General features: G+C 42.4%; 6 protein-coding genes across 14 annotated transcripts; 4 read left to right on the top strand and 2 right to left on the bottom strand.

Moving 5' to 3' along the window:
• Positions 1–6,849: 6,849 nt before the first annotated feature.
• On the top strand, positions 6,850–60,621 carry LOC308116208 (cyclin-dependent kinase-like 5; the record flags this gene model as incomplete). The annotated part of the gene is made up of 19 exons (XM_080474247.1): positions 6,850–7,033; positions 8,796–9,017; positions 11,933–11,967; positions 37,914–37,959; positions 38,105–38,241; positions 38,350–38,470; positions 39,771–39,830; positions 43,447–43,537; positions 43,667–43,856; positions 50,138–50,218; positions 50,999–51,165; positions 53,727–54,765; positions 55,175–55,276; positions 56,601–56,706; positions 57,673–57,796; positions 58,050–58,155; positions 58,416–58,538; positions 60,035–60,193; positions 60,271–60,621. The coding sequence occupies exons 2-19, from the start codon at positions 8,954–8,956 to the stop codon at positions 60,619–60,621; spliced, it is 3,102 nt and encodes a 1,033-aa protein (XP_080330373.1). The 5' UTR covers positions 6,850–7,033; positions 8,796–8,953.
• Positions 60,622–63,871: 3,250 nt separating this feature from the next.
• LOC308116233 (retinoschisin-like) lies at positions 63,872–68,342 on the bottom strand. The gene is made up of 6 exons (XM_080474292.1): positions 68,116–68,342; positions 67,782–67,807; positions 67,493–67,694; positions 66,597–66,738; positions 65,636–65,831; positions 63,872–64,543 (listed from the first exon to the last, which is right to left on the bottom strand). Exons 1-6 carry the CDS (start codon positions 68,168–68,170, stop codon positions 64,391–64,393), a joined length of 774 nt encoding a protein of 257 aa, XP_080330418.1. The 5' UTR covers positions 68,171–68,342; the 3' UTR covers positions 63,872–64,390.
• Positions 68,343–70,874: 2,532 nt separating this feature from the next.
• On the top strand, positions 70,875–88,434 carry LOC308116232 (AP-1 complex subunit sigma-2). 8 transcript variants are annotated; one of them, XR_013935762.1, is made up of 7 exons: positions 70,875–70,972; positions 71,442–71,620; positions 75,753–75,861; positions 75,943–76,080; positions 77,567–77,590; positions 81,331–81,393; positions 82,289–83,894. XR_013935762.1 is itself a non-coding variant. In XM_080474286.1 (7 exons), the coding sequence occupies exons 2-6, from the start codon at positions 71,442–71,444 to the stop codon at positions 81,381–81,383; spliced, it is 510 nt and encodes a 169-aa protein (XP_080330412.1). In that variant the 5' UTR covers positions 70,875–70,972; the 3' UTR covers positions 81,384–81,393; positions 82,289–84,368. The 8 variants fall into 8 exon arrangements, 6 of the variants coding, with proteins under 6 accessions (XP_080330412.1, XP_080330413.1, XP_080330416.1 ...); XM_080474286.1 differs by having other exon boundaries at positions 77,560–77,590; positions 82,289–84,368; XR_013935763.1 differs by lacking the exon at positions 77,567–77,590 and having other exon boundaries at positions 82,289–83,891.
• A 120-nt stretch (positions 88,435–88,554) lies between these two features.
• LOC308116231 (synapse-associated protein 1-like) lies at positions 88,555–94,439 on the bottom strand. The gene is made up of 9 exons (XM_080474285.1): positions 94,128–94,439; positions 93,930–94,048; positions 93,778–93,844; positions 91,989–92,062; positions 91,740–91,879; positions 91,501–91,652; positions 91,262–91,320; positions 90,321–90,465; positions 88,555–90,229 (listed from the first exon to the last, which is right to left on the bottom strand). Exons 1-9 carry the CDS (start codon positions 94,291–94,293, stop codon positions 90,102–90,104), a joined length of 1,050 nt encoding a protein of 349 aa, XP_080330411.1. The 5' UTR covers positions 94,294–94,439; the 3' UTR covers positions 88,555–90,101.
• A 368-nt stretch (positions 94,440–94,807) lies between these two features.
• shroom2a (shroom family member 2a) lies at positions 94,808–138,932 on the top strand. Its single transcript, XM_080473400.1, has 11 exons — positions 94,808–95,042; positions 96,472–96,682; positions 113,541–113,689; positions 126,700–126,822; positions 127,178–129,650; positions 130,040–130,125; positions 133,374–133,964; positions 134,505–135,059; positions 136,872–137,046; positions 137,136–137,408; positions 137,487–138,932. The coding sequence occupies exons 2-11, from the start codon at positions 96,476–96,478 to the stop codon at positions 137,757–137,759; spliced, it is 4,905 nt and encodes a 1,634-aa protein (XP_080329526.1). The 5' UTR covers positions 94,808–95,042; positions 96,472–96,475; the 3' UTR covers positions 137,760–138,932.
• Positions 138,933–139,008: 76 nt separating this feature from the next.
• cldn34a (claudin 34a) lies at positions 139,009–142,750 on the top strand. 2 transcript variants are annotated; one of them, XM_080473398.1, is made up of 2 exons: positions 139,009–139,166; positions 141,723–142,750. In XM_080473398.1, the coding sequence occupies exon 2, from the start codon at positions 141,779–141,781 to the stop codon at positions 142,523–142,525; it is 747 nt and encodes a 248-aa protein (XP_080329524.1). In that variant the 5' UTR covers positions 139,009–139,166; positions 141,723–141,778; the 3' UTR covers positions 142,526–142,750. The 2 variants fall into 2 exon arrangements, with proteins under 2 accessions (XP_080329524.1, XP_080329525.1); XM_080473399.1 differs by lacking the exon at positions 139,009–139,166 and adding an exon at positions 139,245–139,336.
• The last annotated feature ends 1,429 nt before the right edge of the window (positions 142,751–144,179 follow it).

The raw sequence follows: 144,179 nt of genomic DNA, 5'->3' as shown, positions 1-144,179 counted from the left end.
TATCACAATAACACAACAGTAGTATGAAGCGACAAACCAAGGACTACCATCATGGTTTGCCCTAAAACTTGTGCCCCGTGTGAGGGTCGAACTCACGACCTTCAGATTATGAGACTGACACGCTGCCTACTGCGCCAACGAGGCTTCAAAAGCTCCTCATCTCGAGGTGGTTGAGTTTTTACAATAGAGCGCTTCACGATAAAAACAATCGTGCTACAGCTAAAGCTAACTTGCATTTCTTCTCATATGATCAGGATTACTTCTGACTTGACTTTTGAAGATGTCAAGTGTAAATTAAATCTCTCAGTGTTTCCCAATACCTAGGGATGTCCCGATCAGATCGGTAGATATCGGATCGGGGCCGATATTGGTGATTTGTGAGTGATCGGGAATCGGCAAATCCAGCCGATCACCCCGCCGATCTAAAAAAAAAAACTGCGGTCCGCAACGTCCTAATAACCACAACAATCAGGGACTACAAGCTGTGGTAGAGCTGCAGAAGCTAGAAGCAGGCGGAGCGGGGCCATAGACCTATAAAACTAGAGTTATAAATAGACCACATAGAAATCTAGAAGTAGACTTCTGCACAAAAACACATAACAAAAACGCAGAAGAAGACAGTGGTTTATGTTTGGTGAGTCACAGCGCCCCTAAAGGCCTGGCATGTGTACTACATGCCCTGAAGCCTCGTGTTGAGCCGTGTTCATAGTGAGGTGTGGACAGAAGTTTTTTTGGGATAAGGCCAGGGGGAAAAAGATCGTTTTTTCATTGTTGTAAACTGAGGGCACATCCACACAACAACTAATGAGAAAGAGAAGAATTTTGATTCAATAAGTGAGTTTTACAATAATTTCAAGCTAAACAAAGCTTCTGCCAATAGTGCTTTTAGCTTCAGACATCTTAGTTGCTCCAATAATAGACTATTGAGTATATTTGCAATAGCAATGTAAGTATCGGATCGGGAAAGTATCGGTATCGGCCGATACTCAATTCTGAAAGATCGGATCGGTATCGGGGGCAAAAAAGTGTGATCGGGACATCCCTAACAAAAACACAACAGTAGTATGAATCTGCAAACCAAGGACTACAAAAGAACAGTGTGTTGATCCCAGGTATTCCTTTTCAGCAGTTGTGATTTATTTTGTCTTGCCTCATTAAAAAACTATTCAAGTGTACTACACAAGTGTTCTCTGACACCCGTTTCTACTAAAGTACTGATGACCAGACAGAGTCATTCATTAAAAACCCTGTTGTACTATTGTACTGCAAGATACGCAACTATTCATCAAAAGGGACGATGTACTGATGAATCAAGTCTATGAGAAATGGAATTCCTTTTAGATAAGTGACATTACTACCACCCTAAAACATTCAGGACTTGTTGTACATCTTTCAATATGAAGGTTCTGAAGTCAAACCTCACCTCAGCGTCTTTTAGTCAGGGTCATGGTCATGAAGAAGAAACATGTCAAAGATTGTCAGCTGAGCAGATACAGAGCGTCGCACTGGTCATCAAATGTAAATACTACAGCTAGAGATAACTCGCATGTCTTCTCAATGTATCACAATAACACAACAGTAGTATGAAGCGACAAACCAAGGACTACCATCATGGTTTGCCCTAAAACTTGTGCCCCGTGTGAGGGTCGAACTCACGACCTTCAGATTATGAGACTGACACGCTGCCTACTGCGCCAACGAGGCTTCAAAAGCTCCTCATCTCGAGGTGGTTGAGTTTTTACAATAGAGCGCTTCACGATAAAAACAATCGTGCTACAGCTAAAGCTAACTTGCATTTCTTCTCATATGATCAGGATTACTTCTGACTTGACTTTTGAAGATGTCAAGTGTAAATTAAATCTCTCAGTGTTTCCCAATACCTAGGGATGTCCCGATCAGATCGGTAGATATCGGATCGGGGCCGATATTGGTGATTTGTGAGTGATCGGGAATCGGCAAATCCAGCCGATCACCCCGCCGATCTAAAAAAAAAAACTGCGGTCCGCAACGTCCTAATAACCACAACAATCAGGGACTACAAGCTGTGGTAGAGCTGCAGAAGCTAGAAGCAGGCGGAGCGGGGCCATAGACCTATAAAACTAGAGTTATAAATAGACCACATAGAAATCTAGAAGTAGACTTCTGCACAAAAACACATAACAAAAACGCAGAAGAAGACAGTGGTTTATGTTTGGTGAGTCACAGCGCCCCTAAAGGCCTGGCATGTGTACTACATGCCCTGAAGCCTCGTGTTGAGCCGTGTTCATAGTGAGGTGTGGACAGAAGTTTTTTTGGGATAAGGCCAGGGGGAAAAAGATCGTTTTTTCATTGTTGTAAACTGAGGGCACATCCACACAACAACTAATGAGAAAGAGAAGAATTTTGATTCAATAAGTGAGTTTTACAATAATTTCAAGCTAAACAAAGCTTCTGCCAATAGTGCTTTTAGCTTCAGACATCTTAGTTGCTCCAATAATAGACTATTGAGTATATTTGCAATAGCAATGTAAGTATCGGATCGGGAAAGTATCGGTATCGGCCGATACTCAATTCTGAAAGATCGGATCGGTATCGGGGGCAAAAAAGTGTGATCGGGACATCCCTAACAAAAACACAACAGTAGTATGAATCTGCAAACCAAGGACTACAAAAGAACAGTGTGTTGATCCCAGGTATTCCTTTTCAGCAGTTGTGATTTATTTTGTCTTGCCTCATTAAAAAACTATTCAAGTGTACTACACAAGTGTTCTCTGACACCCGTTTCTACTAAAGTACTGATGACCAGACAGAGTCATTCATTAAAAACCCTGTTGTACTATTGTACTGCAAGATACGCAACTATTCATCAAAAGGGACGATGTACTGATGAATCAAGTCTATGAGAAATGGAATTCCTTTTAGATAAGTGACATTACTACCACCCTAAAACATTCAGGACTTGTTGTACATCTTTCAATATGAAGGTTCTGAAGTCAAACCTCACCTCAGCGTCTTTTAGTCAGGGTCATGGTCATGAAGAAGAAACATGTCAAAGATTGTCAGCTGAGCAGATACAGAGCGTCGCACTGGTCATCAAATGTAAATACTACAGCTAGAGATAACTCGCATGTCTTCTCAATGTATCACAATAACACAACAGTAGTATGAAGCGACAAACCAAGGACTACCATCATGGTTTGCCCTAAAACGTGTGCACGGGGCACACGTTTTAGGGCAAACCATGATGGTACCATGTGAGGGTTGAACTCACGACCTTCAGATTATGAGACTGACGCGCTGCCTACTGCGCCAACGAGACTTCAGAAGAGCTTCACTGTGAGGTCTTTCAGCGTATTCCTTTTCGTCAGTTCTAGTTTATTTTGTCTTGCCTCACTCACAACTATTCAAGTTATACTACACAAGTGTTCTCTGTCTGGTCATCAGTACTTCAGTAGAAACGGGTGTCAGTGTCATTCATTAAAAACCCTTATCTTTAGCTCCAGCACTATTGTTTTTATTGTAAAGCACTTTATTGTAAAAACTCAACCACCTCACAATGAGGCTCTTCTGAAGCCTCGTTGGCGCAGCAGGCAGCGCGTCAGTCTCATAATCTGAAGGTCGTGAGTTCAACCCTCACACGGGGCAGAGGTTTTAGGGCAAATCATGATGGTAGTCCTTGGTTTGTGGCTTTATACTACTATATTGCAAGAATTAATATGATAACATTAACATTAACATTATCAGGCTCAGACCTTCCGTTAAACAGTGCATAACAAAAATATATAAATGGCAGTAAAACAATAACAATACATAAATAAAATCAATCCATAACAATAAATACAAATTGATTTTACTTGTTTAATTAACCTTTATGTATATTAAAGAAGTGGAAGCAAAAAAAAAGATATATTATTTATGGGGAAGGGGTAGATTTAATAAGTTATACTTCTTCACACTCCTTTTCAGACATTCAACCTGATTATATTGTTCTGTTGTATTTATTCACTGTTTGTTTGGTGAAATATCTTTGGATGATTAGTGTGAATGGTTGATTTTGAGATTTGATTTTGTTTTCTGTTTGTTTGAAAAGAAATTTTAAGAAAAGGATAGATAAGTTAAAACCATGTTTAATTTAATTTGTTTTGTTTTAACATGTTTCCTATATTTCCCCGTAAAGCAGGGTGAATTGCCTTGTGTCTGAATGGTGTTCTATAAATAGATCTGATGGCCTCACCTTGCCTTCGCCGTAAACAGAACCCGAGGTCACTACTCCCAGAACGTCAAGACGTCAGTTATGAACTCGACTTTTATTCAGCACAACCTCACCTGTGTTTCCACAATTACTTATTCATCTCAACAAACTGGATGAACTCGCTGGACCTAAAAATGGAACTACTATTGGAACTACTACTCCACACAGGACGTGGATATGTACAGTATGTGACCTCTGCAGGAAGAAATGAATCTCAATTTCCTTCAATAATTTCAAACTGTCACTGTAAAGTTACTCTAGATGTGTGGAGTAACAATGTTAAAGGTTCACTGCATCAAGTCACCAACAGAAAAGAGAAAACAGTCATCACAAGGTTGGATATCGATCACAACAACACATTTCTGAATTTGAAATGAAACAAATACTACAAATCGCACAAAAACAAGAACTATTCAAAGGTTTTTCTGTGATGGAGATGGAGGCTATAATCAAAGGGGGAATTAGGAATGCAAATGTTCAAACAACAATGAAAAACTTTAACACCAGATTAAAATTCGAAACTATAGAACAGATTAAAAACTAATTTAAAGCAATGCTTGAATATGAAACAAATGATTGGTTTTCCTCGGTAGCACAGTGGATTAGAGCCAGCAAATTTGTTATTACTGTTAAAAAAAACTAAATGCATGGTAGTTGGTTCAAAACACCTCTTAAAAACCACACCGATGTTACATCTGACTTTAGGAAATACCATAATTGAACAAGTAGACCAAGTGAAATTGCTCGGAGTAAAAGTGAATTCTAAGTTGTCATGGAGCAGTCCAATTGATTATGGATTGCAGAGAATGGGGAGGAGTATGGGCACTATTAAACACTGTAAAACGTATATTCCTCAGTGGTTGACCGAACAACTAGTTCAATCACTTGTAACTCTCTTACTTAGATTATTCACCAGTTGTTTGGTCAAATACAAGTGAAAATAACTTCCACAAGTTACAAGTAGCTCAAAACAAAGCGGCACGAATTGTTTAAGGTTGTTTAAGGTAGAACCAATGTGAGGTCAATGCATAATAGTTTGGCGTGGTTAACGGGCAAATGTAGATTGAAGTACTTCCTAGTAACATTTATTAGAAATGTTGTTGTTACAAAAATACCAAAAATTATACATAATAAATTGTCATTTTTTGCAGATAGTCACAATTATGGTACAGGTCAGATCAACTGAACATCGAAGATACTGTGAAACAAGCTGACCTTCCTCATGTCCTGCCGGTCAGCCTCCTGACGGCCTGCTGCACTGCAAAGCTCCCCATGTGGACACGGGAGGAGAGGAAGGACATCACATAGCACATCATCTATAAATTCCATCAGAGACATTTGCTGTCATCTTCGTTTACACTCCCTGCTGCCTTCTGGAAGGAGAGACACTCGACCTCTTCGAATCATCAACGCACAGCTTCTACCACCTCCTACAGGTAACCGTAGAAATAACCCACCACGTCTTGGTTTTTCATTTGTTTTTAACCAAAACCTAGAACATCTAAATGGTTTTCAGCTTGTTTCTTGGACAATGGTGATACGTTATAGTCTGATTATGAGCTGTTTTTTCGATCACAATTAGGAAATTATTTAGAATCAGTGAATTGTAAACTGGTTATAAAATACACGTATAGCCAATCTATTTTATATATGAACTGTGGTATTGTGTCTTTTAAAACCCTGCCCGAACTCCCGCCGCAGCGAGTTTGTTTTGGGTTTGTTTGCTTAGTTTCAGTCCCGTCCTGTGGGTGGCAGCATTGGTTAGTGCAAACACTGCAAAAGTTAAGCATTTACTGATTTGTTCAAAATTAGGTTGGGGCAAAGGACAAAGGCATCCACAGCTCTTTTTTCTTTGTCGTCCCTAAATGGTATTCAAAGAGAAGCTGAATTGATTTCACTTTCTTATGCATAATACATTATGCAAAACACGGGTTCTATTCATTATTAACGTGTACAAAAAAAGAGGTTTGGCGTTCAGCTGACATTTGATGTAATTTGCTTGTCAAAGAGCCATGTTCACGTAGAAAGCTATTCATCACGGGATCTGTGCCACGTGATTGATTGACAAATTATTTCAAATTCACCAAATGAGGTGGGGGGGAAAACATTATTTTTCCAAATCCCTTTTGTTAAACGGAATTAACGTTTATTGTTGTCTGAGGCTTCAGAGTCAGAAAATATCTAAAAAAAAATGCTGCACATTATGTTGAGAGTTGGTGTTATTCCTGAGAAAAACACCTCAGTGCAGCAGCCCAATTTCAAATATTTGCCTCATGTTTGTAGATTTTCGTTCGAGGGTTGGTGTTTTCCCCGCTCAGGGCGCTTTAGCATAGCCTCTGGATAAATATCTGCTCTCACTGGACGCGGGGTGTGAGTTTTTTGTGTGTGACTTATGTAATTTTGAAATTAGAACAATAATATCCCACCTCATACGAAACTCCCTCAGAACCGCAACAAGGTCGCCCCCTTGAAGCCGTTCTGCCCCGTGATTGGTCGAAACGAGGGGGCGTCGTGCTAAACAACGGAATCCAGCGCTCCGATTGGTCGAGGCCACGTCAGTCAAACTGTTGCCCGGCGACGTGCTTGCAGCTTGTCAAGCGCACGATCCTGTTACTGTAGCCGCCCGCTGTAATGAAAATACCGTCGTCGGTGGGTGGATGAGCGGGCCCCGGTCCATCACTGCTTCTCACCCAAACACGGAGCGAGTGAGTGCTTTATCCCTCCATTGCTTAGATCAGACCAAGAACTCGCAGATACATCGTGGATACGTCTTGTGGAGGATCTTGATCCCGCACGCTTCAGGTTTGTTTTCTGTTTTTATTTTTTTTTTTGGGGGGGGGGGGGGGGGGGGGGTAATTTTGTGTGTTTTGTGAATGAAGCAGCGGGAAATACAAGCGGCTCAGTGTCAACTACCCAGAGTTTGTGTTAGAGGAGGTAACGACGTGCAGCATGTCTGTGGTGAAGCAGTGATGTTTGACTTGTTGGATTTATCGCTGCTCTGCACTGAGAAATGTCTCTCTCTCTCTCTGTCTCACACACACACACACACACACACACACACACACACACACACACACACACACACACACACACACACACACACACACACACACACACACACACACACACACACACACACACACACACACACCACCACCACCATGACAGGTGCATGCAGCCAGGCTCAGCCGTCAGAATAAGCCACATTGTGTTTGCTGGATGTGAGTTGCCCCCTCACTCAGTGACGCTGTTTGCAGGATCATTTATTTTCAGAGACCGGTTTCTCCCCAGTCTACCATCCCAGAGTAGATAACAGTGCTGTGGTCATGTGAAGAGGCTGGCAGGCTTCTGTACTGCGAATTCCACACACAGTCCATTACCACGCATGAGTCACTTTGTTGATGGAGGGGGAGAGAAAGGAAAAGAAATATATGATCCACACAGACTCCCAGCACATTCCTGATCATCTCAGCCTTTTGAGTTCTGGGCCTGGGGGGGGCAGCCGGCTTAGATCTGCCCTGGATAAACAAAAAAAGGAGGTGAACTGAGGAGGTTGAGGACATTTTCTCAGTGGTGAGAAAGTGTCTGAGTTCAGCCTCATATTGTTCACCTCAAGTTTGCCCACAGCTGCTATCAGTTTACCTGTACTGAGGCTTCAGCTGCTGAGTAAGATAAGAAGTGCACGGACCACAGAGGGCGATACTCTGGGAGACAGTTTATTTTGGTGCTGTGGTTTTTGTCTTTCTTTCTTTTTTTTTTTTTTGCATTGTGACGAGCTGCTCCTCTGCCCACAGTTCTGTCGTAGGAGACTGCGAGCGTGAGCAGAAGGCTCTGCAAGTCCTTGAGCTCCCCAGCAAGGAGAGGATGAAATGGAGAAAGTGGTATCAGGAGTCTTATCTGATTCAATAAGTCTGAAGAGTGCGGAAACCAGAGGAGAGGCTCAGATCACTTTAGCATTGTGCGTTTCACTGTAACGAAAAGGTGGAAATACTGGAAGAAACTTTTGCAAAGGAGCCAATATTTACAAAAGGTATAGTACCTTTATTATTGCAAAGGGAATGAAATATGATGCTGTCATCACACATGGATTATCCATTCACCCTGCATGTAGAGCGCTGCGCAGCCTGTTAGAACTGTCGTGCTTCTGTGCCAATAGAGAAGATTTGTCAAGGAAATAGTTCCGATGATCTGATCAGGTTATCTTGGGTGGTTAAGAGTTTGATCATATGGTACAAAGCCTGTGTTATAAATGGGGAGTTTGAAAATGAGTTGTATTTGACAGGCGAGGGAGTTCTGATGAAAGATTTCGTTGAATTGCTTTCCAGGATTTACTCAGAATCGATAGTAAAAATTGGGAAAACTCAGCATCTGAGGAGATAATTTCAATCATCATTTCTTATTGAGTTCACTCGTCTTAATGGAGGTGTGATGATAAACAGCTTCAGCTTCCTTCAGCTTGTGTGTTTCAATCTTCACACTAAGTAGCTCTCAGTGAGACGAGATTTCCTAGTTTCACTGCAGGTGAAATAGGTGTGCTTTAATTTGCCCCGTCGTTTCTGTGCAGGTGAGGAGGAGCCACCGGACCAGGCATGTGGCGGATATGATGGCTGGCAGCGGGCGAGCGCCCCTCGGGAGCCGACAGCTGGCCGCCTCTCGCTGTCCTGTCGCCGAGGCCCCAGAGCCTGAGCTCCACGCCCGTCACACAACACACCTTATGACTTCATGAAGACCCCCGACATTGGTGATGTAATGAATAAATTTGAAGTCCTTGGGATTGTGGGTGAAGGTGAGAGCTCTCATTTGCTAAAAAAAAGAAAAAAGAAAAAGTGAAATGTTTGTATATTGCGTTTTCATTCTGTTTCAATATTCACCTCTAAAGTCGAGCCTTCAGCCAGGGGCTTACACACACGCACACGCACACGCACACACACACACACACACACACACACACACACACACACACACACACACACACACACACACACACACACACACACACACACATTGAGTGACTAATCATTTCGTTGTTTTCATCCAATTTTCCTGTGGAGCAAGGCCACTAAAAGGCTAATCGGTGTGGCTCAATAAGGTCAAGTACAAATTTTCAGAATTTTATTTATTCATTATTGAACATTTGTATGTGAGAATCTGGAGCTCGAAGCTGCAAAATAACATTCGCGTTGTTATCTTAGTGAGTGGTCAAGTGGTGGTTTTGGCGGTTTCACAAGTGGCAATAGGACAGGGTGATTTGATGGTTAAATTCCCCTGAAAAGGCTTCTCCAGACTTTTTTTTTTTTTTTTTATGTGTTTTGTTTCGAGCCACTGGGTTGATATAAAGTGGCAGCAGCCCTGAGGTGGGGCCACCCACTTGTCCCAGTTTTTACACCCCACTCCCACGGCCAAGCAGTTTTATAATGTGTGGATAATGTGTCACTGGAGCACACAGGGAAACTTTGAGCTGAGTTTCAAAGGCTGAGTGCCTGTCCAGCGATGAGTTGGCCTGGTAGGAAGTCAGCACTAATAGTGCCGCATTAAACTATAAAGTTGTGGAAGTTTTTTCAGTCCAGCTCCAGTCAGTGCCAGCCTGTGCACTCACGGGGCTGTGCGCTCCACTTGATCCAACGCCATAGATTTTTCCTCAGTGATCTTGAGGTCAGTCAATTTTGTTAATGATTTAGGTCGAAAGTGTTCAATGTAGGCACATCCCAGCAATTAAAAATACACTGAATCTTATGTAATAAACTGCTCCAAGTTCACAAAGAGGAAATACTGTAATGAAGACTTTGTTCTGATGGTTTCAGCACATGTTAATGTTATCAATGTCAATGCGTTTGTTTATAATAACAGCATTTGGAGATTCCCCTATAACATCGATTCCTACAGAGAAACGATATAATGTGTGAATTTAAAAATCCACTCAGTAAATTACTCTTAATTCCCATTTGTGTGTTTTGTTGATTTCAAGTTTGGCATTATGACACAGTGGACAGTGCTAATCCTCCTGGTTTAAACCGACTGGTCTTTTTTGTTGCGTGTGCTCCCTATGGTTATTGTAAATTCCCTATACATAATGTACAAATATTTCGTTGTGTCTCTCGATCTGCCTCGGGTGAATTCTGCACACTACACTTTGTTGGCTGCACTAGGCTCCAATCCCCTGTACGTATAAAGATCCTAAGTTATGCAAAATTCACTTCCTAATGGTGGTCTTACAGTAATATGTGTCCCCAGAGTGGGTATGAGGCTCCAGAAGTGAAGAAAGTCCGTCATCTCCCTCACTTGCTCCATGTTTCAGTGATTTTGTGCTCATACAGGCGAAGCAGACGTTTTCCCTTCATGACATCATGCGGGGAAATAACTGCTCCCTCTGATAATGGATACTCATTTTGACGCTCGCACAAGTAAATAAAAACTAACAAAGATTAGCGATAAACTGAATAAATTCATTATAATATGAAAAACCATGTTAGTCTTACAGTTCGCAGGAGCTAGCGTTAGCTACTTGGTTGTAACTTTAGCAACACATTCGACCAAATTAACTAACATTCAGACACACAATATTTTTAATTCATCATTCTGAAACATCCTGCTGCAGCTGCAGAGTCTGAACATCTCCTTCTGGGTCAGATTCTGCTTCAAACTGGTTGAAAAACAGCGTTTCTACGAGCCGTAAACGAGCGATAAATCCACCGTAAACATTAGCGCATGGTACAGAAAGCTGCGTCTCTTCCAGGGTTGCCAGATCTGACTCACTGGATTTGAGACAATACACTTTTAATTCAATGTTGTTGGACCTCATCATGACATCGATGGGAAATTGTTGAAAAAGTGTCTAATATGGGACCTTTAAATTTGGTGGTTTTCGAAGCTGGATGGATGGAACAAAATTCATTTATGTAGCGTTTACAAATTCAACACAAAATCAAATCTAGACTCCACAGACAAGCGGCAGTCCTTGTTTGCAACCACAACATCAAGAAGCATCGAAATATTCTATCAATTATTAATTAGAGTTTCTTCCAGTTGATTCTTGGAATAATTAAAATTGATATTTTAAGCTAATACGCAATTCTAAAAGCATTGGCAGTCCTGTAAAGGGCATGCAGCCGGCTGTAAAATTGCTAAATATTAAAGAGTCCCCTTTTAAATATTTAAATCAGATAAATATTGTTTTAGAGAGCATAGATCACTTCTCGTATCTGCTGTGTCTGTGAAGGAGCGCACATCCATTTATCAGACGGTGACTCTGTCCAAGAGTGTGTGTGTGTGTGTGTATGTGTGTGTGTGTGTGTGTGTGTGTGTGTGTGTGTGTGTGTGTGTGTGTGTGTGTGTGTGTGTGTGTGTGTGTGTGTGTGTGTGTGTGTGTGTGTGTGTGTGTGTGGCTGCCAGGGTCGATAACATCAGACCTAGGGTTGAACACTTGTGTCCTACTTTCTGAGCCACCCGTCTTTTTATAGCGGAAGGATGTTTTTCCTAAATTCAGATAAGTTTAGTAGAAGCCCTGGAAATCTGACATTGCTTTTTAACAATAAGTAAGACTCAGGATTTAATTTTTTTTATTATTATTATTTTACTTGTTAACATTGTTGGTAAGCTCACGTCAGGTCATAATGACAATTGACCAAAATGCACTTAATCTTTGTTTATTTACAACCATAAGGCTCAAACCTTAGTTAATTGTGTGTTTTGGTTCTGTTTCAGGTGCCTATGGTGTTGTTCTGAAGTGCCGACACAAGGTAAATGAATGCTTTATATTGTGTATTTTATATTAAAAAAAAAACTTAAACCAGAAAGCAAACAAAGGTTTCAAAAAAAAAAAAAAAGTTGGAATCATTTTATTTTGTTATTGTCATCATTATCTGTGGCTGATGGCGGTCATATCTCATTTCCCATTTGTTCATATACAGAATTTATCCATGCACTTAGAAAAGAGGGAGAATGGTATACAGATTATTATCAACGTTAATGAGGCACAATATGTACAATTTCAGTTGAAAAATGAAGCATACCTAATCAATGAGTCCATAGTCCACTCTTGTCCTCCACTTTGTACAAAAAGAGCAGCAACAGGCCCTGGCTAAGCTCGATGACATGATGAACACCACAGTCACATTTGCTCTTGACAACAACTAGAGAAGTATCTACTTTATGAACAGATTGAACACAACACAGACTGTCTGCGACTAGTCTTATATAGTACATTTTGACATTTCTTGTGTTTATTTTAGTGCTGTCAATCGATTAAAAAAATTTAACAAATTTATTGCACCATTTTCTGTAATTAATTGCGATTAATTGCATTGAATTTCTACTGAAGACTGAAGCTTGTAATTGATATTTATTCAGGGAAAACCATGGAATTATTGTCGACTCAACAGGCAGAGACTATATTTAAATTCAAAGACTATTTTTCTAACGTCCTTTTAGCGTTTGGTGAAACTGTTTCTCTCCAAGACCAGCAAAATAATAAAAACATGAATAAATTAATTAATAAACATCTAACATAAGTCTGGGTTTTGTTAGAGTGCAGGTCCACCACTTTGAGAATTTGAATATTTCTACAAACAAACACACACACACACACACAATATAGAGGAGAGCCAGGGAAAGAGAGAAAGAGGAGAAATTAATATTTTACCTGCAAGTACTTCCTCCAGCATTAGTAGTTTGGTGGCTCCTGGTCAGCCAACATGGCAACCTGCTGTTTTGCTGCAGAATTACTTCTGTGGTCGTTAAATTCAGTTTTATAAAGTAAAGATAATGACTTTCACTTTCTCAATCAGCTGTCAGGGAACTTTTAAAGTGAAACTTTCGGCCTTAATATTATTCCACTCGGTATTGTGCTGCTCTGGAGTCACGATGCTGCGCCCATAAACGCTGCACATACTGCTCCGGTAAGGGGGTAAAAAACAAAACAAAAACAAAACTACGTTAATTACGTAAACAAATTTCACGAATTAAACGTTTCATATCAGTTAATTAAATTAAAGCATTATTTTTGACAGCACTAGTTTATTTAATTTAAAAAAGCGTAATTTGTTGCTGATTTTCCTTTTAAACAAGGAAGCGAGTAATCATTGTGGCTTTATATGTTTTCTTAACTAGTAAATTGTGAAATTCACAAAAATTGTGTTCACAGAAAAAAATGTGCCTCCTTGATATTAGTCATGTAATCGCTTCCTTGACACAAGAAATGTCAAAATGTACTATATAAGACTAGTCGCAGACAGTCTGTGTTGTGTTCAATCTGGTCATATTATTTAAAATTCACTATCTAAAGGTTTTCCAACGGTAATAATCGTCCTCATACCTGGACTGATGCCCCAGAAGTGAAGACAGTCTGTCCTTTCTCTCTCTGGCTTGTTTCACTTTTTAAAAAGTATGTTGCTCCAAACAGCCAATCAGAAATCAAACCCTATATAGTGTCATCGGGGGTTTAGCCAATCCCAATCAAGGTAGGCTCCTCCCTTTGACTCCTCCCACAGTTAGGCAGCTCTGCTCTGGCACATGGCACCACGAGAGGAAGTACTTCTTCCTCTTCCCAAGATGGGCATGTGTGGGCGGAGCCAGTCCAGCTCACACAGACACAGCAGATTCTGAATGTAGCGCCTATGATCTAATATTCAAATGGAGGAGAAGCTGGATTTGGGTCAATAAACTTTGAATAAAATGTTTTTGGACGAACAAGACTCATGTGAAAGTGTTGAAAAACTGGATAATATGACCCCTTTAATAAAAAGCGGTGAATTACAAAAATAGGTGCCGTAAATATTTCAGTTCTCTTTTTATTGTCAACAGTTTCAAAGACATAGCTTCACCTCCTCTCGCACACATTAAATCCATTTTACAGACGTTTTCTCTCTTTTTCCATTCAGTGAACCAAAAGCATCTTTCATGGCAATCTGTCAACAAAATTCTTTCTGGACATGCTGCTGTTTTTTCTTTTTATTCTGACACCGCTTCAGTGACACTCATTTGTTATTAACCAAGTTGGGAAAATGAGACCAACCGCTGGTGTTTCTATCCAATGTCTATCCAAAGCGGACTTTTGTTTATGTTTGGCCACCAATCATCAGCAGAGTTCAGAATGTTTTCTTTACTTAAGTACAAATCTTTAGGGAGTTGTTGTGTGTGTTCATCTTTATGTCAGCAAAAGTGATTACTTCACTTTTTGTCATTACGGGGTGATGTTTCTTGTGCCTTGACTGTTGGTCCGTCTCTGACCAGGGGAGACATTTTGAAAGGATTGTGTACATTTGTTCGACTTGCTAGTGACCACAACTGTTCCTCTTTATCATTAGATTTGTTATATATCGATTGTAATTTCTCTGAGGGAATAATGTTGAGCTGCAATATTTAACTCCAGTTGCTCCAATAATTGTGTCTGTATAGAATCAAACAAACACTGTATTTTGTAAAGAGTGACGTTTATCGAGGAATGACTTCCTTATTTGAGTATCACACATTTACAAACACAATAGTGAAACATCAAATAGGCATGTCCTGACTGGATCAACAGTGTTGTATTTTAAATGATCAGCTCAGCCCTTAAATTGAGCCGCTTAACAACCTCACTAAAGCAGCTTTAGCTTTGGGATTCAAATTTATTGTCATTACACATGCACAAGTCCAGACTAATGAAAAGTCATTTGGCATCTTATTCAGAAGTGTAATGTAATTACATTGTTTTGTAGAGAAAATGATTAGAGAATGATTATTTCTGTATATGCATGTCCAGAAATGGGAACTCCATTTATGTTATTCAACAGGCGTTGTGAACAAATATATAGTTCTATCAACCACTGTACATATTTAAATATTATGTGGAAAGTAACAAAAGGTGAAAATATTTTAAAGTAGAAAGCAAAAACTGTCCAACAAGCCCTTGTGATACCTGCAGTAGCAGCATTTGAAGAGATGGATGCATCAGAGCTTCATTCAACACGACTGCGTTTGATAGATGAAAAAAAGTAGACAAAGCAGAGTTTTTGGTCAAAGTGTGGTGCGGCTGTGACACTGAAAACAAAACCCTCTACCAGCAGAGCACACTGCGGAGATGTTCTCCGAGCAGCTTCACTAAAGTTCTGGTGCCTCCTGAATGTCTGGTGTCTGAGCTGAGAAGGCCCTGCTGGTCCAAAGAGTGACTTTGTAATTGCACAGCCATCCACAACTCACAGGACTAGTGATGTGTTTGCTGAGTAAACTCGCCTTCAGTGAGATTTTAATCGCTCCCTGTAACAACTTACATAAAGGCAAAAGAAACACAGTTAAAAAAAAAAGAAGATCTGTAACCAACAGACTGTGACATTTTGAAAACTTCTGGTAGTTTGGAATACGATTAGTTTTACTACAGACATTTGGAGCTCCCAGGTTTGATCCATGTCACAGCTGGTTTGACTCTCATTGTCCAGTTAAATCCAGCTGTGTCTCATGCAGATGTGGAGACCCAGAGAACATCCAGCATCCAGCAGATGATTAACTAGTTGGGAATAAACAAAGTTAATCTAAGTTTGTTTACAACAAAACCAATTTGAAGGTCAATATACCAAGTGAGTGAGAGAATTGGATCCATCCATCCATCCATCCATCCATCCATCCATCCCTCGTGGTTTGATCCATGGCTCAGAAGAATCCAATAACAGTTGCATAACTTGCGTTCATAAGAAGCGTCAGCCGCTGGCTTTTTACTGGGGCTGCTACAGCAAGTCATGGCATCTTTCACTAGACTTGAATAGTTTTTCACACCAGACACCAATTGTCTGCTTTATTTGTTGCTGTCCAAGCCGGGAAAATTAAAGCGTTCGCTGATGCTTCTGGTGGAAAATGTGTGTCCGTTTCCTCCAAACCAGCTGATTTTCAATCCTAACACTCATGACCCACTTTCTTCAGTAGGTAGGAAGTGATGGACTTGAGACTAAAACCACAGGCGTGTGAGTGATGAAGATACAGTTTACACAGTTGATTTTTGTGGAATTTATTGACCAGGACAACAGAATTGCAACACACATTCTTATCACTTGAGGCCATCGCATTGCAGATCAGAGGGTGGTGTTTGCTTGACAGATAAAGAGAACAAAGACACGCAGTCCTTTAAACCTCAGCTGTATTCCAGCTGTTGGGATTGAAAGGAGGTTTGATTTTACACATCTGATCAGCACAGTGTTTGTCCCCACATCAGCTGCATTGCAAGAATGACTAAGAAGCTGCAACAGAGCGCTGGATGATTGGTTTTAGTCTTTTGTTCCACGTTCAGGATCAACTGGCAGTAAGATCAGCTTGAAAAGATAACAGATGAGTCTATTTAAATTCTTCCACTACGTTTGTTTTCATTCACGTAAGAGTGGCTCTGATAGGTCGTCCTCATACCGTGTTTTTTAAGCATAAGAAAAAGGAAATCAAAAAAGACCAACAAAAACCAAAAAAAAGCCTTCCTCTGAAAAGCCGACGACCCACACTGCAGTAATAGCCTTGTCATCTCAGTCCATTTAAGGAAGAGGCTGTGCCAGGAATTGACAGCAATCCAGCAAGAATAAGACAGACAAACTACCTCCTACTTACAGACATCTGCAGCAACGAGACAAAACACTTTCTCAGCCCAGCTCATCAGAAATATGAATGTTCTTTCATGTTCTGCTATTGTCTTTATTATAATTCTTAGTACTGCAATGTTCTGTTCCAGTCGGTGTATCTATTAGCTTGGTTTCTATTGCCAGTCACATGTAGAAGGCAACGATGTGGGGCAGGCAGTCAGAAGTGAAGAACAAGCAGATAGCCCTGGTGTAAGCCGGAATAACAGGCTGTAATTACTGCGCTTCATTATTCAGACTGATTGATCACAGGCCAAGGCAGCTGCTAATGGCAGTGTCTCCACTGATACAACACAACTTACATAAATACACTCGATTAGGAGCGTGCAGCATGACACAACATGACATATACTACCTAATAAAGTAGTGCTGTATAAGTGTTCACTTAAAAGTGCAGGTGTGATGGGAGCTTTAAAAAAAAAACTAAACATAAAAGACAACACATTACAAATGTCCACACAATTTATAGAAAATGTTCTTTTTTCTCCCTCAAAGTCCATATTTTCTGTCTTCAACCCTCATCTGCTTGTTTCCTGAAATAAGTATTATTATGCTTGGTTTTCAGATACTGATTATGACAAAACGCTCAGCCATTAAATCTGAAAAAACACGAGAGCTTTGTAAAAACTACTGCCCTAAAGGGCCCCGAACATCAGCCACGTCTGAGCTGGCAAAAGGGAAATGTTGTAGAGTCTTGGTCGTGGGAGATTTTACGACACTAATGGGTCTGAAGTGGTTGTGGGGGGTCTGCGTCTATTATTCCTCACTAATGTGCTGGATAGTATCTTACTGCAGGCAATTTGAAAAAATGTTCTATTATTGTTCATTAGCTGTGTCTCCATTAGCTGATACGACTTGACTATACACAACTGTTTTCTAATGTGTTTTTAACCAGCTCATTTAATGTTTATAAACTTCTCTAGTCTATGACACATAGACAATCCTCCAATAATGAGACATTTTCCCTCACACTGCCTGGAAATACAATAATGTTGCACTTTTGACGGGTTATCTGTTGGTGACTTTAATGCTGACGTGTCAAAGCACAGGAGGACGAATTATCTGGCTGCAGATCAATGTGGACTAACGCCATCTGGAAAATATTGTATTGTTAGTGTGAATGAACTGACATGTTGTTTTTTCTAAAGGATAACTCAGATCTATGCTGCATAATGATGTGTGCATACACACGGACGCTGGCACAACGTCAAACAAGCACTCCTTGCACACTGAATGCTCAATGCCTGTGTGGACTCCTACACAGCAGAGTAGTCGGACGGTGCTGCGACGACAGTGTGCTGGACGGAGAAAATGGCTGCATTTATATGGAACTGCAGCTGCTGGTGGTGACAGAGCACACTTACTCCACGAGAGCACGCCCCTTAAATTTGGTTTATACAATGCATGTATTTAACCAGAATAATTAAGTCCAGGAAGATGTGTGGCCAAATATAGAAAGGATAGAAATAGACAAATGTGCATTCATCGCTTTCTCCAGATTTGTGTGAACCTATTTAAAAAGCCGGTGGTTTGCTGTGTGCATAACCCACATCTGCTTTACAGGATTAGACAGGAGCGTCGCCTGGACTGACTGGAAGTGGCTCAGACTGAAACCTTCTGACACAGACCGTGTTAGAGTCTTATTTCTGGATCTCGTTGAACTTGAGAAGTGTTCAGCCATGATAAGCAGTTTTGTGCCATTCATTGTTGATTATCCGTTCATTCTTTGAAAAGCAGTAGTTATTTAGAGCGACTAGTTACTTGGTGGGTCAGTCAGTATAGCGACACATACTCTTAATTCACAGCTAGAATATCCATGGTTCTATTACAGACAGTTGGGCTTTTCTCTGGGGAGTGTGCATGTTCTCCCTGTGCAGTTCCTTCCCAGGATCATACGTCTCTAAATCTGCGATTATCTGCCAACCTTGCCAAAGTGCGGTTCCGTCTTAACACTGATTCACTCATTAAGTTCAGCTGAAGCTAACTGTATGGTGAATAAAATTGGTTTTTGGAGGATTCTCAATATCGTGGGTTTTATTAGTTCATGAAAAAAAACTGATTTATAATCAAACACCAACTGAAATAAACCTGACATGCCAAGAGGTTTTCACACTTTTCTTGGCACTCAAAGACGCTTTACATTGCATTATTCGTTCACTCCATACTGGATGGTGGTAAACTACACATGTAACCACAGCTGCCCTGGGGCAGACTGACAGAAGAGAGGCTGCCATTTTGCGCCATCAGCCCCTCCAACCACCACCAACCACTCACTCACTCACTGCATTCACACAGGCAGTTTGGGGTTCAGTGTCTTGGCCAAGGACTCTTTGGCAACCTTCCGATTGGGAGACGACCGCTCTACCAACCAAGCCGTGCCGCCCCATTCTTAATTCAAGGGGTGTGGATGTATGCTAATGTTAATCATTCGGTCTTCCTCTATTGCTGTTCCCCAGGCGAGACAACAGCATTGGACAGTGCTAACGCTAACAGACTCATGCTTTTTACCAATTGTTCTGTCCATATAGGCAGGTGGGGACCTACAGATGGGGAGGTTAGACTTCATAAGAAGCTTAATGTTGGAAGGTTGGTCACAAACCCCATTTGGCAATCTCAATCCTTTTTCACTTGTCAGAGAACATGTCAACCAATCAGTTGTGTTTGCTTAAAGTTGGGCTACTTTCAGCTTCTGATGATAATCATTGTCATGTTTCTCTGATCTACTATAACGTTAATGCTAAGAGTGTACAAGAACCGATGGTACAGTGAAACATTATTGTTAATCGAATCTGCAGTCAATCATTGTAATGGAGGGTTTTATTGATTCTGTATGCTAAAGTAATTCTTCAAAGCCCCAATAAAACCACTTATTGAGATTTATATAGCTGTAAAACAGAGAATGAAAATGCCTTCACACCTGTTTATATGGACCAAAATGTGCAATTGTCTGCACCAAAATGTTAGTCATTGGATTTTTTTCCTTTTTAGTAAAAGAAGAAAACACAGCTTCATGTAAACGCACCGTTTTTGGTCAATCAGTCTCACGTTGTTTCAGGAGCCCAAAAACAGGTTTTAATGAAAACTGGTTCCAGAGTGGGGACATTTTTAAGCGCCGCCTCGGCTTCAAGGTGTCGACGGACAGGGTGCACATTTGCCAAACAGTGATGTCATCGCCCCACCTCTCGACCCGATAAACCCGCGACGTCACTTAACAACAACATGGCGGACGACCTGCTCCAGGTGGCGCTGCAGGAGCTACTGATGCTAGTCGCTTTAATAAGGCCAGATGTTGGCGTATTTCTATGGCAAAGTTACAGCGCCACCTAAGGGCCTGGCATATGTACAGCAATCGTTTTGAGTCGTGCTCGTAGTGACGTGTGGAGGAAAATCTTTTTGAGAACGACGGGGAGAAAAAAGATCGTTTTGGCTGGTGTGGACGGAGCCTTAGTCGAGTCTGCATTAACCCCTTCTTTACTCACTGGTCCAAATGCTTAGCCAGCTTACGTAGCATTGTGACTATAAGCATGACGACATGCTTTGTGTAGTTTTGGGGAATCACTCTTTCCATTTTACCAGGCCCTTCATGCACTTTCCAACATTCCACAGTAATATTTTCAGCTTTTATGTGGCACTCCTACACAGAGCAATTAAAGCTCCTTGCTATGTGGCATTTACTAAACCCAGCATGTGCTCCAATATTGTTGTTGATATTGCGTGCATATAAAGTTATCGAACCAAATGTCAATAAGGCTTTGACGCTGGGTTTTGCTCCAGGTGGTTTGTGCTCACACAATAATCACACGGCAGCAGACCCACCTCAGTGCGAGTGCCTTGTTCACCCATGCTGCTGCACCGCTGCTGGACCAGAAACTCATCTAGGTCAACCTAAAAAATTTTTGCAAATAATAATAATTGTTCAATAGGGGGCACTGTTTTTCCAGGATTCTCTGCCACATTTCAATCAACAAATGTACTATTTAGATTTTGCTTCTTGAAATCTATACAAAACATTCTTTCTATGTGCCTGTGCTCATGTGGAAGGTTCTGGCATTTGTAGGGCTGAGAGTGAATATATTTGCCAGCGTTTAGCCTCGCTGTGTTACTTTTGTAAATCAAAAGCCTGAATGGACATTGTGGTCTTTCTCAGAGATAATCTAGTTGGAACCACTGTTATAGAATGTGCTTTACTTTCTTGTTTCATGGTAACCATCTTCAACCACTATACATCTTGTGTAAATCCCACTGTGAGACTTTAGCTTCAGTCATTCAAGCTATGAACTATAGAAATATAACTGTATACATAACTTATATAACTTCCAGATATAGTTTTCATCCTTACTGCAATTCCAATAGTTTTCACACCTTTTTTGATTAAAAACATAAGAGTCCTAACATCAGAACTGTAAAGTACTGTTTGTCAAACAAGTTGAACTCATAGGGAAGCAGCTTGTCGTTTGTGGCTCTGGCTCATCTTTTAATTATTTGTTGTCCGTGTAAATAAATAACCAAATAAAACATATTTTGCCTACTTTCTGTTACGGCTATAGCTTTTTGTTGTGGTATGCTAACAGGAAATGAGGGGGCTCACTGAATCAAGCAGGTTCAAAGACGCTGCAGCCTCTTCTTCACTTTTTGCCATGTGAGCTACAAACGAGCTCCAGGACTTCTTCTCCTGCCCGCTGAAGCTTGACGAAACCCCATGAATTATGTAAATTTACTGTAACCTAATTAAGGCCCGGTTTACGCGACAACGTTTCACGTGACACCTAATCCTGAAAAAAGAAGAGTGTGTTTGCACTGCAGCAGCAGACACACTTACAGGGATGTTGTTAGTATGCCCGGCCATGGGAGGGCGCTGTTGCTTGTTTCAGTAATGAAACCACAGAGACGTGTGCAGAGAATAATACGTTATAAACCAGAAAAAAATGGAGAGAACCCGACATCCGTATGGACTGATTGGATGTTATCAGGGGAGAGTCTCAACCTTAAAACTACTGATCTGGACCATAAAACTAGAATATGGACCGCGGGTCGTACCACTACGGCGGCCGCCATGTTTGTTTACAACTGGATGGACAGGAGGGAGGGAGAGATGTGCAGTAACAGGCTCTGTAGCCTCCATCAGTCTCTGCAGGAGGGATTAGCGATCGTGAAAGAATCTTTCCACTTTGGAAGCCGATATAAAAACTTTGTGGATCCACTGGACCTGCTCACCGGTGTCGTGTAAACGGACCCCCCAAAAGTGGAGAAAGTTTTGCGGATACTCTTGTATTCGTTGTCGCGTAAACGGGGCCTAAGAGCCTTGATCACACTGGTGGAACATGGAGGACGTCATAGTACTTAACAGGATTCAAATTAAAACATATTTCTGAAAATAGGATTGTATTTGTTTCAGTTTTGGGCATGGCTCATCATGTGGCAGTAAGTAATTAGGAGGAATGAATACAAGCACAACCAATTATAGTTGGAACGCTCTGCAGCAGTTGCTCTGGATCAATAGGCAATTTCTGATAGAATATACTGATGATCCATCCATCCATCTTCTGCACCACTTTATCCTGTGCAGGGTTGTCGGGTGCTGGAGCCGATCCCAGCTTACTATGGTCCAGAGCAGGATTCACCACAGAGATAGAAAGCCACGCACGCTCTCAAATTCCCACCTCATGGCAATTTAAGGTCACCAGTTAAACTCACAGGCGTGTTTTTGGACTGCAGGAGGAAACCAGAGAACCGGAGGAAACCCACGCACACTACCGCTTGTTGTGAGGCAGGAGCACTAACTATACTTGCAGAGTCATTGTTAGTTGATGAAAACTTTTAATCTGGTTATTCTAAAGACACAAGTTGAGAAAAAGAAAGAAAGAGTTCAATGAAGGAGTAACAACTTTACGAGTTTGTCACACCACAGAATATTCCATTGTTATAAAATAACTAGGTTGAAATATTCTCAAATATGATTTCTCACACAATTGTGAAAAACTTATGTGGAAGTGAAAGTTAATGCACCAGCTCAAAGGGGACGACCCTTAAATCTCAAAAAACATGCGTCACTTCATGTGGTGAACAAATGTAAACGTGGAATAAACTCAGTAACTGCATGAATTCACAACTCATTTGAAGTAACTGCAGAATTAAACTGAATCTCCTCCCGACCTTTGATTTATAAATCATTATTCAAAATTCTTTCACTATTGTCTGAAGTTTCACCACTAGTTAATTGCATGTATATGTTATGATTAGTTAGCAACTTCTTAGCTTTTAGTTTCTGCGTTGTGAGCTAACACAGCGCCACATCTCAGTGCAGAGAGGTAACTTATCGTTCCATGTAAATCTGGTGACGTCGTTATTGACAATGTTAGAGCGCAGATCCATTAATGCTTTGTGCTCCGTGTGTGTGTGTGTGTGTGTGTGTGTGTGTGTGTGTGTGTGTGTGTGTGTGTGTGTGTGTGTGTGTGTGTGTGTGTGTGTGTGTGTGTGTGTGTGTGTGTGTGTGTGTGTTGAATCAGTGTTTTGACAAAGTTACACTTTAAACTTGTGTTTGTTGAGTCACACTGTTGACAAAACTGGGAATATCAGTACTGTGAGTCGAAGCCTCCCTTTCTCTCTTCAGTGCGGCCCGGAGTTCGTTGACACACATTAAAAGGCTTGTGTGTTCAGCGTCGGCTACAAAGCCAGCGCTTTCACAAGTGGCCCTCAGTCGACAAAAAAACAGTCCCAGTTTGAGATTCTTTTGGTGACGTTCATGACGTGTTTTTAATGGGAGATCCTGTTCCCTATGCAGTTATGTGGAGTTTGTGTTATTGTGGATAGTAGTAGAGAATTACTTAAGACTGATCAAGAACAACCAACGGTCTTGATGTCATTTTTGAACTTGTTTCTTTACATTGGTCATTTTACTGTCGATTGTAGGACGACTCGTCCATGGATGAGATTTCTGAATTTTTAAGAGAAAATGGATCCTGTACAATGTACTTTTACATATTATATCTAATTGATATTTTATATGTTTCATATCTAGTTTATAGCCCATTTATATTTAGTATAGTATCATATGGCTTTGTTTATCGCGAAGAATCGTTTTCTTTGCACACATGACCCCCCCACCCCCACACCCACACCCACCCCCACACCCACCCGCCCACACCCACAACCAAAACTTCAGTACTGCCGTGTGCTGCGCTGCACGTTCCAGCTCGCTAATGACTGTCAGTCATATTTTAATCATATATATCATGTAACGTCGCTACTGTATGAGCCCTGCAGCTCGTTAACATGTCGGAGGGCGCACTTACGTGATGCACCTGAATGCATCACTCAAAGCTGTCAGCTACGAAGCGGTGTTTTAACTTTTCAGCTGCACAGCCTATTTGTTTTCAGAAATACATTTCTAAAAACCCTATTTCTGAAGACGGTATCTGAGCCGGTGCACGGTGCGCCCCTGTTGGGTTTGCGCTCTGGGCAGCTGTCCACTTCGCCCAGAGCAAAATCAGCCAATGCTTATGTCTTTGTGTCAAATATACTTAATAATCCTTCCAAATGTGTCAAATATACTTTGAGATCCAATCCTTCAAATCAATAATGCTGAAAAAATAGTTGTGGATGAGTTGTGTGGAATCACATGGACGAGTTGTCCGTTCACCATTACTCTCATAGATGTCCTGCTTTTAGATCTTCCACCATGCTTTGTTGGAATTAATACCTTAAGTCTTCACCCCTTGAAGCTAATTTAAATCCTGCATGAAGCCTGAACTTGGTCACCCGGGGGTCTGAAGCATGTGGCAGCATGTGAACTGTGGAAGGTAAACAGAGCAGCTGTATTTGTTTAAGCTTCGAACACCTCTAAGGAATGTGTACAACATCCAGCAACGCCTTGAACGAGCCCGTCATCTGACCAACAGGTTTCCCAGGTCACTTAAAATACAGAGCAATAAAACATAGACAGTCTCTACCTACTCAATAAATAGTCAGTAACAGCAAGATTTAAAGCACTTATGTCTTATTTCATCAATAATCACAGGGGATGTATAGATTTGACTCTGGCTGTGGGGGTGTTCTGATTACATTGTAATTGCATTTCAAAGAGAGCGCTGACTATAATTGCCAGGCCTGAAGTATTTTTGCATCACTGAGAAACTGTCTACACACAATAAAAGAAAAAGTAGATAAATGTTAAATAAAAATAAACCTTCAAAAGGTCTCTTTATCTTCACAGCATGTAGTCATTGCTTCAAATTATTATGAGTTATCTTCGTCGCTGTGAGAAATCAGGAATTTGATGGAAACATTTCACATCAAAACAGAACTTCAAATTACACTTGGTAAACTAACTTATTTTTTGTCTCTGCTATCAAATCAATTTTACACAACTCACCTACTTATTACAGACTGACATGAGGTAACGATTGACATTTAAAGAGAACTGGACACTAGACTCTCAATAGACTGAAAATGCTCGCATGGCAAATGAACCCAATGCGTCTGTATTGTGAATCCCATCGTCTTCAGCTGATCCACCTGGCAGGTCCCTGTTACCCAACATCAACATAATCAGACTAAATCCCTTCACTTTCAAAATATTTGTCAGTTTTTCTCGTCATTGAGTAAACATCATGTCATACATGGTGGAAACAGGCGAGAAGGTTTGGGCAGAAAAGCACATAACTCATGAAAAAATTACATAAAACAACAAAATCAACAAGTCATCAACGGCTGTTTTTTAAACGGTTGTGTCGGGATGTGCAGTTGCACCGCCCACACACCCGGATCTGATGGCAACAGGTTTTGGTAATCCCAGAAGACGATCTGACGGTCCGATCGAGGGCAGAATCCCCAACATCTTCTCCCCAGCAATAGAAAAGTAAGGTTTCCATGTGGGTACTTCCTGTCTTGTTTGATCTTCTCTGCACAGCTTGACAAAAATAGTTTGCTCATGTACTCTGCTGCTTCTGGGACGAGCCTGAAAAGTCTCTTGTGGGAACAGGAGCACTATTTAGAGTGGCAGCGTATCACTCCACACGCTGGCCATAGCCATACCTGCTGTTAATTAGGGTTAACTCTTCACAACTTGTGGTAGGATCGCCGAGGAACAACCCCGTGTTGTTCACATATTTGATCGGGTCACCAGTTATCACCACACTCTGGGCCAGTTTCTGCAAACAAATAAGGTGAACTATTTAGTTCTAAGAAGTAGGACAAAGAAGGTTTGAACTGTGAACGATGAAGCAATAAATACTTCAGTCTGGACAGAAAGTCAGTAGGTTTGTTGAAATTCTCTTTCAAAGTTTTCCAGAAATGTGTTCGCTGTGGGGATTCAAATGAAAAGAGCAATAAAACACCTAATAGAATAAAATTGAATAACGACGTGTGTAAGTAAGTAAATGTAAGTCTCTGCTGTAAGGTTACAGTTTTGAATATTGAAGTCAAGCTAATTTCGGGTGTTGTCCTCCATTCATGCAGAAGCGGTAATGTAGAAGGTACGGTTGTGTTCTAAGAGCTGCACATAAGATTTACTGCTTCTAATTAAAGGTAAGGTAATAGCTAAGGTAGCAATGTACCCAGAGTTTTCTAGCTGCAACAAAGAAATAACAGGTTCATCTTGATATTGAGTATAAGTTAAGCTGACTGGAAAAGGAAGAGAAAGACTGCTGCACTTGATGCTCGGTGACAACACAGGCTAATAATACATTGGCGTGAAAATCAAAGGGAAAGACGTGAGCTTGACTCCATTGTGGATAGAAATAGCTTTTGACAGGGATGTCCATGTGTTACCTGACACGGCAGAAGAAACCGACGTCTCAGTAAACAAGTGAATCAATTTCCCTTGCACAGCGAGTGGCCACCTCCAGGAACCAGACTGTGGGGAAAGTTTGGAGACAATAATGCACGGTGTTCACAGGTTGCATTGCATAATCAATCACATAAATAAATGTAAACAAACACATTTGTGAGTGTAAAGTGAACAGCGCACACAGCAAGTGTTCCACCGAGCAGCAGAAAGCGTCACATGATCACATGAGTCAACCTATTATTAGCCAGTGAGCAGGAACATATGTGGCACATGCCAAAAGGACTCTACAGGCACGATACTCGCTTCTTATGGCGACTGCTCCTGGCAGCTCCACTATGGCTGAGGGTTGTATTTTCCTGGCTTGGTTTGGGTTCACAGAAGCCCTGAGGGCCAGCGACACAACACATGCCAACAGGAAGCTATTCCTAGGAAACAGGCTCAGCCAATGGTGCAGCGACATGCGTGATCCAGTCAACACCATTTCTCATAGTGACATAGCCAGTGAGGAAGTCATACATCATCATCATCATCATTATGACTCGATTATGCTTGGTTTAGTTAATAAATTACTGGCACTTTTTGATAAAACATGTTTTATTTTTGATGTTTCTTTTCGCGATTTCCTCCAATGTAAATTAGGGTTGCAGGGGTGTGAAGCCAATCCCAGCTGACATTAGTGAAAGGAAGCGTACAGCTTGGACTGGTCATTTCATAAGGCAAACACACACACACACACACACACACACACACACACACACACACACACACACACATACACACACACACACTCAATCAATTTTTGAGTGATCATTTCAAACACGACCTGCCGTGTGAACGTGATTGGACCTGATGTTTTCTGGCCCCAGAGCACAGAAGACGACGCCCGAGCACGCTATTTACGCATGGTACGCTGGTCAGCACCAGGGTTGCCAAATGTGATTCACTGTTTTCAGCCCGAACAAGGTAAAACCCGCACACCTCAATAAAAACCAGCCCAAAACTCAGCCTGTGTTGAAATCATGTTAAAACTGTAAAAATATTATATGTGTAATAACCATAAACACACAAATGCACAAACTAAACAAAGTTAAATGGTAAGAGACTTTGGCTCCCTAATTGGGGGATACCGCCGTATTTGGCAACCCTGGTTAGCCCGTGTAGATTCATTTTCAAGTGGTTGTTAAATACAAGCCGACAAAATCTAGAGCCAACATGAGGGGGGAAAGAAGAAGGAGAATGAGGAAAAAAGAGAGCACAAGGCGAGATACCAGACGTTACTACATGGCACTAACTAGACCTGGTCGAAATTTAGGAATGTGTTGTCGTTCATTGTAGCTGTCATGAGTTGTTGGTCCTGCAGAGGGCGCATTCTCTCATTTTAGATGCTGTTTTGGGAGTGTGGGCAAATGGAAGTATTGCATCTTTCAACTTGTGGTTTGTAAATGTAGTGAGGACACTTCAATAGCCACGGTGTTAATTCTTTTTGTAGAGATCAGATGGCCTGAGAACACCACCTCCACCACAGACGCACACACACACACACACACACACACACACACACACACACACACACACACACACACACACACACACACACACACACACACACACACACACCACACCACATGTTGATTAGTCAAGGACAAACAGTAGGTGTGATCTGTAATTAGGTTGTGACCAGAAATGTAATACAGGATGAAAAGGGATCATGATTTTAGCTTTATTCTTTTCCAATAAATTAAACTACCGTCACATGGAAATGGTTCCTAAATGTTTGCATTTCTTTTCTTTGTGCCTGTGTGTTCAACAGGCCAGTGTAAAAATGTGTAATTGGTGAACTGACCATATCCAATAAGCACATAACAGTTCCAGGAGCTGCTGTGGCCATGTAGCGTCAAGTGAGTCACTGGCTCTCTGTAGTCATCTGTTGTTTGTCCTGTCTCAACCTAAATGTCTAAATGTTCCTTTTTTTATTATTGTCTTTTGCTTTAGTGCTGCTTGAGCTTGGTTTTCACAATGCATAACCAATGGTGTTGTTTCCGCAGATAATAGCACTGATGCAGTCTGCCTAAATTTTCTTCCTCCCAAATAAGCTGAGTCGTTGTCAATAAGATGTAGATTTATTTAGTGGAAGGAGGGAAAAAAGTCTGTCATCCCCTTTGAAGGGAACAGCTATTTTTTGCTGCCAGAGAGCAGAAACTGGGACAGGAGAGGGAAGAAGGACGATCACGTCGAACATTAAATGGGTCACCTTGAGCAGAGCGCTGGCCTATGTGGTCCAATGAGGAGGGAGTGACAGGAAGATGTAGAGGAGACACATATTTCCCGTCTGAATGTTAAAGTTGTCGTCCTCCCCTGGTAGATGGCGGCTATTTCAGGTCTGGACATGAGGCGTTGTTGAACTCAGACTGTCCGAGGCCAGCCCGCCTGCTCATGCAGATTTTCAGACGCATCCTCCCTCACTGGGCTTTGAGAGCGTCACCAGAGGGACACAGAAAGTGATTCTCCTCGACTGTTCACATTGCTGGTTACACAGCAGTGGCCCGATGGCAGTGGAATTCAAACCAGCAACTTCTGCTGCCCAAACTTCTCAGAGGATTTTTTTTCTTTTTTTCATTTTCAAAGTGAAAAGAAACCCAATATAAAATCTGCTTATCATGTTTTTCTCACTACCGTATTAAAATATTCGAAAAAAACATTTTTATTCACAACATCTGACCCTGATATGGATTTTCCACATTTTAATCTTAAAATAAAATAGGAACAATCTTTTGGGCTGTTTTTGTGCAAGGCGTCTTTCCTGAAACCTAAAAGGCCAGAATCCATTAGTTTGAATTCAAATGTTGTGTTGCATTTAATTCCATCTCCAGCTAAATACAAACTTTTTGCCCAATCTCATTTAAATGATCCTTATTTTCTGTGCAGGTTCACTCCCCCACAGGATTACCACGCTTATTTGAAAATGATTCATTCTTTCCAAAAATAATTCTTCACTGCAGAAGTGGTGTTGCAGAGTATTCTTCTAGACGATACTCCTTTTGGACCGCACCCAAAACAAGGGAATTGTGGGACGTTCATCTTAATGAGAAAAACATTTACACAATAAAAAAAATGTCAAAAACATCAGCACAGTATTCGTAACACTAAACACCTCAACACAGTAGACAGTAAGAGTAGAGCTCTGTTTGTGTGTGTGTTTTTTGTTTTGTTTTGTTTTGTTTTGTTTTGTTTTGTTTTGTACAGCTTAATGAACTTCTTCTGCATTACCAGTGGAGGGATTGCTTGCATTACATGGCAGCTGCCTCCATTAATGTGTGAGTGTGTCTGTGAATGGGGGAATGTGACCAACAGCAGACCTGGGAGGCTGCGAAAGCGTTGGAAAAGTGCCGTATAAGTAAAGTCTGATTACGTGGTAAACTCTGCTTGCTCCATTGTTAAACTCCACATGAGCAGTCTACTGGGACTAACGTACTGAATGTCACCTGCAGTCGTTTGTCTGAATTATTTGAAGTGCTGGTAATTTCCCTGTCGCTGCTAAAATCATTCTCATGGCCTTGCACTTAAAATATTTGTCACTCTACAGAGCGGCAAGGCTGTGGTGGTGAGCAATTCCTCTCGCTCAACATTTCCCACTTGACGTCTTTGTCTCGTCCATGTAAACAGGAACATAACATGGGATTGTAATTTGATTGTGACTCTGACACAAAAATCAATGCGATCAACAACAATTGAGTTTGGTGAAGATCAGCAGCAACTCTTCAAGCCAGATGGATGAAGATGACGGCGCGATGCACAAAGTAACACTGCAGACATATTGACTGCAGCGTCCACTGGCTAATCGCACCTTGGAAAGCACCGCATCGTTTCAATCAAGATTATGAACGATGAATTAGTTAGTGATTAATTTGATGTCTCCGATCTTCTCCAGTGGGTGATATTGTTATAAACTTGATGCATCAGGGTTGAAAACTGATCAGTAATCCCTCAGTATTAGCATTAATCAAGACCGTAACAGAGACCACGTCAGCGACTTTGTTTTTCAAACTGAACACCTGCTGTGAAATAAACTGACCAGGGTGTGTTGGTAATGTGGACTGATTAAAGGCTTCACCTCAGAGAGAGCAGAGCTGAAACAGTGGACGAGCTGTCGTGTTAACCAAAGCTGGAACACACACTTTCTGTTTCTCCAGGAGGAGCAGTGAACTAACTCACTCATCCTTATAGCGACATGAAAGAATTCAAACTAACTCAAGCCTGTATTAACGTGACCCGCGATGCATTGGTCACCTTTGATTGAATTCAGGATTTGATTATGGCTCTGTGTGTGTGTGTGCATTGCGACTACTTTCACCTCACAGGCTTCATTCACCCCAATATGATCATCAGTAAAATGTTTGCACATTAAATAACAACACCTCCAAATCCATGTCTTTCAATCCAGAAACTTAAAAATGCATTGTGAAAGTCTACATTAATCAGATTTCTGTTCACAATTCTGAATAAGTTGAAGTTTTAAAAGTAAAATATATACTGTATGTATATATCACGCACACTGGATCTCCTGGTTCAACATTCAGTAAAGTGTCAAAAACCATCAACTCCTATTGCAGCTCAAATCTTCTCTTTGAATTTTGTTGCTTCCAAAAGTGCAACAAATGATTTAGCTTTGGTCTTTGTTTGGCAAATCTGCCCAAAGATGTGAAACCAAGTTGGCCACAGTGTTTCTCTTCAGGGGAATGTGGGAATGTTTTCACAAAGTCGCCCACCTGACTCACCTTGGATGCCGATAATGCTTTGCTATCAGTGAGTTAGGTCGAGGCGGTATGGCCTGAAAATAAAATCTCAGATTTTCTCACAAACTTTTTCATTTACCAACCCCCCCCCCCCCCCCCCCCCCTCCCCCCCCCCATTAATTTTTTTTAATTGGAGTCAAAGTGCCAGCTGTTCTTTTGTTAAAAAAAAAAAATCTGCAGATTGAAAGGACTGAATTGTTAACGTTGACATTAATAGCTGCACCATTTTCAGAAACATCAACAAGGTATTCTCTCAATACGTCTTAACCTGAAGACGTATTGAGGCTGGATGTCTGTTCTAGACGTTGGAATAACTTGGTTATTTGCTGCTGCCTTTTGCAGCAACGGGCTTCAGACAAACCTTGCGACTCACTTGTCGCCTGTCTGTCGCCACAAACCCAAACCAATTCCAGGCAACTGACGATACTTGTCCTTTTTTTGGGAACAAACGTCTCGCTCTCGTTAGCGGCAGCCACCTTGTTGCTGCGTGTGCATTTCTATGAGAGAAGCAAGGGGGCGCTATGGAGCTACGGAAGCTCGCGGGAGCAAAAAGTGCGCCGTAGCAAGAGGGAAAAAAAAATCGAATTACTTATTTTTTAAATCGTCTGAAACAAAAAACTTGAATGAATCTAAAAAAAATCCCTAAATGGCCCTGGCCTACAGTAGGTTAGTGAGTTTTCAGTGTGATCTAACTGATCTCTCAGCCCAAGTCTCTGTTCTTTTATTGTCTTTTACTCTACAACAGTTCAATCCCCTGCAATTAAATTATATTATTGTTATTTTTGCACTTTGCGAGTGGCTGGACAGGTGGGCTGAGTCCCCATGCCACACGGTTGACTCCCCTGCATCGCAGCATAACATAAATGTCGGCTTCCCTTGATAAGAGCTCTTTCTTTCCCGTCTCCATGTTGGTCGTTTATCTGAGCTATTTAGTTGCTGCTTCTGTTGCTGTTGTCATGACATCAATAAAACATTTATTTCAAGAAGCACTAACATCCTGATTGTGGAGCTAAACCCAAAGAGTGAATCAGTCATCAGTGCTGACAGCAACACTACAATGCAGCTTTGTGCACATTATTCAGACAGGCCTAAATGAAGGAGACAAAAAAAGCAACTCTTCTCAAGTACAAGTTTTCAGTAGCTTGCGCAGCACTGCTCCTTACACATTTTTAATCATTCCATCTGGAACATTCGTTTTGCATTTGTTCTCTTCTGGGCCGTTGAGTTTGCTCTACCTTTGTGCCCTGCTGTTATTCATATCATGTAGTTTCACCTTTCAGTTGCCTGACTTGTTCAAACATGGGTTATTTGTGCACATCTGCACTTATGATAGATTTGTTCATATAAAAACAATCCATAGGTATTGTACTTCATTGTGCTCCCTCATAATTGAATTCATCCCCTTGTGGGAAGTTGGGAAACATATAAAATGAAACGGCAACATAAAAAAAGTTCAGAGCTCCATGTATCCTGCACCAGTAAACTACTGTCAACTGTTACAAGCTTCCTCTGGGAGGAATCTTAACAAATGTGAGTTCAGTACAACCACTTTTTGCGCTTCATCCTCACAGATCCTGTGAATCGTTCAGACTGCTCTGCGTCGTACAGTTTGTTCCTGATGTACAAAAAAAAACTTGGAAGGATTTTAATGACGGATTTAATCTGCTGTGAATTCTCGTGCCACAAAGGGTGACACCGGGTCTCTAAAGTTCAGAATTCTCCACTTTAGTGGTCTGGGTGGTGCGGTGTGTGCAGGGGTGTGGGCCATGAAAGACGTCTGCAGGTGAGCTCACTCATGAGGCCTGCAGGTCGTCTCCAGTAGTGTGTCTCGCATCTGCCGTGGGAAGTGTGAATTTGCTGGCTGCCGTGTTCACTTCACAGAGAATCGACAAATTTGTGTCATTAAGGATGTCAACATTCTATCTGCTTTTCAAAGGATGTTTTCAAATTGGAATCTGGCTTCCGTCGTTTTGGCAGGTGGTTAGTGAGGCCTGAGTGCAGTGGAGGACATAGGAACAGTAGAAATCCTCCGATGTCTTCAATTCTGTTTCGCTGTGCTCAAGCAATGTAAAGGACTTTTTAGGATTGATGTCATCCTGCTTGGAGGACACCACATAATAAATCTAATTCAACATAACAGGCTACAATATGATAGAATATGGCGTGATACCATCAGATACTGATGTGCTCAGATATTAGCTGGACCATGTCATCTGGATTATTTTGCAACGGTTTTTATCATATGAAAGGCCACAATACTAGATCAATGGAATCGGAAACTATGGAATATGATACGATACAATAGAGGATACCATGCAGTAAAGCAACACAATACAAGATGTAAATGATGTGGTAAGACACAACACTGTATCACGGGCTACAAGTATACTACAGCACAACAAGATTCAAGCGGAAATAATACAACAAGAATGGTACAAAGGGATATCAGTCACATAATGCTATTACTCGACGCAGCACAGAGGTGGGATATTACAAAAACTACAAACTTAAACGAAACAGCAAGACACAACATGGTATCAAATGAAATGATGCATTAGAATACAATGTGAAGCAGTAGGATATATAATACTCTACAGTAGCATGTCACACTGTTGAATATGAAGTGATGCTGTAAAATACAATCTGATGTCATTTTGTATTTTACAGCATCACTTTGATTAACTGGAAGTTGCAGCTGCGCACCTTTTCAGCTGGCACACCGTTCGGTGACTGACAGAGGGGGAATACACACGCATGGTGCAATATAATCCTATACCACATCATGTGATACAGTATGACACGATACAAAACAACACAACTGCAGTATTATTTGACACAATGACATACAGTATGATACTGTATCACACGATATCTCATGGTACTTGTGATACGGCACAAAATGGGAATATTTATGAGATGAGATGATACCGGATGACACAATTTGATGTGGCATAATATCATTTGACATAATACATATTGACACCATACAACATCATACGATATGATACAATATGATGTAATCAAGTGAAGTATAAGTTAACATAAGGCAATATAGTAGGATGAGACATCACTCAGGTACCAAAGTTTTATGTTAAAGACATTGTGTGCCTTGGTATCAAGCTCATAATAAATAGAAACTGATGAAAACATGTTCTACATCAGTCACATTTTATTAAAGTGGTAGATTTGATGGGACATTTAAACACTCATTTAATTTCTGAAAACTGGGGAATCCTTCTGACTTAAAGTAAAACATTTTCCAACTTTGGGTTGGTCCAGTTGGTTTCATGATAAAATTTGTCATTTGGAATTTCTTGTTATGCAATTATTAACATCTCATCCTGATTTGTAATTTCATTTCCAAATTTATTTCGAGCTACACAACACACAACACAGGCATAAAAGCCAATTTGTAATTTTTTATTTTATTTTATTGCACTGTATTAATCCCCAGAGGGGAAATTCCTTGCTGAATTGACCCATTGGTAGCAGCCACTCACAGCAGCAGGGCCTAAAGACACGGTTTGAAGACAAAGAAAGCAACAAAAAAAACTTCTCATACATAGAACTGTTCTTTGGTATTCCTATTTTATTCAGCTCAATCCAACAGTTTGTTGTTAAGAAAGTAAACGTTTTCATGACTCATGATTGTGTACAGAAATACTAAGTTGGTTTATTATATCCCAGTTATGATCAGCAAAATTAGGTTACAAATCAAGTCAGAATGATTATTTTTAGAGTTTAAACCTTGAGAATGTCTTTTACAGAAATATTCCGAGAAATCCATTGAGGATAGATCAAGAGAATGCAGAGAATGCGTGTACACCATAGGTCAGACATGAAAGTGCATCATGTTTATGCTCGCAGATGCCCACCACTTTGGAACAGTCTCTGGCCATAGTATAAATAACCCTCGTTCAAAGAGTACTAACACCTTTCAGTCCGATAGAATGACTCCTTGTCTGTGGGTTGCCCTGGCAACCAACAATGACCATAGAAGGAGAGCTGGCTGTGTCTGCACTGCTGCCTGGCTTCCATATTTAAAGAGCCATTCCCTACCTATGGAAGTCTGTAGCGGGAATGGGTGGTGTGTGAAGCAGCACAAACACGTTTTTCTCTTCAATTCTGTTCATCCAAATGTACACAGGCAGGTGGGTAGGTATGTATGTATGTAGGTAGGTAGGTAGGTAGGTAGGTAGGCAGGTATGTGGGTAGGTAGCTAGCTGGGAAGGTAGGTAGGCAGGTAGGTAGGTAGGTAGGTAGGTAGGTAGGTAGGTAGGTAGGTAGGAGGCAGGTAGGTACGTAGGTAGGTAGGTAGGTAGGTAGGTAGGTAGGTAGGTAGGTAGGTAGGAGGCAGGCAGGTACGTAGGTAGGTAGGTAGGTAGGTAGGTAGGTAGGTAGGTAGGTAGGAGGCAGGTACGTAGGTAGGTAGGTAGGTAGGTAGGTAGGTAGGTAGGTAGGTAGGTAGGTAGTTAGGTAGGTAGGAGGCAGGCAGGTACGTAGGTAGGTAGGTAGGTATAGGGTAGGCACGCAGGCGGACAGCCAGGCAGGCAGGTCGGCAGGTAGGTAGGTAGGTAGGTGGGTATGTAGGTAGGCAAGTACGTAGACAGGCAGGCAGGTGGGTAGGCAGGTAGGCAGGTACGTAGGCAGGTAGGTAGGTAGGTAGGTAGACATTTTCTATACATTTTATAAATTGTGCACACTATCAAACATCAATATCAAATCTGTTCTTAACAATCTTTAATCTAAACCTGATTGTCTTATATCATTATCAAATATGGCACATATGTAGAGGAAAACCGGAACACTATCCAGTCAGAGGAGGGAAAGTTCTGTGATAATCATATCGCTCTGATAGCAGTCTGCACAGATCATTTAAAAATGCATTTCTAAACACATTATAGGACATTAGATTAAAGCTTATCATTCCTTCCTCTGAAGCTCATATTTGAATTGCTACTGACCAGCTATTAGAAGATTGTGCAGACATAAAGCTGGTAATTTAGTTTGTACTCGTCTGCTCATGATCTCCTGTCGCTCAAGCGATCCTGTATATGCACGGTACAGCGCTGCACATGAAGCTGACCCTGCTGTGAGTCATCTCACATGTCTCAGCGCTCACTGCTCACTACCATACGTGTTGGAGCGGCGCGATGCTGCCTCTGGCTTTCTGAGGAGGGTGGAGGAGAAAGTGGAGCACAGCTCTGAGCCATAGGCAGAAATACTCGGCCTAACTAGGACATGTCGAGAAACAGGGCGAGTGGTGGGGCGTCTTTCACACCGAAGTTGATGAGGAGATGACGTGAAACACAGTGACTCCATGTTGATTATCTCTGAATTGATGTTGACTATTTCACAACACTCATACCTTTTAAGCAAGTGGCAACAATAGTTTTTTTGTTGGGTTTTCACCTTTTCCATGTATAGTGGCTTTAGTTCATATTTTAACCTTGTTTTCTTTATCATGATGCAAAGCAACCTGATTAAAATAAAAGTGGAAGTTTTCACAAGGTGTTGTCATCACATTTATGGCGTCTCCTCCTAGATTTACTGAGAATAACTTTCCTCTTGTCCCAGGAATTTCAACAACATGGAAAATGTTTTGTATAAAACAAAAAAAACAACTCCTTGGATCTTTTTTAAGAGATGGGTACTGCAAAGTGTATGACACACCCTTTGCCTGGGGTGCAGAATGAAAATAACTGTAATATTAATGGTAATAATCAAGTGAGCTAAGTTGAGTTATGATTGCATGAATTTCCCGGGCCCAAACAGTCAGAATAAAACAGGAGTCTGGAGAAAACATAAAACAGGAGGAACTATGAAGCGATGGCTAATCACAGTATAGAATCATGTCACTTGGTCATCAAATTGACCAAATCTGGGATTTATTTTTATGAATGGTTGTCACTGAAAGAAATGATGTGATTTAACATTGACAAAAAAAGCATTGTATTAAACGGCGTTACACATTTTTAAGGCAGACTAACCTTTTGAAGTTGATGATTTCCTGTCAAGACCTTATATAGAAAGGATTTGGGCTGATTTTCCTAATGTGTGCAAACAATTAGAAATCTGCTGTGAATTTTATTTGACTCCGTGTTTTAGGACTCATCCTGTTGACTGTACAGGTTTAGTCAGGTGTGGTGTTCCACAGGGATCAGTCTCAAGACTCCAGTGTTTTCTGACATATGAAAATGATGTGAAATTGCGAGTTGATTACAGATTTTTCCAGTTCCAGGACTCATTTATCCGGCGCTGCATTTTAATTTTTTTCACTTCTTGCAGATTTTGCCTCAAATATAATCCTTTGTCTTTCAAATGAAATGAATACCACTGAATTGAACACAAGAAATGGCACCACTGGAGGGCCCTTGCAGCAATGACGCTGTCACATTGACCGTCTTCTTAGTGGTTTTGCTGTCTTGCTGTCACACGTCACATTAAATTACATAACCAGAAACAATGAAAAGCAGCATTGATTTCTCTCTAACGCATCTATGTCTTTATTGCAGGAGACAAATGAAATTGTGGCCATTAAGAAATTCAAGGACAGTGAAGGTAAATGGGCTCTCTTTTTTAATAAAAACTTCTTGCTGGAGAAGACTTGTCATTTTTATTTTCAAGCGGTCAATCACTTTTATTTCTGCTGGCTCCCATCCCGTCGTTCACAGCCACATTTGCTTTCTGTCTCACCTCCGTGCAGAAAATGAGGAGGTTAAAGAGACAACTCTGCGAGAGCTCAAGATGCTCCGCACTCTCAAGCAGGAGAACATTGTCGAGCTGAAAGAGGCCTTCCGGAGGAGAGGGAAGCTGTATCTTGTTTTTGAGTATGTGGAGAAGGTGAGTCCAGGCGAGCGTCACAATGACCTGTGATGACACTGTCACACGCACTGATTTCATCTATGTTGTTTTGTGTGTGCGGGTTCTCCCCCTCTATCCCTCTCTTAGAATATGCTTGAGCTGCTTGAGGAGTTACCGAACGGTGTGCCAGCTGAAAAAGTGCGCAGCTACATCTTCCAGTTAATCAAAGCAATTCACTGGTGCCATAAACATGACATTGTTCATAGAGGTAAGAATGGATTATTATTATGACTGTTCCTTTTCTTTAACCTTATCCATGACACACACACAAAAACCCAGATCTATACATTGTTTGTGAGACAGAAAACACACACAACTAAACTAAGGTTTGACTGCTCCATTTTTGCTTATACTGATCAGCCATAAAAATATGACCACCTTCAGGCCCCCCTTTTGATGTTAGAAGCAGACCATGGACGTCTTGATAGATATTCCATTGACGAACACATTCTTCAGACCTTTGATTAAATGGAGATTGGGGTCATTTGGAGCCTCAAACTCAATATCGTGTTCCCCAAACCATTTGGTGGTTCATGTCAAAGTAAATCCACATGGATGAGAGCAACCAAGCTTTCCCAGGAGAACATTGCTCAACGCATCACACTGCTGGCTAGTTTTCTTCTCACAGTGCATCCTGCAAATTGTTTTTATCACTTCAACTTCCTAAGAAGCAGCACGAACTACTGCGGTGGTTGGATGAGACATGGATCAGTCTTCATTCCCCCCTGCACTAATACACCTTGACCAACAGTGACCCAGTCACTGCTGCACCACTTTTGATCTGTACCCGCCCCCGCAGAGGGGGAACACCCCACAGGAGCTTCAGTTTTGGAGAATCTCCCACCCAATTGTCTTACTATTTGGTCCTTTTCAAGCTCTCAAATTCTTATGTTTGCAAGTTTTTCTGCTCCCTGAAATTTTAAAACTCAGATCAACTCCCTCAAATTAGTTTGAGATCAAAATGTTCACTTTCTGTCTGATATCCTCCAGCAACTAACAGACAAAATGATGAAAAGACATCATTATGGTATGGCTATATATCATTGGTAACCTCTCACTCGTCTCACAAAATTGTTTAGATTTAGATAATTGGATGTGAGAGAAGCTTTTTAAAGTGCCGATTCTAAAAGTTACCTGCTGCAACACTCATCCTACTGATGAAAAAGGGGGAGAAGTGTTTGTGACAGTGGCAGGAACTCGGGAAACCAGATGGCCCATGTGAGCTCTTGGCACAGTAAGAGCACCAGGGCGAGTGTCCAAAAAGGCCTTTAGTAAAACGGGCCAGAAATATGACAATATTATCAAGAGACTCGATGTATAAGCTGTCGTTCCTCTTTACAATCAGTGTGATAAAACATTCCTCTGATTTCATTTAGTTGATCTTATGAGGAAAAAATTATTCAAACAGTCCTAACAGTGAATCTGTTGAAAACAGAAATTGATGGTAGTGATGATGTAATGATATGCCCTCAGGCAGCTTACTCCCCATCTGTGTTTTTCCTCCTCAGACATAAAGCCAGAAAACCTTCTCATCAGCTCCGATGACGTCCTCAAGCTGTGTGACTTCGGTGAGCACCTCCATTAAATCCTCATGCTGCAAGAAAGGTGGCCAAACAGTCAAAGCTGTGATGTAAAAGGAGTATTTTCAACTGAGACTATATTTGGGTAGAATTGGTGCTTTGCGAGTGCAGCAGGAGGCTGGCTTCATCCGGTTATCTAAAGCTCTGCGTGCATCCCTCTCCGCTGTTTCTCAGCCCCGCTGCTGTGCATTTTTCTCTCATCTCAATTAATGAAACGTGTTAGGGAAACAAGAGCCTGATCACACTCTGATCCAGTCTGGTCGCGTCGCCACCAAAACGGGGGAAACGTAAATCGTGGCGTTGCCAAGAGCGTGCAGGCAATCTGGAGTGAGAGACTGAGGACCTGCTGTCTGCTCTGTGTCAGCCAAAGGCACCGAGAGAACAGACCCAGGACCAACAGACTCCGCTGTGAAGGTTTACATTCAGGACCGTCTCACTGTGCAGAGATTTCCATTCGGTGGGGTTTTGATTGGGAATGTCAGCAACGGTGTGGAGAAATGACCAAACCTTGAAATGAAAAGCTCCAGGTGACTTGACTGTTTAAGAGAATACACGTGATAGCCTGGTTCTGTCACACAATACATGGAAACCAAAGCTTCTTGCAGCTGAAGCTCTTCAATTGAATTTAACAGATGTTACAGCTTATATAAGCAGCGTTCAACTTTATACAGGATCCAGAAATAAAGGAGAATATTTTGGACTTCAGCTAACTGTTGATTAGCTTTGCTTCACGCGGCGGAAACAGGCCAGAACAACTGTTTTCTTCTCTCCTTATCTTCTAAATTCATCAACACTCATCCTACTTTATTTGTACTTTATGAAAGCACGAGTGCTGAACAGCAGGTTTTGTTTGATGCTTGGGCAAGAAAAACATTTTTTTTTGTTTTTGTGGTAATATCACATTTAATTGAGTTCTGTTCCAGTAGGCACCTATTCAGCTTAATGAAGGAAATAATTCAAGTTAAATGTTCAGTTTTTGTTAAAGTTTAGTTGGGTTTGTGCCTGCTGCCACTCAGGTGGGAGGACAGGTGGTCTTCAGATCGTAGCTTAATGAACATTCTTCTTTATCCCCCTCAGATACGTCCCATCAATCTCTCTTGGTCCACGCTGGCCCACAATAATATAGTTTACTCAATTCCACTTGTTCACATGCCCAGAGTCCTTTGGCTATAAAACAAGTCTCGCCTTACCAGGCGTTTCTTTCAAGAGTAATCACATTACTTCTGCTTGCGAATTAAAAGTAATTAGTAACACTGGCATGAATACTCCAGTTTCCCCAGTAATGCAGCCATACAATAGCTCTTTTGTTTTGGTGTCACTATGACACACTTTCCAAAATGACTGATTGAGTTTGTCTGATGATGACTGACGCATCGTCCCACTCCAAGGTCATCCGGACGATAGGGCGTGAGGCGTTTGAGGAACAATTTCTCTGCTATTTATTGCATTTTTGTAGTTACTGAAAGAAACATTTTCATGAAAAATGACATTGTGACGCAGCAGCAAACATGTGAGATTAACTGGGAAGATGCCCCGAGCAGAGATAATCCAGCAGCCTAATGCTGCTAATGCATCACAGGAGCTGTGGATGTTAACGTAAGCGTTTCTTCCTGTCAGCCGTCCCTCATCCTGCTGTATGAGGAATGTTTTAGGATTATTGGAGGTGCCTGTCCTCTATCAACATTTTATTAAGCTCGTAATGAAGTTGCAGATTGTACAGGAAGAGAAGTAAAACCCTTCTCAGTCTATATATGACTCTAAGCAAAAAGTGAAAAACCTACAACTCTGCTTATAATTTTGAATGGTGATAAATTACACTAACTCATTAATCATAAAAATTACAGTCATTTATGCAATGGATTTTCATTTATACCCTGGCATGGAAACTGTGTTGCTGTCAGTGTTGTGAATAATGTCTCATAATGCAAAGAATTATAGTAGTGCCACAACTTTTGGTAGCAACATGCTAGTAAGAGCTCACTGTTACATACAATATTTACAAAGAAAAGACCAACAATCCCACATGTACAAGCAGCTTTTACCAGGGAGAGACCTTTTACAACCAGGCTCAGGGAAGACGACTTTGTGCAGCTCTGGTAGGAGTTAGACCAGTGTTTCTCCACAGTGTGGATCGCCTGAGAAAATATGGATCTCTCCACTATTATGGCTGGCATGAATGTAGAGTAGTGGAGGCTTACCCTATTAGATATGGACTTATTACTCATATACTTATTTTAAATATAAATTTCCTATGTTTTATGTTTTTTTCTTTCTAAATTTGGTAATATTTCGATAATCTTCGAATAGCTTTTATTAGAAATTATATATTGATGATTTACCTGCACATATGCTAGAGGGAGCTTGTGAACCACTGGTGGTACATGTGTCACAGTTTTAGAATCACAGGGTTAGAGGACAGTAAGAGAAAAGAAAGGCTGGACAGACAAACAAACTGACATCACAGTGAACTAATCCACCTGCTGCAGGCTTGACGACTGCAGGAGGCACAGATCATGAACAATGATGTTGATATCTGCTATATAATTATGGATAGGGACGTAGCTATGAGCTTGTTACGTTTGTCATACATTAAAACAGTTTGAGAGCTGCAGAGCCGCAGTCTTTCTCTGTCCTACACATGAACCTGTGTTCTTACCTGTTATTTCAATAAATTTGTCGTTACTGGAAGATTAGTGCCTCACTAATCCTAAACTAACTCAGTCCTCCTGACAGCAGCATGGAAGTTTTACGCCTAAGCCTCGTTTATACGTATCTGGGTTTTTACAAAAACAGATATTTCCCCCTCTACGTTTCCAAAAAAATCTTGAGTGACACGGATCCACATATACACCTGGTTCAGAGCTACTATGAGCAACCAAACCTGTAGGGGGCAGTGTAACAAGAAGCATGAAGCCATGACAGCCAATCAGAATCCTGGAAAAAACACGATGTCACTAATTGTGACGTAAATCTCCTAAGTTTTTCTAAATCTGCACTGTGGCCGGAGTTTTCAGAAATCATAGTTTGTGGTGACTCGTAGTTTTTTAAATACCCGGATACATGTAAACGTGGCCTCAGTCAAACTGTAAAGTATGAACAACCATTTCAGTTCTAACATGCAGATTATAGAGTGTCTTCCTTCTACTAAATGCAACTTCTACTAATACCGGGATATGATTTAAACCAGGTCTGTCCAATCCTGGTCCAGGAGGACCATCATCCTACATGTTTTGATGTCTCCCTGCGTCTGCAAACCTGAGTCTAATGGTTGTCATTACCAAGCTTGTAAAAAAAGCTCAATAAAGAGCCCATAACTGCAACTGGGAGAGGCCTAACACATGGTGACGGTGGCCTTCCAGGACCAGGAGTGGACAGCCCTGGTTTAAACAGTGTCCAGCATTGCGCTGACCGCTGTATTTCTCACTGTATTATGTGATCTCAGAGGAACCATCAGCTCTCGTACCAGCCACTACTTGACTCTTTCAGATGTAACAAACCTGCAGAGAAGTTCCCAGCTGAGATCATTTTTAGATTTGTCAGCATGTAGAGCATATCAAAATGATCCTCATTATGCAATACTGCTTCCTCTGTCTTCTTTTGCCAGGTTTTGCGCGTAATCTCTCGGAGGGGACTGATGCTAATTACACTGAGTATGTGGCCACTAGATGGTACCGCTCTCCAGAGCTCCTGCTCGGGTATGCCTGCTATATATCTACTTTTTATCTTTAGGCTTTGTCTGCAAGGTTCATCCTGACATGTCTTTTGTAAGAGCCACTTTAAGGTTCGGATTATTGATCTTGGCTTTAACTGTGCTGTGGTACCAGGGCTCCGTACGGGAAGGCGGTGGACATGTGGTCAGTGGGCTGCATCCTGGGAGAGCTGAGCGACGGGCAGCCTCTGTTCCCGGGCGAGAGCGAGATCGACCAACTCTTCACCATCCAGAAAGTGCTGGGACCCCTGCCACCGGAGCAGATGAAGCTCTTCTACAACAACCCTCGCTTCCACGGGCTGAGGGTAGGTACCACCAGATACCCCCTAGTCCCTTCGCGCCCGAGCCTCACCTGACTCACCTGCCCCTCCATCCCTCCCTGCTCGCCGCTTTGCGGCTTCATCTCCACTCTCCTCTGCTGTCTCTTTATCTTCCTCCTCCTCTTTTTCTTCTTACTCGTCCCTTATTTATTTTCCCTCCCTGCTGTGTCTCTCTACACTCTCTGCTTGTTTTTTTTTTTCTAGCTGAGTTTGCTTTGCCGTGACTGATTGGATCACAATGACTCATCGTGTATCATGTATCCTGTATGCACTGTGAAGGAAGGCTGTGAGAAGTCCTCAGTGGCAGGCTGGTGGTACAACAGACCTGGGTCGTCCTTTTCTTCCCCTCCTCGCCCACAGCCCAGAATATAATTATTAGCTTGCAAATTGCCCTTCTGTGAATGCCTGACAGCAAATACCCACCGACGAGGCCTTTTCTCCAGAGTGCTGCATTTGTCTTCTTTTAATTTTAGACACTTGTAGATGTAACAGGGTGTAGACATTCTTAATGGTATGAACCCTTCATTTTCTGTCTATATTATAAATAGAGAAGTTGTTGTTTTACAGTGAAATGCTCTTTGCTGTGAGACGGGCAGATGTTACATGGAGCCCTGGCTATTGTTAGCACTCGCTCAAGGAAAAAACTAAACCGTTTCTGTCTTCACATTTTTGTGCTTGTGTGGATCTGAACGAACAGAGAGCGTACGAACACCTCAGACCACTGAACACGTGCACTTAAACCTCTCGCTCGCCGTGTAGCCAGTTTAATAACAGTGAAAGAGAAGACAATTGTGATGAAGAACCAGTTTCATCAGACTGAATCGGACAGACGAGAAAGCACACTACACTTGTGAGCGAACGCAGGTTGTTTGATGCTTGTTTTATCACGTTGGCCACCTACAGTGTGCTTTCTCTAACACTTGGAAATGTGTGATCTAAGAAGAACAGCTTCTGGACGTTTTTGTTTTTTTTCTTTCACATTTTTTTCTAAATTCACAATCGTGAGACAAAAAAATGGTTTCTAAATGAAAGGTTGACAGAGGAAGATTAAATGTGGGTGAAATCACATGAGGCCCTCAGTTCTTAGTGAACAGAATTAAACCTTCAGTGAAGTAACATCCTGAAGGTGTACTATCAGACAATTTACTATAATCTTCTCTTCTGATCTACCCTCATGCTAAACACTGAACCTATTTGAACCTCTGTTCTGAAGCCTGAACTGTTTTCTGTTAACATTAATGTCGTGGAATGAAGATAGTGGATTGGTTTGGTAGATTGGAATGATTTTACATTCTTTTGACTTTTTTTATTTTATTCATTGCTGTTTTCTTTAATGGTACCATTATGTAAGATTTAAGTAATGACTCTTTTGTTCACTGGGTGGCAGCAGTGAGTCAGTGTTCCTTACAGCTTCAATAGTTTGTTATTGATTGACCTTTGGCTAAGCCCCGCCCCTCTTACTTACGTTTGCCAGCTCGGAGAAGCCGTCGCAGCTCTCAGTGTTTAAACCACATGGCAACAGGTGTGAGACAACTTTTGGAGCCAGCATGCATTTATTTTGTAGAGGAGCCTTTGGCAAGGTCAGCATTATGCAATGGAGGGCGACATGCAACATTCTAAACTCTACATGGAAGAGAAAAATCTGAAGTAAAGGCCAATTCAAACTCCATAAGAACAAGAAGAAAGTTCGGCAGTGCGGGGTCCTGCAGAACAAAATGACGTCATTTCCTTCGTCCAGCTCCCTCTGGCCGATGGAATTTGTTTCGGCTGTTCGTCCTGGCCGAACTGTGTAGGTGCTAGGCCGTGTACTGCGCATGCATGTTCCAGTTCACTCATGACTATCAGTCATACTTTAATCATATTTAGCTTGTAACATCGCTACTGTACGAGAGCCGCAGCTCGTTAAAATGTCGGAGTGCAGGCTTACGTGATGCACCTGAACGCATCACGAACAGCTGGCAGCTCCTGGAGTTAAAACCAGATCAACATGGCGCTCGGACAAAAACTCTTTTATTACTGAAACAGTTCAGAGAAATGTATTCCTGAAAGCACTGGAGGAGAGAAATAGACTGCAGTTGAAAAGTTAAAACGCCGCTTCACAGATGTATGCCTGCTGTAAGGGGGCGTGGCCTGTGGTGAGGGGGCGTGGCCTGTGAGTTCGCCAGCTTCTCCTCAGACTATGAACAGTCCTGCCGAAAAAGCCTTTTTTTTCGGCAGCTGGCTGACGTCACTGGCGAATTTTCCTCTTGTTCTTATGGCTTCCTAAAGGGAGTATGAAGGGGCCTTCAGAGGCACGGATCTTCAGTGTTCATCAGGTTAGCGAGGTGGTATCTTAAGGAAGCTGATCGCAGCGAGTGTTATGTGATTGATGTTATATGACTGGATTGCTCAGATTATACGAGCTATTGCTTTAGTTTGGAACAAATGTAGACTTCCTTGTTTATAGCTGTGGCGTTGAGTTTGCGCAGTCTGCCACACAGCTTCTTCCACACAAGACTTTTGTCCACGTTTTGTTTTTTAAAGTAAACCCTGTTGTTTCAGAATACCTCATATCGCTGTTGCATGTGCCCCAGGCACATCACTTGACCATTAATGCCTCCTAAATGACTTAAATAGCCCAGAAAACAACAAGTGTTGCCAGCTGTAATGTTTCTCTCCAGACCTTTACGCTGCACATGTCTGAGTCGGCTTTTCTGGGCAGTTGGTAGTTGAATGCCATTTGATCTTGGTTCTTGCTTCTTCTGTTCTTGGATTGACTGCAGGAAGAGAGGCGGGGTGACTCACTCCACCATCTTGTGGTACAATGCCTGATCCATACATCCAATACACTGTTAAGATATAGTTTTCCTTTTATGTCATAAGTGAGTACATTTCAAGATAAGAAAATATGTTAAATTGTGGATATTTAACATCATGATACATTGACATACTGTACATCAAGGTAAAGCTGACCCTGTCAAGGTTACAACCCAGCATCAAGCCATTACTCCTATAAAGCATTTTGTTTTTCCGGCTATCACAGTTGTTTACAGTCTTGGCACCCTCTGTGGATATTGTTAAGATATCTGCATAGTTAATGAACAAACAGTTGGGTTAGATTTATTTATTTCAAAAAGAGGGACCATTATATACAGCACAACCAGCAGAATGTGGTTGAATTGAAAGGTCACCAGAGCCAAATGAAACAACAACAACAAAACATGGCTACAAGTGTGTTGGGAAAATTGCACTTTCCGACATTAGATTTGATTTTAATTGAAAAATTTGTTGTCCATCCATCTTCTCCCGCTTATCCGTTTCCGGGTCGCGGGTCACATTGCACCGATTAAGAACCTTCCTGCAGGTGGTTAGCCCACGGGAAGGTGGTGCCCGGCGTGGGACATGAACCCACTACCTTGAGATTGTAAAGGCCCCTGCATACTCCCTTTTGAACCCATAAGAACAAGAAGAAAATTCGGCAGTGACGTCAGCCAGCAGCAGAAAAAAAAAGCTTTTTCGGCAGGACTGTTCATACTCCGATAAGAAGCTGCCGAACTCGCAGGCCACGCCCCCTCGCAGCAGGCACAAGTCTGTGAAGCGGCGTTTAAACTTTTCAACTGCACAGTTTATTTCTGGCCTCCAGTGCTTTCAGAAATACATTTCTCTGAACTTTTTCAGTTATAAAAAACTTTTTGTCCGAGCACGATGTTAGTCCAGTTTTAACTACAGGAGCTGAAAGCTGTTCGTGATGCGTTCAGGTGCATCACGTCAGCCTACACTCTTTTTTAACGAGCTGCGGCGCTCGTACAGTAGCGCTGTTACAAGCTAAATATGATTAAAATATTATCGATAGTCATGAGCGAACTAGAACACGCATGCGCAGCACACGGCAGTGCAGAAGTTTCGGCAGTGCGGCTCCCACATAGTTCGGCCAGGGTGGTTGGAAATGGGCCAGGAAATGACGTCATTTTGTTCGACAGGACCCCGCACTGCCGAACTTTCGTCTTGTTCTTATGGAGGATGAAGAGGCCTTTAGTCTCATGCTCTACCAGCTGAGCTAGCTGGGGGTAAAATATGTTGTTGTTGTTTTTTTTAAATTGAATTTATTCTTATTATAGGGACTGTGCATATTAATATACATTGCTGCAAAATATGCTAGAATTAGCCTAATGGCTAATGCCTAACCACCTGCAGGAAGGTTCTTAATCAGTGCAATGTGACCCGCGACCCGGAAACGGATAAGCGGGAGAAGATGGATGGATGGATGGATATATGTACTGATATTTCTAATAGTTATGGGGTGAGATTCCATTCATGAACAGCTCAGACTACAAAGGTGGTTTGACCAAAGAGGCTTTTTCTTAGAGGGATGATGCAGTCGCCTCTTGCTGCCTCCTTGTTCTCCTGAGTTCTGATGTTCTAGTGTTAATGAACTTTCTGAGTGGGGGTGATGACAAACCATGTATTATTTTAAAGATGAGGCAAAGATGAGAGTATTCGACCATGTTTTCCCAACTGAGTAAATTATGCTTTTGTAATAATGGACAGTGATGATATGAGAATGGTTTGCGGTCCAGAGTTTTTATGGTGCGTCTGTACAGGGACTGGATGGGTTTGAGAGTTGTGGCATTAGCATGTGACCAGACAGTTAAACAGTAGGTTAGATGTGAAAAGATCATTGAATGCACGTACATTTTAGCTGCTTGTATTGACATTTGGTGCCGGATGTGTCTGAAGTTGCTGAGGGTAAACTTGATACGATTACTGATCAGTTTGACATGTGATTTGAAAGACAGTTTTGAGTCCAGAATAACACCAAGATATTTATACTGAGTTACCGTCTGCAGCCGTTCACCTGACACAAGAACATCAGGCTCATCAATATCAGTTGTGTGAGATTTTCTGAAAAACATTGACACTGTTTTCAATGTATTTACCTGTAGGCAGGAGTGCTTCAGCCATGCGGTGATGTGAACCATGGCCTGAGTGAGCTTTTCAAGCACTGCAGCCATGAACATATAACACGGTGTCATCTGCATACATTTGCATAGAGACATCTGGGCAAGTGGACGGGAGGTAAATTAATGTAAAGAGAAAATAATAAAGGCCCCAGGATGGACCCTTGAGGCACACCAGTTGAGACAGGTAGGGCAGAAGATTGGCAGCTTTGCTCTCTGATATGCTGAGAGCGATCAGTTAAATATGATTGGATCCATTTTATAGTGTTTATGGAGAAATTAAAGATGTGTAATTTAGTCAGCAGGATGTTGTGAATTACTGTATCAAACGCTTTTCGTAGGTCAAGGAAGACTTCACCAACAACGCCTCCCTTGTCCAACAGCCCTCGAATGTTCTCGATAAGGAGACAGGTGGCAGTTTCTGTGGAGTAACTGGCTCTAAAGCCAGATTACAGCAGGTATAGGGCAAAGGGAGGTAGTGTTGGGGTGTTCAATTATTTGATTTGAGACCAACTTTTCAGCAACTTTGGACGTTATGGGAAGAATACTTATAGGTCTGTAATTAGCCAAGCACTGTTTTGACATGTGGTGTCATATTTAATATGATCTTGACAACTGATCAAACCGGCACGTCGGCACAAAACAACTTTAAAATCTCTCAGTGTATCATCTCCACAACATCTTGTTCACTTAAAATACTTTTTAAACCCTGGTTAAGTCCTGCTTGAACTTTCAGGCCTTTTTTCCTCTTTTATAAGTGTTCAGGAGTCAAATGCCAGATTTCCTTTGGGAGATGTGACTGTTTGCTTCCCCATTTCTGCCTCAAAGCTTTTTACTCCCAGAAATACGTCAGCGTGAAACAATTCACTGGCCACAAAACTACATTCCATTTAGCCTCAGTCACTGAATTGAACATGACTACATTTGAGACGAGTGTTTGAATGGGACAGACCTCCACACCCCCCTATTATGATTTCCATTTTGTTATATTGGGTATTACTTATTGGCAGTGTTTGATTCATTACATTCGGTAATTGTGTGGTAACTAAACTGAACTGTTTTATTACTAGCCACGTGACCATCAATAGCGATCAATGTTAATTTGGACTCAGCTTTTGTTTGTAGCTTTGAAGGGACTGCTCAATACAGACGTTACAGTTTATTTGCGTAGCCGACACTCTCCATTGATTTGTCTCCCACAGCACAAATTAATTGTTTCATCATACTTCCTGGTCAATGTTGTCGGTCTTTTCTGAAAGCAGCGATTATTCAGCCAATTATCACTGTTTCTAACAGCACCCTTATCTTCTGTTTGCGCCCATGCCTCAGTTTCCTGCTGTGAACCACCCCCAGACCTTGGAGCGCCGGTACCTGGGCATCATCGGCGGAGCCCTGCTCGACCTGCTGAAGGTGAGGATCACAGCTTCTGGCACAGTTCAGAGCCGGACGCTCTGCCTGCGGAGGCAGATGTCACTTTGTTTCTGCTCACACGATAGCATGAAACCGCAGACAGTGAAGAGGAAAAAAAAGTGGTTTCCAAAACGAGACATCAGGTAATTGCATCATTATGATGGTGTTTACGTCGTGACAGTGTGAAGCCTCTTCACTGCTTCAGCCTCTCTCCTCTCATATCCTCGTTCCTGCACTGCTGTTATTGCTGTGTCTGCACTGTAAACAGGAGCTCCATGTCAAGACTGTGGGCTGTGCTTGTGCACTTGTGCTTTTCCCAGCAGATAATGACTCACTGCTAACATCATGTCATCTCAGGACTGACTTTGCTGTGGACATGCAGCTCACTGATTGTCGGCCAATCGGGCATCCTGGATATGTATTTCATCAAATATTGTTAATGCAGATCTGCGCACACTGCCATTGTCCATCACAACATGCCGCTGCCACCGAGACTTCACAAACTGTCTTCATGTCACAGGTTTTATTTTGAGTGCATTAATTCAGGCTACAGTCATATAACACATTTATGCTGGTGAGCAAAGAATACAAATGTCACATTGTTCATCAGAATTCGCCTTGTTTGGTGACTGTAAGACATAATTAAATGCAGCAGGAGCCTGACTTTTATGATAATAGTGATGACTCACCATCGTGTGACTGAGTTTTGTGTGTGAGGTCTGGATGTTCGGGGCGTCTCGAGGACTCACGGGTTTTCTACCTGTTGTGTTTGTGCCGCAGAGTCTGCTGCTGCTGAACCCGACGGAGCGCTTTCTCACCGAGCAGAGCCTCAACCACCATACCTTCCAGACCCTGCGACAGGTGGAGCGGCCCGGCCCACCCACACCCACACCTGTGCGCTCCTCCAAGAGGAAGCCTCACCACGGAGACAACAGCACCCCCAGCAGGTCAGCATGAGCCCCTGTCTTGGTTCAGACTCCTCTGTGTCTCCACAGGAGGGTTTTTTCTTTTTTTTTTCTCTCGTATGCAAATATTACAGCTTATTCCATCTAACTGCAGCTTTAAGACATCAGGTGCTTCTTAAAAAAATTGAAGACAAAAGTGGGATTAATGTCACCCTCTGTCAATTCAAACAGTCATCAATATATTTTAGATGAATTAACTGAAATGCTGCTTTTTGTTCCATTTTCAATCATTTTAGTTCATAAGTCATAAAGATTGAAGAAAAGTATAGTAAAGGTTCACATAAGATCAAATATTTTCCTATATTTTTACCCAGAAGCCAACTGTGTTATAAGTGTAACTATAACTAGAAAAAGCTGCTTTTTAATGGTATTCTAATATTTTTTTTAAGTGTGTCTGCGTGGTTACACTTTTTTATATTTTTTTTTGACAGTGACTTCCAGTTTCAGTACCCGAGTGTATCGTATTTCATTATAGTAATATTGTGCTGGTGGCGGTTATATGTGACTGCTTTGCAGTTTATCCTCGATGTAAAGTCGGCTGTGTTACTATCATCCATCATCTGACAACAAGTAAGGAATTAAGACTCCATTTGACCGTAATTTCAAGTGTGATTTTCATCAGGCTGGAATGAGCAGACAAGACTCTGTTGTTGAGTCCATTTGTCCTCAGATCCATGTGCACATAGCACTTTTTTCTTTCTGGCAGAAAGGTGCTGGCAGGACTCTGCAAAGCACTCGAATGTAGTGCTTTTGTAGCGACAAAAAAAAAAAAAAAAGCAGTGCATGAGTATTCTGTTTCTATGACAGCTTGGGAGTGAACTAGCTTGAGTTAACAAAGAGTTGACAATGGCAAAAAAAAAAATTACAAAAATAAAAACCTATCAGCTCCTACAAACAGGCTTTTCTCTTTCTCTTCTGATCTTTTCTGTTGGATGAACCATGAAGCACAAAAATAGTCACACATGATGACAAAACAAGCTCCTCCTCCTTCAGTTGTGGAGGGCACCGCTGTGATGAGGTTACTCCAGATAGACAATTGGCCGTCTGAGGAAAAAAATAAGGTGCAACTGTAAGATAAAGTCGACTCTTTCTGGAAAACTCTCAACAGAAATTTCTTACGAAATAGAAAAAAGCAGTGGGAAAAAATGTCTTGAATAATGGTAGACACAATGTATGACACGCTTTGGTTGTCTGAATCAGAACAGGAATTTGGCCAATTAGGTGATTATTTATGCAAACAAGTTGTAAAGTCGGGTTAACTGTTCGCCAGCATGTTGAGGCACAAAATGACCATAGTAACAGAGATTATGCTCATAATGAAAGTAACCCTAACCCTAGCCCAGCGGCTATAGCCATAATTATAATTAAAAGATTACTACAGGATCATTAATACTGTAAGCACCATTGTGAGGTATATATGTGGAGCTTAATGTATTTTCATTACAGGTGATTTTGAAAGCTTCGGTAAGATTGTCACATGGAGAAAAAACATAATGTCATACCAAACATGAGCAACTTCATATACACACTCTTGCACAATAATCAAACTTACATTAATTTTCAGGCGATGCTTATTGGAAAACAACTTGCACAAGAGTTGTGGCAGCTTTTGTCAAAATCCCAAGTTTAAATCTTTTCATGTGACTGTTGAGGTTTGTATGTAGCCAAACATCAGATTGTTAAATGAGTAAAATCAATTTTAAGCATTTAAAGTAAATAAAACAAGTATGTAATATAAACTTTTGCTTGTTTCAGGATACCTTATTTTTGCAACAAACAAAATGAAAAACAACCTGTGGTCTAAACTAAGGGCGCGTTCACATTCGCCTGTTTGGTCCGGACCACAGTTCTCTTCAGGGAAAAAACGTTTCTTCCCACCAACTCTGAACCGGAGCAAACAAGAGCTCTCTGGTCCCCATGAAAACCTTGGTCTCTGTTCGTTTACAAATGACCTTTCTAGTGGGTGGGGGGAGAGGACGGGGGAGAGGACCTGACGTCCTGCGCAATGCATTCTGAGTAGTAAACAAACATAGCTAACCGTGCGAGTCAGAAAAATTAGACGCAGACAAATTGGAAAACATCTTGTGGATTAGTGAGGAAGAAGTAGCGAGGAGGATTCTCTTTGATATCTGCTCTGAAGACTATATATCGTAGTTGTTTGTGGCTACCCATTAGCCACGAGCTAACTAGCCTAGCAAAAAGCGAAAGAAAGCGGCGGGACTTCCGGTTTCGGTCCGGACCAATCAATGAGCCGTGTTTCTTCTTTACTTCCTCTCTGGTCAGAGCTTGTTTCAGGCGACAGCGCCCCCAAACCAGCAGCTGTTTTGATTGCGTGACATCTTCCAGGCGGTTTGGTCGGGTCTCTAAAATGAATGTGAACGCCACCGAACCAAATGAAGGTGTGAGAATTCTCTGCTCCCCTTCCGTCCAAGTGAACGGAGTCCCGGACTATCCCAATGTGAACGGTCCCCAAGTTTCATTGGGTGTTCCAGAGGGAACCAGTGTGCAGTATTTTGATGTCTTCTCTCTCTGGTGTTGTCCAGGAGCCACGGGGGAAAGAGCTCAGGAAGCCACCGCTCCAGCAGCAGAGAGTGCTCCAGCTTACCCCGACATGAAGACCTCCACCCAAACAACGACAGCTTCCTCAACGGCAACATGTCTGCAGCCATCAACCTCAGCCCCACGCTGCATCCCAAGAACTACCAGCCGCAGCTCTTCAACCACTCCACCTCCTGTGGCATGGACCTGGCCAGCAGCAACCTGCCCCATCTTCTGAGCCCCAGTGAGGCCAAGAGTAAGGGCGACTTTGAGATGAACCTGGGGTCCAAGGTGTCTGATGGCCCCGGAGCCAAGTACCTCAAATCCAACTTCCGCTCCCAGCAGAACCGCCACTCCTTTGTGGAAGGAAAGAACAACACGCTTCAGTCGGGGGACAAACACAGTCGACACAGCTACATAGAGTCACACAGCTCCACGCCCTCTTCCAAGTTTGCATACCTGAACTTGTCCAAGAGCTACGGCACTCTTAGCGACGCCAAGTCAGTGGGGAACCTGAACGACGTGCATCTTTACGCCGATGAGCCCACATCTCGATATTTCCCCTCCAGCTGCCTGGACCTAACGGCGCCGAGCAGCCCGGCTGCACGCAGAGTGGACAGGCTGGGGCCCGGCACAGGGGGCAGAGGAAGCATGCGCTCAGACAGAGAGAGCAACACCCTGGACTCCTCCTACCGGCGCTCCTCCACTCGCCATAAGACTTCCGAGGAGGCCAAGTCGCCCGACGCTCTGGATCCGGGGGAGAGCAGTGAGAGGAGTCACGCTCACTCTCTGTCTGCACCGCATGACCCTCTGTCTTACGGTCAGGGATACACCAGCCCGTTCTCCTCCCAGCAGCGGCCACACCGCCACTCCATGTACGTACGGAGGGACCACCAGAGGACGCACGGGGCGGACGAGGGTCTTTCGGTGGGGCAGGGAATACCCACCAGAGCCAGCAGCCTCCAGCTCCTGTCTCCACAGCTGCAGCACCGCACGCTGCCCCGCCACTCCGGGGCCTCCTCCAGGGAAGAGGACATGAGCAGGGTCAGTCATCAGCCCACATCCAGCCTCCCCAACCCCACAAGCATCTAGTCATATCAAGGCCTACAACGGGCTGCGTTGGATAACTTTGCCTTGGTCCCTCTGTGCGACAGTTCAGCCAGGATTTATTCTGGTGCCGTCTGAAAATATCGTGACGTGTGTTTAGGTTTTAAGCCAGATCTTGTGTCCCAGGTTTATTGGAAAGGGCAGGATCAACCAAACTCCATCTGTGGGCGATGCGAGCACTACGAGCCTGGTTTTCCTGTTAGGATACACGGCGGCTCCTGTTCCTTGTATATTTATATATACTGTATTCACCCATATAGTATATACACTCTGCGCATGTGCTTATTTGTATCTATGTGCTGTAATGCTGAGCTCACATCATGCTTCACCATGTCTCCATTAACAGAGCGAGCAGGCACCCACTGAGGTCACCCACAGCAGACCCCCAATAAGGGACTCCACCAGGGACAACACCGCATCTTTTCACACACAGCGGCAAAAAAGCGAGGTCCGACATTCTGCCTGCAACAACCATTCCCCACCCACATCCAGTCTTCTGAGAGTGAGAGTGTGGGTGGATACTGCTGTCATGAACTGCTCTCCCTCTCTCGCTCTCTCTCTCTCTCTCGCTCTCTCCCTCTATGTCTCTCTAGCTCTATCTATCGCTCTCCCTCTCTCGCTCTCTTTCTCTCTCCCTTTCTCTCTCCCCCTTTCTCTTTATCTCTCTCGCTCTCTCTCTTGCTCTCTCTTTCTTTCTCTCTCCATCTCTCTCTCCCTCACTCTCTTTTTTCTCTCCCTCGCTTTCTCCCTCCCTCTCTCTCCCTCTTACTCTATCCCTCCCTCTCTCTATCCCTCTCTCTCTCATCCCTCTCTCCCTCTATCCCTTTCTCTTGCTCTCTCATCCTTCTCTCTCATCTCTCTCTCTCTCCCTCTCTCTCTCTCTCTCTCCCTATCTCTCTCCCTCTCTCATAACTCTCCATCTCTCTCACCCTCTCTCTCTCCCTCTTTCCCTCTCTTTCTATCCCTCTCTCTATCTCTCCCTCCCCCCTCTCTCTCTATCCCTCTCTCTATCTCTCCCTCCCTCCCTCTCTCTCATCTCTCTATCCCTCTCTCATCCCCCTCTCTCTCCCTCTCTCCCTCCCTCTCTCTCTCTCTCCCTCCCTCCCTCTCTCTCTCTCCCTCCCCCTCCCCCCCTCCCTCCCCCCCCTCTCTCTCCCTCCCTCCCTCTCTCTCTCCCCCCCCTCTCTCTCTCCCTCCCTCTCCCTCCCTCTCGCCCTCCCTCTCTCTCCCTCCCTCCCTCTCTCTCATCTCTCTATCCCTCTCTCATCCCCCTCTCTCTCCCTCTCTCTCTCACCCCTCTCTCCCTCCCTCTCTCTCTCTCTCCCTCCCTCCCTCTCTCTCTCTCCCTCCCCCTCCCCCCCCTCTCTCTCCCTCCCTCTCCCTCCCTCTCTCCCTCCCTCTCTCCCCCTCCCTCCCTCTCCCTCCCTCCCTCCCTCCCTCCCTCCCTCTCTCTCCCTCTCTCTCTCCCTCTCTCCCGCTGCCTCAGATGCCTCTTCATTTTCTCTGTGTGCTTTGCTTCCCTCTAATGTGACTACTTACGATAACATAGTCAAGCCTGTCATGGCAACATTTCAGTTTGATGCCTGAAGACATTTATAGCCTCAGATGTTTTATTATAACGACCACTCGTAAATCAATCCGCCCCCATTTGTTTGCTTTTTTTTTCTTCACACTTGTCTCAGGTAAATAAAGGTATGCTTTCAGTTAGACTGGCATGCTAAGCAGTTTGTCTCTGGAGGTTTCATCTGCTAAGTCCTTTGGTTGTGACTCAGGTTGGCTTGTACCATGACCAGCAGGCAGAAGATGGAGGCTCCTCCAAAGAGAACCGCAACATCTACAGTGAGTCCATGCCCAGGCGGGTGGGCAGCTTCTACAGAGGTGCGTTTAGTCAGGGGTGAAATTCCCACAGGTTTTTTTATTTTCTTTTTCATTGCACTGTCGAAGCCTCAGTTCAGATTTTTTTACATTTCATTTCAGTTTTTTTGGGGGGAGCAGATGAAAAAAAACAATTTCTTAGTTTCTTGAGCTATATTTTCAACAAATCATTTATAAAGTGTTGCATGTTAAACGGCTGAATGTTTATGTGGTAACCACATAAAATTTAGGACCTAAAATAGGCCCTATGTTTTTGCCTTTCATGAATAATCCTATCTCTATGATGTTTCAAAGCTGTGTGTTCAGTTGAACCAGTGTTTTGTGTTTTAAGTACTGACATGTCTCAATCTCAGCAAACATCGAGGGCAAGACGAAGCTGGTATCCAATTACAACTACACTTGTCACTGCATGTCGGACATATAAAGACAAATGAGAAGAAGAATGTGGCCCTAAAGAAACCGAAGCTTAATAGTATTGATTCAGAAAGAAATCAAATTAAAATGTCACATAAAACCCCAGAATGAGACAAATTGGGAATCTTTTTGGCCTGAGAGATAACTGAGAGTCCCACTGCTTGTATGTTTATGTGTATATGCCTGAGAAAGTTTTTTTAATGTTAAAAAAAAAAAAATAAGTAGATTTTCTTAAAGACACCTGTTGTTATTCTGACTCCCAGCTGCAGGTGTACATAACGTGTAGCCAGTGTGTTTTCGGTATTCACAAGAAGCCTCTTTATGTCACTGTTTTGGCTGAGAAGCTAAAATGGTTGATTTGTTGACATGACGTCATCAGTAGACGCAGTTGTGTTGAAGCGGGAAACATTTCAAACATGCAGATGTCCAGGACGAGGCTCAGACTCTGTTTCACTCGCCTCACTCAGAAACATTCTCAGTTCACGATGGTTTGTTATCATTTCCCAGGCGTATTGTGGTCAGAATAAGTTTACCTGTGTTGTGTTTGTTGAACAGTCCCTTCTCCCCGGCCAGACAACTCCTTCCACGACAGCAGGGGTCAGAGCCGGGGCTCGGGACTGTCCGGGGACGGCAGCAGTATGAACAACCACTCCAAGCGCCAGACGACCTTTGACCCCTGGTAATTATTTCTTCCCGCCAAGGCCAAAAGCAGTTTGTTTTATTCCACCAAAGTGTGATCATTTTAAACCAGAGTTACCTTGAGAAGGACAATAACTGTTGGCCGTGCGTTGCTGTTTTGGAAACGATCTTCAGTCAAAATAACTTGAATCACACATCACGGCGGCCTTAACGCAAATCGTCAGGTACTGTTCAGGAATGGAAAACCGACTTATGTGATACTTCAGACTCAGTTGTGTTTGTTTTGTTTTCAGGACTGGCCCAGATACTGTAGTCTTAAATGCCTCTGAGCCATCCAAAGAAAAGGAGAAGCAGGGCTTCTTCAGAGCAATAAAGAAGAAAAAGAAAAAGTCTCAGATGGTACGTCGTCTGTTTTGCACGTTGGAGTGCGGGAGCCGTGTTTTCCTGCATATGATCCTTGTGATGTCAGGACTGGGTTATTGTGACTGTCTACATGCTTTCTCCCTTCCTGGGCTTTTCAAGCATTTGACCCTTTGTAGTAACGGAGTATTCAGAGAGATGTGAAAACCCTTTGTTGTTGTTGTTGTGGTTGTTGTGGTTGTTGTTGTTGTGTGCCTCCTGTTTACCTGTGCCACCAGTCATGTGCCTCTGTATTCCAGATGGAAATCCCTGAAGGAAGACCACCTGTCATCAAGAAATGTCTTTTCCCTCTGTTTAGTCCAAAGAATAACATAACGCATAGTTCCTCCATGAGAGTCGTCCCTGTAGTGTCCTCCGCCATGGTACATGTTCTACACGATCCTTCTCACCGCACCGTCTCAGTGTCACCCGTCCAATATGGCATGCTATTACTGAGTGTTCACTGCCTCAATCCACACGGTTTTACTCTGTCATTTCAAACCCTGATTTGCTTGATAGATTTCTAATCATGATAAATTGTGTTGAATTGTGAATCACGAAGCGGTCAGATCCATCTACAAACAAACTACATGTTCAGTTAACTCCTGTGATCGTGAAGCTCAAAGTTCAGACTGCTGAGAACTGGATTTGCACAAATTACCTTCCAAGAAAAGACAGAGAATGAGGCTGGGGTCAAATTACAAGCACTTGACATTATGAATGGACAGATGCTGCATGCAGGCACCTGCAGTGTTTATTACATGGATGTCATGGGGGACCTTAAAGAAAACACGTGTTTTACAGCTGTGATTGATGAAACAACTAGGATAAGAACCAGATCCAGATCACTGGCATGAGCAGAGTAAACCTTTGTAAGTTGAAGGGATGGATCTGACATTGTAATTTTTTCCATTTTGGTCATTTGATTCTGAACAGTCGGACACGAGTCCAACCACAGTCCTTAACAGCAAAACTCCATCCATGAGCTGAGGACGAACAAGAGCGCTCTGGCTTTCATTTAGGAGTCCCAGATTTTAGAACTCTACACGTTTGCTCACATTTACATGAAGCTTCACTGCTTATCAGCATCACCTAGATGCATTTCATTAATTTAGATAAACCAAGACTTGAATGACAGAGTGCATAAAGAGGGAGGGAAAGAGGGGTGGAGGAGGGACAGTGATGCTTCTGTCTACCGGCTGCATTTTGACTTGTTAAAGTGACTGTTCTCGCAGTGGCAGCAGTGGTTCAGCATGAAACAGGTGTTTGGGAGTCTTTCTTCGCTTCACATTTCTATTTATAAGTGGCAGTTTGTTCAGATTCTTTGGAAGGGGGGTGGGGGTGGGGGTGGGCGGGTGGCGGCTGCCTTTGCCGGAGCACAAATAAACGCAATCTGGCCGGGAGGAATCAGGCTGTCAGACTCAGATTTAGTGGGAAATAGTGTGCTCTGCATGAAGAGAAGACGTGTTAGCAAAAGGATTTTTCCATCAGACACAAGCTGAGTTGTCTCTGCTCTTCCTCGGCGAATGCTCGGGTTTTGTCTTCAGTTGCATGTTCATTCTCCTTCTGTTGTGTGATTTGAATGCACTTGAGACCAATCAATACACAGGTCTGTTTCCTAGAATAGCTTCACTTATTATGTCACACACACATGAACACAGGTTTAAAGGGCACCAGGAAACACACGCCTGTGTTGGGCTCCCTGCAGTGAAAGCTGGCAGTGGAAACGTCTCTTGTTCATTCCACTTCAGGAGAACAAACTTTATCAGCACGTCCTGTGTGTTTCTTGTCGTCCTACACATTGTGTGTGTTTGCTTTGTTACTGGATATGAAGGCTGTGTTTCTGGACTGGCCCGCCGACTCTTGCTTTGTGTGGCAGGTTTCTAATGAAGGCGTGGAAGTCATGCAGAAGTCCTCCAGGTCCTCGGGTCACCAGAGCAGCCGCCACAGGAGTCGTGACAAGAGCAGAGACCGGGACCAGAGCCGAGACCGGGACAAGGAGTGGCCGCCAGAGAAACTGTCCGACTCCCACTCTCCGGTGAGCCTCGCAGGACTGTTTTGCTGAGGTGTGTAGATTCTAAACCTAAACATGTTTACCTGTGGCGTGTCTTGCAGAGTCAGCCACTGAAGTCCCTGCGCAAGCTCCTTCACCTCTCATCCTCATCCTCCAACCAGACGCCGCCCTCCGACATGCGCTACCAGCCTCTGCCCAGTTCGGCCTCGGCTCAGGGCGGCTTCGCCGAGGGCCGCGGCCACTCGGGGGTCAGCACGCCGCAGCTGAAGAGCCGGCAGGCGGCGTACCCGCTGCCCACGCAGCTGGAGTCCGGCTGGCACTCCTCGGCCCTGGGCCGTCCCGAGGGAAACCCCTATCCGGAGCAAATGATCGGCCAGAACGGGCACGGCTTCGGACGCCCGTCCAGGTCGCGGATGCCAAACCTCAACGACCTGAAAGAGACGGCTTTGTGATCTGTCACCCAGGACGGCGCTCATGTACACTTCACACTGCTCCGGTTCCCCTCCCACACACACACACACACACACACACACACACACACACACACACACACACACACACACACACACACACACACACACACACACACACACACACACACACACACCAACCAAACCTTCAGTTTGAAACACTGCTTGCAAACAGGCCAAAAGCCTTTTTATGTCTTAATATGTCTTAATTTTTTTTAAAGCTTCCATGTTTGATAGACTTTATATTATTACTACTGTAATTCTGATGATAATTTGTATCATAAAGTAAATATATTACAAATTGAATATATATATATTACAAATTGAATATATATATATATACACACACACATATATACACATATATATACACACACACATATATACACACATACATACACACACACACACACACACACACACACACACACACAGTCACACACACACATACATACATACATACATACATACATACATACATACATACATACATACATACATACATACATACATACATACATACATACATACATACATACATACATACATACATACATAAAATAAATGGATAGATGAAGTGTAGATTCTAGTGTAAGTATTTTTGTTTCTATCAGATATATAAATATAGTACATTTTACTGCATAATATTTCTTTCAGACTAATCTAAGGCATTCTAAACACATGCAGTTTTATCAGTTGTTACAAATAGAGGTTGGTAATGTCAGTAACTTGTGCTCATCTTCATCCAGGATTGTAACTCTCTGTCCAAGCTGTCTTCTTGCCTTTGGATGTGCTCTGTCATTCTGGTTACAGGCGCTCGAACGTGTGCGAGTCCAATGCGGTATTGTTTCATAAAGTATCGCCGTAGTGGTTGCTCTTTCTCCCAGCTGGCACTGACAATCCAAAATGCTTAAATTCAATTGCTCTTTTTTTTTAAGGTAATTAGTTGTTTTTTTTATGTCCTTATGAAATGCATCCATTTTAGAACCAATGATGCCATAAACTAACAGAAATCAGAACATGCAGCGCCTCCTATGGGAGAAAATGCAGCACTGCACTTATTGTGACCTGGCCCTGAATTATCTGACACAGTAATTGTAAAAGAGTCCCTTCCTTTAATAAACCAATATTATACAGTTAAAGCGACACAGCGACCATTTTAGATAAACCGGATGATAAACACATCAGTTATAAAAATGTACAGAATTATTTTTAAATGTAAAACTGTCTTAATATTCCCCTTCAGGTGAGTTGTGGGCGCTGTTAAAGCTCGATTCTTTGCACTGCTTTGAGCAAACGTCCGGGATCCAGTTGATGACACGGGACGTCTGAAGCTGATCCTGCAGGATGTGGTTGTTTCAGATCACCTCCTCTCACTGACCACATGTGAAAGAAAAAGTCACTTTATTCACTCACAGTTTTGCATGAACTTCCAAGTGGTTCCACTTTGTGTAATCAGTTCAGAAGCCCCGACAAAAACTACAGAACGTGTAGCTGCTATAAAAAGCTCATTTATGACACACATATTGTATTTTTTACCCCTGTCGTTTTTTGGAAGGTGATTTTTACAGCAGCTGGACGAACACAAAAGCCATTCTGGGTTTTCTGATGCAGTGGCTCCCAACTTTTTAGTTGTTCTGACGCCTGCAGCCCTGTGAGATTAACTCAGGCTGCTTTTTCATCTGAGGCAGTACTTATTGTATAAGTATGCGCCAGTACTTTTCTTTATTTAAAGTGTCAGTATTTTGGTCTTGCTGCCATTTATCTAGTTTGTTCAGCTATTTGTTCTTTTGTATATCCGCTTCATGTGTTTGCGACCTTTTACTTTTTGCCAATGCTTCTGCTGTGACCTTTTGCCGTTTCATTATTTACAGGCATGCATTAGCTTTAGCTACCGTGTCTGTCATTTACAGCTCATTGCTTTAAATATATAACCAACTGCTTTTAGCTGTTAAACACATTCATAATGTAGAAATTCTACAATTTGCATAATTCAACCTTTTTCTTTTGCCTTTTCTGTCATTGATTCTTTACTTTTAGAAAAGGCTCTGATACACTCACATACAGACTGATTACTGTTTGGACCTGTTGCAATAATGTCATCATTACTTTCTGTTAATAGTTAGAGTTTCTACGTTGCTCCACGATAATTACTCCACCAAACATGCCATAAACTCTATTGTTTCCTTTTGCTAAAGTTTTTTTTTTTGTGCTTCATTCGTTACACATTTCTTGGTGATATTTCTGCCATTTCTTTTACGGTGTTAACAGCTAATTTTGTTGAACAAACAAGCTCATTTCGACATCTCTATTTTCAGTTTCATCTTTTATTAACATTTTTAATGCGATTGTCATTGAACTACATTTCAGTGAACATGTATCCTTGAGTACTAACTTTAGCTCAACAATATTCCTGTAATTTCTTTTAGGGCTTTGAGGTAAATGCTTAAACTGCTCATCTTTTTTTATTTATTTTTAACTTTTCACTCCATGTCAGCTGTTTCAACTGTTTGTCCACTTTATCTTTTTGACTGAGCTTCAGTATGTTCACCATGAACCAACAGCACTTCACCTTTTCTGCAAGCAAACTATTGGCTCGCCCTCTCAGAACATAATGAAGTCATTACAGCTGGCCTTAATCAGACTTTAAAATGTATTCTACCAGGCCGTGTTTCCATGTTCTCTCCCCACGTAGTGATACTTCTGCAGCCTCGGGCTACGTGTACCTCTGGTTGGGAACCGCTGTATTTTTAACTGATGGCACACAGTGAACCACGTGGGACGGGCCTTTCAGAAATCTTTAAAGGGAAACTCAGTGGAGGCAGGATCTGTACTGTACCGTTGTTTTCTGTTGGAAATGAAGTGCCATGAGAGTACGGTAGCTTGTCAGAAATAAGCCCTACACTTTTTAATGTTGCACTTTGAAGAGACTGTGTGGCTCAGCAATATTGCTCTGACTCTGTAGAATCTTCCTCACTTTGTGTTGCTCATGTGCGCAGTGTGTGGAGACTGAAAGAGAAAGACAGAGTCCAGCCCCGGCCGTGTTGTACTGTGTGTTGTTCATCTGTAAGGAAGGACTGTGCACACTCTGTACTCAACACAACACACTTTCTCTCTTTGGATTACTGTTTTTTGCTGAAGGAGCACCGTGTATTATATTAATACTGATGTGTGACTACTCGTTTTGGTAATATTTATAACAGAAGATGTTTACCAGCTGTTTAAATGAAATCAAGTATTAAGTTTGTGCTTTATTACAGACACAAATTGGTAGCATAGTCAGTGTTTATCTGCTTTTTTTCCCCAAGGGAGCATTTACAGGATAACATAAACCCACAAATGAATGCTTAACAACTTTAGAATATTCATGTTTACATATGTAACAGTAAATCTCCAATAAACCAAGACAATTTGATTTGATTCAACAACTGCTGTCCTTTCTTAATGTACTGAAAGACAAAGTGTGTGACATGAAGAAGAGACTAAGCTGAAATGATCTCAGTCGTGACCAATTTTCCTTTTTTTTTTTTAATCGATGTATCCACACAATGGATTTTTACAGACTTTAAGACAGATAAATAGTGCACCAAATGTTTCCAACTGCCCATATTTAGACCAGGCTGAGTCTCACCAACAATGCAGGACAGACCAGTGATGAAAGTCACATCAGAGTTTAGGAATGGATCTCTCAGCGCCGGGCCTTCGCTCCCCGCTCGGCAGGACAGCGAGGAAAGCAACGTGCAGAGTGGCTTCACATGCACTTGTTCATGCACATCAGCAGCTCCATCCTGATGGCGATGCGGGTGTGCCAGCCCAGCGGCAGCAGGCGGATGTAACGGGTCACGATGGGAGGTCGCAGCAGGTTTTGCACTGTGGACGACCGATCAGAGTTCCCATAGAAAACCTTAGGAGAAGGACGTAAACAGAGTAAATGGGGATATATATATAATATATGTGGTGGACGTTAAATAATTGAAGTGCTGCTAAGTACATAATATTACATTTCACCAGCCAGTATGAAGCTCATTGCAGATTTCTCTGCGTCCTTCAGGTTTAACAGAAGCCTAAAATCCAATGAGGCTGGTGTGAAATAACAATCAATATGTGCCATCATGGTCAATGTTATTTAAATATGTTTTGTCGTGGTTCGATGGAACCTTGTCAGAATGATGTCTTCATAATCTGCTTTAAGCAGCCACTCAAAACACCATGAGGCTGTCGGCTCAGCAGCTGAAGTAATGAATTACAAATCCATTACAATTTGACTTAAGTCCAATTTACACCATGTAATCTCTTCTTTCTATGTGTTTGGTTGATTATACAAACCTTTATCTGCATATTGTCTGCAAACATTTAGAAAACTTTTGCTTCTAGCTTTCATTTTTGTACAAAGCAAGTTTTTGTTGTGTGATTTTTGCAAACGTTACCGTCCACAACGGTTTGAACGTAGAGATTTTAACAAAACTAAAGAAAATTCCTGCAATTGACAAGTCGTTTAAACAGTTTGAGTACCTCGGTCTTTCCCTTAAGATCTTTATAATAAATGCATGTTGACTTCAGTACAGATAGAGAGGTTTTCGTTACTCTCCTCTGGTTGAGAGACAAACCCTCATGGTGGCTGACCTGTCAGGGAGGACTCCACAAAGGAAACTGGAGCAGAGCGGCTGCACAAAGCAGCAGTAAGAGATGAATAAGTGTGCTTTTTATTAAACTGTGACTCATGAAAAGATGTGGTGGAATACAAAAAGCACGCAAAAGGAACAAGAAGTTGCATAATGGATGCCATTCAGTGTTTCTCTGAACCAATGAAAATGTGTTTTAGTTGAGGTTTTTGATCTATTTTAGAGAGGACTGCAGAGAAATCACATCAAGTGGATTGTTTCTTGCAATAATTTAGTTGCAGTGTGAGTTCAGTCCAATATCAAACAATGAAGAATAAAAGTGTCACATCCTCAGTGGTCAAACACAAACAGACAAATCTCCATTGTGAACCCACCCTGTTGTTTCCTGTCTGGTCTTTGTAATAGACCCAGTTGAGAGACTCCAGGGTGCGGTACTGGATGCTGTACTTAGTGATCCACTCGTCTGCATCACAGCGGCCCTGTGTGAGGATCCCAGAGACCACGCCCACCTCCTGCAGGTCGATCTGGAGCCACTGGTACTGGTCATTGAACTTGGACAGCCATGCACACCTAGCAACGATCAACATTTTATTCATTCATTCACTCACTTTCTTACTTATTTACAGAATCTGAGCATTTTCAGGAAGAGCATCAAAGTCAAACTACATAAATGCACAATGTGTGTTTCAGACTGTTTCATTTGTTAAATTCTATTTATCACATATCAAGGAATCTTTCTTTCTTTTAACAGAACACCTTCTTGTTGTTCTTTGATCCTTTTCTCCTGTTTATGATTTTACTAAACAAAAACACTAAAGCGAAGGCTTGCAGACACGACACAACCACTTTTACCGGCGTCCAGAAGCAGCAGAAGTCAAAACGAAATCATTCAGTCTTTCAGGTCTGATTTGGATTTCTAATGACGATCACAATCAAACAAATGATCATTAACAGTTTCAGCAGTGGCGGCCCAGAGGTTACAGAAAGGAGCTTGAGATGGGAGGTTTGCAGGTTTGAATCCCACTGTTGGCGGGTTGCTGCTGTGCAGCCCCCTCCTCCAAGTACACGGAACTGAAGTTACCTACTCATAGAATTCAGAATGAAATAATCCAACTAAGGGAATCAAAGTATTAAAAAATCCAAAGAATCTCTCATCTTGTGCTGGTTTACTTTTAATTCAAGGTATTTCTTTAATTATATTGTCTCTAGCAGCCATAACTCAAACAGTGTTTTGTAGTCTTCTATTATTTCCGTTGGTCTCTATTACACTAGATGAAATGTCTCCAGGACGTTACATGAACTGGAGCGAAGAGGAGAGGGATGTCTGTGACTCACCCGAAGCCCTGGTTATTGAGGCGAGCCTTGTTGGGGATCCAGGACGAGTACCAGCTGCTGTACTGGTCCTGATTGGAGCAGCTGATCTGATCTGACTTCACAGATCCAGATTCGAAGCCCAGGGCTCGGTGGTACGGACACTCTGGGGATCAAAGTATCAGGGTTGACTCAGTTTGTAAATGATTGACGAGGAGGCAGCAGACGTTTCACCAACATGTGAATGAGATTAATAACTTCTTGACTGATTACAACTTGCATGAAGGACGCGTGACTTCGGCTCTCGCGGGTTCCTCCGGCGCTGCTCACCTGTTTGTGATAATCTAGCTTTCAGTGAGGTTTGAAGCTTGCGTGATAAGATTTAAGAAAATGATCTGGGCATCGTCTGATGTCCGCTTTACTGCCCAGTATCATGTTATTAGGTGAAGGGCATTCCCTATTTTGAGCTCCATAATCTGATCATCACATCCCCGCACAGGTAATGAGATTATCTAAGCAGCATTTGCTGTCCAGGCTTCCTTCAGTTCATTTCCTAACCCCAAGCCTGGAACCCAGGCACTATCATCTCACTATCAAGAGACGGTTGCAAAAATCTTAGGCTCAAAGCCGATGTTAACTCCTGCAGAGGAACTGAGACTGAGTCAAAATGAACCCGAGTGCACATGAGGGCACAGCTCCGATCCAGCACACGCCGTCTGAAGCCCGCAGACTCCTGGTAAACCGGGAGTGAACAGGACACTGCTGCGGCCGTGATTCCTCTTACTGTGTGTGACATTCTTCAACATGTCACTGACCTTCACATGATGCGTCTCCCATTCAAAGGACGGCTGACACTGTCTGGAGTGAAGCAAGTGGGGGACAGAGGGAGTCCAGGTCTGCTGATCAGGTGGAGCCCTCACCTGGCATGCAGGTCAGCGAGTGACCCCGGGGTGGTTGTGGTGGCAGGGGCAGGGGCATGGAGGTTGACGGGACAGGTGGGATGCGTGTCGGGGAATCGGCGGACTCGCAGTCACAGGTGCAGGCTTTCATGTTCCGCGTCCATGTCTCGATGACCTGCTGGTCCTCCTCCTGCAGCTCCTCCTCCTGGATGACCTCCTCCTCCTGCAGAGTGCAGGGCGAAAGAGTGAAGCCGGGCTTTTCTCTCCTCTCACTCTTCACATTTCAAATGTCCCTGAGGTGTAAACTTACCTCCTGTGAGTGAACAGTGATCAGGGCTACTCCACACAGACGGACGCATTGAACATAAAATCACATGTGAGGATAACATGCGCAAAGACAAAACTTCACCAAAGACTAGTTATTGAAAATAAGATAAGGAGCCAACCTTTTGAAAAATGTATGTATGAAGTGTTTGCATGAAGGTGACTGTAATTGTTGTGGTTAACTGTAAATGATGTCGCCTATAAGCCTCCAGGAGAAGTCTGCAGCACCTTGACTATAGGATACAAGGACGACAAGCATTTGCCCGACATTTTTTAAAGTAGCTTCGGTTACTAATACCCCCTTCTGCACAGTAACTTACCCTGGGAAAGGAGCAGGAGGAAGAGCACAGCAGCACGACAAGCATTGACCTCCATCTTCCTCCTCAGCTCTGCTGGAATGAGATGTGTGTGATAGAAGAGGCGATAGTGGTTAGGATTACCATAATCCACAGGCCTGCAATGGCCTCATCTAATACTCTTTATTGGCCCTGAGAACCTCCCGTAGGCTGCTCCCTTGTACTGCACCTCAACGAAACCACCATAAATCAAAAGTGGGTGTGACACTGGAAGGCTGCTGTGTCTTTTAGTGTTTCACCACAACTAAAATTCATATCTTGTTTGTCAAGATATTAATGACCTACAAAAGTTTTCAAATAATTTCTATTTGTTTGTTTGTTTGACTCAAATGCTGGTTTAGAGAGTGTAGGTATCCCAAACCCTCCATAATAAGCAAGAAGCAAGATTTTAAAACCCCACAAGTCATCCTTTATGTCCAAAGGAGTTTATTTTTGTTTAAAAAAATGATCTATCTATTCTGTCAATCTATTAATTACAAAGATAAAAAAATGAACAAAAGCAGAAAAGCAACAAAACATTAGAAAAACAGTTGGAGCAGCAGTTTTATGAGGACACTCCCACGGTCCAAATAAAAAAAGTGATAAAGTGCTGCATTATGTCAGGCTGCTCTGCTGCATGGAGAGAAGCTGAGCAGCACCAGTGGGAAAGTTTAGGCTGGACACCCTGTTCTCACAGGTGTGCTTAGTAGGATAAGCTCCTTTCACCGATGTAACACATTTCTACATCTAAAATCAAGGCACTTTGTTCATCCGGGAGGAAATGTCACCAAATAAAGAAGCATTTCATCTGAAAGCACATTGTTCAAGGTGTGACGACAGGCAGTATGTAGTGTGCAGTCCTCAGTATGTGCCACAGCACACACCCAAACGATGATACAAAGACAAAATGTTCAGCTTTCACAATCGCAGAAAGGATAAGGTTGATTGACGGCGGGATTTCTTGACGTTCAGATAAATTAAAGCCTCCGTTACAAAGCCTATTGTAATATATGATTTCTTGAGCACAGAACATACAGAGGTAAAAAGTGATAAAAGATACATGCAAATGCCTCAGAGGGAGACTGGGGAGGGATTCTGATCAGTGAAATGAGACAAAAGGAAACCAAATTGAAAGTGGAAAAAAAACAGAATTACTAAACGAAAAGAGCAGGAAAAACAGGCAACAGTGGAAAACATTTAAAAATGAGAGGCAAAATAATGACGAATAATGTAAAGATGACCAGAAAATAATGTTAAAAGATGAAAATCATCTGCATGATTTACAGCTGCTGATGTAGAAGAGACAGAATGTGGTCATTTGGTGTTTCTTACAAAGAGCGGAAATTTCATGATAGTTGTTGGGTTAGACAATGACTGTCTTGTATAACTTATCTTCAAAGATTGTTTCAAACATTGTTTTTCTGTGGATGTTTTTTCTGGGAAAAGGGGGTTTGTACCCGCCCTTGCAAACTTCCGCCTGTGTCGTCTGGATCTTCAGTGAAATGAAAAAGCAGCCCAACTTTCCCAGAGACGACCGGCTTCAGTCTGGAGTGTTTGGCGACACGCTGCGGTTCCCGGGAGAGAGAATCACCTCCTCTCACCCGAGGCCACATACAGGAAGTGTAAAGAGGACACAGAGCAATGCCCTGATGACTGAACACATCCAGAAACTTTTCACTACATGTCACTTGGGCAGGTGGAGGCAAGTTCTGGAAAAGTATAAACAAACTATCCATCCTTCTTGTTTGATTTCTTTAAGTGTATTCAGATGAACAGGTGTGCTTTACGTTTCAATACGTTTCACAGCAGCAGCACCAGGCAGCAAGCAGGAGGCTCCATTAGGGGGATTCCTAACCTGTTGATGCAGTCAGAGGGGGTTTCTAGTCGTGTCATCATGGATTATAATGAGAGGGACCAAATATTCGCTGTCTGTGTGAGGTCGCCTTCTTTCCACAATTCAGCAACAATATAAAGGTGGATCTTTGGTCTTCCTGACAACTTGTCTATTCTGCACACTGTGTGTAAACAAGGGGTTGTGCAAACGTTTTCCCTCTTAGGGCCACATACAGAAAAATATACAACTTGCAGGGCCACTCAGTAAAAATAAAGTATACTTGTCTTGTGTTAGATCCTTCAGGTCTGGTTTCTTAGGTCACCATCAGCAGCCCTTCTGTATAATTAGCCTTGTTCTGTTGTTGAAGCTCTGTTTTGTGTCAAGACTCAGAAGTACAATACTGCCAAGTGCAAGTTTCATGTGTCGGCCGATATTACATTAAAGTTAAGAAAGTAGTTGAGAAATTGAAGATTAATTGCAGCCGGCCCCTTTACCAAAGTTTGTGCCTCTATAGGTATTGATATGGGAAAATGCCAGGCCCCTCTGGGTTCCCTCTGGGTTCCCTCTGGGTTCCCCTGGGAACTCACCTGCCTTACCTTCACTATTGTGACACCCATGTGGGCACTATTCAGTAAATGACTTAGTAGCGGGGAAAAATGCAGTTAGTTTTCTCTTGTTGCTCAGTTTTTACTTATATGATATGAATGTATATCTTCTATTTGGTTGTCTGTGTAATTAGTTCATTCCTGTTCTATGGAGCGCGTCCGGTGACCAACTTTCAGTGGGCGGGACGGCGCGGGGTGATTGACGGCCAAACCAGCCAATCGTATCTATGTCCTCAAGTTTCTGCCATCTGAAAGGGGCGGGGACTCTTCTAGATATATCAACCAATCAGGAACGCCGTGAGTTCCTGAGCAACCAATTAGGAGCTCGGTGTGTTTCTGCGTGTGTCGGAGTGGCGTCGGGCAGCTCGGTGCTTCAGAGGGGGATAACTGTTTAATAATAAAGGTAAGTAGTTTTCCCGGTGACAAACGCCGCCTCTCTATTAAAATGCACAGGCTTGTTAGCAGGCGTTGTTGTGGAGCGAGCGCAGGGGCGGCATGTTAATGTTGATAACGGGACTCACGGATAACGGGGCTTCCGTGAGCCCCGGTGTCGGTCCGCGGTGCAGCCGGAGCGAGTGGCTTCGGACCGGCCAGAAGGTGCAGCGAGCGGCGGAGAAAACTGCCTTCAAAAGCTTCCATTCGGCTGACTTTCCAGTTTAACACCTGCTGCTCTGTCCAGCCTGAATGTGGACCTTCAGAAAGTGACAGCAGAGCCGTCCACTGCCCGATCACATCAGCTCTCCTCTAATTCAGCTGCAAGCACTTTTACCATGTGTGACCCACTGTGTGCTCCTGTAATAATTCATTCTAACTTGTCAGAGTCGGTTATTACTGGACTGTCTCCATCCACTCCTGCCCTGTCTTCATTGCAGATGCAGTTCATGCTCCTGTTCAGCCGCCAAGGCAAGCTCAGGCTCCAGAAGTGGTACGTGCCTCTGTCTGATAAGGAGAAGAAGAAGATCACCAGAGAGCTGGTGCAGACGGTGCTGGCTCGCAAGCCCAAAATGTGCAGCTTCCTGGAGTGGAGAGACCTCAAGATAGTGTATAAGAGGTGGGTAGAGTTTAGACTCAGTCAGGTTGGTTCAAAATGAACCAGGATCTTATCTGCTCGACTGCCTTCAGGGTAAAATGTGTTTCAGGTCTGATCTCTCAGCCATGCGCCTCAGGCTGGGAATTGGGAGCGAGTGTTGCCAAAGAGTTGCTCGCAGACTACAACAAGAAAGAGCATCAATTGTGCCTCATCATATTCTGTTGCCGTGCCAACGGACAAGCAGGCAGACTGTAGGTGAACCCCAGTGACCCACCAGGGACCGGCCACACACACGTCGGTCCACCAACCTGATTCCAGGAGTCTGAGTTGTTGTTGGTTTTCCACTGCCTGTTTACACCTTGTTGTTTCTCATTTAAAGTGGAATTCTATCCCTCATATAGTGGTCATGAATACAAAACGTTCCAAGTGGGGATGGGAGCAAATCCATGTCCGGTCATTTATAGGAAAGGCTTTTAATGAGTTGAAGCGACACATATAAAATGAAGACAAACAGTCGGATAAAATAAAGTGCACATTTACAGAGGATGTAGGAAATGTAGCAACTACAGTTCAGGAAATACTGAAAAGTATGCAATAAATGTTAGCAAACAAAGAATATCATCACAGAAATAGTATTCTATTTATTTCCACTATATCTGTATTGCTAAAGGAATTAATATTCTGATAAACTGAAATCACTGCAAGAACCACCAAATGACCACTCCTGACATACTGTAGAACACGTGATGCTAAATTATATTTACAGTTCATTGTACTTGTGTATGGCTGCTTTAATATAAATATACATATTTATGTAGTACTGTTTTACTATCACTACTACATTGCTCATGGTACATTTATAGTTACTGTAGTTTCTGAGCACTCCTTTCTTTTAAGAGTGATAATAAAAGTAGTTTATTAAAAGTAAAAATGGTCTTTTATAGACTGCCTATAAAATAACATATAGACTACTAACTGGTTCTTCCGATAAGAAAGAAAAATGTCCGCATGCAGCCTCACACCGTGTTTCCACTGAGTCAGCGTGTCAAACATGACGGGTCAAAACGGGCCTCACAAGGTTCTAATCTGCCAAACAAGGTTCCAAAGAAAACTCTTTTTTTTTTTTTTTTAAACAAATTTCTTCAGAGCTTTGGACACAACACAAGACTGAGGCTCGAGCAGTGATATCAGCGACGCTGCCATGAGAGCTGGCTACCTCATTCATATCAAACTGGCCTCAGAGCCACGCTGTCAGGGTGAGGTTGTTCAAACACCCTCGATGCAGCCGCTGCTGGAGGAGCTCCTCAGACGTTCCACTGTAATTTACACCTGAACGTTTCATTAACATCAGCCTTATGCTGAGATTGCCCTCATTTTTAGTAGTATTTTGTTGGGGTTTTATGAAAATATCCACATTTTCATCACATATACTTTGTGTCACAAACAAAGAAAAAGTTTTAAAGTTTATATTTGAAGGTTATAAAGGCACTCAAGATGAAATTAGACTGTGGCCATTGAGCTAAAACGAGTTTGACGCCCCTGATCTAAGACCATTTTTATTCACATTAATCAACCTTTCATTTTCTCGACTGACAAGTTTCAATCACAATTATAGTTTTAAACAAATAAAAACCATGAAGAAGTTTAAATTTTAATGCTGCGGTTTCCATTTTGTGTCATTGGCAGATGGTTTTTGTGCACAACTCAAGACTCTCGTCTTTCAAAGCTCCATGCGAGACCTTTTGGATGTTCTAGCCAACATACTTTAGACACTTTCATCCTCATATTAGGTGTAATTTTGCACCAAACCAGAACCGGCACTGCAGACAGCCGAGTGGAAGCTCAGCGCTTTAGTTCTCTGAATCCTTAAGCCTCATATTGTCTTCTGTCTGATGTGTCAGAACTGATCTGGGATCAGACGGAGTTATGTTGGCTCTGTGGCCAGTGGAGCTCATCCTGCTCATATTTAGATTGCTTGGATATTTTATTTGTTCTTTTTTAAATTACAGCTTCAAGCAAAACTTTTAGCTTCAAATTTTTACAGAATTCCGATACAAAAATATGAGAATTGTAAATGTATTATTTTGGCAACCAACCCTAAACTGAAAATGAATCCGAGTTCAATATCAATTATTTAGTGTCTTATTTGCACTTTTGATGTCCATAACTTGGTAATATGAAGCTATTACCAGTGTTTGGACTAATAAATTATAAAGTAAGGTATTACAGTAAAACAGGGATTTTCAAAAATGTTTGAGAGGATTTGTCTCCTTTACACACCTGAAGCACGTTTCCTTCCCCTCAACGAGCATGTTTTATCTCAATGTCTCTCAACATTTCATCCACAACAAATCCCTAAAAAGTGTATTTGAACAAAACCAACATATCCCTCCACTTGTCTTCTTTTATCCTGATTGTGCTGAGAAAAGGCTTTTGACCCCCGTTGACCTCCTGATTTGACCTTCTGGTCTTTTAACCACAGTTGCTGTGAAATATGAATTAATTAAAAAAAAAAAGTATTTTCAGTGATTTGCACAATAGCAGTTATAAAGTGAAAGATAGTGTTGAAATGTGATCATATATAATCAATTGTTTATTTTAATACAATTTCTTCATTTGCGGTGAAAACATTTGTTATAGCCTGCTGAGTAGTGTGATCGTAGTACACTACATGTAGTGTGATACTATTTAACTGATTGTTTAGTGAATAATAACAAACCTTAAGCGATGGTATTTTAATACTCGGTACATTGTGATGCTGCTCCACTTTTCAGATTAACTGAACAAAATTTTAATCAAATGCACGTCACAAAATATTCCCGCTGATTATTTTTATACTGTTTCTTCAAAAGACAAGAAGAAGTTTATTATTGACATTATTGTGTGTTTTCACAATTTCTCAGCATTTCGAAAAGCTTTTTGTGTTTTCATCAGGACCAGTAATCAGGAGCCCCCGAGCAGCAGTCTCTAAGATTCATTTCCATTCCTCCTCATGACGTTTTCTGTTCTGACAATCATTTTGGAAGCATTGAACTTATACATGACGAGCTTGAGGAAGTTTTGTCTGTGAGGAGACTGACGGTGTGCCCGAGATAACATCGATTCATACATACTTTTTTAAGCCCGTCGTGTACACGTGACATGCTTGGGTTCACCCGGTCAGATGTGTGTCGTTGGTCAGAGGACAGGAGTCTTGAAAAGAGGTTTGGGTTTGATTCCAGGCCGTGTCACGATTTTTTATTTATTTATTTATTTTCATTGCTTCACGTCGTCCAGACGTCGTGTTTGGACGTTCATGTCATGTCCAGACAGGACGTCCATACAATGTCCCCCGAAGACGTCTTCTGGAGGAAAGGACATGACGTCTTAAAGACGTGATTTGGACCACTGTTGCTCAGTGGGAACCTTACTTTCTACGCTATGGGACGTGGAAAAATGAAGACTGCTCATTCACTTCCTGTTGAATGGCTGGCTGGTGCGTCAGCCACAGGACCAGTGCTGCCTCACTTCCCTGCACTGTACGCAGTAGAAGCCACTGAAGTGAAGCCTTTGTGCTTCCTGAGCTCGGCTCTGCCTCGTATTCATTTACACAAACACTGGACAAAGAGCCAGCGCACCACCAAACACTCAAGAATCCATTTTCCAGCAGTGCAAGCAGTAAAATGTAAATCAACCAAGGTTCTGCCTGTCTCTTCAGGTTGAGGACCAGGATTTTCTGCCCCTTGGTGCAGTTGGTTGTGGCCTGTTGCCCCTCTGGTCTGGTTGCAAGGGATCAACTGACCGGCGCCTCCATTAGCCAATCATCACATGCTTAAAGAGTGCCTGAGGGATTATCGCTGGATAAAGAACCATGGCCGAGGAGAGCTTAACTGTTTCAGCCTTCTGCATCCGGCTCCTGGCTCTTAAATGAATACCCTGCACAGAGTGAACAGCCATCTTTAATAATACTGCAGAAGTCTCAGCACTATTTCAGCCAGACGGTAAACACTGCGTCAACCCGAGAAGCCCGTCCAAACACCAAAAAATTTAAAAGTCAGCTCTCCTCAGTTAGTCTTCCTGGTGGACGATGCGCTTCTCACACTGATGCATGTTTCAATATTCTGCCAGATCTTCTTGTGGAGTTGAAAGGTTGTGGCCCGCCGTTGTGTTGCAGATACGCCAGCTTGTACTTCTGCTGCGCCATCGAGGACCAGGACAATGAGCTCATCACGCTGGAGATCATCCACAGATACGTGGAGCTGCTGGATAAATACTTTGGCAGTGTGCGTTTGTGCTGCTTCCTTTTCATTCTTCCCCTGGGAGTTTTCTTCCATAACGGGCGGGGTTTACTCTTTGGTCAACAGGTTTGTGAGCTGGACATCATTTTCAACTTTGAGAAGGCCTATTTCATCCTGGACGAGTTCTTGCTGGGCGGCGAGGCTCAGGAGACGTCCAAAAAGAACGTGCTGAAGGCGATAGAGCAGGCCGACCTGCTGCAGGAGGTGAGGCTTCACAACCTGAGTCATACTCATCATGTTGAATGTAATCTGCACTCCCTCTTCATTCTGCGCCGGCATTTCTGACTGAAAGGAGGAGAAAACTTAGACTTAAACTAGTCCACTACTACCAGGTTAAAGATTTGATTCTTAGACTTTCACTTGGTAACAGCAAACCAGTTTCCAGCTGATCGAGGTAAAGTTTTAGAAACTTTACAAACTCTATCAGCTCTACGCTGGCTGTGCTCTTCCCCGGACACAGCCAGCGAAAGGTTCAATCAACATTCAACACATTAATTCAATGTAGTAATTTATGTCTTTACCTGATTTTGACGGCTATATTCTCCTGGATATAAGAGAACAGTAGCTGGAGGCCGTGTGGGATTTTCTCTTGACTGCTTACTGAAACCAAGATGTATTTTTAATGTTAGTGTGAAAATCCCATTGTTTTTTAATATTACTTTATTTTTCCAGAAACAAACCAACAAATAAAGACTTTTGATACTCGGTTGGTTTGTTGAGCAAGATCGTCTTCACAGTTGATGCACTTTTTCATCCTTTTCAGAAGCCTAACTCTGATGAGAAATAACTCCATCCTCAATGTCTCATCATGAGCGTCCTCATTATAAATACATTATATAATGCACATGTCTCAGCATTAACAGGCCAGTTCCCCCACTGTTTTACACCTTCAACCACCTTTTTTTAAGATGCATAGAAGCTTGACAGACTCAACCAATGAATGTCCTGATCTCTAGAGCAAATCATGGAAAACAACTGATAATTTAATTCAGGCATCAAACCAAGAAGTTCTACAAAAAACGTTGAAAGTTAGAAAACTGCACTCATTTCGAGGTGTTTTGACTCATTCAAACGCTATTTCACTAATGCCTGAAACCATCTGTTGCCTGTGATCCCGCTGTGCTCAGATGAAGGCAGGTAAATACTTCCAGACTGCTGATGTGTGAAAACAGAAGATAAATACACTGTCAACAATATAAAACCTCTGTTTCATTTCATTAGAATCTCTATTATTTTTAGGTGTTTTCCAGTTGAAATCAAAGTGTTTGTCCACACGTATGTTTAGACTTTATAACTAGAGGTTTAATTATGCAAACCAGTTCGGCTGCGACCACAACGTTGGTCAAACCAAAGGTTTAGCAATCCCTCGCAGACATGCAGACGTCTTTACTTGCAAATCTAAAGTAATTTTACTCGACCTCATACTTCCAGGGAGTCTTTCATATCGAGGCCCTTTTCTCTTTCACACACACCTCCTGACCATTTTATCATAAATTTAGTCATGATGCAATATTTAAGTTGATTTCTTTTGCTTCTTGTGACCCCCCCCCCCCCCCCCCCCCCCTCCCCACAAGCTTCACATTGATGAATTTGTGTTGCACTTCGTTTGCTTGATCTCAACCTTGATTTCTGCTGAACTGTTTTTCTCTCTGCTTGTTTATTCTTCACTGTTGTGATTTGCAGAATATAGACTATCAGATGCGCCTGTTTGCAGGTACAGTTTGTCAACTTAAGCCTTTGCTGTAGAGCTAGATGGCCAGCCGTAGAGGAGCTGTAGCTTCACTAGTATAACCCCTCCAGACATATAACAGACATGTGAGCAACAGCAATGTCTCCATGTGTGCGAAGCGTAAGAATTGAAGTTGCTCATGTGTTGTTCTGCCTCATATTGACCTCATGTAACTCTTGATATCTCCAATGTAACTGTAATAATATTCATTAATAACTCTTCATTAGTTGCATATTCTCACAAAGTAACTTGTTCTTACTGGAAGTTAAATAATCATTTATTGTGTGTTTTTACAAGAATGTTCTTGATTGATTTTCTTGCTTAACTTCAGTTTAATCTAGTTTCTTCAGGCTTCCATCATAGCTGAAAACGAGTGTTGTACCCCAGACGCACGGTGTCATTCTCTGCATTGCCGAGAGCTCGCCGGCACGTCGCTCCCAGACGAGCATTTCATGCAGCGAGGACATAATTACAGTAGCTCAAACCACTGTGTAGAAGTAGAATTGTGACCGTCAGGGTCGTCAGCAGCACACCAACACACCGCCATACGCCACCGGGCTCCAGTTTCAGGCTCAGTCCATTCGCACTTTAACGCACCTTCCAGGAGACATCTCGTAGCTGTCAATCGTATGGCTGCAGCTATTTTTACACGAACGTCTGTACGCGATGAGAAAGGCCAACCTGTCGGATTGACATGTAGTATGAGCCTGTGAAGGCTGAACACACAGTTCAAACAGGGCCTGTGCTTGGTCCAGTCTATCATAGATGTAATCAATCAGTCCGACAGCCACTGATGGGTTTTCTAGATTTGTTTGCTCAACATTTAGTCAGTCAGTGCACCAAAAGGCCGGTGCTAATGAGTTCTGGGAAAGAAAATCAGGCCCCTGCTGACAGCATACTGTATTAACAACCACCAGAGAAAATGGATGCGAATGCTCAAGAATCAACTCACTTGGTTTGTAAGGGACTTTCTCTTTTCCCTTAACTCACACAAAGTTCTCAAACTATCTCGGATTCTGCTTCTAGTGACAAACATGCGTATCTGAGGTGGAATCTTTCATTATCAATTGTGTTCAAATGCCGCCTGTCTGGCGGAGAATAATCACTTCTGTCATCTGTGTGAATGAGATGTTATGGAAGATGAAGATGAGCGCACCGAAGTTTAAACTCTCTCTGAACCAGTACTCATGTTACCAGACCACGAATATGAATGAGGCTGAAGTAAGTAATAAAGAGAGCTATGCAGTTGGCAGCATTAGGAAATGTGAATGCGGCCTACCTATTACCGTCTGCTCTGAGGCAGCTGCCGCCCAGCCAAGTCCGTAATCCCCGAGGACAAACTGTGAAGCTGTTCATTGATTTACAGTCGGCAGCTCCATCAGGTAGCTGCACCGCAGAGAACATACTGTACTGTGATCCCGAAAGGCTTATGGTAAGTTCTTAATGTGGCTGGATTCAAGGTTTATAAAGTGGAAAGCTGCTGGGAAGCATTAGCTTGATGTTCTCACTTCAGCGTGGTGAAAACCCTGAAGGGGGGCAGTCAGGTCCACCTTCTGGGGTCTCTGACGGCCTCACTTCTGTATTTATAGAGCCAGAGTGAAGACTGGGGGAGTTTGCCAAATGAGGAGATCTTGTAATGGGCGTAGAGTCCATCCTTGCCTCCATCCAGGCCCCTGGTAACTACTGGACTGGTGCAGTCCTTCGGTCAGCATGGGTTTGAAGCTCTGCGTGCCCTGATCCTTTGCATGTCCCTCTCTCTCACAGCTCTTAGCCACAGATACAGTGTGAGGAGTGTAACAGACATGAGCTCAAACCTCAGTGTTTAAGACATGTCTGAATACTCAGGCAGTATAAACCTTCACTTCACTGTTTGGGTCCAACTGGATTATTCTGCGTTTTCAATTGATACGAATAGTCTTTGTCAAAAAGTTACTCTGGTCATGAGGAGTAATTCAAGGTGAAAGAGGTTTTCTGCCTGTTTGTACTAACACGCTGAATGAAACTGCTCTGATCAATGATTATTTTAACGTTTTATTTGGGTTTTGCGTTTATGTATACTAATATACAGAAAGTGTGATATAACCAAAGTTTAAAGGGGGCCGATTATGTTTGTCTGTATTTTCAGTCAGACATTGTGTGTTCATGTTAAATGTGGCCAAAGTGTCAAATATTGCGTTTACTGCATGTTTCTGTACTTCAGATAGCTGATGTCAATATTTCGTTTCAGTATGTTTGACATTTGCTTCAGAAGACAACTGATGGCAAGATGATGAGGCTGGTGTCAAATTATCAGCTGTTGATGCTGCGAGTCAGTGTCAGCAGGCTCAGCATTGTTAAGAGAAAAGCTTTCCACAAAGTCCTGAAGTGGGTTTACAGGAAGAGGAGGAGAGAGGCAAGCTATATCAGCTTGATTTAGAGACGCTTCTGAAAGCGAGAGCGGAAACATTATCTAAAATAATAAGTCGATATTGTTTCTGAAAGTTGTTTTTTTGTGTGTTGGTCCAGAATAATTACAACGGGCTGAAAGTCAGTGTAATCGGTCCCCTTTAACCCGTTTTAATGCATCTTCTAATTAACAACAAGACAAGGAAGTTGTGTCATTTGTTCTTATGTAAAGACCAAAACCAGCAAAGAGTCAATCTGTCTCTTAACACTCGCAGTTTCATATCCATCTCTCTGCTCCGGTCCTTTGTGTGTCCAGCTATTAAAATGGAATTTCCAAATGTAGTTTTTCCTTTTTAAAAAGGCTCGAGCCGTACGTGTGTTGTAGTCTTCAGCTCACGTCACTGGTCAGTAGTTCCTGGTGAGTTGACTGAGACGTCTTCACAGCTGATTGATAAACATTCCTCCTGCCACAAAGTTTTAGAAGCAGCGGGGGGGGGGGGGGGGATTGTGTTATTCAGGGTGGACTTAAACCTCTGGGCATGTGCTTGGATAAGCAACTTATTCTCATTAATTTGATTAATTTCTTGCTGGTTTTGGTCTTTTCTCTGCAGATCACTGTCCTGAAATATGTGTAGGGTTACTGGGGGAAAGATAAAGAAAGCAGCTTTATTCCTATGCATCGCTGCAGTGATAATAAAGTCAGTAGCACAATCAACCCAAACGCAGAAATTAGTGACGCAGGGAGAAATCACTTTGTTAACACACTGTTTGACAGTGTAATTCGGTAATCGGGCTGCTCAGCTGGAGCTTTTGGTACTCGCTAGTACCGATAGTGAGGTTTGTTCCCGAAGCCTTGAGCCGGCGTCTTCATGAGAATCTGAACAGAATGTCCACATAAAGGTCAGAGGCCATCAAACCCTGGCTGGTAAAACAATGGCGGGGCAGTTGGGGCTCATTTGGAATCAGGGCCTTCTGCTTGCAGGCATTAGCAGGCACACAGTGCAGTAATTACATGGAAGGCATACCTCAGGGGATTTGGTGGGAGCTATTTTAATAAGCCTTTAATGAAATATTTCTCAGGAGCTGGCCATTACTTTGGTGCCAGCAAGCAGATCTTCCTTTGGAATAATTATCCCTCAGAAGATTTCCGGCTCGGCTCGGCCCTGCACGGGAGACATCCCAGATAAATTGAGCGGAGACGTGAAGGGGGCACAGTCACTGTGGCGGCGTTAGTGTCAGCCGCTCTGTAGACGCTGAGACACTTTGAGCAGATCTGAGACGACTTGACAGTTCATCATTCTCTTTGTCTTTGTCCTTATATAAAAATGTTTGCCTCACAGGTGTGATGGTCCCAAATATGGCCTCTGAGTCTTCTGGTCTTTTCCAGAATTAGGCCTCCTAAGGTGAATAATTTCTGTCTGTCGGTTTAGGCTGTCTGTACCTCTAGAGCCCTCTAGCCTCAGTCTTCTTACTGTGTGTATATTTTGTATGTATAATAATGTGTCTGTAGTGCAAGTCCCACTGGTTAAAACGGTGCCCTGGTGTTGTTTATGGTCTCGTGCTTATAGAAAAAGTCTCCACACGGCTGATATGTTTGTATTGGAGAAAAAAGTCTGTCTTCATCCCACTTTACTCTCCACTCTATGTGTTAACGTTTCATTGACACGCTCCTTTAAGTCTGTTCTGTGATATTCGTGTCGACAGGTTTCACTCTGTAGTCGCAGACATTTTCACTACATAGAAGTGTTCACACTCCGAGTGTCTTCATATTTATAGGTTTACTTTTATTTTCCCTTCCAGAAGTAATGCTGGTGTCCTTAGAGTACATTTTAACTCCCTCTTTAACTCTCACTGGAAAATGGGACACATTGCTGATAATAGTTTAACGTGGTTTCTTTATTTCAATAAACGTTGGTGTAGATCCAGAATAAATACCAACAGAGTAAAGAACTAGAGATGGGTATATCTAGAATGTGTACAGGAGAAAAGCCTGTTGGAGAACCAGAAAGCTACGAGATTTAAACAGAAGTGGCGCTTGTGTCAGTCAGAATAGAGCCGGCGAGTTCAAGGACTCAGTCCTTGATATGGATGATTACAGGCACAGACATTAAACAGCAGAGTCTCAGGCAGAAGCTCCAGAAAACTTTTACAATGCAACTCAAACTGTTTGGAATTCTAAAACAAAACATGGTAGGAATATGATATGGGAGCTGTGAATAAGGCCGTTGGCCTGCTGCATGTCCTGTGTGTGAAGTGTGTTATCGTGATTTCTGAGCTGTGTGTGTTTCTCTCCCCCAGCCCCGTCATGAGTACTTTAATGTGCCTGTGTACTGATTGGGCTGCCGTGGCTGCTGCTGCTGCTGCTGCTGCTGCTGCTGCTGCTGCTGCTGCTGCTGCTGCTGCTGCTGCTGCTGCTGCTGCTGCTGCTGCTCCACCCTGCATGCTGTGCTCCTCAGTGCCTGGCACCTTCCCCTCTGCCCTCTGAGCACCTGTCATTCTCATTGACTTGGTTTGGGAGTGTTGCAATATTCTCATTTCAAATTCAGTCTCCATATGTGCCAGTCACGATACAGTATTATCACAATGTTGAAAGTAAATTGAAAAGCCCTGAAATGAAATTAAAAAGTGAAAGGATTTCAGACAAACGGGGTGTTTTGGTGGTCCTGTGAAGGAAGGAAAAAGTCAGGATTTACTTCAACAATGTGAATATGGAGCCAGTGTATGTATTCTGTTGTGGCGTGTTATTGCTCCTGTGTTTGTGTCGCTTCAGCCACTGTGTGAACAAATATTACAGCTGTTCACTTTCTGACATTTTGTCCTGAGCTCATAAAGTCTTTAGTTCAACAAGAGCTCAGGTTTATGACATTTCTTTAAGATTTGATGCTTAGAAATACTCTTAAACTCCATTTGGTTTAAATCTCAGATCTCAGCTAAATGTGACAGAGTTTTCTCACTGTGAGTGTTTTTGTGTGTGTGTTTGTAATCCCGACCTCTCCTCTTGTTAATCTGTGCCGTCGCCTCTCAGCCTGGGCAGTGTGACCTGCGCCGTGTTGCAGACGTTGTGGTTCAGATGCACGAGAGTGTCTGTCTGTGTTTAAGGACTTCAGACGTGCAACATGCAATATTTCTTACTTTTAATACTTCCTTTAAACACAAAGGTGGCTTCACTTGCATGTTTTGTACTGCGTCTTCATAAATACTTAAAATAAACAATCGAGCAAATAAGATGAAAGACACGTGTGTGAATCTCAGAGCTGTTTGAACATAAATTTGACCGCTCACACACTTTCTTTGAGTTTCTTCATGTTCATGTTCATCAGTTGGTTCCCAGATCTTGATTTCTGTCTGAATGTACATGATGTCAGTCGCATGTGTTTGTTTATCTGCTCTTTTGTTGCTTTGTCACTTTTTGTTTGTACCTACTAACTTCCCATCACGTGTATTTGACCCTCAGTGTTGATATGGACTTCATGTTTTAACTTCAAAAGTCAAAGAGAAGCTGTGTTTCAGCGGGAGAGGACTGTTAGTCAACACATTAGTTTTTACGTCTTTCTCATAGACGAGTCAACATTTAAGTGTTAAGAGTGATTATGCACCATGGTAATGTTTGAAGATTTAAATACTACAGGGGAAACACTAAAGGTAAGTGGTATTAGTGGGGATTTGCTAAAGCAAAAGGCACTTTGTTCTAATTAACCTGAGCTCCTTTTGGTTTTCTAACTGCAGGTGAAGGGAGCTATTTGACAGAACTTGGTTAAAAATCAGCCTGAACATATTTTATCCATCTTGAAACACTGAACATGTTTGGTTCAACTGTCACTGATTGACGGAGCGATCCCTATAAACGGAGTGTTTCTGTGAATAGGAGGTCATAAATAAAAAGGTTTCGGCTCTTGATCAGTAGAACACGTGTGTCTTTTTTTAAAAATAGCATCTCTATTTCTGGCTTCGTAGTGTTTATAGTTGCTATAGCTGACGTTTGTCAATGTTATCAACGTTTATATTTCTCAAAACTTTGAATTGTGCTAAACTCCATTATCTTTTAGACAACGAGCCGTAGGAGCCGAGGGATTTCATGACTGTAACCTAACAGTGCCCACCAGTGACGAGTCTATAAGTTAATGGGCCTGTGATGGTTCAAACCTTTTCCAAGTTAAAACAACGTGACTTTGCACCGAAGCCGTCTGCGGCTGCGTCGTTGTCTCTCCTCTTGTTCTGAAGCAGGTTGTCTGTCTCACTGCTCTGACTAAATCCCTCTCTTTACTTTGTGCTGAACCTTGATTTAGGATGCCAAAGTAAGTCTTTCTCTTTCTTGATGCCAACATTAAATTGTCAGATTGCTGTTTAAACACGATAAAGGCAGCTGTCTTTCACTTTTTGAAATTTACTTTCTCTCTTTTTTTCATTTGTCTTTGTGAGTGCACCATATTCCAGATATCTTAGAGGCAAGCTTTCACAGCTGCTTGTGTCTCAGATCTCCAATTATTGACGGAGCAAAATGGAGATCATCGAGGAGGTTTTATTTGGCGATACCGATGATGCAAAACAGAAATTGCTGCTGTTTCGAGACGTCACTTCTCAGAGAACCAGCTGGTTTTTGTTGCGTGACATTAGTACATTATTTCACACCAGAGGGGATAAAGAAGGAGGAGCAGTTCGTCTTTGTTCCTTTCCCTGTTGAATTAATAAATAAGTGTAAATGTTTAGATTGGAGCTCTACTTTGGGCATCAAGCTGTAATGTGCAGATGATTGCCTTATAGCAGCAGCTGTTCTTTTTTTTAACCAATTCCATGATTCCAATAATAAGTATTGCAATCCAAACTATTTTCGGTAAAAGGTGTTGAGAAAAAAAATACGGTCTCAACTGACATTTGTCAAAATGCTCATGGCCCTTCTGCCAACATGACCATGTTGAGGTTTATGATTGAAACACATAGACGGAGCACCAGGGAGCAGCTGAGCTCTTCTGTTGGCGCCAGCTTCATCTTGAGCTCTATATCAATATTATTCAGCTTTTCCTACCATCCCTTCATTTTCAGTTTAGATTTTGGGACGTGAAGATATTTATAATTATCAGTGTAACATATAACAGCTCAGGATACACATCTACCCAACATAAAGCTTTTACCAGTCATATCTTTAAAACTGGAAAATATGATGAAGAATTCGATCGACCAACAAGAAACTTTACGGGGATTAGTGATGAGGATGATGAGGGGAGACGACTCAGCCAGAAGCTGATCCAGTGAAAAAGTCTCGGGTTGTTAAAGTTCAGCTTCAAGGACGCTGAACTGATGTTTTCTTTTTAGACGCTTAACCTTTGACTCTCCTGGTCTCGACGCCTATGAACATGTGGAGTGTAGGTTTAATCAATATACACAAAGAGTGACATTCATTTGATTTAATGTTGATGTCATAAACTTTTAGTTAGTTTGTTTTTTAAGTTTGTACCAGTGAGCTTGGGTGAGGGACGTTTGTGTTTACATTCTGCCCACACGCTGTACTCCTGGTGTCCAGTAGGTGGCAGAACGAAAAACAGAAAAGCAGATCCTCACAAATTAAAGTAGAATGATGAAAGACAGAAGAGCAAGGAGTCCATAGAAACATTCTGAACAAAAAATAATGTTTTAACCTGTAATATAACTTCAAGTACATATCATTTGTTTACATCAACACTCCGAGCCCCACAACAATTTGATTACAAATGAATCTGGTAAAATATAGCTGATATTTGATCTCTTCACTATGACTCCTGGTTCTGGAGTCTCAGTCCTGCATGTTTTCAATGTTCCCCCTGAAGTTAATGAATGTATCACGACGAAGCTCTGCAGAAAGTCTGACAATGAGTAAATCACTGAAACTGCAGGACCTGGAGCGGCCGTCCCACATCGGTGATCGTCCAACTCTGTCTGCATCTGTACTGATTATGATTGTCGCTTTAACATAAAAGGGGACAATTCACATTCCTGCAACCCTGTAATGCACAGAACAATTGAAAGCAACAGCCTAAAGCAAAAGTCATGAAGACAATGCAAAAGACAAGAGCACACAAACACATGAGCAGCACTTAACCCAGGTTTTGTTTGACGTCTCCAGTGAGCCTTCCTCCCTGATCGGTGTGGATAACATGTTGTTGCCCCCCACAGGAAGCAGAGACTCCTCGCAGCGTTCTGGAGGAGATTGGACTGACATAGACATCGTCTTGGTTTGTGGCTGATAACCAGTCCTGCTCATTTCTGCTCATCGACTGTTTTCTGTGTCTGTCTGTGTTCCTTCACTCTGTTTTTCTTTTCATTCGGTGTTTTAAGGAAAACAATGTAGTAATATTTGTATTTTCCCCGCCGAGTTATTTATTTCTTCTCTGTGATGACAGTCATGGAACTGAATATGTTAATAATTGATCATTTCTACTTCATTTGGTGGAAGTTCTCAGTTTCAAACATGTTTGACAAAACTGTGTTTTATCAAGACAACCAAAGAGTTTTATTTCACCTGCTTCTTTAATGCCGTGGTGTGATTATACTAAGACTGTACAACATGTTTCAATCACGACATGTTCATCTGAACCAACTGTTCTCTCGGTTCGAGCTGGATTGACGTTGAAGTGGCTTCAAAAACTATAAATGTACATTTAACAATGAGAAATCTCTCAGTTTACAAGCCATCAGCTTTCCCACACCCCACTTCAAGCTGCTGAATGCCTTAATCTCCATCTGATGTTCATATCTCAAAAAGCAACAATCCATTAGGAGATATATCTGCATGCCGGCGCAACGTAGCAGGTAAATACACTGAACTGACTGTGTTACATGAAGAACTAAGGTACCGTTCTCACTGTTTACTACTGGGATTCTGAAACCACTGACCAAGTTAATAAGCAGTATCATAGATAATCGATTAAAGACATGTAATCTGAGACTTAAAGCTGTGTAAATCATTTCCTGGCCAAAGGGTGGCAAAGTTCAGAGCAGGTTAAGAGAAAAGTGTTATTTTGTCCAAGAGCTGTATTGTGCATGAAAATGAAATGAGATTCTATGAAAATGTTCCCGATAAGACTGCGAGATGTTTCTCTTTCTCTGCTTTCTCAGGAAAGAAACTTGATTAACTAGTGCCATTGGCTGATGATATTTATGAGGAATATCAGGCTGGAAGACTCAAAATTAAAGTAGATTGACAGAAAAAAACGTATACAACTTTACCTTTGCACGTCAAGACTGTGAGAGGTTTTTAGTTGAAAGATTCAAACGATGAGGTGAACATCAATAAAATAAAAAGGCTGATGTTTCATAATGCCATGAGCATTTATTTCTTTACAGTCTTCAGCAACAGGATATTATGCACATATACTTGGTTTCTTTAGAAAAAAATAAATAAAAAAAAATGCATTACCAAACAAAACAAAAGTAAAATTTCAGCTCAACATTAGTTGGAGAAACTTGAACCAAAATGGTTTTGCACTCATCTTATTTTATCATATCGTCTCTTATCATTTTATTTGTCTTCATTACAATTGCAGTGATTTCTGATTCAATTTCTGTGTATATTAATAGAATAATTAATACTTTTACCCATTTTTTCCATCGAAATGTCAAATTAAGAGTAAAAGTCATATTGATATATAACATCCCCATGACCCCCAGATTTTATTTTTTGTATTGAGACAGTGAGCATGGACAGACTGAGGGACTTGGGGGGCTGTAAACGCAGAGTAGATCTTCATCACTGTCTCTCTACTTCACATTTTTGGATGAATTCTGTGTTATGCAGGGGCAATGCAGCAGGAGGAAACATCTGAAGGGTTCATGAAAATAACAGTTATTAATTGTAGTACAATCAAAAGGCATTAATTTTCCACAAGTAACAGAGGCAATTCAAGATTTTAAGATGGGCGTCAATGTGAAACCACAAGTGTAGCAGTTATATCGATAACTAACTATATGTAAAAGTTTGCCAGGCATCTTAAATTGAAAGTCGTGACTCGCAGGACAAGAGTTGTGTTTTGGTGTCGCAGTGTGATTTGAGCTGTGAAGGGGAGCGCCGTCCTCCCACACTTTGGAAACCTATTCTAGAGGAGGTTCTATTGTTTAGGTCGCTCTCTCTCTTTTTGATGCTGTTTGACCGTCTGAGTCACTCTGGGCACATTTTGTTTCTCAGTTTGTTTGTTTAATGTGCCTCCTAGTCCTGTTTGTGTTTGTGTGTAATCTCTCCATGATCATAATCGTTGTAACACACCAGGGTTTTTAAATCTTAATACTGCCAGTTTTATATGACTTCCTATGTGTTCCCATGTACATTGGACTGTGTCTAGTGTACTGCATCTCATAGGTGTGACTGATCTATGCTATTCTATATTGAGTGTATACAGTAGCTATAGCATTGCGGTCCATCATTACGGGTGTCTGAAATGGACCGATAATAAAAGTCGTGTTTTCTTCTCACATTCAACAATAAACAGCACGTTTCCTTAACTTTTTCCTGCAGCCGTCACTCACAGAACGTAACCTGATGCATGAAAACACAGGAGAGTAGGACAACAACAACAACAACACACAGACGGTAATAATAATAATAATAAAGTTGTTTTTTTAATAGTATGAGACCATACATACAATGCAGCTTGTAAAGGCACCAACACAAAACATACTTTGGTCTCTCTTCCGGAGGACGGCTGCTTGTTTAGACGAGAACGACTCTGCACACATGTTCAGTCATCCGCTCAACAATTCGGACACGGTTGATGCACTGTTGATCTTTTCCAGTAATAAACTGCTGACAATTGAAAATGGCATTTTAAGTAAGACATGTTATTATTCCTTAATGACCAAAACAACTGGGAGGACGTACCAACAGTAAATAGTAACAGATATATAGAATCACAATGATTTTCAAATGTCACCTGAGCAGAGATAACTCATCAGACGCTGAAAATAAGAAAACACATCAGTTCATCAACATTTATGTTGCTGTGCTCAAATTCTAAATCACAATTCAGCAAATCCATCAACTGGTAAAATGTCCAACAAGCAACAGCTGATAAATCATTAATGTTCTATTATAAAGAAAATGGCAGCCTTTTACAAGTTCACATTGTCCCAAGCTTTCTGAGATCCGCTTGTAACAAGGTGGATTTTTCTTTTATGTAGAAAGAGTCGGCTCAGTTTGAAGTTAAACTTCATATGAAAATACATTTTACAGCTCATGTGAAATCCTCCAGCGGTGGAAAGAAGCAGCTTTGCAATTTAGTTTTTTTTCCACCTCGTGCCATTATTGCAACCTGAAGCTTCAGTGAAGCCAAAAGGCAGGTTTCTGTTTCAGGCAGCCGGCGGTCCAAACCTTAATGTTTGGTACTGAAATGCATCTTCAAAAAAAAAAAAAGAGGAGAAAACACAATATCACAGGATGACAGCAGGCTCTTCTATGTACGCCTGCAAAGTTATTTTAGAAACAGAATCCTTGAATTTTACTGATATTCACTGACAATTCTTTAAAAGCTTTTAGAAGGACAGCAGGAACTCTTGAGGAAGAGGAAGTTGGGATTACATATTTTCTTTTAGTAACTAGATAAATATATCAGGTAAAGATTCATCTGTACCACAACCAAAGCCTGAACTCAGTGTGATATTTATGAAACTGGTTGGAGAGGATTTTAACTCTCGGGGGGGGGGTTCAGTGGTTCAGTACATCACCTGCAATAGAGAGGGAACGCACTCAGTTTAGAGACTAAGAGTAAAGCTTAATGGTCTAAAACAGCGATCAGCTTTGGAAAAGATGTTTGTTTGTTTGTTTATGTGGCTGTTTGATGGGAGCCTGAGCCGCTGCGTTCCAGTGATTCCACCGGGCCTGACGTGGAGGTCGTTGCTCTACTGCTGCTGTCAGAAGACTCTGAAAACACAGCCACGTCACGATAATACGCAAAAAATAGCTCACACTTGAATATGTCTCTGGCCTCACGTCCTAATTCATGTGAGCTGACACGCTCCACAGCAGTGCCTTGCTCAACTGATTCTCCTGCCCTGCAGCCAACCACCTCGGACAACCCGGCACCGAGGAACTCCATCTGTTCAGGGGCGTCTTTTCATCGGCTGACACTAGGAGGCGTCTGCCGCCGCTCTAACTGTCCTCCTTCAGCATCGCTTCGATTTCCTGATCCCACCCGTCATCTCGATTCTCGCCATCCGCCAACACGTCGTACTCCTGGAGCTCCTCCTGCAGCTCCTTCTCCCAGTCCGCCGCCTCCTCTGGAGGAGAAAAACCAAAGCACACGGTGAAGAGTGGCAGCGAGAGGCTGATGAACAGCTCTACAGAGACGCGACGACCCAGGAGGCCCACCCTGTGGCTGGGCCGGCTGATCCTTCTTGTCCAGAACCAGCTGCTCCATTTCTTTCAGGAGATCGTCTTCATTTATTTTGCACGACCCGAAGGCATCGCTCGCAAACTCAGCCACAGGAGGGCTGACGGAGAGCTGCTCTTCATCCTTTCACAAGACAAAGGGGAGGATGAGATTTTCAGATCTTCAGCCATTGCTCCGAAATTCACTCTCAGGTTAGGATGTTTTCCAGATGTTAAGGTTCTGAAGGATTTTTAAAAAAGGTCAAGTGGAAGGTGTAAAAGACGTCTTCATGGGGAAACGCTGAGTCGTGACTCTAAACGACTTCACACGGAGTCCCAATATGGCTGCAAGCATCTCTTGTGCATCGTTTCACACTGAAAACTGATCCTCTACATCGACTCAACGGGTCTGTCTCAGTGAGAAAGTCACATTCCACCCCAGATATTAGATAAACCCACTTTGTCAGGCCTCTCTCCGGGAAAAACAAGGCTTAGGGTTTTGGACCTGTGCGGTAGTGAGACGATGGTTCTAGACTCTACGGTAACTTGTTTTGCTAAAACAAACTGAATAAAACATCAACACTTGGCAGTGGCAAATAACTTTTTAGATTCTTAATAAATACTTTAAACTGTGTGAAGAGAAAGAAGATTGATTTGAAGTACTACATTCATTGTATTTGTTGTTGGTAAATATAATACTTTTGCACTTTTGTTTCCAATTTAGTATTCTCTGAATCACAACGCACAAAACATTCCCGGTGGATGAGTTATTGAATTTGGGGCGGAACATCATGTGATAATTACGGACATTGTTTCATGGGAACTTTATGTTAGTGTTCTCGAAGGTGAAGTCCATGTTGATGTTCTACGACGTTTTAAGAGCGCTCCACTGTTCGAGAGGCACTCATGAACCCGGAGGCAGCAGAACTGTTGGACAATACCTCTGTACTCTTTGACTTGCAGGGGGCGGGAGACGTTCTCAGCTTTACCACATCTGCATCTGTATTTAGAGGAAATAAAAACCACTCGTTATTCACGCGGAAACATTTTTCACGACTACAGATTCTTTGCTTTGCCTCATTTGAGCATCACAAAGCCAAAGGTGAGAAACACAAATGACAAACAGTTGAGCGTTCGATCAACGGGGGCCTGAGCTTTACACTTGACACAGGGATTTTACCCTTCTGATGAGGATCTTCACCACTGGAGCAGCTTCTCTCTGCCTTCCTTCGCTCAACAGCCTGTTGAGCAGCAAGAGCTGTGAGCTGAGCCGACTGCTTGATCAAGGACACGCGGTAGAAGTAATTCTTCCAGAATACCTCCTCTTTGACCCTTAACAAAAAGAGCAACACAGCCTAAGGACACACTCTGCTGAACACACAGGAGGGTGAAGTTGGTCAGTAAGTGAGACGTTCTGACTGTTTGGGGACCAGATGGAAGCGCATCTTCCTCAGGAGCTCGTCCTCCTCCAGCATCACCATGGCGACTGGATACATTTGCTCAAAGTCAAAGTGAAATTGCACCCCAGCAGGAGGCTCTCGCAAGAAATTTCTTTTGTCCTGTTGTCAAAAGACGCAACACAATGAAGTTACTTGTTCTGGCAAGACATTGGTGCACATTTTAACTGTTCCTTTAATACCACAACAAGTGTTTTATGAGTTTTCTCACTGCTGAGAGGGCCAAGATCTGTTGCTGTATGGTGTCCTCTTCATAATAACCAACCCATGGAGGCACAGCAGAGCCTGGGAACAACAGAAAAGCAGGTGTGGAGTTACGGTATAGTAAAAGTGCCCACATGTTAGCGATGGTTGATAATGACAAAACTGTGGTATTGACTGATGGAGACCATTTTACCAGTTTGCATTATTTTGCAATAAAAACCTCCTACAATGAAGGACTAAATCAGAATGTAAGTTTAATCAGGAAAAAAAAAAAAAAAAACCTTTCTGGTGAACCCACACGTCATTTCCAATTAACCATAAATAACATGTCAGAAGTTATAAATGAGATATTTTACTATTTCCTGGAAAATATTTCATTTTGAATTTGATGGTACCACTACATCTCAATAGAGCGGGAATATGAGCAACCCAAGGATGGTAATTGGGAACAAATATAAAACAACTGGAGGAATATTTCACAACTAGTTAGGTTCATTTGACGACAGGCGAGTGACATGAGTTGGTGTAAAAGTTGCATTTAAGAGAGAACATCATCTCGGACGTAAACGTGGGCAGGGAGTCACTAACATTTTGTAAAAATAAATAAATAACTCAAGTGTCTTATTTCAAGATACCAACACACACACTGAATGATAAGCTGTTAGACAATAAAGAGAAATCAGCGCGCATGTGGAACCAGGTCCAACAACCTGGATGCTGATAACCTTCAGGCCCCAATCCTGAGTTTAAACCAGGATGATCCTCTATCAAAAGAAAACTTTTGGAACAGTGTCATCGTGTAAATAATATGGCAACAGAGGCCTTGATGACTCTTGATGAGGTGGAATCCTGCAACAGACAAGAAGTTTTCCTCTTCTTAAATTCCAGCAATTTATCTTGTCACTTTGTTTACGTTTACAAACCGATCTAAATGGAATAAACATGGCTCTGTTCCAATTTCTTGGAGCTATGTTGCTGTAGTCAAATTCAAAATGGGCTCATATATTTTCCACGAAACAGTAAAATGATCGTGTTTTAACACTTGTTTATATTTGATTGGAAACTGAATGTAGTTCATGAGATTTGAACATCAATGGATTGTTTTTGTGGCAATTAACACAGCGTACCAAAATTTTAGAACTGGGGTTGCGCCTAAATCCCTTCTATAACAAATTCTGAAATATGTGTTTGTATTCCGTTTAGTAATAAAATACCAATCTGTACTGCAAGAACATCCAGAGAGCCACTCAAGTACCTTGTCTGTCCCTAACATAAATGAAGATACACCAGCAGAGAGAAAGAAAACTAGTAAAAAAACTCCAAAGGGTAGTGAATGCCACAGTGGCTCAACACTGCCACCCAGTGGACAAACGTGACATTACTTTCATCTCACACCTAAAGTAAATTCCAGTGTATTAGTACGAGTAGGCTTTCATTTTATTCTCTTTTTATTTGTCCAATATAGCATTTAGTTCAGAACATTTTAAACACGGCTAAACACAATGATGTTTATTCACGTATATGTCAATAGGCCATGTACAGTACTGGAATACCCCTGTGCACCACATGTACTGCCAGGTGACCTCTCCTGCTGCACAAACATCTCCATACAGGGACCAATGAAGTCACCTTGGACCTTTGAGATGGGGTATTTACCCTGTGAGGTTGAGTTTGAAAGTGAACTCAATGCCAGTGTGACTCCAACAACAGGAGTACCACCTAAATGTTACTGTGTACCTGTGATGGGGGCCAAACTACATTTTCAGGTAATGATCACTGAAAACAGAAGTACTCACTGGATTGTTTTGCCTTTTTCTCCTGGACAAACCTTTGCTGCTCCTTCTGGAAATCACCCAAGATCGTCTGAGGGGAGAGAACATTTTATTTAACTAACAAAAAAACCACACACTCCATGTTCGTGAGAATAAGAGTTGGGAGAGTTGATGACCTTATCAATAATCCCATTAATGTTTCCCTCCTCCACGCTCTTCTTCAGGTGCTGTGCCGTCTCAACCACGGACTCGGACAGCTTCTTTGAGGCGCTGCTGGCGAAGTTATAGATGTAACCTGGAACAGGAGGCGGAAGAGCAGAAGATACAGGCTCTCTGTGCAGAAACAGCAGGGGGATTGTGCTCAGGAGGCTTACCACCGAGACCCGTGGGTTTCTCCGCAGGTTGAGACGGTTCCTCCTCCCCAGCAGGACTCTGCTCGCTTCGGGCAGCCGCCGCCGCCGCCGCCGCCTTCCTGCTTCCACCGCTGGTTTCTCCGCCTTGCTGCTCGCTGCCGAGCCACGACCCCCAGCCCTTCAACATTCTCCCGCGAGTCGACCAAGAAAAGTGAGAAGAGGTGCGCTAACATGCTCCCGTCATGTTTGTTTACTTGTTGAATGCAGACTTTCTGGTTGTGCGTGAGCAACTCGACGCAGCTGGTGACGTGCTCGCGCTGCGGCGGCTCTCCTTCCGCGAAGCGGACTGGTTTGTCCCTGCTGCCCTCCCGTACGGGTTGCCGTGGAAACCATGGAAACTTACGCGCTCCGCTTTGTACTTTTGGCTAAATGGCTAAAGCTAATTTATAGTTAGAAACTGTGATGAGTTAGACCTGGATCCACACAGAGACGAAAGTGGAACGTCCTGTTTTGAAACAGTTTTTTTTTTTTTAGTTTTTTTTAATCTCCATTCAGATTGCGTTAATCTCCTGGTTTTCGTGGCGGACGCTAGATGGCAGACCTGCGCCGCGGTTCGTCCACTTTGTCGCGCCTGTTGTCCCGGGCGGACTCACGGAGCTAGTTTAGCCTAGCTCATTTAAACTCTCCGGGAGAGAGTCGGTGTCGGAGCCGCAGGCTGTTTTATCATGAGGTAGGACGCGGACCGAGCTGCTGCGGCTTTCCAACGGCCAAACCTCACGGCTTTCCGAACGACCCGCCGTCCGCCCGGCGAACAAGTGATTGATTTGGAGGTGAACGCAGCTGACAGAAGATGAAGTGTGTGTAACGTAAACCTGGGATAGCTCTGCCTGCCAGCCTCCCCTGCTTTACCGCTCCACACACACGCTGAGTCTCCAGGTAAGGCCAGCCGCGAGTTGTCGTAATGGTTTTCTTCTTATTATTTATTTAGTTTTAACAAAAAACAAAGTTAATTTAGGGTTTAAAGTTTCTCTCGGGAGAGAGAGAGAGGTCGGTCGGTGTGTCATGACGCTGCTCGTTTCACACGAAGCTTGAGTTCCTCTAATCGACGCCTCGGTGGAGATTATTTGTTGTTACACGATTGTGCGGCTCCACTGTGATACTTTACTTTATTCTCTCCTATATAATTACTTTAAGTCAGCCTATCTGGAGTGCGACAACAGGTGTTTACGCAAAGTTTCCAGCAGTCAGACGCGTCCATGTCTGACATATGTGACTGAAGCACCTCGCACTATGAAGGAAATAAGAACATGAAACCTTCACACAGTGAGGCCTTTAAATTCAATAGAAGAACATGTGCAGTCATTAAGAACCGTGCATAGCCACCATGATGAAACTGGGTTCAAGTTGGATTTAAATGCTTTAGAAATACTACAAAAATCTCTTTCAATATTGTTGAAATCCTCAAATTGTTTCTAAAGATGAACTATATCTAAATGCATCCCATCCACATGCAGGAACACTGGCAGTCATATACTCGTCAAAAAAAAAAAAAAAAGCTTCTGTAGTTGGTACTTTTGCCTCTTTTCAGTTTGCTCACTGCCCAGGACTTTTTTTTTTTTTAAGGCAAAGTGTGTATTTAAAGTAACTACATATCTCTGTTTAGCTTGCAATTTTAATTGCCCGCTATCAGAAAAGGCTTGACATTATAGAATTAACATGTTTATCAATGGAAAAAAATGAAATAAACATTATTCTATGGGTTTAAGCGCTTCCATTTATTTTAAAACCACAAAGTTATTTGTTTTTGTTAATCTGAAAGTTTCATGGTGAAGAGGAACCATCCTGTGTCATATTATAATGAAACGGCACATATCTCCGTCCTGTGCTTGAAAGGCCTCATTTGATTTGTTGATTAGAAATGAAAGGGTTTGGAGTTTTTGGTTTGATTTCAGGGTCTTAAATAAGAACCGTTTCCGCTTGCAGTCGATAAGAAGTCAAAATGTGACATTTTATCCTGCATCTCAGCAGCTTACAAATAAAGCTAAATCATTAAACTAACCAAGTAAAGTTTAAAAAAACCCACAGTAGGTGAGTCTTGCAGGAAACGCAGTTACAATCTGGGTCCTTATGGAACCCTACTGTCTGAAAAATGTGTTTCTTTAAAGGTCAAAATGATGTGATGATCACCCTGAAAGTAGTCCCGTGTCCTTTGGCTCTTTGACCCTCAGAAGGAGAATACTATGGGCAAATACCCCGTTCAATACAGAAGAATGATCATGTATTGCCAAATCAGTAAATCTACTTAATGAAGCAGATTATGTGTTGGACATGATTTAATGCCTGTGCTCATTTACTTTCAAACCAGTACAATGGACGCCGAGGGATACAAAAAAGTTCCACATGGTACAGAGCCAGAGATCTTTTGGCATGTGAGGCAAAGATCAGGAGATATGGACCAGAGAACCAGAGACGTGGAGAGCTGGAGGCTGGTGGAGGTGTTTCTCTCGGGAGGTGCACCATGGGGCTTCACGCTCAGAGGAGGGCTGGAGCACCGAGAACCACTGCTCATAACCAAGGTAAGGTATTTGAATTAGTGTTTTTCTGCCAGAGACGGGAGAGAATAGAGGTGTTGTTGCTGGATGCAGAGCTGGGAATTACCTGCCAGCCGAGCTGGATACATTTTTTCCCCCCAATTCTTTTTGACTTTAATGTTATTTTTTTTACAAGTTTTGTTATATCTTTATGCATATTGGACCATAAACATTGTCCTTCCTTTAAAATGCGTTGACACTAATTCCCCATGGTTGAGACAAAAGCATCTATTGTAAATTCATAGTAAAGCATCGATTAAAAAAAAAAAAAAAAGTTAAACATTTTACTAAAATACTGACCTCCTTTTGAGATTGGTGGGAGCAATGCTTTAAATAAAATAAAGCATTACACTCCTGTTTACCTCTTGCTTTTTATGGCCTTTGATTAATCTGACCGGAGAACACTTTTGTTTTAGGTTTTTTGTTGTTGTTTTTTTCACGTTTCCTTCTTCATATAAAAATGGCTTTGGTTTGGAACAATACATGGACTCATTTGGATTTTCTTTACATTTTGTAATACTGATTGTCATCGTCCTCCTTCAGTGATTTTAGTTGCGTACTGTAGATTTTGTGATTACCACAAACTGGCTCGTCTTTCTCTCTTAGACTGCGTCTCCCTCTAAAATGCTCTTTTTACACCCTGCCATGTTACTGACCTTTACAAATTTCTCACCAGCTGTTTTTTTTTTTAGTACCACTTAAATTCATTTTTTACCTACTTTTATTTAGAACTGTTTGTGCCGTTCAATTAAAAAAGGGAAAAAAAGAGATTTTACAGATCGACAGAGAGTATAAGATCCTAAATTAAACAAACACTCCTGATTAACATCTTAAGACCAGTTACAAAATTCCAAGTTTGCATTTTGCACTGTTCTACGTAGACCTTCAATAAGCAAATTGAAAATAGTAATTGAACCGACACAGGCTTTTCATCAGCTGATCAAAAGGTTAAGACCAGTTCAAAAAAGACAAAGAGAAAACCTCTAAAAACAGAAATTAAAGTGTCAACAAAGGACTCTGTGATGAGAAGCTCCACCTTTTCTTGTTGATCACTTCAACATTTCATCGTGGCGTCCTTGAGGCGAGTGTTTCCAGAAGGCTCATGGGAACGATGGCTACAGCAAGAGCTTCCACCGTCTGCAGCTGATGTCCATTGTTGTAAACTTCCCTTGCCTTCCATCCCTAAAGGTTGTCAGTGGGATTTAGATCAGAGGAACACGCAGGATGCCCAACAGAGTGACGTTATTCTCCTGGAAGAGCGGCCATTGTGAACTGCAGCATTGTCCTGTAGAAAACCCCGTCGTTACACACAGACCAGCTCCATCAGGGTTACGTTTTCTCTCGTCGGAGAAGAAAACCTTCTTCCACCTTTGAATATCCTTGATGCTCCTTTGCAAAGTCCAAATGGGATACTTTGTGGTGTTGAAGGAGACGTGGCCTTAGCAGACGTTTTATTTACTTTTTCAATCCCTTCCCTGACAGATGTTGTCTGATGGTTCTTGGGCTGAAGCCTGAACCAGCAATGGCCTGAATTTGGGTTCAATGATCGTCCAGTGTCTGGACAGACAGCCAATGGATCCTCTGGCTCAGTGTCTGGACAGACAGCCAATGGATCCTCTGGCTCAGTGTCTGGACAGACAGCCAATGGATCCCCTGGCTCAGTGTCTGGACAGACAGCCAATGGATCCTCTGGCTCAGTGTCAGTGACATTTATTGGGTCGACCACTTGACTTTTTTGTTCCATAACCCTCAGGGACTTTCAAGAAAAACAAAATGACTGTTCTCCTGCGTCCAACCTCAGCAGCCATGGCCGGTTGTGAGAGAATGACATGGAATCAACATTTCTTTACAGATTTTGACTTTTAAAGGCTGTGGTCCTAAACGTTTGATCAGCCAATAAACAACCTATTTCACTAAAATTGTTGTTTTCAATCTAAAATTCTTGCTCAAAAGCATTTGGCTCTTGCTCTTTTCTTGTTTTTGTATTTTGAAGCTCTACTTTGAACTTTTTTAAGATTCAACAGTACAAAATGCAAATCCTTTCCGTTTTCATCAGGGGCGTACAGTTTGTGTTGTAAATAAAAACATCTTACACCATTTTATTCACTCATTGTCCCAACCTTTTTCTAATTGGTGTTGTAATTAAGTCACAGGGGTGTATCCACTGTCGGTGAACAATGACAAAAACATAACCATCCACTTATGAAGACAATACAGTGAACATAAGAAAAATAATTATTTCCACGAGGATGTTAATGTGATGGAGGTTATGGTTGATGGTTCACATATTATAAAACACAGCTTACGTCACGTAGCATGGAGCATTGCTTTGTTTCCCCTGTCTGATTCAAGAGAATGAAGAGATGATGGGAAACTAGTTTAGATATTGTGAACACTCAATGCATTGTTTTGTCCCAGGATCCCGCTGATAAGAACATGCTGGTTTTAGGCACATTGCTTAAGTTTCAAATTCAAATATCTCATCATCCACAAAATGAATAAACACAAAATTGCATGTGGACATTAATGATTCCTGGGTCGTATAGAGTGATTTCTGAATATTCATCTAATGCTGTCATTAGTTCTACGTTTTTGCACTTTCGCCATTATCTCAATTTATGCATCGTTGCTTTTTCTCCAAATATCAGTCTTCACCCGTTAGTTCTTTTTATACTCAACAGACGTTAAAAAAAAAGATAAATTCCTTACAGATATTCCTATAAGACAGAGCAATCAAAAAGTAAGAATGGAAGAGAAACTTGTGAGAGTAATGTCTCTTTTGACAGATCAAGGTTTTAGTGATCTGTCTGAACATAAGCTAAATGCCACCGATGACCTGGCAGATTGAAATATTCCTCATTCATAACTTCAAGCCAAAAAATGTCAGATTTCCCTTATATGAAGTGCAAAAGGGGCTGTCAAGAATTCTTTTCTAATATTAGACAAGCGTCTGCACTTGTGATTACGTAAAGCATGTGCATACTTTCACCACCTGTGGCTTTTATGGCCAAATATGTCCAAATATTGTAAGTGTGTGCAAACGGTTCTACTGAGATCAGAGTTTACTTTATTTTTAATGCGAGCACATTGTTATTTCAAACAAAGATGTTGAACATATTATAGTCAACATCAGCATGTTTACAGCAGAGGCGGGCTTACATCATCATGTAACTTAACTGTTTGGCAGCCATCACCAAGGCTGGGACTCTTAATACAGCGTCTGTGTCTTTGAACATGCAGCTCCTCTGTGCAGAGAGTGTTTGCTTTAGTGTGTGAGCCGTCAGTCAAAACAAGTTCAGAGCGTATGCTTTTTATCTGTACTAATGGCAGTGTGTGAAAGCCAGCTTCAGAATGAACAATATGCAAATCGTGCTCTTGGTGTTAAATTTTTTTTTAATTTCACCATTTTGTGAAATAGGTGTTATGATCCTCGATCTGCATTCTGTGGCTGTGAAGAATAGTAGCTGTCCACAGAGGCACCCAATCGGTTAAAACAGTGTGACCTCACTTTGTCTGTTGACTCTGTAATGATTTACTAAAAGAACCTTGCTAGTTCCTTTCATATGGCACGATGCCAGCCCGTGTTTGTCAGGAGCTGCTCGGGGTTTTATTCGTAGTTTCTGCACTGACCAAACAGGCAGTAGGTGTGGGCAAAGTTCATCCCAGATGACCGAAACTGTACAAAACTCTCGGTGATACATTTTGGACCACAGTCAACCCATTACTGTTGGTTTTGCAAGCATGTGACGAAGTTGACCAGAGCTCGGACCATTCTAAGTCTCTTAGCTAGACAATTCATGCCAAGGTCACATTGCTGAATTATGAAATGTGGGTTGTTGACCAGCTCGACTACAGGCTTTAATATTGTGTGAGTTATTGGTCATGTTTTGGCACTGAGCATCACATGTGTTCTCCAAGGAGCAACAAAAGTAACTGTGGTTTCATCAGAAGGTGAGAGGATCAATCTCGTATTCTTTTCACTTTTGTTTTTTTATTTTTTGCTCTCAACATTTTCATCTGTGTAATTACATTCCCTTAAATAATCAAAGTTCTCCTGGCTGACACGGCAAGATTCTATTGTACTGTAATCCAAACAAAATAAATTAGTCATGGGCTATACTCAACACAGATTTCTCCGGCTGATTGAAGGGCCTCCAGGTTTAGCTCGCTGTGTGTTATTAGGTCTCACCTGGACATTTGCTCTCTCATACATGTGAGCTGAGTTGAGTTTCAGTTGGAAGGGAAGCTTGTGGTACCAGGAGCAGGAGAGGAATGTTTGAGCCTTGTTTGATTATCTGAATGCAGTGAATAATCTGTGACAGTCCGAAGCCTGTTGGAATGGCATGATGAGATATATTAAGACAGGGTTTGTGCTTTGTGCTCCTTGAGAGGGCCTCTCTGATTCTAGACTTTGATTCACCAAAATCTGTTGTTGAGTCTTTTGTGTTGACCAGATGACACTGTGTGTAAGTCCACTTCTCCTCTGACTGTATCCAGACTACTGTCTGCTCAGTAGGAAAGAAATACTGGAGGCTCTTATTCAAACCATTTGTCTCTTTGATGACATCAGTATGTGAAGATACCGCAGACACAGTGGTATCTACAGTGTATGCGTAGGAGTACTTTGCTCTTTATCGACCCACTTCTTTTGTTTTTCCAATAAAAGTAAACATATTTTAGGCTGCTCTTCTACTTGTCAGTGTATATATTTACTTCTGGCTGTTTGGACTGCTTCATGAACAATAATACAGTGGATGAAGCCTATTGTTGAATTTCCATGTGAAGCAGTAAAGTCTGTGTAAAATAATCACTGATGAGTGTGAACCATCAACGTGGCTTTAGACAAATGTAATCCTCCTCATTTTATTTTTTTAGTTCTGTGACCAACAATTAATAGAGAGAAGAAGCTGTTAATCAGACTTCAAGGGAAGGTCCATTGGGGAAGACGGGCAGAGCCAGTTAGTGCTCAGAGGCCCTAGTGTTTGGAGCAGGTGCTGACTCTAGAGGGTGAAAGATCCATTGATCATATCCATAGCTATTTTATATCATTTATGTTCTGATAACTAAACAAACATTTTGAGAATGTTGGACTTACTTGTCTTAATAAAACGAAAACACTTTTAGTCAAGTATTTTAAACTTTCTGTAAAATGTGTGTTGCGAGCCATTAATCTCAATAACTTTATCAGATTTTAATTTCTGCTGAAGTAGAAAGGACTTTGCAATGTGCATTATTCTGAAGGTTATCATTTTGCATCCCGGCCCTGTGTATTCATTAGCCTTCTCAAGTCATTACCATCAGTAGAGTTAACGGATGTCTGTTGGGTCATTGTTGTGCTGAGCAGCGTTCTCTTTTTAAACTGGGTCGGATAGGAGCGTGAACAATGTCAGACTGCCTTTCTTTTCTGACACAGTCCACATGCTACCCTTGTTTTGATTTTCTTGATGAACATACTCCCGACTCAGCAAGAAGACTTTAAAAAAGTGCCGCTCACTCGTGCAATGCCATGTTGGAGATGAGCTGCAGTCTGATGGCTCTATGGTCTCGACTTCAGGCAGGTCGACACAGGAGGTTTGCCTAGTTCTCTGTACATGGATAAAACAGAGTAGTAATATTTCTGGTGCTGGCTCGTGAGGGGGCGGCCATGGAACTATTTGGCCGACTAGTCACGGCGAGGCTTCCACCAGGGTTTGAGTCTTTACTGTGGAGCATTTGTTTTCCTTCTAACTAACACTGAACAGAAACTAACAGAATCCGGAGCAGTCAGGACACCAGCTGGTGCAGCGGTCACTATGGAAGAGGCTTCCACAGCGAAAACAAAACTCCAAAAGTACAGCACATCAAGCAACATACAAGTCTGTAAGTAGGCTTGAGGCAGCTCATAGTATTGATGTCTTGAAGGTAGAAACTTGCTGCAGTCTAGGAAAAAGCCACAAACTGAAGAATCCCACACTAAGCAGTCCTCCATAGATCTAAATAAACCATTTGGTTGTTTGCTGAATCTAAATTTGTCATTATAATGAAAGATCCATCCAGCTGTGGCGGAAAGCTTTTAGATTCACAGTTCAGCTTGAATAGCTGTGAGTTTGCTGCTTCATTCAGACCGTGGATGCAGGTGAAGCCAAGGCCTCATGCCCAGTCACCTTTTCAACGAAAGTCAATATAAACTTCACTCTGACATTTGTGCCAATGTGAATGGGCAATCTTCCAAAGTACACATGAGCCACTGACCATATTAGTGAGTGCCTGCGCTTGTGAGCATATTTAGTAACGTTTCCCAAACATTTACAAACAGCCAGGGAGAGCATGCACATTCTTTCCAGTACCCATGGAAAGTATTCTGAATATATTGGCATCAAATAAAAGTGCATTTATGAAAGAAAAGGCGCAGTGGTTTATACAGCAATCCACCATGGACCTGGATGTCAGGACGCCAACGGGCTGTAGCTGTGTGAACATGAGGGCTAATGGTCAAAGAAAATACATTTAACCCAGACAGTGCTGAATTTAAAAACTCTTTCAAACTAAATAAAAAAACAATATTGTTTATCATGCACACACATGATTTCAGTAAGAAAGTCTAAATGTTTTGAAAGAAAACTATTTTAATTTGTGCTGCCTTGAAGTAATTGTCAGATTTGCACTGGCGTCATGTCTTTTGTCTCAAGAAAGCTGCTGTGATCCTCTGAAGAGTGTAAGATGACGCTTTAATAAAGACCGGTGAGGTTTAAAAGCAACAGTGCATTTCACTGTATTTCCTCAGTTCAAATTACATTGTAGCTTAGAGTTTATTTAATTAAAACCTGAACAAGTCATGAAATATCTGTGTGTTTCTCGCTGCAGATGATGTTTTCCCCCATATCAATTCATGACTAATGTCACCAGACTTAGATCTGTTAAACAAATCAAATATAATGTGGTTATCGAGCACTAGATTGTTCAGGTTTTACTTGAAAGTATGAGAAATGATCATGTAGTTTGGCTTTCTCATCAACGTCTTAGTTTTCTGTACTAACCAAAAAACCAGTTCACCATTATTTGATTTTTTTTTTTTTAATCAACATCAATAACTTTCTTGGCTGTTTTTTTTAACATCAGATATCACCATCAGGCACAATATTATTGAAAGACAAAAAAGACAGTATGGTCCATAGTTTGATGATAGCTTTAGAGTATTGGTTTGAAAAATGTCCTGGATCTAATTAAAATTCTTAACATACCGCTCATAGCTCAGGTTATACTCAAGGTCTTCTTGGACTTAACGTCCTTAGGCTCAATAAACTTAAATAATCCTGTTTTACACAAGCCAGCTGGGCATGAACCTCATACATATGTCTCTTCTGTCAGGGTCGGATTTTATATAGAAGAAAATATTGTTTGCTCTGAAAGAAACCGTAACAGACATGCTGCAAAAAAATGGTTCTGTTTTTACACGCTGTAATAAATGACCTGCAGGAAAACAGGTTTTACCAATTATTGAATCCTTTGTGTGGCAGCATTGTGGGCTAGACTCAACTGCCCCAGGATTGCTTCAAGCTTTAGAGCAAAGATGATTCATGTAGAATGCAAGTAATGATGGCTCCTGTAAAAGATAGAAGAGATAGAGGAGGTGTGGATGGCGGTTGTTAGAATATTTTGTGAGTTGTCAGAGAAAGGGACATGGAGCAGATGACAAGACAAACACACATCATGACCGTAAAAGTTAGGTGTATTTTTTGATTATCGTTCCAATGAATTTCCGTCTTTGAGTTGACTTACAGTTTGGTGAGAATAGTGAAAAAGGCCGTGCAGAGGTCCCTCTGGCTTCTGTAGATAGTGAAGCACTCACAGCAAAATGCGTGTTGATAAAGGAGATGATTTAAAGAAACTCTGAAACAAAAGGCACAATTTGTTTTGTTGGACCTTCGACGTTCCCTCATTCAAGATGAGCCGTGGTGGCAATGTGTTTTATGGACAATATCTTTCTTTGTAGCCTGAAGTGGCACAGCAAACGAAGCTCCCATTTCAATGACCATCAAATGAAATGATCTGAAGCACATTTAGGATGTCCTGCTCGCTGCTTCTCAGAGTGCGACTGCTGCTACAACCAACAAAATGCAGAAACAGACTTTTTATTTTGTTTAGTTTTTTATACACCTAAATACCACAAGAACAACTTAGCTTCACAAATGAATGAATAAACCCTTTGAACAGGGAGAACCAGTAGAATGTGGTTGGGGTGAGGGGGTAGAAGGAGAGAAAAGGCTGGGACAGACACACGATTGTGGGGGATTCAAACCCTGGTTGAGGTAGAGGGTAGGGCTTCTCCATTCAATTCAGCAGACAAATCCACTTGCTGCAGACGGATGGGGGCTGAAGGCTCAGACCACAAACTTCCAGTTCCACTTTCAGAGATCCTGCCGGAAGGAGTGAGAGGGAGGGGGGAGCACAAACTACAGGACAGAGACAAATGTTAGTGGCAAATAAACATGGTGAGTGAGAAAAGAAAGAAGCTCAGTGTCGGCCCTCCAGCAGCCTAAACCTCCAGCAGCTTCACTAGAAAATGATCCAGGGTGTTCTGAACCAGCCCAAACTGTAAGCTTCATTAAATAGAAAAGTCTTAACCTTCAAAGTAGAGACTGAGTCAGCCTCCCTAACTGAAACTGGGATCTGGTTCCACCTGAGAGGAGCCTGACAGCTGAAAGCTCCGCCTCCATTCTACTGGTAGAAAACCTAGGAACCTCCAGTAAGCAGCACTCTTGCTGGGTTATGTGGGACGAACAGTTCTTTAAGATATGATGGAGCCTGGTTGTTAAAAGAAGGATTTTAAATTCTATTCCTGATTGAACAGGAAGCCAATGAAGTGAAGCTGATATTGGAGTGTTGTGGTCTCCTGCTGCTTCCTGTCAGGACTCTCGCTGCACTCTTGATGGCCCAGGTGGATCGAGTATATAATATATCCGAAGGGGTTGATCATCCATGTTCGTTACAGCATTCCTCAGCTCTGGAACAGGAGCCAGTCCCAGCTCATGTTGGTTGAAGGCAGGCAGGTCACCGGTCCATTCACAGAACAAACAGACAGTTCCTTCCGTCTCAGTGGTGATCGACGTCCTGCAGTCAAACTGTATGTCACACCAAGTTATTGACATGCTACAAGTATAAACAAAAGTCTAATTGTTACAGCAATAGTGTGTAGGAGGCATAAGACCATCGGCAACCATCACATTGTTCTCCCTGATGTGTAGTGTCAGGTCTGAACGTGTCTGATGCCCTTTGTATTTCAGTGTTGAAATGCACATGAAGAAAGACTCCAAGGGGATAGAGTAAGTTTCATTGAGCCACTCCAGTCAACCTGGAATGATTCACTCTTTCCAAAAAGTTCTTTTCAAGTTCTAAAAGAAAAATCTCAATTTATATATCACAAGGAAAGAATTATGTCAATAATCCTATATTGTGCATATATTTACTGTCATAATATTAAATCAACAATTTTATAGGCGTGAGCAAGTAAGGAAGACAAACACTGCAGAAAGTATGCCTACGGTTTATTTAATTTTTTTCTCCCCTTGTCCTGTTCAGCAGCTTGGACAAACAATATGAAGTGATTGAGATCCTTCCGGTGTCAGAACAGTTATTGCTCTTGCAACAGGAAGAGACCTGGAGTCTCCTCCACTGTCTTTAGTAGAAGCTGGCATGGCTGCCGTACACGACCGGGGGGGACGGGGACGACACTTAAAGAGAGAGAGAAGAGAGAAGTTTGAGGAGGGGGCGGGGGCAACAACAGCCTTGTTAATGCTTTACATTTACCATTATCACACCGATCCACACACTTTCCAACCATTGTTAGATTATACAAACCAGAGCAGCACTGTCTAGATATTAACATGATTTTCCAGCAGGTACATAAATTAGCAAAGGAGCAACAACAAACACAAAGGTACATGATTTTGACACTTGAATAAACGATGGTCGAAAACAAGAAGCAGCACATCTCATTGATGAGGAGTGGGAATGTGTGTGTGTGCAGTTTAGTGGTCGGAATTGTTGCCTACGGTTTTAACCTGCATCATTGGATCATGTCTCATTCCTCCGGTCCATGTTAGTGTCCCAGTAGTTCATAACGTGTGTTGGAAGTGTGAAGCCAATTGATACAGCCAAAACAAGGACACACTATCTAGATTCAGTGTTCAGCAATAACCAGAGTGGGATTTTAAAATGGCACATTTTAATTGGATTTGATTGGAATTTTAGATAATTTCATTGTAAAAAACTGTGTTGGTAATAGCTGCTGGGGTCCATTTTCTATGAAAAGCATAATTGAGGGTTTGCTGGGCAGAGGCTTTTACTCGTATAGAAGAAGTTTGTCAGATATTTCCTCATCGATAGGTAACTGTCATACCTTTTGCATCTGTGACTTAGTCTTTAAAGCTCATCTTACAAATGATTGATGTAACAGGAAATACAATAGAAAGAAATGACAGGAAACAAATGTTGATGATAAAAACATGCCCCTCTAACTCTTGGTACCTGACGGTGTCTCAGAAACAAAGAATGTAGCTTGTGGCAACATGGACCGGAGCACTAACACAGTAGTTTCTCTGTGGATTTTCAGAAGCTTTCAAATCTGATCATTGAAAACACATTTCAATGCTTAATATAAACTGAGTCCATATGTAATAGAAAAGGATCGCTTTACCTTTTTTCCCCCGACTCTCTGCTTTCATTCCATGGGGCAAACCTGAACGGTAACCTTTGGTAGGGCCTAATTTGTGTGAAAAAGTTGTGTAAATAGCCCCTTTGAGCATGCCGTCTAAACAAGAGATAGACAAAGACACTGTGGAAGAATGAGCAGTTACAGAAATACACATTTGCCTTTTGTTGTTTTTTTGTGTCTGTGACACTCAAACATCAGCTTAGCTTTTATGTTTAACGTGCAAACACTTTTAAAGGGGACATATCATGCTAAATCCACTTTTTTAGCCCTTAAATGCATTTTGGTGTATATTTAGAGTGTTTAGAAGTACAGAAAAGTTCAAAGTAGTCTCTTCAGGTGCTCCGTTGATATCTTTATATTCTGTTTTGGTCATATTTTGCGATCGGTTTCGATTTTTCTATTCTCTATTACGTTTTTTGAACAATGACGTCACAGTATTCTCAGCGGAACTGCCAAATTAGGACATCGACGTTTCGAGCAATCCGCCATTTTTGTTTCTCGCTGCGATTTTGTAGTCCAACCTAAGGGTGCCGAAGTTACGAGAGGATAAGTCGAAATGTTCGGTTGTTGGATGTAGTAACCCACAAGCTTCGTTACACCGTCTCCCAGCATCAGAACCTTTTCGAAGTGCCTGGTTGAGTTTTATTTTTCACAGAAATGTACCCACATCTGTGGGTAAGGTCATTTTTGTGTGCGCGAATCACTTTAAGGACGACTGCTTCAGCAACCTCCGCCAGTATAAAGAAGGATTTGCCGAAAGACTTGGTCTGATTGAGCGGTCAGTTCCTTCTATCTATGGAGACGACGAACAGAGCACTTCGGTAAGCTGTATATAACGCTAAAAAGTGTGATGATAAGACGTCCCTGTCATTGTTTTGTTAGCATTAGCAGTTGCACCGTCTTCATATGTTAGCGCTGTGTGCTCGTTTTAGATTATAATGTAACTTCTGTGTTAAATAGTCGTTGTAATACAGGCAGTATTGTAGTAGTGGGCATGGATGGAGAAGTTAGTGTAAATATAGTAACACACCATTGCGTTACATCCATATGAAGACGTTGTTCTGAAGGTGCATCATCGTCATTTTCATCTCGCTCCGCCGGGTCCGACTCTGGCTCCAACATGTATGGCTGGATGGACAAATCTTCCGTTGTTGACATTTTGTAAATAATGTGTGAATATAAAGTTTCTGCGCCGCTAGATAATTGTATCTGTTCTATCAAACTACAAAGATGGCCGAACAGGGTGACGTTGAACCGAGTGTGACCTCTGCAACCTGGAGAGGAGGAGGGGTATGAAGTGTGTCATTTGCATTTGAAGAGACCGCCCCAAAACGAGTTGCTCTCAGAAGCGCATCAGAAAAGGGGTTGAAAAGGGGCCTGTGGAGCTATAATAATGAGGAATTCAGACCCAAGCATTGCAGTTTCGCGTTGTATAGACCACAACTGTATGATTTATATGTAAAAAGGAAGGATTTAAAAGCATGATATGTCTCCTTTAAAGGTCAAGACACCTGCTGTTTATTTGAGCCTTTGCAATTTTCAAGCGGTCAACATTGCGTTGATAAAGTACAGACATTTTTTAATGGATCTTGAGAAGTTCCATCTCCACAGCCTATATTTCTGTTGCAGATGCGTGGGTTGCATGGCAATCACATATTACAACCAAATATAGATCTGCTGCACACATTTCCCAAAACAGATATTTAAACATCTGTCTAGAGCGGCGTGGGCAGATGATAAGACGCCAAATGAGAGAGAAAGTTGTGCAAATGTCAGCTGTGACTGAGTTTGTTTACGGTACCTTGTCAAACTACAGCGAGCATTGTCACTGATAAAACCACACGTAGAAGTTTGAGTTCCCTGTCGGCATGCAGCACAGGACGTCTGTCAGCACAAAACACACATTCCTCACCTTCTCTGCCACCATATCCTTCCCTTTATGACCCATGCAGGGACATGAGGCTATTTTTGAGGATACGCTGGAATCCAGGATGGCTGCAGCTGGACTGATTATAGCCTGGAGGAAGATGGTAAACAAAGGATGTGGTATGGCTCATGCTGATTGGGCTTCGGTAGCCAAAAGTGTTTGAAAGAGCAGTGTGAATCTCCTGCTTGTTGTGGAAACTCCATCTTTACACGTCTTTGTTTTCTTCACCTCTCTACATGATTTCTTCATGTTTCTTTTTACATTCTTCAAAATATTCCTTCCAAAGGGGCCAGTTTTCTTATAAGGTTGTGAATCGGTGAACTATGTCGCCCTGGGCTGAAAACAGGTTATAGTTCTTAAAAACCTTCTTGTACTTGTCTAATGTACATCAGTTTTCAGAAAAGATGGGATTAACTACTTGTTGGTATAGCAACCGGCTCGCATAAGAAGATAAGGTAGTTCAACAAAATGTTTTATTCAAGCCACTTTAAAATCCGTATTTGGGAAAGATTTTATTGCAAAAATCTAAAAATGTCTCAGTTTATAGTTTTGTAGTTTTTCAGTGTTGCAGACTTGTTTGTTAGTTCGCTGCGGCCTTTTTGTAACTGCTGTACCGGCCACATCTGCTTCAACAGGGATTGCTTCACCACACAATGTGGATTTAATGACTTTAATCATAAATGATTTATGATTGTTATACATTTACTGTAAAAAAATTCAAAAATGAACTTGAACTGAACTTGATCTTCTGCCAATTGGTTCTCATTTCAGCAGCTTCTATCACTGTCAGTATGTCCACCAGGACGGTTTGGACTGAATGTGTCTGTTGTGACTGGTAATTGTTTTTCAATCCATGTCATTAGGTGCTGGTTGCAGACGAGCCCCCCGGCTGGCTCAGTTGGTAGAGCATGAGACTCACAATCTCTAGGTAGAGAGTTCATGTCCCACGCCGGGCGCCACCTTCCCGTGGGCTCACCACCCGCAGGAAAGGTTCTTAATCGGTGCAATGTGATCTGGGTGACGGTGCTCAGACTGACACCCCTGTGACCCGGAAACAGATAAGCGTGAGAAAATGATGGATGGATGGATGGTTGCAGACGTTGGGCAAGCTGCCATTTCTGCTGTTACATTTACGGGATTGTGATTAAACACATTCTTATTATTATAGAGGACGGAGCGCCGGTTGATTCATGCAGAAGAAAACTTTTTTTATTTTGTGGATTTTAGAAAAGATCAAAATATTCTGTTTTGTGACCATCTAAGAACACGGAAATATATTTCTATATTTAAAGTATTGCATGTATTCATTCCCGATGAATAATCTCTTATATTTGGCTAAAACTACAGCAGCTTTTCGTGCCTTTGTCAAACATTGATGTGTTTTATATGTGGGTCCTCATACGAGGTTGGAAAGTTCCAGAGTATTTAGCAGAGAAAAATACAGACATTCTCATCGAACTATCCTTTAAAACAATCTACTACCTGGCCACCGACACCTCTGAAGAAAATAACACCCTTGTTCTGCACAATTCAAAACCGCTAATTTAACATTGTGGAACGTACCCAAACGGGCTTTTCTTATTCAGTTTAAAATCCGATAAATCAGTGTGAACACAGGCTCTGGAGTCAAACTTGGCTGTTTTGTAACTATTCTAAACAGTGTAGCTGAGAGCAAACCAGGCAGCAGTTCTTTTGAAAATACACAACCATATCAGGACCAACTCAGGAATCTTGCCAGCCAGCATAAAAATCCTGGGTCTGCCCCACATTAACCCTGCGTTACAGAAAAATGGAAGGAGGCTATAGTACAATCAGTCCTATCTGGGGCTCTGGTTTTCTGAGCTGTGGATAAAGACCATATAAGAAGTAATGGCCTGTAAACCTACACATACTTGTGCGGTTGAGTCATCCGCCCCACCTCCCTCAGTCTCTCGCAGGTTGAGTGGAGAACTGATAATCAGCTGCAGAGCTTGGCTTTTGTGTGTTAATGTGCCAACTGCCAAGAGAGCGCTCGCTGCTTTTCTTTCCACGCGGCGCTGCTGCACTTCTTTCACCTCTCATATCTGACGTTGTGCGTCAGTGTGAGGACAGCGCCGACCAGAACACTCGACCTTTCCGACGCTTCGCTGGCTGCAGCCGGGCCTCGCTCACTTTCATATCGTCTAGCTGGAGTCCAGCCTCATGTCAGTGTGTCGTCTTCAGAGATTTGCCAACACCAGCAGTTGTTAAGAATTCAGTGTTTCTCTCTTCTTCATACTGTGTTATTGCAGGTGTGTGCTCTCAGTTGAACATGCTATGGTTTGTTTTCACTTCGTGACACTGCCTCAGACAGCAGCGTTTTGAAGTATTTTTATAGCCTTTCCCTCTTTCCTTTAGAAGCTCGCCTCCCTGCTGTTAATTTATATAAACACTGTGGTGTGTCCTCTGTCACTGTTCCGCTATAAAATCCACTTAGAATGGGTTTCATCACGATACTGGTGGCTTTACGGTTTGTTTTACACAAGTATTCACTAAGCAGCATCCTCTGTATGCCTGCTGCTCTGACGGCTTAGTGACGGTACGACGAGGTTCATATTCATTTCTTGATATTCAGTATTACTTCTATCATAATTTACAAATGAACTATAAGACGAGCATACTTTTCGAAGCATGTGCCATTTTATTTTTTGAATATTTTTGTGTCATAACTTTTTTTTAAGGGTTTTTGAGTCCATGAGAAGAAGACTTCTCTGAAAGCATTGTGTGTTTGAGTAACTCTGTAAGTGTCATTAATGTCACAAATTAGTCTTCAGGTATTAAGTAATAATGCTTAAAATAGAATAGGCTGCCCAAACCTGTTTATTTTTACAGCCGATTCTAGAGACACCTTTAGATTTCAACTTTTAAATGACAAATGGTGGGAATGACGTGTAAACCCAAAATATCTGAAAAAGAACAGAACGCGAGGATTACAAATTTTTCATAAATCAACCAGATGGTTTATGACATTTTACAATTTCTTTAAACAAATGTCTGATTTTGGTTTTGTAAGACATCGACATGTGACATGTTTACTATTGTGTGGCATTGCAAACATGGCCCAGTTTTCTTGTAACCTCTGGTCGTAAATGCCTGAGAAGACAAGCTGCCGGAGTTTTACATGATACTTGCTGATCAACAAACTTCTAAATGCTCCAAATGTTATATTTTGGTGAAAGCTCTGTACTGCAGGCCTGCCAGTTCCAGCTATGCGGTTGTGATGGATGCAGTATGTGGTTTAGTGTTGTCCTACTGAAATATGAAGGCCTTTCCTACAGGAGATGTTTGCATGGAGCAGATGTTGCCCTAAACACTTCAGCACAGTGCTTTTCCCGATGTGTGAGCTTTCCACAGAATAGACACTAATGCAGCCACATAACATGAGACATGCAGGCTTTTGAAGTATCTGCTCATAACAAGCTGGATTGTCGCTCCCCTCTCCAGTCTGCAGAACATGCTTCCATAGTTTCCAGAAGAGATTGTACTTTTGATTAGTTAGTCTACCGTACAGTTTTTCATTTTATCTCATTGGATTTTGAAATGGGCCTTAGAAAGGGAAGGATGGAGGTAGTTTCTGAGAGTGTGTTTTACATAAACATTGTGTTCACAGACAGTGATATGATATAGACAGTGTCACTTCTGCTTCTTGACTTTTTGTTGCGAGTGGATCCACCGATTTCACATTCCTGAAAACTATTACCTGTGGCATGATAATGACTGTCAGCTCTGCTAGTCAACACACCATAAAGCTTACACACACACACACACACACACACACACACACACACACGGAGAACATATATTAATGCAACATAAGCATCCATTTTCAAAATACAACTAAAGCAGGTATATTGCATGTATCATGCAGTTTACCTCACAGTCAACCAAAGGCCTGTATGTGTGTCCAGGGTTGCATTAGAGGGAAGTCTCCTCCCACGGAATGTTTCTGACATGTCACCTATATCCTATGATACACTTCTGTCCTGATGGGAGTCCTCACTGCTGGAACATTTCTCTCTTCTCTGGATTTTTCAATGATATGACTTCTCTTCATGCCCTAAAATAATACTTTATGAATAAAGCGTAACACTTATTCTCACTTGCTAACGAGCAGGCTTGTTAGAATATTTGCTATTCTTAAATATTTAAAGCTCTGTAAATAATAAGATATCGTTATCTTCCCATCTGCTGTGTTTGTGTTCCAGGTGGAAGAGGGCAGCAAAGCAGCTGCTGTGAGTCTCCAGGTGGGAGACGAGCTTGTCAACATCAACGAGATTCTCCTGAGTGGCTACAGACAGGAGGCAATCTGCCTGGTCAAAGGCTCCCACAAGACCCTCAGCCTGGTGGTGAAAAGGTAGGTAACCAAGCCCCAGTCCCCTCCCACCGCCCCCTCCCCCTCCTCCCACGTGTGCTGCTGAACCAGGTCACCCTGGTAACATCTCAAACAAACCAAGGTGACAGAGGAGCGCCGTGGGTCTGCTGCTCAACCTGCACTGTCTGTGGTGTCACTGTTCCTTTCCCAGTGGATGGATGATCCTGTTTGGCCAGGTTTTACTGAAGTTCTGTTTGTGAGCGTTTCTGATGAAACTGAAACGTTGACGTTGGGCAACAAGGAAGAGACGTTGTGAATGACCTCACTTCACCTGTTCCATCCCACACGCAGGTGTGTGAACACAAGAGGAAGCTAAATTGCCAGCAGCACTATACGTAGTGGATTCTTTCCACCTGCTCGTCAGTTGTTAACACGCCCTCAGTGCCATGTTTTCTGTGACAGCAGCTCTTACATCACACTTCTACCCTTTCTCCTTACACATAGAAAGTGTAAACCAACAATAAGTAATTACACTTACTCCTTTTGTCGAAGTCAGTCCTTTTGAATGATTGACTCCTTGGGATTGTTTTGTCTTCATATCTTGTTTAAATGATAGATTGCTTGTCAACGGGGTCCCGGCGTCTCCTTACAAATGGCCTTTTTGTTTGTGAAACACTGCTCTCATTGTCTCTCTGCGCTGTCTGCATTGCTTTCAGTATTGTATCATATCATAGCGTAATCCCTGAACAAATCCTGCCGTACAAAGGCCACACATCACTTTTCTCTCTACAAGGACGAGACTGTATGTCCCTTCTATCATGCTTCTTTTTTTTTTTTAACCTCATTAGTACTGTTTATTATAAGAACAAGAAACTATGGTGTTTCACTGTGTGTAACAATCTGTGTTCATTTAGTATCCTACATGATTCTGAATATATTGCAGGAACACACAACCCCACAAACATCTGTACTCTTTTAAAGGTTCTGAAAACAAAATTGGTCAGTCACTGTTCTATTTTGAGGAATGCTTTCTCTCAGAACTTTAAAACCCTTATTTATTTCACACCGCAGAGCAAGGTATTAGTTTTGTTTACTGCTTTTGTCCTCAGAGACCTAAAGACCTCAGATCTGTGAAAAAAACAGTACATTCAGGACATGTTTTGCACTTTCCCCCAGAGAGCTACGTATATCATTTCAGAACACATTTTAGCATTATTAGTGTTGTCGGTAGACGTAAGGTGGGTTGTTACTTCTGAAGTTACATTTGTGAAAAGAAAGACTCAACTTGTTGTGTCACTTTCACATTGACACTTGATTATTAATTCTCATGTGGACATGATATCATTTTTATTGTACTAACAAAGAAAAACATGTTTGCTAGATACAAATACTTAGGATATAGTATTTTAAAAGATGTTTATTGGTAGGAATTATGGCCGTTTCGATTTGTCACATTTCATTGAGGTCTGTGTGTTTAATTTTTTTAGATTTTGCAAATACACCACATACATATTCTTCCACAATGACTGTAGGGATTTGTTTTTTTGTTACCTTTGTTATTTACTCAAAATCAATAAACCTTCATCAGTCATATTTCATCCATAGTAAAAAGGCTAATATAAGAAACTACCTAATAAAACATTGGTTCTTTAAGTTGTCCTTGAGTCGCATGATATTCTCACTGCGAGTAGTCTCGGTCCATTGGACCGTCTCTCTGTGGACGATGTCGCGTTGTCCTCCTCTCCTTCACTAACCGCTCTGGTTGAATCTCAGGCTGCTAATAGTGCAATTTTTTTTTTGCTGTTTTTCCAGAACGTTGTCAGTCACGTCTTAATAACCTCACTCACAAATTTGCTATGAAGGAGATTAGCCCAGTTTGAGTGAATAAGCTCTTTAGTACTACGTTTGTTATTATTATATTAATACTTTAACATAAAGCCTGGCTCGTTGGTGCTTAACCTAATAAAGTTAGTGAGTTCATTGGGGAGCTGTTTGCACATAATTAATCTGCACTTTTCCATAAAGAAACAGAAATGAATGCTGTGCAGCAGCTTTAGGCAATGAGGGGAAAAGTCTTTTAAATTTAATCAGGTGAAATTGTTGCTGTAATTTTGTCATTTCAGACGACACATGCTACTTCCTGTAAAGTAATTGCGTTCCACTGTTATTACTTCTTTTGCACAATTGATTAAATGAATTGCCTTTGCTTTCGTAAAATGAATGGTAAATTGAGGACGCATACTTCATACTCTGAGAGAAAGTACTCGGTTAATTGAAAATTGTATTATGTGTCATCCCACTTTCAATAATAGTTTTGAAAGTACCTTATCTGACAGCCAGCTAACACGCATGTCTGTATTTTCACATGATTAGTTTCTACATCATGAAATCTTTTCCTTCTGATCCGGGGTAGAATTGTAAAAAGCTCGGGACAGATGGAGCTGCAGAAGGGAAGAAGCCATGAGTCTTGGACTAGAGTGTTGTCGTTTGTCTGAACTGAGACAGACATTTCCTTACATGGACAGGTCTTATTGTTCATTTTTTATTTTACTCAGACATTTGGTCCCAGGAGACTCATAGTTCCTCCCGTTTGTCCATGTTGAAGAATTTGCTTTGTTCTGACCGTCTCAAATAGCATCTCCACTCAGTCATTTTCCAAGGCCACAATAACAAGTCTGTGTTGAATTTAGAAGACAGCAAAGTGATAGTAGTTCATTACCAAACCAAAAAGCTTCAATCACAGTCATATTTCCTCCCCTCTTGATCCAGCTGCAGTTTGCACACTGCTGTGTAGAGAATGCTTCACCGTGCTGCTTTCCACGCCACTGCCTGAACACATGCTGCCGTCTGATGTTTGGTTAATCTGTGTCTGTGCATGTGAGGTGTCAGTGGTGAAACACCTCTGCTTTAATCTCGAGGATAACGCTGGATAGTGGTGAGGATCAGAGAGCTGTCAGAACCTGCTCCCAGCCTACAGGTGTGGTCTCTTCAGTGGCAGCAGAGGCGGAAGAGCTTGATTTTACATGTCATGCATTTTGCATGTGGTGACTAATGTGAGCTGTTGTAACCATGCTGCAGTCCTTCTCAGTGCAGGCAAAGGGGCAGAGGCTTGACGCAGGTTACACAGAGAGCAGATGGGTGTGGCCTTTTTATTATGGGAATGCATCTTCCTGTCTTCGCAACTGCCTTGGCAAAAGTGTGTTGTGTGATTCATCACCACCTTCGGCTTGTCAAATGGAAATCTTTAAAGTCGTGCTGTTTGCTGCATTATGGTTTTTCCTTTGTTGAACGTGTTTTTGCATCAGAAACAAATCTTGTGAAAGGGCTACAGCTAAATTGCACATGACCATGCACACTTGTTTACCTAATACATCTATTAAAAAGTAGGATTTTCCCACATTGACATGTTTTTCCAAGTTACTGACTGAAATGTCAAATCCATGAGCAAACTACAGTTACTGTGCATGTATTCTGAGATCAGCTGATACGAAGGAAACAAATAGCTTTAATAATGTAGTTAAACTCTTTCCTCAGAGCATTATGCTGACTGCGTCTGCATTCAGAGTGGTTAGGATTTTACTCTCTGCTTGGACCCCTGCGGTCTGGATTGCGTTCCCTCACCTTAAGCCTGGAGGCGGGTGCTGTGCATGAGACCAACTGTGGAATGAATCATTAAACGTACCATCATGAGGGTTCAATCTTTTTTTTTTTTTTTTTCTTTCTTTTTTTGTCGGTTGTTGTATTTGGTTTCCCCCTTCTGGCATTCTTATAGAAGTACCACAGTCTCAGAAATGTCTCAGTATTTCAGGTTGGAAGAGAAATTGTCAATTGGAGTTGTAAATGTTTCTTCAGCCGAGTTGTTTCCAGTGCCAATAACAAAGGTATGTGGCTGTTTTTAATAAGCAAAGACTGCAGAGAGTTTTGAAGCACAATCCAATTATACCAGGAAAAGCTTACAGACCCAAGTTACAGTGTAAGCATTCAGCAGGGGCGGCTGTGCGCTGGCTTACATTTACAAGGCTTTGTTTTTCTTAATAAGCCTGCCCAGTATGTTTGGAATGCCGTGCAGTGAATTCTTGTTGTAAGTAGATTTCTTAAAATTGTTAAAGCCTTAAGAGAGGAAATCATAGTTTAGTGGATTCATCGTTCTACCAGCACCCCTTGATTAGTTTGGGGGTCTTTTTCCTATTGGCGAAGATGTCTGCGTGTTCTGGGAATGTACAGAAGTATTTTGTTGTTTTGGTCACACGTTATTGTTTACGCCATAATATCTTCTCTATCTTCTGCTGTGTTCATCACTCACACTTTGTGTCTCACTTCAGAAACACTGTGTCACCACATACCACCTATTAGGAGTGTTTAAGGAGAAGATCCCCCTCAGGGAGCTACAGTCAGCTGATTTTACCCAACATTTAATAACTCCTTGCTTGCATCTTGCGAATGTTTTGACACATTGGTACATGTTAATGTGCACTATTATATCAGATGTGTCAGCTTTATAGACTGTATTTGACTAGTCTTTACAGTACACAGCATGTCATCTTTAATATACACTGTTGCTGTATGTTGTGTGTCTCGTTGCTCAACTCTCAAGTTGCTGGTTATCACTGATGATGCCATTGAAAGCTGAAATATACTAAATAAATGATGTTTCATGATCCAGAGATGGTTGGATACCTCCGGGCTCCAGGTGTCTCTGGGCTGTGGGTCACTGCGGACAGCCTGTGACTTGACAGCTGGTATGCCACTCACCCCAGGAATGCTCTGGTCATTACATGGAGCTCACGGTTCACCTCTCCCACCCGAAACAAGACGGGTTTGATTGTAGGGTTTGTTAAAGAGGGCCTTTGTCAAGCCCCTCCAGGGCATCCAGCAGCTCACCTGCAAAGTGCAGGTTGCAGACTTTCAGCCTCAGCATTTTCCTGCCCAGTTATACTGTAACTGCTGCTGCACATTGTTTGTTGATGCTGTGCTTTGTTGCATGGACGAGTTCACTCTGATCCAGTGGTTCTCGGTGTGAGTGTGGAAGGATGAGCTCCCACCGACTGTCACACAGGTTTTGTCTCAAATAGCTGGCATTCATATGACATTCCTCTCTTTTCCCTGTAACATGTGACAGCCATTTGCATTTCATTTTATGTTCATTTCATAAAAATCACATGTTTCTTTTCAGAATTTCAGCTCAAAACGTTCAAAGGAAGAATGTGGAGTAAGGACAAAGCATCCTACTGAAACTAAAGGTTTTCCTGTTCCTGGGCCAGTAGATGAATGAGGGGGGAGTTACAAAAGGATGGACCCGTAGTGTGTTCAACGTCAAAATAGAAGAAATGATAAAAGTAACAAAACAACCAAATATCTCAAATCAGAAGGAAGATTTTACAAAAACCAAATCAAATATGCAAAATATTATAGTAGCTTCTTCACTGTATCTTTTCCCTTTACCATGAAAATATAGTGTCAATTAATGTGTTTAATGTGACATTGAAGTTCTTTAGCTCAGTGAGAAAGTTCCAGTTTTACTAAAGTGCCAGCTTAGGTAAAACTCAGTTTTTCAAAGAATTCCGATTTAAAGAGGTGGTATCCTTTTAAAGTAACACGGAGGACAAACGTGGATATTTTCCCACAGAACAGCTTCAGCTTCGTCACAGCAGGGGGACATGAACGTTCCTGTATCATCATCCCTACACAAAACTATAGGTTGGTGATGGCAACCAATTAATGAAATAACTTTTTTGATGTGAGATAACTTAATGAATGAAGCTGAAATACATCGGTTAATAATCAAGGTTTTTTGATGCTCTGGCTTGTGAAGCTCATTCTTTTTACATAATTAGTGCCTCTCATCTCTTGTACATAGACATTATGGGAAGGGGTTTGTAAGAATTAGTCTGTAAAAGAAAATATAGTTGAGAGATCAAAACTGTCATTTATTAGCAAAATATCAGTCGAATGAATGAAAAGTGACGTGATCTAATAATAGTTTTAGTTCCACATTTCAAGTCCATTGTAAACGTATTGCAATAAATGGAAAGCAACTGCAATAAAAAGTGAAATTTGGAAAAAGGCATAGTTTTTTTGCACTTGTAGCCATGCCCATATCATTTGTAAGCCTTTATGAAAACTATTTGCTAACTAGTGGATAAATGCGACTATGGAGGATTTTGAGATTTGCTAATCTAATTTCCACAGGCTTCACATTTTTTATATTGGCACTCTTCCAAACAATTCTAATATGGGTTACAGTTCATAGCTTTTTCAAAGGCTATGCATCGAGAAAAGACCTTTTTGAAAGTGGTCAGAGGAGAAGATGTTACTGATGTTGAAGGCATGTGGCTTTCATGCAGTTTCTTTTCTTTTATTAAAGAAGTCATATTATGCAGCAGTACAACACTTTCACATGGTCTTCTTGGTCCGAAATTGTTGAATTCAAAGTTTACTTCCCCAAATCCAGTTTTTCCTTGATTTTCTCCCATTTGAATATTGGATCATAGGAGCTGCATTCAGAATCTGCTGTGTCTGTGTGAGCTGGACTGGCTCTGCCCACACATGCCCATCTTGGGAGGAGGAGGAAGTACGTCCTCTTGTGGTACCATGGAGCAGAGCTGCTTAATTGTGGGAGCATTCAAAGGGAGGGCCTACCTTGATTGGGATTGGCTAAACCCCCCATTGACACTATATAGGGTTTGATTTCTGATTGGCTGGTTGGAGCAACACACTTTTTAAAAAGTGAAACAAGCCAGGGAGAGAGAGGACAGACTGTCTTCACTTCTGGGGCGTCATTTCAGGTATGAGGACGATTGGGGCCTCGTTTACACGACAACGAATTCGAGTGTATCTGCAAAACTTTCTTCACTTTTGGGGGGTCCGTTTACCAGTTTGCGGATACACTGTATCCGCAAAGTTTTTAATCCGGCTACCAAGGTGGAAAGATTCTTTCACGGTGCAAATCCCTCCTGCAGAGACTGATGGAGGCTACAGAGCCTGATACTGAGCATGCACATCTCACCCCCTCCCTCCTGCTCATCCAGTTGTAAACAAACATGGCCGACCCATAGTGGTACGACCCGCGGTCCGTATTCTAGTTTTATGGTCCAGATCAGTAGTTTAATAGTTGAGACTCTCCCCTGATATCATCCGATGCGTCATCAGTCCATGCGGATGTCGGGTTCTCTCCATTTTCTTCACGTTTACAGTGTTTTGTCTGCTGCACACACGTCTGTGTAGTTTCATTACAAAATCAAGCAACAGCGCCCTCCAGTAACCTGGCATACTAACTACATCGTTGTCTCTGTGTCCGCTGCTGCAGTGTAAACACACTCCTTTTTTTTTAGCGGATTAGGTGTTGTCGTGTAAACAGGCCTTAGTACTGTTGGAAAACCATTAGAAAGTGAATTTTGCATAATATGGCCCCTTTAAAGCTTTTTAGACTGAGCTTGCTTGTGAAGATTATGCAAATAAACGAAACATGAAGGGATTTTAACTTTGTTTGAGCTTATTTTCTGCAACATGAAAAGAAATGTAGTAGAATTTATTTTCTTTTTTTTTCTTTTTAACACTTCCAGGTAAGACTTGGAACAAATTAATCTCTGCTGTGCTAACTTTGGGATGTGTGGTGTATGTATAATTTCAATTCACACAATACATGTATTTAATTGTTTTGTTTCTTTTGCATATCATTAACATTCCAAATAATATGCGATACCTTTTCTTAAACTTGTGAGGACTATAATCCAGTGGCAGCGCCTCACAATGAAAAGCTTGTTTGGCCTGCATGCTTGATTGCTTCCCCCACAATAGAAGACTGTGGATTTTATTGCCTACCTATCAGCTTAAAGTTGCAACCTTTCTTCACTAATCTTCTTGCCTGTCACCAGACCTCTTTCCAAAGTGCCAGAACACATTTTAGGGAGAGAAAAAAGACTGTTTGTCATTTGAAGTTGTAGGATTATTTTCTCTCCGTCAAAAAGAAATAACCATATCCGTTTGGATTAGGGTGGTTCCTTTGTGTAGAATTGAAATGTGTTCCAGCCAGATGCACTTGTAGTTGTTTTTGGACAGGTTGCTTTGAGGTAAAATGCAGTACATTGCTACCACTTGAAACCGATTTTTAAAACGCACTTTCCAGCTCATGCATTGTTGTACTGTTTATAATACCAGATCCTAACACATTAATAAATAATATAGACAAATAGACTACATTTCAGAGCTTTTGCATATTTTTTTGTCACATTAGTTTCCAACTCGAGGTGTTGATATTGAGATAAATTGCATAATGTCTAACACTGCTGTGAGGATGAATTTGAGCCAACTCCAAATGATTCATGTGTATTCATGCTTTAGGTACAGCACACTGGCATTTTCATGTGGATTGTGTCAAATCAAAAGAACAAAACACGCAAGGCAAGAATATTGGTGAGGCTGACGAAGAATGACAAGTGCTTAATGAAGCTGGTGTCAAATGACAAGCACTTACTGAGCTTGATGACATATATTTGAAACTTGATTGAATTGATATCAAATGAAAGGGTTTTGCGTTGTTTACTAATTCATACTCGATCTAGACCATTTCAAATTACAAACTGCGGATGAGCCCATTATTAAATTACACGCTTGGCACGTGCATGAGCCTGGTGTAAAATTACCAGCTGTAAGTCGCTAAATCAGACAATGGACATTCAGGGAAAAGAGATTGAAAGAAAAAACAAAGCTAGTTTCAGGTTGACATGAACTGAAGAGCTATAAAAAGTCAATAACTTATCATAGTTTTGCATGCAATTTTTGTTTAAAGAATATACTGTAGATTATTCATACAACCAGTCTTACTCATTGATTCTTCCACCAATCAGGACCCAACACAATCTGAACGAACATGTCAACAGGTTTTGGACACTCGCTGTATTTGCCATATGTTGCTCACACTCCTTTTGGGCAGTTGCAGTGCTCATTACTCGAGGCTTTCAGAAAAGGGGGTGCCCTTGCACTCTACAGATCAACCTGTTGCCATAGTAATCGAAATGCATGTCTGCCTCAAAACAGAGGAGATGGGAAGAGAGGAGTCCAGCATTTCATCCCACCATTTGCATATTAGCCCCTTAAGAGCCAATGAGACGACGCAAGGTACGGGACTACTCCAAAGGGACTGGCTGTGACAATAGCCCTCCTCCCTCTCTGTGCACTCTTCCACCCCCTCTCAGGGGAAAAACCCCAGTAATCCTGAAGGAAATCTCCTCTCTGTTCAAACTAATTCTTCCAGGGGAACTTAAGTTGCAGTGATGGCCGTTCTGTGTTGAGTATCATGTGGTAGTCTTCAGCTGGTGTTCACTCGGAGGTAAGCAGTCGGTGGTAGTTACGTGAAGATGCTCGGACCTCGGTGGCCCGCATGTTCCTTTATTTCTGTCCGTCTTTGAAGTGTCTCTGGAATGTAGCGCCTGACCAGAGCTCTGGTGCAACTGGTCTCCTTCGGCTGTTCATACTGAGCTCCAGTTTAATGTCACTGGAACATCTCTGGGGTACCACATTTCTTCTTTGGGTTTTTGCTGCATCCCCCTCTTCCACCTGCTTGGTGAGTCAACAGCAACTTTACATTTTACCCACTTATTGTTTTATCCTCTTAACTTTTCTTTGGATTACATTCATACCTGGAACTGAATTCTGGTCTCATTTGCCTGGCTTTTCTGACCCTAATACTTTGTTATTGTCGCGATTGCTCTTGTCTTATCATTCAGTATGAGGTCACCCATCATTAAGGTTAAGCCATGATCAGCAAGACTTAACATTTCCAAACCAAATGCAATTTAATCTTTAAGGGGAATTGGTAGTAGGTAGAGCAAAATCAATAATCTGTAATTATTTTTCTTTAAAAAATCACAACTAACTGAGCTCCGAGTTCTCCGGTGCTGTTGGTTTGTGGGAGCGGTTCCTTTTGAAAAGCAGACTGGTTAGTACCGGACACATCTGACATGAAATCAAGCTCTGACCTGATCACTCAGAGAACAGCCTCTCCCCCTGCCCCCTATTCCAGCCTACTGATTCACTTTCCGAGCATTTCTGTGCTGGCCCAGCTGTAGTCCTGACGATAGGCCTAATAAAACCAGCCCCATTTGCATACCAATAGCAGGCGCCATGTGTGGCAAGATCCTAGTGCCCCAGAAACATGGACTGTGGGGGGACAAGGCAGACCCAGCTCCATGTTGGCTTCCCTTTGTCTCCTAAATAAGCCTGCACTCTAATCCACAATTAATTTTTGTGCAATTGTCCCACATTTTTAAGCTTAACCAAATCTCTCTGTCTCAATCTGTAAAATCGAGCATAGGGTGCAAGTATCTGAGCTTATACTATTCGTCTTTAGCCTGGAGTCTGTTCTCAGATGTGTTGCTCTGGAGGAAGCTGTTGTTTGGACCTGTTGTCATCTGATCATTGAAGGCCTTTGGACGGGGTTACAGCGGGGGCAAGACCTACTGGCCTCACAGCTTTTTAGGGCAAATCTTAAGTCCACTGAGAATGAAAGCAGCCAACACCTTGTTTAATTTTTTCACCAGTGAGGGATTATTGTTTGATAGTGTTGTCTGTGTAAAAACCGTCTGATCTGTAGTTGAGGTAACTATGTCCTGTTCTGTGTAGATGAGAAATATCAGTATGAAATGCGTTTAATGTAATATTTACAAGTAAGATTACGACTTAGATTGTGTGTTTGAGGTGTTTCGAGTCAAAGTTTTATGAAATGTCACACAAAAAATCCCATGTACACAGTTAGAATAAATCTTGCTCCTAATATATTTCTTTAAACACAAAACAAATTTTCTCAAGATTGTCTAGAATAACAGCAGATTTTCTGCCATCCATATTGAATGTCAAGCGATGGTAGTTTAGCGTCAGTGGGAAAAGAGGCAGTCTGAGAGGCAGACGACAGCTTGTATTGAGGGGTGAGGAGGCTGATCTGATTGTGTAGGAGATTCTCTGTTCCCTTAAGCCCTCCCCCTGCCCCCTGCTGGGCTTGTGTTCCCTCAGGGACCATATGGCGAAGACTGAGTGCAGCCAGCTCACCTCAGCCACATCCTGTTCAGATAATGAGCCTAATGAGAGATGAGTGAAACTCTGCCCTTATTTTTCCTCTGTTTTAGTGACGTGCTGTTCTGTTTGTCACACGTCTCTCCAAATGTTTCATGAGGCTTCTCCATTTGACCAGGAGAGGGAGCTATATCACCACATGTCGCCTTATATTTAATGTGAATATGGCCATTTATTAAGTTGGATGTTTTTTTTCCCTGTTAAATAAAAATTTAATGTCTTGAATCCACAACTGTACATCAGCATGCATGTTATCTGTTTGCCATTATTTGAAATAATTTCTGAACTATGGTTTGAAATTTTAGCCCTGTGGTACAACTTGTCACATGGTCGGAGTTAAATGAGCATCATGATGATGAGGCAAACTGACCGTTCTGAATAGTGAATAGTATTGACATTAAATGCTGAGATTATTCAAAATAACCCACATTATACTGTACTATCATTGTCCCACTAACAGGCAATGCAGGATGAGTGTTGAACAGATCTGTTGTCGCTCCATTTATACATGAGTCGCATTCAGATGAGCAGCCCTCATTCAGTGAACAGTCCAATGACATGATGTCTGTTGAAGGCTCTGGTCGGTTCTTCCATGTGATTTGACACGATATGTTGGTGTCCCAAAGGTCTCTAATGAGCTCAACCAATCAGTGTCATCATTTTGCAATAAAATGACCACAGACTGCTGTAGTGTGTAAAGGAGCCCAACTTATATTCAAGCTTCACCTTTTTTTTGTGAATACAAGATGCATAACTTCAGCGATATGATACATTATAAATAATATTTTGGTTCTTTTTGGCTTTGGTTCAAGGTGAATTCAATACCTTGGGGCATGTTTGACTCTGTTAAATTAATTATATTATCAAGCGTCGGTGTTATAGAACAACAAATAATATAATCTCTATGTTGGGGTTCCAGCAGCCTTTCTTCTGCTGGAGTGTGCAATGAAACAATATTTTATATCTCAGTTGGTGTTTATGTCTATTGTCAGCACTTAGTGTGTGTGTGTTCCTCCTCCCTGCTGCCCAGGAATATGAAAATGGTGGATATTGTAGCTCAGAAAATGCCTTCAGAGAATGACGTGCATGTGGCAAGGAGCTTTCTAACGAAGATTTTGCGAAGTTCCATGAGGTACAGTTGTGTGGCTTCATTGTAATCAGTAGTATTCCCTCTCATTCTCTATTCTCCTTCCAGTCTGGTCTGTACACATAATCCTATCAATCATCAATACTGTAGTGATAATATAATTGTGGCTTCTGTTGTAGCAACTCTCCCACTCCTGTGGTTCATCACCTGCCTCCATTGGCATGCCCCTATTTGCATTGTTGTGTGGATCATATCATTAGATGACTAATATCCATCCCATTTGTACAGCATGCAAATATACTGTCTGTCAATAATATGTGTGCACAACTTTGACACTGGAGTATTAAAAGAATAAACTTTTTGCCATTTTTTTTTTTTCTCTGTACTTTTTTCACTCTGACATGCATCTCAGAAAGAACCGCTTTAAAGGGTATGTTTCTTCTGCAGACTGACCACTGTAGAAGGCAGAAATATAGATTAAAACTTCTCAAAGCAGTTTCCATCTGTTAATGTTGGACTGAGTCCCTGCATGAAGACAAATGCAGTTAAGCAACCACTTGCTACCCATTTTATTTAATAGATTCCTTTATTTAGATTTCACTAGAGAGTATAGGAATGCAGCTCAGCCTTGTCATTGTCAGTTTGCATTCACAACTGCACTTATTACTGTTATTAATTCTAATGTATTTAATGTTTACATTATATTTTCATAAATAAAGGACCAATGAGCATAGCCATAAAAGTTTATCTTTATTTAAAGCTTCAAAAAGACAAAGAGAAATAATATTTATATTTAACATTTTGAGCCTTAGCTGTTACTTCATATTGCACTGATTCATACTGTTTTCCATGAGGGTTTGGTCTCTAATCCGATCTGTGTTTTTGGCCCTCTTTGCAGGCGGAATGAACCCATAAGCAGGCCCCACTCCTGGCACTCCACCAAGTTCAATGAAAGCCAATCAGACACTGCCAAAACTCAGTCTCCACCCGCGGCAGTCTGGCACGCAAGATACGATGCAAGGTAATTCTCAGATCTTGAAGTTTTCCTTTGGAGTCAGAATCTTAGACATCAAGCAGTTTGAATAAATGGAACATGACACACCCTGTGTGCTCCGGCCTAATATTAACAATGCTATATCCTTACATGAACATAGTTTTGGGAATTGTAGGTGCAAATATCTGATTGTCAGAGGAGTGTTTTTTAAGACTTTGTGTATATTTCTTCCGTTTTTACCTCTTTGGTGTTCAAAAAGATCACACAATTATTAGAGGGCCACAGTACTTGATTACCTACACAAATGTTCAGATGAATGCCTGCTTCTGCAAAACAAAAACTGCAATTCTTTCTCACTCTGAAATTCCCTTTGACCCTACAGCTCCTCCTCAACTGACCTGTCTGCCAGCTGGGAGCAGACGAACCTGCGCAGAGTGTCTGACCAGTTCAGCTCTCTGGGCAGCATGGACAGTCTAGAACATGTGTCACATCCCTATCCTGCTGGTCAACTGTCGCATGCCAAGTCAAACAACAGCATGGAGCACCTTGGAGGAGGGAAGAGAGACTCCGCCTACAGCTCCTTCTCCACCAGTTCTGGCACGCCAGACTACACCCTCTCAAAGAGCAACGCCGCCTCAACAGAGAACATGCTGCATAAGGTCGGTCAATGGGATGCAGCAGGAAAGCACAACAATGGCAGACACAGCCAAAGTCTGGCTGCTGAGGGAGTCAAGCAGGATGACAGGGTCACATATTTTCAGATCCCAGGGGTCAGCTCCGTCTATGAAGGTCCACAGATGGAGGACTCAGCCGGTAATCGCCATTCTACTTCCGGTAGAACTAGCTTTGGACCTGTTTGGAACGTGCCAGAAAAAAAGAAAAACACTTCCCCATCTCCTCCGCCTCCTCCTCCGCCTGCGCGCAGTGATAGTTTTGCTGCAACTAAGGTACATGAGAAGGGGATGGTTGTGGCTCACCCTGAGGGGCCTGATAAACAAGCCTCCTTTAAAGCTCCAGCTGAACACTTCCGCAGTGACAATATTTCCCACAAGAGTGACGGTGACAATTTTAACTCTTCGTTTGTGAAATCTTTTCACACCCAGTTTGTGTCAAACAAACCGTATTCCCTGTCCAGCTCTGATGTTCGGCAAGGCCAACCACCCCAAGTTAGCCAGTCCCAGCATCAAAGACACAATAGTGACAAAAGCACTTTCTGTCCTCAGCCCTGGGCTACAGCCGTACCAAAGCCACAAAACGTAGGTGGCCACTTTTGTAGCTTGCAGGAACTGCCTACAAATGGTTCTGTTCCACAGTTTAATCAGAACCAGAGGAGAAACCTCAGCTCCTCCCTGTCCTCCACAGCCACTGACCAAAACACAGAGAGCAGCGGACAAAGCAGATACTACTGTGTCACTACATGTCAACCCACACAACCTAACCAGCTGTCTTTGTCAGGAATACCAGAGGACAGAAGGACTCCCACTGCCGGGGAGTCAACACAGACTGGAAATGAACAAACGTCCTTTAGTCCATCAACCACCACAAAAGTCAAGTATAATGCGCCCCAACAACAGCAACACCCATCACACGGTAAAGATAATAATGGATACAGCAAGCACCAAGTTACTACTGTTCTAGAAACATCTGTGCTTAAAGCCAACTCTGATGAGAGAGGAGGCCAGAGAGGACACGGCACACAGAATGCAGAAGCTCTGTACATGAGCTATCCTCTCAGCCGACAGTCAGAACAACGGAGGTCTCTGCCGCTGCAGCACAGGGAATTGCCCCGGGTCAGTAGACCTCACAGCCAAGTGAGCAATAAAATCTGCCCCCAGGCCACGCCGATGCTTCACTCACTATCTATGGACGCCGCAGACCAAGACGAGAAGATGAGAGGCACCACCCCTGATGAGTCCCTTGAGAACAAGCAGGTACAGCGCAGCGAACGCTTTGCCACCACGTTGAGAAACGAAATCCAGATGAGAAGAGCCAGGCTGCAGAAAAGCAAGAGTGCAGCTGCCATCCCTGGTGTTGATGGTGAGACGGAAGAAGATCAGGATGTCTGGAAGTCCATTAAATGTACCACGCCATCCTCTTCAGATGGCTCCTTCTCCAACGTCTACAAGGACAATCTGAAAGAAGCTCAAGCAAGGGTGCTGAAGGCAACCTCTTTCAGGAGGAGGGACCTTGAGCCTGTCCTACAGGAGCATGCACCAGCAGAAGCCTTACCCAACTATCAATCTTCAGCACATGCACGTAATAAAGACGTTGCGCCTCTGCCAACTGTCACAGAGTTAGTATCGAGCCACTCGGGACCTTCAAGTGGTCAGGTAACCCGCATTGGTGGTCGGAAGCGCTTTCCTGCAGAAAAGAAGATGAAGTCCTTCTCCGAGCCAGACAAGATTCACGAGGTGGGAATGAAAGAAAATTTAGCCCTCAGTGAAAAAGCTAGCTCTTCTTTGGATCAGCAACAACTCTTTCAAGAAAGTGAGCAACCGGGATTCCCTTATCACACACCCCTTCCAAAACAAACCCAGGACCAAGGCCCAGACCCTGCGTTGACCAGTGCACAAGTGGACGTGGTGAAAGGAATCGGACGTGGAGAGAACGTACAGGAGACCCAAGAAGTCCCTTACTCTGCACACAACCCATCCATCCAAGACCAGCAGAGACTGGGAACCTTTGCTGAGTATGTGGCACGGTGGAATATACAGAAGAAACCCCCAGATAACAGAGCGTCTGGACGCTACCGGTCAGCTGATAACATACTCGACCCCGGACCAGAGGAGAGGAATAAAAGTGCGTGTTACCATGAGAGATCTCGATCTTCTCCGTCAGCTGACCTCTATGGACAGGTGAGGCGCAAAGTCAGAATGCTTCTGCTCTCACATTTATAAAACCTATTTGAAAAATCTCTCAATTTTATCATGCCATTTTATTGTACATCCAGTTCAGCCAATAAGCTGACTGAGGAGAAAGCAACAGAGGAAAAAAAGCCAAGTCAAACATTAATTCATGTTTGTTCATAACGACACACCCTCAGCTTAAGGAATAGAGAGGGGCATCAACCTCCGCTTTGTTCAGCAGCGAGAAACCAGGAAGCTGCACCATGGCTTTCCTAGAATCATTTCCTAAAAAACAGACCTGATTCTTGGACTCTTGCTAAACCCAGAAGCCTCTTTTTTATGGATCCTTTGAACGTTTTGGTGTAAATGCGTATGTGTTTGTTTAACCTTATTTACAGAAGATTCCGGTTCCTGCAAGAAAGTCTGAGCCACAGTATTCCCAGACAGAGAGTAAACCTGCTGAACCACTCAGAACTGACACATGGTGAGTATATTTTTGATCTAATCCAATGGACAATTTACAACAATGGGACTTATTTTATCTGCACATTACGACACAGTATCACTCCACACGAGTGCAGTGATACCAGTGTTTTGGTATTGGTGATTTTGACACTTGGGATTTGTCATCGGTGACTTAAGTTGAATCCTAAAACTTCACCCTACAGTTCTTTATATGCTCTTGTACAAGTAGATTTCAAATTGATGGTATCCTCTTCAGTACTGTATCATGCTGAGTGACTGCTTGAGATCAATAAGCCGTGTCATTGCCGTGGAGCAGCTGTGACGACTTACGCCGCTTCACTGGATGTGCTCTGTGTCATGTAGCAGACCCATCCACCCATGTCTGTGACACTGAGTTAGTCTTTCTTCAGCCCTCTACAGGAATGTAAGATGTAGATCAGTGGATTTAAGAGTTTGGGGCGGGCCTCCTCTGGGGGGTGCGAGGGAGCGCTCAGGCAGGATGCAGCTGGAAGAAACGTCGGCATCAGGTGGAAGCCTTTTCCATACTTCACTTTTCTGAACTGAAAGTGTGACGGGGACAGATTAAAAGGATCAAATGAATATGGTTCAATTGTAACAGCTTTTTTATTGCACATGAAGCCTCCAGAAGAGTAATCCCCGTAACGTTTGTGATTCCCTGGCTTTATTAATGACACAGCTCATAACACCCCGACAAGTATCGGATTGATTAACCTTTAAACTTTGTTCAGACATTTCTGTTCTCTTACTACCCATCATTTACCTTGAGGTCTTAATCTGTGCTTTTTCACTAATATTAGCTCCCTGAACAAAGATGGTTGCAACAGGATAGTTTAGTTACTAGTCCTTGGCATGTTAGTATTTTTGACCTGGTCAAAGGTTGTGTATGTAGTGTTGTGGAAAAGCCTGAACATGTTTATAAAAGCTTCAACTTGATTTATCTGTGTGTAAAAAATGGTTTGTTCACAAACAAGCAAGACCCTCGGCCCCCCCAGCTCTCCAGGACACACCTGTAAAATAGACTATTAATCACATATATATATATATATATATATATATGGCTAAATAAAAAAATATATATATAACATACCTAATAAATGATTTTTCTTGGCATGTTTACGAGTAACAGCAGATTATGTCTTGTGATCATTTGCTATTCTGTCAACTGTGGTCATGCCAAAGCAGTGAATTATTGTTGTTCAATCTTAAAGTTGAAGCAAACTTTTATATTAGTCTTCAGTTGACCAGTAGATGTCTCCAACATAAGATATTTGATCAGTCAAACTTCTTTTGACTAAAATTAGAGTGCTGATAGATAATTAAGTGTGGCTGAATTGGACTTCTGGTAAGCCGTTTGTCTTGGTAATATGAAATCAAAGTAAGATTGGTTTGGGCCTGAGACTTCATGTTTTACCAATCAACACATAATGAAGTAGATTGGTTTGTAAAACGTTGGTATTTAGCGAGAGACGGCGGTATTTATTGAATAAATGTACTGTTACTGCATTTAAATAAATGTAGACTCTAGTGTTAATGCAGTGTGTTCAGCATTGACTATTAACTTCTTTTATTGCATCACGAGTGAACTCTGTGATTTCTTAAAACTTTACCACCTTTTTAAAAAGGTGGTAAAGTTTTGGTATTTTTAAATGACTTGATGACATGATGGAGATGACTTCATGGCTCGTAACCAGTTATTCAGGAGGCTATTATCTGTCCGTGGTGTAAACTGTGGCAGGTGGAAGTCGGTGAAAGGTGTAGAGTGTCTGATGTTGAGCAACCTGAACGATGGCGGCCACGCCATATGACACTCACATTTGCCTTACAACAAGGGAGCACAAGGTGTCATTGTCAGTGAAAAGTCTGGGAGTTGAGCGAAGAGAGTCGTGCCCCACCCAGATGGTGTCGTCGTTACAGGAGGAAAGAGAAGCCCACAGGTGGCTTCAGCCACACAACCTCCACAGCACACAGACGGACAGCACACACGGCTTTTGCTTCTCTTCTACTCAAATGAAAGGGTTAAAACGACACATAGGGTGAGTTTTAGAACGTGCCTATGGTCTGCTATAATTATATATTTAATATCGTTTCTATGAAATGTGTTTTCTAAGAATGAAGACCTGAAAATCGAAGGATTTATTCTGTGTACAGTTTGAGCTCTTTGGCTTATGTCCGATCATTTGTATTTAACATAGTATATGCAAGCTACAACAAATAATGAACTATTCATTCAGCAGGAACTTTTATATTATTCATTTTATATATTATCTATTTCTTTTTTGAATCGCATGAAATAAAAGAATTAAGAATAAGGCTAATGGTCATTAGAGTCCCTCTTTCATACAGTGACTTGTTTTGCTTCCACTGAACAAAGCAGTAACATTTGTGGTGTTGCATTTCACGCCTTCTCAGGGCAACATCCCCGCTGCCTGCTCTGACATCGCTCTCTTGTCTCAACTTGTATGGATTTCAGTTGGGAGGGTTTTGGCGTCTGCCGGACCAGAAGTCACCGTACGTCATCTCGTGACTGCAGAATCAATACAATTAGGTGTTTAATCGACGTTGCGTGCATTATGTCAAGTCGTTTTTCTTTCTCAATTGTGTCTCAGTGTTTGTTGATGTAATCAGCCTCCTAAAAACCCCAGCACGAGGCCATTGCTGCAGGATGTTACCTTGTAGTCTCATGAGGACCCAGCTTCCTAATATTGAAGATTGATTGGTTTGAATAATACAATAATAGTGACATGAAATATCTATTATTGCAATCAACAACAATAACAATGATATTAATAACGATAAAAGTATCAGCCCTCAATCATCAATAATAATGTTGTATATTTTGCTGTTGGAGAAGGAGTAGGGAGAAGCAAAATGCCCTTAAACACTAAAGAAGTGTAATACATCTGTGCTTACTATTGGCTCTCTGCTTGGCTCTGTCCTCCTCTTCCATGTCTGGGTTCACCCACTGAGAGTTCAAACTATAAATCTAAATCAGGCAGGAAAAAGTGATCCTGCCTCTTTGTACTGCAGGATTATTTATTCCTCTTGCTGACTTTGTGGGAACTGAGAAATTCCTCTTGAGGCTGCCAGCTGAACAGCCAGCAGAGTGTCTTGTCATGCCTGCTATAATCACAGTGGCTGCTTCAGAGACACACAAGGGCCTGTGGCAGTGTGTTATTTCACTGAGCTGGAGATGATAGTCCACGCTGCCTGTCTGTGTAATTAAAAGATTTCTGTTGTGTTTCCCAGGTTCTCTGACAGAGGACCAGGTGACTGCAAAGTGAAAGAAAAGCCTGGAGAATGTGAATACTATCCGGTGCCGCAGCACCCGCCCATGACAGGAGCCAGCCCCGACTGTAGACGCAGAGGTTCCCCTGCCACCGCGAGCCACAAACCCACACCTCTTTCTCACAGCCTGGCAGAGTCTGATGACAGCAGCCGTCCCGAGCTGCCGCCTGCACCAAGGAAAAAGAGCTCCATGCTGGAGAAACCTCCCCGACCCAGATGCCCAGAGGTCAGCAACACCCACCAGATCCTCGCCGGTTCCCAGAGTGAAGCCTCCGTCCACTGCTCCACTCACGCTGATCCCAGCTCCTCCTTTGGGCCCGCCCACTCCTCGGGAGACTCGGAGCAGGGCAAAGGACTAGTGGACAAAGGACAAGGGGCAGCACACCATCCATCAACATCCAATCCTCAGCCTGCCTCATCGCCCCCGGCTTCCTCCCACAGACCCGTGGCGCTGGCCAGCATGGAGGGGCAGCGTTCACCGTCTCCACAGTTCTCCCCACAGAGACTCAGTGACAAGCCTCCGCTCTCTCTCCACAATGAAGACTCCAAGAGGTAAAGCTTATTCTATTTCATCAGAAGATTGTCGATCTTCACAGTGCCGCGATGTCACTTTGACTAGTCAGAGCACAGCGGCTGTGGCCCCACTCATCACGTCTTCTTCCATCATGTACAAAGGAGCTTATTGAGTCGCCTCAGTACAGTCAGCATGTGAGTGCCATCAAGCTGCAGTAAATTAGAGGGCTGCTCTGCTTTTCTATTGAGGCCACTTAGGGTTTGGAAAGAATTCTGCAGAAATGTCAAATGAACATCCAAAAGCCCAAACATAAGGCTTTTTTTAATGACCAACTAATTGAGATCATCTGGAGCAAACATCTGACTGTACAGGAAGGTTTTTTACAGCAGCAAGCAGAGTGGTGGGAGGAGACGGGCTGTACTGGGTATTCCAGCATGTAGTGCATGGAAAAAATGCATGCATGCCATCATGCAGTGAAATTTTAAATAAGTATTTAGCTGGAATGAGCGTAACAAGTGGTTGTTTTTCCAAATGAAAACATGTATGAGTATCTTTAATTTCTCCTACTCTTGTTTCAGGATGGAGCATGTGATCAAAAGCCAAAATACTGCAGTGAAGAAAGTACCCATCAGGATTGTACATTCAGAGAGAAGCACAGAAAAGGACAATTGTCCATTTTTACAGCAGAGTGACGCCCCTGCCGTTGCGGTCGAAGGTCAAGGCTCAGCTCGGCTCTCCAGTCTGGGAGCTGCAGGACAGGACTCTGTCTTCTGCACCTTCACCCGGCAAAGGGAACCGAGCAACCCTCCTGCCCCTCAGGCCCAGCAGCCGCCTCAGAGCGACACGTACATGAGCACCGTGACGGCCCAGCAGCCGACCGCAGAGCAGCCCAGCGGCAACAAGGCGGCCGTCACCACCCGGCTGCTGGAGGAGGACCAGAAGAGAGAGGAGCTGGCCCGGGACATCGTGGGGAAGGACAAATCTCTGGCTGACATTCTGGATCAGCGCAAGATGAAGACCACCATGGACCTGATGGAGGGGATCTTCCCTCAGGGGGAGCAGCTGTTGGAGGGAGCTCACCAGCGCAGGAAGGTGCAGATGAAGCAGACCAACCCCCGGCCTGCTGAGGACAGGTGAGTCTCCCAGTTCACGCCGGCTGTTTGACCGGCCACTTTTCTAACCTCGATATTGTCCCGCCTGAAGATATGAAGGAACTGTCCCGATCTATGTGCATGTTGCTGCCGTCTGCAACTGCATAGACACAAAATCAACAAGTAAAGTGAACCCAGATGGGAACAGCGCCCCCTTCTGGCAACAAAACAAAGGAAGCTCTATGAAACTGGGGTTGAGATGAGTCAGGTACCCCTGCAGCTTCACCATATCCACTCCGTGTTGCACTTCCATGTGAGTCTGACTGGCGGCGCCGCTCGCAGCCGTAGAGTTTGACTGTTTTCCCAACTTCCTGTCGGACTCCGGTAGAGGCAAAGATCAGCCCATCATCACCCAGATTCATCCGGTTTCATTCAGTGTATCTCAAATCAAATCCAGTCCAACTTTAAACTTTATTTCACTTGTCATACAGATGTAGAGAAAGTGCTTTAAAAACAAGACATATCCTTTTTAAAGCACTCCCCCGGTGCAGATGGGGGCCCATGAGGAGAGACACGGGGGTAAAATCAATAAGAGCTTATAAAATGAATCGATAAATAAATAAAATAAAATGAATTCAAGTCAAATATTGGTTACATAACAAAATAAAACTCCACGTTGGATGTCAGATCAGTTTTGATTTCTCACCAGTACTTCTTCTTCAAAGTGTTTTTTCTTAGATTTTATCTCAGATGTGATTTCTGTCGTACCTGCAGATGAGATTTAACTTTAAACACCCTGTCAAAAGATGTAGGAAAGCTGTGTGACTTCCTTATGATTACATATTTCTTATAATATGCGGAGTCTCTGTGGTGCAGATCTGATTTCCGTTTTCAGGATCTAATTGCACTGAACTTGTTACACGTCTTCCGACTTCACTTTAAAAGTTTTACACAGCTTCACAAACATTTAATCCACAAAATGATTTTCCTTCTTTGTTTTTATTGAACTCATCCTTCTTCAAAACATCAAATAGTCATTCTTATGTAAATATCAGTGTTGGTCCCTTTATTTTTCTATTTAATCTCCCCATTTTCCCCACTTCTCCTCTATTTGTGCCTCTTTTCAGTTCGTTTTTTTCATTACAAATATTCCTCCACATCTGCTGCTCCTGGGTCCATTTTATCTGCTTTGTACTGTAATCTCAAAATTCCTTTTTTACTTGTCATGAATGGTACTTTATTAACATTACTCTTCTGTTATGCCGGTCTGTCTCGAGTCAGATTTACCCAACAAAGCCTCTCACAACCTTTTCTTGGTTGTCTGTCATTTTTCTTGCGCCCCCCGTGTGTGTGTGTGTGTGTGTGTGTGTGTGTGTGTGTGTGTGTGTGTGTGTGTGTGTGTGTGTGTGTGTGTGTGTGTGTGTGTGTGTGTGTGTGTGTGTGTGTGTGTGTGTGTGTGTGTGTGTGTGTGTGTGTGTGTGTGTGTGTGTGTGTGTGTGTGTGTGTGTGTGTGTGTGTGTGTGTGTGTGTGTGTGTGTGTGTGTGTGTGTGTGTGTGTGTGTGTGTGGATCAAGTAAAGATCCACTTTGTTGTTACTGACATTTAGTTGTACCTTCATCTTGTTTTACCATTTTTCTTTGATAAAATGAGAGGATGTATTTTTTACATTAAACTTCAATAGGAAGTTACCATCCTAGGTTTTCCCAGCGACTTCATTACCAGTCAGTTTTATAAGCTCCCTCCAATAATAATCCCTCATTTGAATACAGAACATCGTTTGACAATGATTTGGCAGCGACCCAGAGGTAACTGAACCGTGGACACGGGGTAAAAACTGTCCAAATGTTTTTGCAGGGAAAAGGAAGACGCCATGGCAGCAGCGGTTACCATGGTGACCAGTTCCACTTACTACAGCACATCTGCCCCCAAAGCTGAGCTCCTCATCAAGATGAAGGACATGCAGGAGGAGGTGGAGGAAGAGGAGGAAGACTCTGAAGATGAGCTGGACATTGATTTGGCCAACAAGAAGGTACCCAGGGCACAAATTCTCCTTTCTTTATGAAGCGTCCAGTCACTTGGTGTCTCAGCCACTCAGGTTGGTGTGTTTTGCTCCTGCAGCAGGAGCTGATCGACAGTCTGAGCAGGAAGCTGCAGGTGCTGCGAGACGCCCGGGAGAGTCTGCAGGAGGACGTCCTGGACAACAACGCTCTGGGAGACCAAGTGGAGGCTCACGTCCAGCAGGTCTGCAAACCCAACGAGCTGGACAAGTTCAGGATGTTTGTCGGGGACCTGGACAAGGTGGTGAGCCTGCTGCTGTCGCTGTCCGGCCGCCTTGCTCGAGTGGAGAACGCCATCAACAGTCTGGAAGAGGACGCTACTCCTGAGGAGCGAGTGAGTGAACCTCGGTGTTCTGTTTTCACATGTTCTTTGGTGTGTCGTTACTCTAATGAGCCCAAAACTCTCCTTCAGCGTACGTTGATTGAGAAAAGGAAGCTGCTGATTCGACAACATGAGGACGCTAAGGAGCTGAAGGAGAACTTGGACCGGCGGGAACGAGTAGTTTACGACATCCTCGCCAACTACTTGCCCGAAGACGGCCTCACGGACTACGAGCACTTTGTCAAGATGAAGTCGGCGCTCATCATCGAGCAGCGCAAGCTTGAGGACAAGATCAAACTTGGCGAGGAGCAGCTCAAGTGTTTGATGGACAGCCTGCCGATCGAACAGCGGTTGTCCCTGTGAGGGGACGGACTCTGCTTGACTCGGCCACAGAGCCTGGTCCTGTTGCTCCAAGTGACACTGGAGCCGCGTGGCCAGCAGAGGGAGACAAACATGAGGACTGACTCATTATTCTGACACTGTTCATGGTTTTTGAACTAGACTGTTTGCATCCATAAGTAACTCCTTTTTGGAAAGATGCTGCTATTCTTAGCATCAAGCCACCACTGTATCTATATGCCAGTTTTTGCTTTGTTTTGAAATGTTTTTTTTTGTTTTTGTTTTTTTTAGTAATTTATTGTAGCCTTTTGAATCTGCGAAGGAGGGGACAGTATTTTTTTTTTCTTCTGTTTTAAGCAGCCATGCTACCTGATGTGTGTTACACGCTGAATAAGTAAGAGTATTTGTCATGTGTTAGTTTCACTGTTGAATCCGGCCAAATATTTCAGCAAACTCAACTTTTATTAACTTTTGAACTTTAGTGGCCTTTTTTACTAAAATCATTTGTGCCCTCGCTTTCCTCATTAAAGAAACTCTGCTGTCGGGGAAAATCACATGAAGTCGGAGAGACGGCAGCCGTAAGAATGCAAGTGTGGCTGGAGAGTGTGCAGACACTGTTCACTTGGTAAAGAGCACTTGTTAAACCTCACAAACCCGAAGAAGCACTTCACTTCTGGATTCAAGTAAAACTAAAGCAAACATAAAAAGAAGAAGAAAAAAAACCCACATTTGAAGTGCCTGATCACTGCATCACTGTTCTGACTGTCTGGGCCATGGCCAGCCTCTGCAGGTCTGTTGATTATCCAGCATATCTACTGACCCAGAGTTCCTGTACTTTTTGTCTTTTTACTTCACTGTTTGTTTTTCTTCACACTCACTGCTGAAAACACACTCACCACAGTGGATTCTTCAAAACACTAAAATCCCTCTTGGATGAAAATGATTCCAAAGTATGTGACCAGCTGAATCTTCAGTCCATCATGTCTAAAATTTCAGAATGAAATGAGGCTTCCCTGAAGGTAGCCCCCCCCCCCCCCCCCCCCCCACCCCACCCCCTCCACACCCCTGTCGGAGGGTGTTTGTTGTGCACATTCGTTACACTTACCCACGCCTCGTGCACTGCCGCAGCCGCTCTCTTTTTAACACTTTATCAGCTGTGCTCCTTTATATCGAATAAAGAGTGTGCTGAAACCACGCAGTGGAGTCTGGCTGAGTTCTTCGTTCTTCAGTCACTCATTAACTCCACCACACCCTCCTCCTCGCCACTGATAGAGCAGAATGAAAAGACTTTGGCTTGACGTGGAGCGTCTTTAACGGCCTCCTCTGGCACGACAGAAGCAACATGAGAACCTTCGCCTGGTCTGCCGGCTCGACACCTGCGGATGAATTAACTGGACGTTTTGAAGAAAAGGTCTTACCGTGATGCACAAGGTGAGTGTCGGCGTGGTTCAGGTGGGAGCTGTTACAGTTTTACTGCTTTTCCCACAGGGAAGTGAAAGGGAAATCATTAACCACAGCAGGACACACAGGTCCAGTGACAGAATATCTCACCTGCTCCCACGGAGGATTTCCTCTAATTAGAAAGATGACCAACTAAAAATGTAAGTTTTCTTCTTGCATTCCCTGAAAACTTTGAAGAATGGTATAAAGTATGGTGGTTCTGAGTTAAATCAGAATATTTACTGACGTGTGATCATACAGACACAGCGGCTACACTAAACTGTCATTAAATGTACTATTCATGGAGATAATCTGTAAAGTGAATGTGAGGTGGCGGTATTTATGCCATGTTGACGGCAAATGTCTAATCTGGTAGTATTTTTAGTTTGACGTAGTGTGCCGGAGCCTATGACACCTGTGTGTAGACCTACAAACAAGCTGAGAAGGTCTTTGTGCAAGGACAAATACACTAGAGTTGTGTTTCAATTGTTAGCATTTTATTCTCCATCACAAAGTCCACCAGTTCACAATGGTGAGGGCAGCTTAGAAAACTTTTATAAGCTATAAATGTATAATGTCATAAAAGGAGAACATGAATTTCTTTACCCTTCATTTGAAAGAATTTGCCTCCATTACACATTTTAGATGAACCTTCAAGGATCTTTGTTCCTTACTCTCGTGCTCCAAAGTTTAAAGTGTAATAATTGTGACTGATAAACACTTTAAAACAAAGAGAAATGTGAACCCTTTGCAAACGCTGCGTGTTGGGAGCTCAAAGAATGTTTAGTTCCTCCAAACTAGATGAGAATAAATCTCATTGAGAAGGCCTCTAAATGTCTTTAAATGTCTTCATCTCGTCCTTTGTTTCACTGACTAATCCACCATCGAACTACAACGGGAAAAGCAAACAAAATCCTCTTCAAATGAGAACCGTCTGCATATGAACAGAGCATGATGGTTTTGTTAAAATTAGAGGAAATCCTAAAAAAAAAAAAATTCTTTCCTTCAAATAATGTGGTAGAGTCTGCTTTATCACAGGTCGTCCTTCAGGAAAACAACTTAGAAGTGTACACTATAATTCCTATCTGGTTCCTATATTAAAGCAATCCAGAAAATATTTCCAAAACATAAATATATCCTATTATGACACAATGGAAAAAGTTTTACAGCAGCCAAATTATGGCCAAAGTACACGAGATGAAAAATGTTGTGCTACCTGTGTGTTTCCCAATGAGGGTCAGTAAATCTACATGCTGACATGTAAAGTTAGTCACCACAGAGTAATTACAATTATTATCTGATTCACATGTGAATAAAATGAACCGTTGCCTCTGATCATAGTTCTTTTGGATCCGTGGCCACAAAGAATTGGGGCTCCGTGTGACATTATCTTCCCTCCAGGGTTCATGATTTCAACAGGTTCAATGTGGAGTTTCACCTGGACTTTATTTCGAGAGCACTTTAAAAACCACAGCTGAACCAAACAACACAACAACGTCCAAATCTGAAAACATTAGGCGCAATCAGTAAAAAATTTTTTGAAAAATCCCAATAAAATACAATAAAGAAGCAAGAACTAAAAGAGGATCCGAGTCTCATGCTGGGTTAAAAGCCAACACCGCTCTATATGAGCAATATTCAAATGTTTTCCTGCAGACACACATTTCTAAAGCAGTATCCTCAAAACTTCAGCAGAAAAAGATGCTCAAACATCGGATCCATCAATAAGATAACAGTTGTGTATTTTCTTACTTGTTTACATACCTACGAGTCTGGAGGCGTAAAATATGCTCCCCGCTGACTTTATCACACCTTATAAATTATGACATTATGAGCTTCCAGAGTGTAAACAGTTGATTTGAACGTGGTTGGAGAGAGTCCCGTCTCACCCACTAATGTTTAAGCTCTAATGGTCCCTTTGGACTCATCATGCAAATATGAACCCAACCTGAGATTTAAGGGACTGAAAACATTGACACTAATATTTTGTACCAAATATATAAAATGGAACTATTTCGGTGAGCGGCTCACTGTTGTGTATTCAGAGTACTGGTACTGCAGTGGTGGCGCTCTCGTCTCTCAGCCAAAAGGTTCAAATACCAGCCGGGCCTTCGTGTGTGTGTGTGTGTGTGTGTGTGTGTGTGTGTGTGTGTGTGTGTGTGTGTGTGTGTGTGTGTGTGTGTGTGTGTGTGTGTGTGTGTGTGTGTGTGTGTGTGTGTTTCCTCCAGGTACCTGGTACCCTTCCACAGTCCAAAAACAAGCATGTGAGATTAATTGGTGAGCTGATTGCTAGTAGTTGCTCCCTGCCCTCCAGAGGTAGAGCTGGGATTGGCACCAGCGCCCGGCGAGCCTGAACATAAAGCCGTAGAAGACGAACGTACTGAATTCTACTAGAGAGTATAACGTGTGTGTGTGTGTGTGTGTGTGTGTGTGTGTGTGTGTGTGTGTGTGTGTGTGTGTGTGTGTGTGTGTGTGTGTGTGTGTGTGTGTGTGTGTGTGTGTGTGTGTGTGTGTGTGTGTGTGTGTGTGTGTGTGTGTGTGTTGCAGGAGTGATGCCTGAAGCCGTCTGTCTCTGGGAGCTTTAGCCTTCACACCAGGCAGGGATGCTCTTTCTGGCTCACACGGCCCACGGCCAGTTCCTGGGCCTGATCGTGGGCTTCCTGGGATGGATCCTCACCATGGTCACGGCGGGCCTCGACGAGTGGCGGCTCTGGTACGTGTCCGACGTGTCGGTCATCACCTCGGGCGTGGCCTGGGTGGGCATCTGGAGGACGTGTTTCTACAGCCACGCTCTTGCTAACATAGAGAACTGCCAGAGCCTCAGCATCTGGGACAGCTTCCTGCCGGTGGAGATCCCCGTGGCTCAGGTGCTGATGATGCTGGCGGTGATCTGCGGCCTGGCGGGGAACGTCGCGGGCGCCCTGGCCATGAGGATGGCCTACTTCTCTGTGGAGGATCGCAGGAATCTGCGGCTGCTGTTTCTGCTGGCGGGAGCGCTGTATTTCCTCACAGCGGCTCTGTCCCTGGTGCCTCTGGTGTGGAACATGACCACTCTGCTGAACAACAGCACCATCGCCTTCCCTCCGGAGTATCACCTCCCCACTGTGCCCGAGAGCCAGGAAGTCGGCTCGGCCATCGGCCTGGGCATCTTATCTTCCATCATGATGCTGATAAGCGGCCTGATTTTCTTCTGCTACCAGTATGTGTGGGAATCCGTGAGCTCTGAAATGTCCAAGGCTCCTCCAAACGCTCCCTGGACAGCAGTGACGCTGCAGCACACGTCTGAAATGTCAAAAGGAGACGGCAAGGGTGTGGATAACCCGACCTTCCACACTGAGGACATCTCATAAAGACAAAATCCAACGCCATTTATCATTTTCACATTTTTCCTCATAGCGAGAGACTCAGAACCTAATGATTATACTGTGAAAACACTCGCCGTCATCTTATAATCCAAAAAACAACATAGGAATCATTGTTGAATAAAAAATTTACTCAATGTGAAATAACTAATACAACATCGCCGTCACAGACCTCGAATCACAGAACAGTAATAAAGACTTTTAAATCACTGGAAAAAGAGTCTTAGTTCAATTCTAGCAAAGCAAATCCACAGACGTGTTTATCAAATGGAAATCTACCCGTAACCTGAAAAACCTTCAATCTGTGAACATTACACCAACTTTAGAAAAGAAAACAGAATATAGATGCAAACACAATCACCTTTGATTGTCGCCTTTAGGTGGAAATACGACTACGAGGTAATATCTTGTGTTCTGATTTCGTCTGTTCGCCTGCGGACGGCAGGGCCGTCCACAGGTCGGAATCCTCCTGAGACACGTGGCGTCGTATTTCTATCAACCCACTCATTTTCACACCCATTTGTACTCAGTGTCTTTTCATTTTCTTTAGCCGTGAGACAGAAAAAATGCATCCAAACACTGTTAAACTGGGACCTTCCAGCTGGGCAAAGGGGAAGTTCTGGAGACTCGATGTGACGTCATCTAACATCACAGCTTATATCTGTTAAAATGAGGAACATTATGTCATAATGAGGCGCTCAGTAATAACGGGGGAGGGTCCAGCAGCAGTCAGACAACAGTAGTAATTCTATTAGTCAGTAATATTGAGTCCAGATGTCTCATTTATCTCTCTGGTTTTCCTGGTCCTGAATTGCTGGATATGAAATTGAAAAGCCCAAAATGAAAAAAGAGACTCTTCCAACTGGGACGTCTCAGACCTTCCAGTGGTTTGAACATCAAGTTCATGAACTAAATTACATATCCAGTAACACAACCTGAACCTGTTGATAAAGTCTTGATGACTGCTGCTTTGAACGCCTGTTCATTTTATATTTTTATAATTCTTTTTTTATTGTGACAAACAGAAGCAAACCGTCAGTGATGATGTCACGGCGGGACCGTCCAACCACTGTGATGATGGTACTCTCGGACCACCCGTCTGTTTTTGACAGACTGGTGGCTCAAGAGTGTACGGCGTGAAAACCCAGGCGCGCACACACAGGGAGAGCGTGTAAACAAACAGAACGTACACACAGCTTTCTAGCTACGAGCCTGGCGTGCTAACCTGGCGTGCTAACCTGGCGTGCTAACACTGTGTCCCTGCCTCTCCGTGAATAAAAGCAGCGAGAGCAGCTGTTTTTTTATTATTATTGTAGCATGAAGCTAAACTGTTCTATTTTAAGCTCATGTGGCTCAAGCAGCTCTATTGAAGTTTGGATTGAAGTTCAGGGACGGATGCTTATCGGTGGATATCATAATAAAGTTTATCTGTCCTGCGTTATCGAGCCGCGCCGTCGGCAGCGAGCTGCACTGACTGATCAGCACTATCGTCACGCCGGCCGAGGGGAGGCCAAGGTGTGGGTTTCTGACGGGCCCATGTGAGGAGGGATCGCGGTGGGTCAGGGCGACTCGGGGCCCTGCTCATGTGACCTGAGTAGGAGGCTGACGAAAACAGGCATGTGAGGCTGGAGAGGGGGCCGCC

This window comes from Lipophrys pholis (assembly GCF_963383615.2).
Source record: "Lipophrys pholis genome assembly, chromosome: 10".
Classification (NCBI taxonomy): Eukaryota; Metazoa; Chordata; class Actinopteri; order Blenniiformes; family Blenniidae; genus Lipophrys; species Lipophrys pholis.
This window is presented reverse-complemented; position numbering and strand designations above follow the sequence as displayed.

What these genes read in the sequence shown, in the direction of transcription:
- LOC308116232 (XM_080474287.1), top strand. Translation starts at nt 71,442, where the DNA reads ATGCAGTTCATGCTCCTGTTCAGCCGCCAAGGCAAGCTCAGGCTCCAG. An exon ending in AGGCCGACCTGCTGCAGGAG is followed by an intron (nt 76,081 to 77,559) that starts GTGAGGCTTCAC and finishes TGTGATTTGCAG; the next exon opens with AATATAGACTATCAGATGCG. An exon ending in TGCGCCTGTTTGCAGGTACA is followed by an intron (nt 77,596 to 86,137) that starts GTTTGTCAACTT and finishes TGCCCCCCACAG; the next exon opens with GAAGCAGAGACTCCTCGCAG.
- shroom2a (XM_080473400.1), top strand. Translation starts at nt 96,476, where the DNA reads ATGGACGCCGAGGGATACAAAAAAGTTCCACATGGTACAGAGCCAGAG. An exon ending in CAGCTGACCTCTATGGACAG is followed by an intron (nt 129,651 to 130,039) that starts GTGAGGCGCAAA and finishes CCTTATTTACAG; the next exon opens with AAGATTCCGGTTCCTGCAAG. An exon ending in CCACTCAGAACTGACACATG is followed by an intron (nt 130,126 to 133,373) that starts GTGAGTATATTT and finishes TGTGTTTCCCAG; the next exon opens with GTTCTCTGACAGAGGACCAG.
- LOC308116233 (XM_080474292.1), bottom strand. Translation starts at nt 68,170, where the DNA reads ATGGAGGTCAATGCTTGTCGTGCTGCTGTGCTCTTCCTCCTGCTCCTT. An exon ending in TCACTGTTCACTCACAGGAG is followed by an intron (nt 67,695 to 67,781) that starts GTAAGTTTACAC and finishes TGCACTCTGCAG; the next exon opens with GAGGAGGAGGTCATCCAGGA. An exon ending in CTCAATAACCAGGGCTTCGG is followed by an intron (nt 65,832 to 66,596) that starts GTGAGTCACAGA and finishes GATCGTTGCTAG; the next exon opens with GTGTGCATGGCTGTCCAAGT.
- LOC308116231 (XM_080474285.1), bottom strand. Translation starts at nt 94,293, where the DNA reads ATGTTGAAGGGCTGGGGGTCGTGGCTCGGCAGCGAGCAGCAAGGCGGA. An exon ending in GAAAAAGGCAAAACAATCCA is followed by an intron (nt 92,063 to 93,777) that starts GTGAGTACTTCT and finishes TGTTGTTCCCAG; the next exon opens with GCTCTGCTGTGCCTCCATGG. An exon ending in TGAAGATCCTCATCAGAAGG is followed by an intron (nt 91,321 to 91,500) that starts GTAAAATCCCTG and finishes CTCTAAATACAG; the next exon opens with ATGCAGATGTGGTAAAGCTG.
- cldn34a (XM_080473398.1), top strand. Translation starts at nt 141,779, where the DNA reads ATGCTCTTTCTGGCTCACACGGCCCACGGCCAGTTCCTGGGCCTGATC.